We start from the raw sequence: 136,362 nt of genomic DNA on the forward strand, positions 1-136,362 counted from the left end.
AGCGTTCTATTGTCAAAATAAACCAATCCTGGCTTTAGAAGCATTCTTCTTGGCAAGTGTCCTGTTTTCCAAAATAACCCTACCATTATGGGGTTCCTTCTGCAAGCGTTCTATTGTCAAGTGTTCATAGGTCACACTGTGGCATTATAATCATGTAACATTAATTTTGACAAAATTATAATCAACATGTGTTAGTTTTTATGAGTGACTTTGCAATAAAAGTTTTTGACATTTTAAGTCAGGAATGATTTATGACCCGTGCTGTTTGTGCTTGCAGGAACGAGGGGAACCCGTTACTTCAGATCGAAGTGGAACCGACTTCCGACGTGAGTCCATTTTCTTTTTCCCGTATCTATTTCCACGCTCATTGTTTTGGGGTAGGGGATCTTTGGCTGACCCCTCCCCCTCCAAAAGCCCCGCCCCCCAGGTACGTCGTGCGTCACAGGCGAGAGGCGCTAAAGAACCCGCTTCATTTGGGGCTGAATGGCCTCGCCGATTGCCGGGAATGGGAATCCGGCGGGCGTCTCGAAAAAGCTCCCATTCATTCATTGTGTTTCAAATCACACGCAGATGAATCATCACGTTCCTTCCCAGGGGCCCCCTCGGGCTGTTTTTCCCTTTCATAATTCTGCTTTTATTTTCATCCGGCATTTCAAAACCGACCGGGAGCAAATGCTAACATCGGCGCATCCGAATCAGTTCTTCATTCAGGTCCAAAAGAGTGGCGGGAAGGCACATTACTGTACTATATTTATAAACTAAAAGGTTCTCAGTGATGCTAAAAGGAGAAGCTAAATATGATAACCATGGAAACGAAGCTCGCGATGATCAGGAAATACGAAGAAGACACACAAGTGGGCGTAACCGGTCTTTGATCGAGTCCCAAAAAAAAGGGCCGTACAATCTGATTTGTAATACACACTTTTGAGCAAATACGTTTAAGCCTACTTTACAGCTAAATAGAGAAACAAAAATATGATAACCATGGGAACCAAGCTTTGAATGATGAAATAATACGAAGATGGCACGCAAACTAACCAGTTTTCGAATCGATTTGTAAACATTTTTCAAGTCAGCGACACAATACTTCATTTTTAGGACTGTACATATAAATAAAAGGTCCAAAGGTTTTCAGTGATGCTGAAGAGAGAAGCAAAAACCAGATAACTATGGAAACAAAGCTTGCGATGACCAAGAAACATGAAAAAGACACACAGGTGGGTGTAATCAGTCTTTGATCGAGTCCCCAATAAAAGGGCCATACAATCTGATTAGAAATACACACTTTTGAGCAAATACGTTTAAGTCTACTTTACAGCTAAATAGAGAAACAAAAATATGATAACCATGGGAACCAAGCTTTGAATGATGAAATAATACAAAGAAGGCACGCAAACTGGCGTAACCAGTTTTCGAATCGATTTGTGAACACTCTTCCAGTCAGCGACACAATACTTCATTTTTTTGTACTGTATTTATAAATTAAAGGTCGTGTGGGAGAGCTAAAAAATATTGACTAATCATAGAAGGAAATTCAGGCAAAGACTTTTTGAGTTTTCTAGACAACTGCAGTTGGAGAAGGGATCTTTCGACTCTCTGGCCAAAAACTCCTTCTGAAATCCTTCCCCTTCTGCGCTCTATTTTATTGAAGTCACAAGGGTGGAATTGTACTGAGAAAAAGAAGGAAAAGAAACTCCCTCTGACCCTCCCCCCTGGGACAGTACCAACACTCTCAAACAAAGACAGGAGACCTCGGAGACGCTAAAAAGGGCCATAAAATCTGATTAGAAACACACACTTTTGAGCAAATACGTTTAAGCCTACTTTACAGCTAAATGGAGAAACAAAAATATGATAACCATGGGAACTAAGCTTTGAATGATATCATACGAAGAAGGCACCCAAACTGGCGTAACCAGTTTTCGAATCGATTCGTAAACATTCTTGCAGTCAGCAACACAATTAAAGGTCCCTAGGTTTTCAGTGATGCTAAAGGGAGAAGCAAAAACCTGTTAACCATGGGAACGAAGCTCGCTTTGACCAGGAAATACGAAGAAGGTACACAAATCAGTGTAACCAGTCGTAAGCATTTTGCTAGTCAGTGACACAATACTGCTGTTTTGTACTGAAAATACAGTCGCTAATAGAGACCCTAAGCTAGTAAATATTAGCCTAGGAACTCAAGGATTGCAGTGATGCGAAAATGACAAACAAAAACATGATAACCATGAAAATGAAGCTTGCACCGATCAAGAACCTTGAAGATAACACACAGGCGTAACCAGTTTTGCAAGTCAGTGACACAATCCTGCATTTTTTGTACTGTTTCTATTAGCTATGTGTCTGGGGCGCGTTGCAGTTTTTTTTAACCACTAGGATGCGCTGAATAAGATACACTGTCGCTTTAAAAATAAGGAAATGATTATAGCAAGAGAATATTTTTCATTCTTGACAATCTTTGTAATTGGATATTTTGAAATAAGTTTTAATTTGAAGCCACCGCTTTCAAGAACCAGAACAGAAACAGGACCCAATCGCGTGACGTTCTCACACAAGCCTTTTATTTTGGCATGAGAAAGAAATTATCTCCTCAGTCTGTCCAGGGGTCTCTAATTCAATTTACTTTTTGGGCTGCCGTATCTAGGGTCTGGGTGTCTACAGGACAGAATAGAGCGACATCTAGTGGTCCCTTTAACTTTTATATCAAGCCTATCATCCTGAGGGCCGCTTTTGCCATGGGTTGCGAGTTTTAGACCCCTGTGCTAATCTCCTAGCATAAAATCTAAATCTGAAGTTTTTGGGCCAAACGGATTCCGTTGTCGCCTTCCAGAACGAAGAAGCCAACGAGGACGAATCGGGCGACGAGTTTGAGGAAATGAACCCTTCTCTGCTGTCGGCCCGCAACTTCCCCCGCAAGGCCAGCCAGACCAGTATTTTCTTGCAGGAGTGGGACATCCCCCTGGAGCAGCTTCAGATGGGCGAGATGATCGGCAAGGGTCGCTTCGGGAGAGTTTTTCGCGGGCGTTGGCACGGCGAGGTGGCGGTCCGCCTCATCGACATCGAACGCGACAACCAAGACCAGCTCAAGGCCTTCAAGCGCGAGGTCATGGCCTACCGCAACACCAGACACGAGAACGTGGTCCTCTTCATGGGGGCCTGCATGAGTCCGCCGCACCTGGCCATCATCACCAGGTATGTCTGGTATCTCATCTCGTTTTGTTTTTCCAACTGTGGTCTGGATTTTCCCAAAATGTTTGACGATCCTGAAGATCTTTGGCTTTTCCTATGAAGACTCTTACATTGAGATCAGGAAAGCCAAAGACCCTTTAGGTTGTGAACTGCAGAGTTTCTGCCAGTCTGACAATTCTGGTCCTCAAAGTCTGGCTTCTCCTACATGTAGTCTTAAATAGAGGTCAGGGGAGGCAAAGACTCGAATGATAGACTGTAGAGTTTTTGTCAGTTCCCTGAGGACCTGGAGTTTCAATGCATGTCTAACAATCCTGAACCTCAAGGTCTTCGGCTTTCATATGAAGAGCCTTGTTGGTCAGGAAAGCTGAAGACTCTTAAGAATTTTGAGGTTGTGGACTGGATTTTCCACCAGGTGTTTGAGGATGTTGGTTACCAAACTATCTAAAAATTGTGAACCTCAAGGTCTTTGGCTTTCATATGAAGAGCCTTGTTGGTCACGAAAGCTGAAGACTCTTAAGAATTTTGAGGTTGTGAACTGGAGTTTCCAACAGGTGTTTGAGGATGTAGGTGACCAAACTATCTAAGAATTGTGAACCTCAAGGTCTTCAGCTTTTCCTAATAGGACTCTCAAATTTATGTCAGGAAAGAAGAAGACTCTTGAGCGATTTGAGGTCATGGACTGCAGAGCTTCTGCCAGTCTGACAATTCTGGTCCTCAAAGTATTTGGCTTTTCCTACAAGTAGTCTTAAATAGGGGTCAGGGGAGGCAAAGACTCGAGCGATAGACTGTAGAGTTTTTGTCAGTTCCCTGAGGACGTGGAGTTTCAATGCCAGTCTGAGTATCCTGAACCTCAAGGTCTTCGGCTTTTATATGAAGAGCCTTGTTGGTCAGGAAAGCCGAAGGCTCTTAAGAATTTTGAGGTTATGAGCTGGAGTTTCCACCAGGTGTTTGAGGATGTTGGTAACCAAACTATCTAAGAATGGTGAACCTCAAGGTCTTCGGCTTTCCCTACAAGGATTTATGTCAGGACAGGAGAAGACTCTTGAGCTATTTGAGGTCATGGACTACAGAGCTTCTGCCAGCTTGACAATTCTGGTCCTTAAAGTCTTTGGCTTTTCCTACAAGTAGTCTTAAATAGAGGTCAGGGGAGGCAAAGTCTCGAGCGATAGACTGTAGAGTTTCTGTCAGTTCCCTGAGGACGTGGAGTTTCAATGCCAGTCTGAGAATCCTGAACCTCAAGGTGTTCGGCTTTCATATGAAGGGCCTTGTTGGTCAGGAAAGCTGAAGACTCTTAAGTATTTTGAGGTTGTGGACTGGAGTTTCCAATCAGGTGTTTAAAGATGTTGGTAACCAAACTATCTAAGAATTGTGAACCTCAAGGTCTTCAGCTTTTCCTACTAGGACTCTCAAATTTATGTCAGAAAAGGAGAAGACTATTGAGCGATTTGAGGTCAGAACTTCTGTCAGCTTGACTTTTGTGAACCGAAAGGCCATCAGTTTTTCCGACTAGGGCCCTTACATTTCTTAAAGACTTTGAGGGCCAAAATATCTGACATTACTGAACGCAAAGTTGTTCAGTTCAGGTCAGGAAAGGCAAAGACTCTAGAGCAATTTGAGGTTATAGACTCCAGAATTTCTGCCAGTTGCTTGAGGAGCTAGAGACCAAAAATGACTGAAAATCCTGAGTCTAGGTATCCAACTGTAGGAAAAATGAAGACTTTTCAAGTCTCTTACTGCAGTTTCTACAATTCACCTTTGGATTTTAGGTCTCAAACTGTCCGACAACCCTGAACCTAAGGGTCTTCAGTTTTTCATCTAGGACTCCCAAGTTTAGGTCAGAGAAAGCATGGACTCTAGAGCATTTGGGATCACAGACTATCTGAATTTTTGCCAGTTGCTTGAAAACGTTGAGTCCCAAACTGTCTGACAACCCTGAACTTAAGGGTCTTCAGTTTTTTGAGCTAGGACTTCTAAAATCCAGTCAGAAAAGACTATGGAGAGATTTGAAGTCATGAACTGCAGAGTTCCTGCCCATTCTTGAGAACTCCCGGTCCCAAACTATTTGACAACTCTGAACTTAAGGGTCTTCAACTTTTTTTAACTAGGACTTCGGTCAGAAAAGTCTATGGAGAGATTTTACGTCATGAACTGCAGAGTTCCTGCCTCTTATCGAGAACTCCAGGTCCCAAACTATTTGACAACCCTGAACCTCAAGATCTTCTCTTTTTCCAAGCGGAATTCTTAAATTGAGTTTCGAAAGACAATTGAGCAATTCATGATTGTGAACTGTAGACTTTGCAGTCTTTTGAAGGACTTTTCTAGGAACAGGCTCCGGTTTCATCATCCACCTCCTACAAAGCTTCGGCCCTCCCGCTTGTATCTCCTCTTCTCACATTCACCACTTTCGCAGTTTGACTTCCTTGACTCTCCTTTGATCCTTGATTTCGTTTCCCATCCTCACCCGGTTTTCGTTTCGTGTTCTCACCTCGATGTTCTGGTCCGGTTCCCCGGCAGCCTTTGCAAAGGCCGGACGCTTTATTCGGTGGTGCGCGACGTGAAGGTGGTCCTGGACGTCAACAAGACCCGACAAATCGCACAAGAGATGGTCAAGGTAAGGCCCAGGGTTGTTCCCGAGGTACTCACCAGACTAAGGGACCGGTTTTGTGGTCAGGGTATGGGCTACCTGCACGCCAAGGGAATCCTCCACAAGGACATGAAGTCCAAGAACGTCTTCTACGACAACGGGAAAGTGGTCATCACCGATTTCGGACTCTTCACCATTTCGGGGGTGCTGCAAGCCGGCAGGTGATTGGTGCTTTGGTCAAGAAATCATTATTTTGTACTTTTTTCACATTTTAAATATTTGTTTTTTTCAAATTTTATATTTTTAAAAATATTTCGGGGGTAAGAAGGGAAAATTTTGTGTAAAATATGCATGGCAGACAATTTAGCTAATCATTATTTTTCTCAATCCAGAATTTTAAAAAAAAAGTTTTGGGGGAAAACAAAAGAAAGATGTTTAAAAAAAAAAAATCATTTTCTTCACATTTTCAAAATTATTTATACTAAAATAATAATATTAAGATTGCGATTGACATTTTATAAAATAGGTCACGGAAATCAAATAAATCAACTGAAATAATGCTCATTTTTTACATTTCAAAACAATTGTTATTTTCACTGAAAACCGACAAATAAAATGTTATTTTTAACCTTTTAAAAATAATCCTTATTTATCACAATAAGACAATTACATTACTATTCTTCTCTCGAGAATTTTAAAAATTATTATTTGAACTTAAATATTGTAAATATGCTATTATTTTTTTGCCTTATTTTTACTAAATTCTGTCAAATCCATTATTTTTTATTTTCATTTATTTTAATTATTTTTTTTTTCAGAATTTAGACAAATATAATATTAATCAGTGAAATGCTGGGCTAACGCTATGCTAATATTGGGCTAACACTTATCGAACACTAAGCTAATGTTTTTCTTACACTGAGCTAATGCTCAGCTGACGACCGGCCAATGCTCGGCTACTATACAGTAAACTAACGTTAAGCTAAACTCTTTTAAAGCTAAGCTAATGCTAAGCTAAGACGATTTTAATACTACTGGGCTCACTTCAATTTGTTTTTAATTTATTTTATCGTGTTTAACTTATCGCTCAGCTAATGCTGGGTGAACAATCATTGTAATGCTTAGATGACGCTATGCTAACGTCCAGCTAACACTTATCAAATGCTAAGCTAATGCTAAATTAACATTACAATGATGTTTTTCTTACACCAAGCTAATGCTCAGCTGACGACCAGCTAATGCTCGGCTACTATACAATAAATTAACGTTAAGCTAAACTCTTTTAAGGCTATGCTAATGCTAAGCTAAGATAATTTAATACTACTGGCCTCACTTCAACTTGTTTTTAATTGTTTTTTTGTGTTTCATTTATCACTCGGCTAATGCTGGGCCAACAATCACTGAAATGCTTAGATAACACTACGCTAACGTCCAGCTAACACTTATCAAATGCTAAGCTAATGCTAAACTAACATCACGCTAATGTTTTTCATACACCGGGCTAATGCTCAGGTGACGACCAGCTAATGCTCGGCTACTATACAATAAATTAACCTTAAGCTAAACTCTTTTAAGGCTATGCTAATGCTAAGCTAAGACAATTTAATACTACTGGCCTCACTTCAATTCTTTTTAAATTGTTTTTATTGTGTTTAAGTTAAACTCTTTCAAGGCTAAGCTAATGCTAAGCTAACATAAGCTAACGTCAAGCTGTTGCTCAGTAATAAAGTCATTTTTTTTGCTCGTCCCGCTCGTCCAGTCGTCGAGAAGACAAGCTGAAGATCCCGAAAGGTTGGTTGTGTCACCTGGCCCCCGAAATCATCCGACAGCTCTCGCCCGACACCGAAGAAGACAAGCTGCCCTTCTCCAAACAGTCCGACGTCTTCGCATTCGGGTCAGTACCGAACCGCCACCGATACCTTGTATCCATCCCTCTCTTTCTCTCTCTCTCTCTCTCTTTCTCTCTCTCTCCCTCTCTCTCTCTTTCTCTCTCTCTCTCATACTCTCTCTTGTATCCATGCCTCTCTCTCTCCCTCTCTCTCTATCATACTCTCTCTTGTATTCATGCCTGTCTTTCTCTCCCTCTCCGTCCCTGTCTCCCTCTCTCTCTCTCTCCCTCTCTCCCAATCCCTGACTCTCTCTCTCTCATGCTCTCTCTTGTATCCACGCCTCTCTCTCTCTCTCTCTCCCTCTCTTTCTCCCTCTTTCATTCCCTGACTCTCTCTCTCCCTCTCTCTCTCTCCCTCTCTCATACTGTCTCTTGTATCCATGCCTCTCTCTCTCTCTCTCTCTCTCACTCTCTCTCTGTCTCTCTCTCTCTCTCTCACCCTGACTCTCTCTTGCATCCATCCCATTCTCTCTCTCTCTCTCTCGCTCTCTCTCATACTTTATCTTGTATCCATGCCTCTCTCTCTCTCTCTCTCTCTCTCCCTCTATCCCTCTCTCATACTGTCTCTTGTATCCATGCCTTTCTCTCTTTCTCTCTCTCTCTGACTCTCTCTCTCTCTCTCACCCTGACTCTCTCTTGCATCCATCCCCTTCTCTCTCTATCTCTCTCTCTCTTTCAATATCTCTCTCTCTCTCTCTCTCTCTCTTGCTCTCTCTCTCCCTCTCTCTTGCTTTCACCAACTCTCTTCCTCTCTCTCTCTCTTTCACCATCTTTCTTTCTCTCTCTTTCACCATCACTCTTTCTCTCTCTCTCTTTCACCATCTCTCTCTCTTTCTCTCTCTCTTTCACCGGCTCTCTCTCTCTCTCTCTTTCACCATCTCTCTCTCTTTCACCATCTCTCTCTCTCTTTCTCTCTCTCTCTTTCACCATCTCTCTCTCTTTCACCATCTCTCTTTCACCATCTCTCTCTCTCTCTTTCTCTCTCTCTCTTTCACCATTTCTCTCTCTTTTTTTTCTCTTTCTCTTTCAACATCTCTCTCTCACCATCTCATTCTGTGGCAAAAAGACCACCAGTGTATCCATCCATTTACAGTGTAAGTCCGTACTTCTGGCAAGCACGTTATTGTTCTGTTTTTATTGAGCGACATGCATGAAATCTTCATTTATTTCGTGTCAGAACTTTGCGCCACGGCCTCGCTCTTGCTTTGCCCTTGTAATCAGATTACTCCTAAACGTAATATATAGGGTTTGTTAGCGCTCCAGTGCCTCTTCCAAGGCTCTGCGTGCTCGTCGTGGGTGGGCGCCATTTAGACGGTGCGGCGGCGCATTAACAAAAGAAAAAAACCAAACAACATCGGCTATAATGACCGCATTTTGCACGATGTGTCCAATTAGCTTCGGATGCAGGTGCTGTTGCACCGTTTTTTTTTTTTACAAATTCAAGCACAAAAAAAAAGAGATACGATATTAACAATACCAACCTGAAAAGTAACATTTTTGCCATACTTTTAATAAGCAAGGATTTGGGGACACAAAAAAATGGAAGTAGGTCCTGTCTAACCAGTTTGGAATCAGGTGCTGTTGCACCGTTTTTTTTTCTACAAGTTCAAGTACAAAGAATAGAAGAATGATATAAACAATACCATCCTGAAAAGTAACATTTTTGCCATACTTTTAAAAAGCAAGGATTTGGGGACACAAAAAATGGAAGTAGGTCCTGTCTAACCAGTTCGGAATCAGGTGCTGTTGCAGCGTTTTTTTTAGGAAGTTCAAGGAAAAAAACAGAGGAAATATTAACAATACCATCCTGAAAAGTAAAATTTTTGCCATACTTTTAAAAAGCAAGGATTTGGGGACACAAAAAATGGAAGTAGGTCCTGTCTAACCAGTTTGGAATCAGGTGCTGTTGCAGCGTTTTTTTTAGGAAGTTCAAGGAAAAAAACAGAGGAATGATATTAACAATACCATCGTGGAAAGTAACATTTTGGCCCTATTTTAAAAAAGCAAGGATTTGGGGACACAAAAAAAATGGAAGTAGGTCCTGTCTAACCAGTTTGGAATCAGGTGCTGTTGCAGCGTTTTTTTTAGGAAATTCAAGGAAAAAAATAGAGGAAATATTAACAATACCATCCTGAAAAGTAACATTTTTGCCATACTTTTAAAAAGCAAGGATTTGGGGACACAAAAAATGGAAGTAGGTCCTGTCTAACCAGTTTGGAATCAGGTGCTGTTGCAGCGTTTTTTTTAGGAAGTTCAAGGAAAAAAACAGAGGAATGATATTAACAATACCATCGTGGAAAGTAACATTTTGGCCCTATTTTAAAAAAGCAAGGATTTGGGGACACAAAAAAAATGGAAGTAGGTCCTGTCTAACCAGTTTGGAATCAGGTGCTGTTGCAGCGTTTTTTTTAGGAAATTCAAGGAAAAAAATAGAGGAAATATTAACAATACCATCCTGAAAAGTAACATTTTTGCCATACTTTTAAAAAGCAAGGATTTGGGGACACAAAAAATGGAAGTAGGTCCTGTCTAACCAGTTTGGAATCAGGTGCTGTTGCAGCGTTTTTTTTATGAAGTTCAAGGAAAAAAACAGAGGAATGATATTAACAATACCATCGTGGAAAGTAACATTTTGGCCCTATTTTTAAAAAGCAAGGATTTGGGGACACAAAAAAAATGGAAGTAGGTCCTGTCTAACCAGTTTGGAATCAGGTGCTGTTGCACCGTTTTTTTTTTCTACAAGTTCAAGTACAAAGAATAGAAGAATGATATAAACAATACCATCCTGAAAAGTAACATTTTTGCCATACTTTTAAAAAGCAAGGATTTGGGGACACAAAAAATGGAAGTAGGTCCTGTCTAACCAGTTCGGAATCAGGTGCTGTTGCAGCGTTTTTTTTAGGAAGTTCAAGGAAAAAAACAGAGGAAATATTAACAATACCATCCTGAAAAGTAAAATTTTTGCCATACTTTTAAAAAGCAAGGATTTGGGGACACAAAAAATGGAAGTAGGTCCTGTCTAACCAGTTTGGAATCAGGTGCTGTTGCAGCGTTTTTTTTAGGAAGTTCAAGGAAAAAAACAGAGGAATGATATTAACAATACCATCGTGGAAAGTAACATTTTGGCCCTATTTTAAAAAAGCAAGGATTTGGGGACACAAAAAAAATGGAAGTAGGTCCTGTCTAACCAGTTTGGAATCAGGTGCTGTTGCAGCGTTTTTTTTAGGAAATTCAAGGAAAAAAATAGAGGAAATATTAACAATACCATCCTGAAAAGTAACATTTTTGCCATACTTTTAAAAAGCAAGGATTTGGGGACACAAAAAATGGAAGTAGGTCCTGTCTAACCAGTTTGGAATCAGGTGCTGTTGCAGCGTTTTTTTTAGGAAGTTCAAGGAAAAAAACAGAGGAATGATATTAACAATACCATCGTGGAAAGTAACATTTTGGCCCTATTTTAAAAAAGCAAGGATTTGGGGACACAAAAAAAATGGAAGTAGGTCCTGTCTAACCAGTTTGGAATCAGGTGCTGTTGCAGCGTTTTTTTTAGGAAATTCAAGGAAAAAAATAGAGGAAATATTAACAATACCATCCTGAAAAGTAACATTTTTGCCATACTTTTAAAAAGCAAGGATTTGGGGACACAAAAAATGGAAGTAGGTCCTGTCTAACCAGTTCGGAATCAGGTGCTGTTGCAGTGTTTTTTACAAGTTCAAGCACAAAGAATAGAGGAATAATATGAACAATACCATCCTAAAAAGTAACATTTTTGCCCTATTTTTAAAAAGCAGGGATTTGAGGACACAAAAAATGGAAGTAGGTCCTGTCTAACCAGTTCGGAATCAGGTGCTGTTGCATTGTTTTTTTACAATTTCGACTAGAAAAAAATCTAAATATAAAAAAGGACTTGCATCCACGATCCGATGATCATCTGTCACGGGTAACAAATAGCTGGAACGCGGAAATGACACTTCCGTGTCGAGCGAAGGTAGTTGTTGACAACAAGAAAAAACAGGTTGATGGCCGGGACGGAGGAGCAAATACGTAAACGGGTTCAGAAAAAGGTCGGCAACGGGAATCAGACGGAGAACAGGGCAGGAGTCACAAAAGTTTGCCTAGCGTGTAGCGTAGGTTCACAAACGATCCGACCAATGTTGTCAGGAAGGCGGGGGTTTAAAAAGGAGGAAGCAGCCAATCAGCGGCAACGGAGCTTACTCAGGTGCCCCGTATCAGTAATCATGACCAATATCAATAATACCAATCGTTACCACAAAGGATAATGGATTTTTTGTCATGATTACTCATTGCCCTCACCTTTGCCCACTCGTTTGGTGCTCGTTGCCTGATTGATTCCCTTCCTATTTAAACTCAGTACCCCAGTCACTCCTTGTCGGTCCGTCAGCGAAACTCTGCATACGCAAGGCAAGCACTTTGATTCTGGCTTCTGTCTGTCCCGCCCTCATCCGTATCCTGCTCGTCTGTCCCTGATTTTCCATTCGTCTCCAGCTCCCTGACTTTTCCCTTCCTTCAACAACGCTCTGATTTCCTGCTCCGGCTACTCGACCCGTTTTGCACGTCAACCACACTCTGATCTCCCGCCCTGGCTACTTGACTCGTCTTGCACGTCGACCACACTCCCATCTCTCGACACGGCAACTCCGCTCGTTTCCGTATTCCGACTACGCTCCGATCCCGTTAGCTCCTTGCTCCTCCTGTACAGCGAGCACCGGATCGCTGGTGTTTGTTTCCCTGCACCTGACTTCCTTGATTATCCAATAAACCGTTGTGTGAAAGGTTACAGTCATGACTACTGATTGGCTCCCTGCCACTTTTTAAACCCCCTGGCTCCCTGTTACCAGCGTCAGACCATCTGCGAACCTATGCTCTCAGCTAGGCCAGCTTTTGTACTCTCTGACATTATCTTGCCCTGTTTTCCTGCCTGATACCTGTTGCCGACCTTTTTCTGGACCCGTCTGTGCTTTTGCTCTTCCGTCCCAACCATCGACCTGTTTTGCCCTGTTTCCTGCCCGATACCTGTTGCCGACCTGTTTCTGGATCCGTTTCTGCCCTGTTCTTCCGTCCTGGCCATCGACATGTTTTGCCCTATTTCCTGCCTGATACCTGTTGTTGACCTTTTTCTGGACCCGTTTCTGCTTTTGCTCTTTCGTCCCAACCATCGACCTGTTTTGCCCTGTTTCCTGCCTGATACCTGTTGCCGACCTGTTTCGGGATCTGTTTCTGCCCTGTTCTTCCATCCTGGCCATCGACATGTTTTGCCCTATTTCCTGCCTGATACCTGTTGCCTACCTTTTTCTGGACCCGTTTCTGCTTTTGCTCTTTCGTCCCAACCATCGACCTGTTTTGCCCTGTTTCCTGCCTGATACCTGTTGCCGACCTGTTTCGGGATCTGTTTCTGCCCTGTTCTTCCATCATGGCCATCGACATGTTTTGCCCTATTTCCTGCCTGATACCTGTTGCCGACCTTTTTCTGGACCCGTTTCTGCTTTTGCTCATTCGTCCCAACCATCGACCTGTTTTGCCCTTTTCCTGCCTGATACCTGTTGCCGACCTTTTTCTGGACCCGTTTCTGCTTTTGCTCTTTCGTCCTAACCATCGACTTGTTTTGCCCTATTTCCTGCCTGATACCTGTTGCCGACCTTTTTCTGGACCCGTTTCTGCTTTTGCTCTTTCGTCCCAACCATCGACCTGTTTTGCCCTGTTTCCTGCCCGATACCTGTTGCCGACCTGTTTCTGGATCCGTTTCTGCCCTGTTCTTCCGTCCTGGCCATCGACATGTTTTGCCCTGTTTCCTGCCCGATACCTGTTGCCGACCTCTTTTCTGGAACCATTTCTGCTTTTGCTCTTCCGTCCCAACCATCGACCTGCTTTGCCCTGTTTCCTGCCTGATACCTGTTGCCGACCTGTTTCTGGATCTGTTTCTGCCCTGTTCTTCCATCCTGGCCATCGACATGTTTTGCCCTATTTCCTGCCTGATACCTGCTGCCTACCTTTTTCTGGACTTGTTTCTGCTTTTGCTCTTCCGTCCCAACCATCGACCTGTTTTTCTCTGTTTCCTGCCCGATACCTGTTGCCGACCTGTTTCTGGATCCGTTTCTGCCCTGTTTTTCCGTCCTGGCCATCGACCTGTTTTGCCCTGTTTCCTGCCCGATACCTGTTGCCGACCTGTTTCTGGATCCGTTTCTGCCCTGTTCTTCCGTCCTGGCCATCGACATGTTTTGCCCTGTTTCCTGCCCGATACCTGTTGCCGACCTCTTTTCTGGAACCATTTCTGCTTTTGCTCTTCCGTCCCAACCATCGACCTGTTTTGCCCTATTTCCTGCCTGATACCTGTTGCCGACCTTTTTCTGGACCCGTTTCTGCTTTTGCTCTTTCGTCCCAACCATCGACCTGTTTTGCCCTATTTCCTGCCTGATACCTGTTGCCGACCTTTTTCTGGACCCGTTTCTGCTTTTGCTCTTTCGTCCTAACCATCGACCTGTTTTGCCCTATTTCCTGCCTGATACCTGTTGCCGACCTTTTTCTGGACCCGTTTCTGCTTTTGCTCTTTCGTCCCAACCATCGACCTGTTTTGCCCTGTTTCCTGCCTGATACCTGTTGCCGACCTCTTTTCTGGAACCATTTCTGCTTTTGCTCTTCCGTCCCAACTATCGACCTGTTTTGCCCTGTTTCCTGCCTGATACCTGTTTCTGCCCTGTTCTTCTTTCCTGGCCATCGACATGTTTTTCCCTGTTTCCTGCCTGATAGCTGTTGCCGACCTTTTTCTGGACCCGTTTCTGCTTTTGCTCTTCCGTCCCAACCATCGACCTGTTTTGCCCTGTTTCCTGCCCGATACCTGTTGCCGACCTGTTTCTGGATCCGTTTATGCCCTGTTCTTCCGTCCTGGCCATCGACATGTTTTGCCCTATTTCCTGCCCGATACCTGTTGCCGACCTTTTTCTGGACCCGTTTCTGCTTTTGCTCTTTCGTCCCAACCATCGACCTGTTTTTCCCTATTTCCTGCCTGATACCTGTTGCCGTGGAAGCAAGCACTGCTTTCTTTTTCAATAAAACTGCTTTAAACGAACGCTATTGGGTCCTGTCTCCGTGTCTGGCTTGTGACAGTTACGCATTTGGGTCCAACATCTGTTCTGATTGTGACATTTTTGGGCTATCTTATTAGCAACGAAGGGTTTAAAGATGCAAAGGAAATGGAAGGAAGTCCAGTACGTGTTTGAGGACGCAAAGGAAAGCGAAGGAATTGTAAAATCCCGTCTGTTGGCTCCTGAAAGTCACCCGGGATAAAAATAGAAAAAAAAAAAAAAGAAATAAAATAAAAAGCTGATGAATATGCAAAAACGCCGCGAGGTGTAGGGGTTGACCTCCAGGTAACGGCACAGATGGACTTTTGTCCCGCCGTCACGGTTGCGGTCCCGGACTTCAAAACCGCCTTTGAAAATCCTCCTTTGAAAATGTATCTGCTTGGTTTTGCGGCCTCGTTGCGCTCCTTTCATCTCCCCTCCGTTTCTTCTTCTTGGCGGGGAGCGTTTAAACCATTTGCGCCGGCGCGATTTCCATTAAAGTCGGCGAGGATCGAACGGGTCGACAACTGGTTTCGGGGTCGGGATTTGAGTTTGTCCCCGGTTTCCGTTCCGACTTGAAAGACTTTGGGTCAGGCGAGGACCGATTCCGTCTCTTTCCCTTTTTCGCTTTGAATTGAAGTTTGAGGTGCTGGTCTTTGGATTGTGTACAATTGGAGAACAGATGGTAGTTATTAGTAGTTTTAAGGTTGAAAACCTTAAACACAAAAGCAGTAACGGTCAAAAACCAGAACAGGATCAGGACCCAAACGCGTGCCGTTACTCACACAATCCTTTTATTTTACTGAAATGGGGAGTCATGCATGTTAGGAAGCAGTCTGGCGTGATATGATAGGAAACCAGAGACCGACGAGATTGATTCCAAATGCCCGAGTTGATATCGGACAGGCGGGCTCGATACCGGACAGGACGGGACAGACAGGATGGATAATGAATCAGGATATCAAAAATAAACAGGAGAAACTAGACAGACACTGGAGAAAATAATACAGGACAAAATGGATGGAAACAAAACTGGAAACCGAAATTAAAAAGGACAAAAATAAACAGGAACAATACCGGACTGGAAAAACCAACAGGATAAATGGAGCAAGTCAGAACCCACGTCTTGCCGATTCCAATTGCCCGAGTTGATACCGGACAGATGGGGTCGATACCGGACAGGACGGGACAGACAGGATAGATAACAAATCAGGATATTGAAAGTAAACAGGAGAAACTAGACAGCAACAAAAACTGGATCAAATAACAAACAGGAAAAAAAACAGATGGAAACAAATCTGCAACCTGAAATTAAACAGGACAAAAATAAACGGGAACAATACCGGACAGGAAAAACCAACAGGAAAACAGGAGCAAGTCAGAACCCACGTCTTGCCGATTCCAATTGCCCGAGTTGATACCGGACAGATGGGGTCGATACCGGACAGGACGGGACAGACAAGATAGATAACAAATCAGGATATTGAAAGTAAACAGGAGAAACTAGACAGCAACGAAAACTGGATCAAATAACAAACAGGAAAAAAAAAAAGCCGGAAACAAAACTGCAACCTGAAATTAAACAGGACAAAAATAAACGGGAACAATACCGGACTGGAAAACCAACAGGAAAACAGGAGCGAGTCAGAACCCACATCTTGCCGATTCCAATTGCCCGAGTTGATACTGGACAGATGGGGTCGATACCGGACAGGACGGGACAGTCAAGATAGATAACAAATCAGGATATTGAAAGTAAACAGGAGAAACTACACAGCAACGAAAACTGGATCAAATAACAAACAGGAAAAAAAAAGACGGAAACAAAACTGCAACCTGAAATTAAACAGGACAAAAGTAAACGGGAACAATACCGGGCAGGAAATACCAACAGGAAAACAGGAACGAGTCAGAATCCACGTCTTGCGGGGCAGAGGTTCGTTGACGGACTGACAAACGAAAAGTGAAAGCACTGAGCTTAAATAGACGGAAAGCCAATCTGTCAATGAGCCGCAGCTGGCGTCACACGGGCGGGCCCAATTGGGCGCCATGGCAACCGTGACAATGTCAAGTTAAAACTTGAGTAAACACTCCAAATAAGGAGAGAAGACGATCATGGATTTTTAGTAGTGTAGCGAATAAATTATTGTAACAAACAATTTATTGACCGTTTGAGTCAAAGAGCCGAGTTTATTCTTTTCAAAACTCGTCTGGCCTTTTTGGAACACCACATACGTTTTTAGATCATTATGACAGGAAAACGGATGAAAAACCTTGTTTAGTTCGAAGCCAAAATGGCCGTCTTCAGGAAGTTGGGAACGTTTTGTTGGTTGACCGATCGTTGTACTGACCCCTGCTGGTCTGGAGTGTGAATGAAGATGTGGGTGCTTTTTTTTCGTTTTTTCTTTCCGTCAGTCGGCGTGATACACATTCGAAAGGTTTGGTTTTGTACTTTCTAGATAAAGTATCTATCCATCTATCTATCCATCTATCCATCTATCTAGACATCTATCTATCTATCTAGACATCTATCTATGGAACTTTCTATCTAGACATCTGTCTATGGAACTATCTATCTATGGTATCTATCTATGGTATCTATCTATGGTATCCACCCATCCATCTATCTATCTATCTTTCTTTATCTATATCTCTTTCGATAGATATCTATGGTATCTATCTATCTATCTATCTTTATCTACGTCTCTATCCATCTATCTATCTTTATCTACGTCTCTATCTATCTATCTATCTATCTATCTATCTATCTATCTACATCTCTATCGATAGATATCTATGGTATCTATCTATCTATCTATGGTATCTATCTATCAATGGTATCTATGGTATCTATGGTATCTATCTATCTATCTATCTTTATCTACGTCTCTATCCATCTATCTATATATCTATCTATGGTATCCATCCATCCATCCATCTATCTATCTATCTTTATCTACGTCTCTATCTATCTATCTATCTTTATCTACGTCTCTATCCATCTATCTATATATCTATCTATGGTATCTATCCATGGTATCCATCCATCCATCTATCTATCTATCTTTATCTACGTCTCTATCTATCTATGGTATCCATCCATCTATCTATCTATCTATCTATCTACATCTCTATCGATAGATATCTATGGTATCTATCTATCTATCTATCTTTATCTACGTCTCTATCTATCTATCTATCTATGGTATCTATCTATGGTATCCATCCATTCATCCATACATCTATCTATCTATCTATCTTTCTTTATCTACATCGCTATCGATAGATATCTATGGTATCTATCTATCTATCTTGATCTACGTCTCTATCTATCTATCTATCTATCTATCTATCTATCTTGATCTACGTCTCTATCTATCTATGGTATCCATCTATCTATCTATCTATCTATCTATCTATCTATCTATCTATCTATCTATCTATCTATCTATCTATCTATCTATCTATCTATCTATCTATCTATGGTATCTATCTATGGTATCTATGGTATCTATCTATCTATCTCGCTCTCTCTTGATCTATCCATCTATCTATTTATTTATCTATCCATTTATTTATCTATCTATTTTCTTGTCGGCAGCACCATCTGGTTCGAGCTACACGCCCGCGAGTGGCCTTACAAGAGCCAGCCGGCCGAGGCCATCGTGTGGCAGGTCGGCAGCGGGGTGAAACCCAGCCTGGCGCGGGCCGGCATGGGAAAGGAGATTCTGGTGAGGACCTCCAAAAACACTTGGCTCCCAAATAGCTTCCTTTGTTTTTGATGCAGGGTAACTCTTGGTGGAAAACAACACCATTTGTTCAACCAATTTCGGTCCGAAAGCTAAGATTAACAAACAATGTCACCATAAAAAATAATGTGTCGCTTTTAGCCACGCTATAATATTCGATCAGGCAAAAGGAAAGGAAAGAGAAATAAGGAGAGAGAATGAGAGAGAGGAGAAAGACAGAGAGAAAATAAGAGAGAAAGGAGAGACAAAGTGAAAGACAGAGATAGAGAGAGAAAGAAAGACAGAGAGACAGAGAGAATAAAAGAGTGAGATAGAAAGACAGAGAGAGAGAGAGAGAGAGAGAGAGAGAGAGAGAGAGAGAGAGAGAGAGAGAGAGAGAGAGAGAGAGAGAGAGAGAGAGAGAGAACGATAATGAGTCAGGAAGAAAAAGACAGACAAAAAAAGACAAAGAGAGTAAGAAAGACAGAAAGAAAATGAGAGAGAATGAAACAGAGAGAGAGAGAGCCAGAGAGACAAAGAGGAACAGAGAAGAATAGAAAAACAGAGAAAGAAAGGAGAGACAAAGTGAAAGACAGAGATAGAGGGAGAAAGAAAGACAGAGAGACAGAGAGAATAAAAGAGTGAGATAGAGAGAGAGAGAGAGAGAGAGAGAGAGAGAGAGAGAGAGAGAGAGAGAGAGAGAGAGAGAGAGAGAGAACGATAATGAGTCAGGAAGAAAAAGACAGACAAAAAAAGACAAAGAGACTAAGAAAGACAGAAAGAAAATGAGAGAGAATGAGACAGAGAGAGAGAGAGACAGAGAGACAAAGAGGAACAGAGAAGAATAGAAAAACAGGGAGAGAAAGGAGAGAGAGAGAGAGACAGAGAGAATAAGAGAGTGTGATAGAGAGAGAAAGAAAGAGAATGATTGAGAATGAAAAAGACAGACAAAAAAGACAAAGAGAAAGAAAGACAAAAGTAAGAGATAGAGATAAAGAGAGACAGAGAGAAAATGAGAGAGAATGAGAGAGAGACAGAGAGAGGCAGAGAAATCCAGAGAAAGAGAGCAAAACAGAGAGCGAAAAAGACAAAAAGAGACAAAAAGAAAGCGAGAGAAAACAAGAGAGAAGAGAGAGATAAGGGGACAAGGCCGTGGATCCTGGTCTACTTTGTCCCCACTGTCCCAAGGGGGCAAAGGCCGGCTCACTTTGGAGCTAGTGTAAAGAAACACAGCAAAAAAGGCATTCGCGCCTCTCTTTTAAAGTCTGTTGATGTCAGTCACCGGAGGCCTGAACCGTGACCCTTTGGAGTTCCTGTTCATGCTTTTCAAAATAAGGTTCTCCAATTGGTGGACTACGTGATAATAGACAAAATTTCAGCGGACACGCATTGAAATACATCAAATGATTTATTTTTTGATTACAAATGAATAATTTGATGTTTCAAATCTTTACATCATTTACAGGCTGATAGGAGGCGCTAAAAAAAATGACATACTGTCCCTTTAAGCCGCATTGAACTACTTTTCAGGACATCCTGCTGCTGTGCTGGTCTTGCGAGCAGGACGAGCGTCCCAGTTTCTCCAAACTGGTGGACTTACTGGAAAAACTTCCCAAACGAAACCGACGCCTCTCGCACCCGGGACACTTCTGGAAGTCGGCCGAGTACGTCAAATGAGGACCCGCTTCCCGATTCGGGGGAGGGACTTTGGGGGCGGGGCCAAAACACGAATGTCGACGCCCACTCGGGCTCCGAAATGTAACGCCGTCCTCGCTCTGGCCGTCGTGTTTTTTGGGGGCGGGCGGCCATTTTGAAAAATGGGCTTTTCATTTTGGGCCACGTTTTCTGAGCCACGTCCATTTTGTTGTTGTTGTTTTTTGCATGATTTGAGTCGAAGATTTTGCTCCGATAGCTTTCGCGTGAAAAGTCAACATTCGGGGGACGGCGTCGCCATTTTTTTTTTTCACATCCTGGTAAAAACAAAGGCGGCCATTTTGTGGGAAAAAAAATCACATGGATTTGGGACACATTTCTGCTTTTGGGTTTTGCATGATTTGAGTGCTTAAAGGAAAATATATTTCGAGTAAATAGTCGGAATCGGATGGCCTTTTTAGCTCGTTTTGGGAGATTTTTTTTGTTTTGTTGTTTTTATTTATTTAGGGTTTTTTGGGGGGTTTGTGTTTTTTGTTTTTTTTATGTTTATGCTTTTATTTTGGGGGTTTATTTTTTTCATGTTTTTTTCACATTTGTGTTTTTTTGTTTTTGTTTTGTGGTTTTGTATTGTTTTGCTCTACGGTGCACAATTTGACTTGAAGCTTTTTCCTCTACCAAAATGTTTTTCAAGCAAAATGTCAACTTTCAAAAATGGAAAAAATGAACAGGTTTTTTTTTTTTTTTTTTTTTTTTTTTTTTTTTAAATTTTAAGCTCAGTAGTACGTGATTGAAGTTCCTTTTTTTGAAATAAAAATCTGGAAAAAAAACAGCATTTGCCCCCAAAATATGCTGCCTTTGTTTTTTCGTAGTTTTTGTTTTGTTATAGTGTTGTTTGACTTGAAGCTTTTGTCAGAAAAATATACGTATATTTCTTAATCAAAAAGTCAAAATTTGATGCTTTTTTTTTAATTTCATTTTGGGAGAATTTGTTGTTGTGTTGTTTTTATTTGTTTAGGTTTTTCTTTTGTATTTTTTTTGTTTTTTTGTTTTTGTGTTTTTTTATTTTCTTTTTATTTTCTTTTGGGGTTTTTTTGTTTTGTTGTTTTTTTATTTTCTTTTATGTTTTTTTGTGTGTTTTTGTTTTGTTTTTTATTTTGTTTTGTGTTTTTTTTTTGTGGTTTTGTATTGTTTTGCAGTGCACAATTTGAATTGAAGCTTTTGTCCCTTCCAAAATATTTTTCATGCGAAAAGTAAATACTGTATTGCTTTTCTTGTTTGTTTTGTGGGTTTCTTGTTTTTATTTTTCAAGTGAAAATCCCCCCAAAAAGGTTTTGTGGCATTTTCTGCCCCCAAAATTTGCTGCTCTTGATAACTTTATTGATTTTGTGTTTTTCTTTCCTTTTTTTAACTTCTTTTCTTTATGTTAGTGTTTTTTGCTTGATGTTGCACGATTTAAGTTGAAGCTTTCTTCACTTTCTTAAAAAAAAAAAAAGAAAGACAAAAAAATTCAAGTGAGACATCTCCCAAAATGTTTGCCCTCAAAATTTCCTGCTGATATTTTTTTTTCTTGCTTTTTTTCGCTTTTATTCTGCTTTTGTGTTTTTTTGCCCAGCGTTGCACGATTTGGGTTGAAGGCTTTTGTCATCAAAAATATATATATCAGAGGGAAAAGTCAAGTCATGTTTATTTGTTTGGCCCTTAATCACAAAGAGTCTCAAAGAGCTGCACAGACTACTGACTATTATGACACAATCCCCTGATCTAAAACCTACATGAGGGCAAGGAAAAACTCAAAAACCTCAAGTCAAGTCATGTTTATTTGTTTGGCCCTTAATCACAAAGAGTCTCAAAGGGCTGCACAGACCACAAATTATTGCAAACTGCAAACTATTATGACACCATCCCCTGATCTAAAACCTACATGAGGGCAAGGAAAAACCTCAAGTCAAGTCAAGTCATGGTTATTTGTGACGCCCTTAATCACAAAGAGCCTCAAAGGGCTGCACGGATCAAAGACTATTGCAAACTACTGACTATTATGACACCATCCCCTGATCTAAAGCCTACATGAGGGCAAGGAAAAACACAAAAACCTCAAGTCTAGTCATTTTTATTTGTTTGGCCCTCAATCACAAAGAGCCTCAAAGGGCTGCACAGATCAAAGACTATTGCAAACTACACACTATTATGACACCATCCCCTGATCTAAAACCTACATGAGGGCAAGGAAAAACTCAAAAACCTCAAGTCAAGTCATGGTTATTTGTTTGGCCCTTAATCACAAAGAGCCTCAAAGGGCTGCACAGATCAAAGACTCTTGCAAACTACAGACTATTATGACACCATCCCCTGATCTAAAACCTACATGAGGGCAAATAATACACAGAAAAATATTACTGCATTTTTGCACGGGAAACCTCCTTTTTTTTCTGGGTAGAGCCCGAATGAGTTGATTTTTTTGGTCAAAAATTAAAAAAAATTAAGTGAAAAGTCAAAATGTGATTGCTTTTTTGCCAATGTTTGCTTTTTTTTCTTTGGTAAGCACTTCCTAATTTGAGTTTTTTTTTTTTAATTGTTTGAATTTTTTTTTATTTTATTCTGCAGATTTTGCATTTTTTTTTGCATGATTTATGTTGAATTTTTCTGATAAAACAAATTTTAGGGAAGTGAAAAGTCAAAATTGTATTGCATTTTTTTAAATGTTTTTGCTTTTCAAATTGTTTTTGTCGTATTGTTGAATTTTTGGAAAATAACACCGTTTTGAATACATTGTTTTTGTGTACATTGACAAATCCACCTCGATTTTCTTGTTCCTCCCCCCCGGTGTCAGCCAATCAGCTCGCTGGAATTCTTATTTCTTTCTTCACTTTGCTTTTTTTCCCCGAGTCTTGTTTGTGGGCTCCTTTTTTTTTGCAAACGGATCTGCACTTTTTTTTTTATCTACTTTTTTTCCACTTGGGCCTCGTTCCTCCCCCAATTCTTTGCTTTTTTTTTTTTAAATTTATTTTCTGTTTCTTTTTTGTTTATTAAGCCCTCCAAAATAAATCCATTCTTTTTTGAGGGGGAAAAAATATTGTTGTTTTCATATTGACGTTTTTTCCAATATTTTACTTTTCTATCCTATTTTGTCAACATGATACAGTAATCCCTCGGTTATGGCGGTTAATGGGGACCAAAACCACCCGCGAAAAGTGAAAATCAGCGACGCCCCTTCCAAAATTTTTTTTTTAAATTATTTTATTTTATTATTATTATTTTTTTAGACCTGCGAAGCTCTGAACCCGCGAACGTGGAACCAGGAAATAGCGATGCCCCTTCAAAAATGCTTAAAAATAATAATAATAATTAAAAAAAAAAAAAAAAACTTAATTGCCCTGCGATTGGCTGGCAACCAGTTCAGGGTGTCCCCTGCCCACTGCCCGGAGATGGCTGGGATGGGCTCCAGCCCCCCCCCCGCGACCCTTACTAGGATAAGCGGTACGGCTAATGAGATGAGATGAGAAAAATTAAATTATTTTATTTTATCTTTTTTTTTTTTTAGACCCGCAAAGCTCTGAACCCGCAAATGTCGAACCACGAAGTAGCGAGGTGCCACTGTAACACAAAAAAATAAAAATTAAATTGTCCCGCAAAAAAAAAAAAAAAATTATGGGACCTAAAATCTTTATACTCAGTTTTATTTAGAAGGAGAAAAGGACTTCCATAATCCAATGATCATCGGTCACGGGTAGCAGATAGCAGGGACGCGGAAGTGGCACTTCCGTGTCGAGCGAAGGTAGTTGTTGAAAACGTGTAGAAAACAGGTCGACGGCCGAGTCGTAGGAACAAAAACATAAACAGGTCCAGAAAAGAGGTCGGCAACGGGAATCAGACAGAAAACAGGGCAGGATAGAGTCGGAGAGTCACAAAAGCTTGCCTAGCGGGGAGCATAGGTTCGCAGACGATCTGACAAGTGTTTTCAGGAAGGCGGGAGTTTAAAAAGAGTTCAACAGCCAATCAGGGTCCATGGCTGTCGGCACCAACGGGGCAGACTCAGGTGCCCCGCATTAGTAATCATGACAACATGAGGGTAGGGAAAAACTCAAAAACCTCAAGTTAAGTCATGTTTATTTGTTTGAGTCCTGCACAGACCACAGATTATGACACCTTCCCTGATCTAAAACCTACATGAGGGCAAGGAAAAACTCAAAAACCTCAACATGAGGAGACGAAGAAACCTCGAGAAGGGACCGCAGATGAGGTAATCCCCCCTTCCAGACACTGTTAGTCTTTAACGTTTACATTTCAAAGTAAAATGTTTTGCAAAACAAATGTTGACTTTTCACTTCCATCATCGGTGTTGCTCCTTAAAAAGGTTCTTCTTCTTCACTATCGAATTTGCTTTATATTCACATTTAAATTGTTGCACCTTTTTTCCCCCTCAGCTTTGTTATTTTACTTTTATTTTGAAATGAAATTCGTGACGTCGAACACGTATTTATTGTTGTCGTTTGATCTTTTAACGAGAGGCGAATTGTTTTTTTTTTCTTTTTGTTGTTGTTGTTGAATTATAATAATTGCATTCGTTTTTAATTATTTTATTTGCAAAAAAAAACAAAAAAAAACGTTTCGTATGTTCCCCCCATTAATGTGAAAGCCAAAATGCAAATCGTGCACAGATTGAATATTGTAGAGAGATGGACCTTCTTGTATTCTTTTGTATTATTTTTTTCGGGTGGATCTTCAAGCGCTTTGTCGGCTTACGTTTTTTTTCCGGAATGTTTTATTTTTTTTTTTCGGCGCTTGAGCTTGTTTGAGACTTTTGGGAGAAAGACGGAAATGTCGGCTTTTGGGTTTTGAAGCGTTTTGCTCTCATGTTTTTGTCAACGTTTGTGGCTGACAATTAAAGAGAACTCTTCTTTCTTCTCTCATCTGGTTTTTCGTTCTCCTCATTACGAACTTTGACTCCGTTTTCTTATTAAAGGAGAGCCCGGGATATGGTGTCCCTCTCCTTGAGATATTTTCACGTTACGATGTGGAAAAAGTTGTCTTTAGGGCATTTCCCTCACCATACGTCATTAATAATAAATTATTTTATTTATTTATACAGATTTTTTTAATCAATATTTGTCTTCTCGGTTTATGATTTATTCATCTTTAGACAAATTATATTTTCATATATGTCACGATTGCCATGGCGCCCAATTGGCCCCGCCTGCGTGGCACCACCTGCAGCTCGGTGACAGGTTGGCATTCCGTCTATTTAAGCTCAGTGCTCGCATTCTTCCTTGGTCAGTCCGTCAACAAACCTCTGCCCCGCAAGACATAGGTTTCAACTCTTTCCTGTTTCCTGTTGGTATTTCCAGGTCAGGTGTGGTTCCCGTTTATTTTGTTCTGTTTAATAACGGTTTCCAGTTTCGTTCCCGTCTAGTTTGTCCTGTTTAATTTCGATCTCAATCCTGTCTGTCTCATTGTTTAATATCGGTTTCCAGTTTCGTTCCCGTCTAATTTGTCCTGTTTAATTTCGATATCAATCTGGTCCGCCCCTTTTGTTTAATATCTGTTTCCGGTTTCGTTCCCGTCTAGTTTGTCCTGTTTAATTTCGATATCCTGTTTCGATATCAATCCTGTCTGTCCCATTGTTTAATATCGGTTTCCAGTTTCGTTCCCGTCTAGTTTGTCCTGTTTAATTTCTTTATCAATCCTGTCCGTCCTGTTGTTTAATATCTGTTTCCAGTTTTGTTCCCGTCTAGTTTGTCCTGTTTAATTTTGATATTCTGCTTTGATATCAATCTTGTCTGTCCCGTTTTTTAATGTCGGTTTCCAGTTTCGTTCCCGTCTAGTTTGTCCTGTTCAATTTCGATATCAATCTGGTCCGTCCCGTTGTTTAATATCGGTTTCCAGTTTCGTTCCCGTCTAATTTGTCCTGTTTAATTTCGATATCCTGTTTCGATATCAATCCTGTCTGTCCCATTGTTTAATATCGGTTTCCAGTTTCGTTCCCGTCTAGTTTGTCCTGTTTAATTTCTTTATCAATCCTGTCCGTCCTGTTGTTTAATATCTGTTTCCAGTTTTGTTCCCGTCTAGTTTGTCCTGTTTAATTTTGATATTCTGCTTTGATATCAATCTTGTCTGTCCCGTTGTTTAATGTCGGTTTCCAGTTTCGTTCCCGTCTAGTTTGTCCTGTTCAATTTCGATATCAATCTGGTCCGTCCCGTTGTTTAATATCGGTTTCCAGTTTCGTTCCCGTCTAATTTGTCCTGTTTAATTTCGATATCCTGTTTCGATATCAATCCTGTCTGTCCCATTGTTTAATATCGGTTTCCAGTTTCGTTCCCGTCTAGTTTGTCCTGTTTAATTTCGATATCAATCCTGTCCGTCCCGTTGTTTAATATCGGTTTCCAGTTTCGTTCCCGTCTCGAGTGTCCTGTTTAATTTTGATATCAATCTGGTCCGCCCCGTTGTTTAATATCGGTTTCCAGTTTCGTTCCCGTCTAGTTTCTCCTGTTTAATTTCGATATCCTGTTTCGATATCAATCCTGTCTGTCCCATTGTTTAATATCGGTTTCCGGTTTCGTTCCCGTCTAGTTTGTCCTGTTTAATTTCGATATCAATCTGGTCCGTCCCGTTGTTTAATATCTGTTTCCAGTTTCGTTCCCGTCTAGTTTGTCCTGTTTAATTTTGATATTCTGCTTTGATATCAATCTTGTCTGTCCCATTGTTTAATGTCAGTTTCCAGTTTCGTTCCTGTCTAGTTTGTCCTGTTTAATTTTGATATCCTGTTTTGATATCAATCCTGCCTGTCCTGTTGTTTAATATCGGTTTCCAGTTTCGTTCCAGTCTAGTTTGTCCTGTTTTATTTCGATATCAATCCTGTCCGTCCCGTTGTTTAATATCGGTTTCCAGTTTCGTTCCCGTCTGGTTTGTCCTGTTTAATTTCGATATCCTGTTTCGATATCAGTCCTGTGCTGCCTTTCGTGCATGACTCCCCAGTTCCCGTAAAAAAAAAGGCTTGTGTGAGAAACGTCACGCATTTGGGTCCCGATCCTCTTCCAGTTCTTGACAATATATTTTTTTATGCATTATTATTTTATTATTATTATTATTGTTATACTTGAGCTCATTAGCATGGGTTTATTTCCGTGTTTTGTATGTATCAATTCATTTTTATTTTTAAGGATTTTTCATTTTTTAATTCATTTTTATTTTTAATTCAGCTAATTAGCGCATGTTTCTTTTTGGACTTCTACATTTACATTTTAATTTATTCATTTATGTATTTTCATTATTAAAAAAATATTTTTTTAGCATACAGTAGGTTTTCCCTTTTTTTAAATATATTTCATTATTATTTCTTCCCGCATTTTTATTTTTTTATTTTACCTAATTAACATCGTTTTTTTTTATCTTTTCTATTTATTTTTGTATCCATTTATTTCATTTTAATTGACTTGTTTTTAATTGTTAAGTTATTTTTTTTAGCTAAGTAGCATGGATTTCTTTTTAAATAATTTTTTAAATCTAAAGATATCATTTTTAAAAGATTTTTTATCATTCATATTTGTATATTTATTCAGTTATCACAGCACATTTATTTTATTTATTTAGCTTGTTTATTTACTTTATTTTTTAATTTATTTTTAAAATTTCGTTTGTTTTTTTTTTATTTTCAGTTGATTCATTTCATCAGCATCGGTTTCTTTACCCCGCCATACGGCAAATTTTTTGAATAATTTTTTTCAATCAATTATTTTTCCATTTTATTTAATTTTATTTTTAATTTTTATATTTTATTCTTTTTTTAGGACGCTTTTAAAGCCCCAATGCGTAATATTTGACCACTAGATGGCACTATGTTGTCTGTTGAGGGCCAGTGCCGCAGAGCAAGATGCCGGACAAACATAGCGCCGACTTAAGGGGGGATTACACAATGGAAAAGTACCGTATTTTCCGCACTATATGGCGCACAGGGTTATAGGGCGCACCCCCAAAAAATAGTTTTTGGTCCTATATTTGACATACATAAGACGCACCGGATTATAAGGCGCTACAATGGGAACGTGGACAAAACAGTCAGATAGTTCAGTCCAACTTATTACCCCCTTAACATTCCCAAAGCTTGCAAATACGTGTCGAGAACACGTGCGGATGCGGTGTCCGTACGATGTCACTCAAATGATCGTTCCATCATTCGGAAGGTTAAAGTCTTGGGATTCAAGAACTGCCAACCATTCCTTAGTTTCTATTTTCTTTTTCGCTCTCAACTTTACTGTTCATATGACAATAAACACTTGGAATTGAGTTGAATTTAAAAATAGACACTCCATTCCATCCATGATCTGCACCGCTTATCACAGAAACATCGAGTTCAGTCCGAAACAAGATACAGGGAAAATATATAGCCGGAGTAGCTCACCGAAGTCGTTGTGTTCATAATAATGTGCAGCCAATGTCCTCTTATATCCGTGAGTTTAGTAAATCCAGGAGAATAAAATATTTACAAATACAGAATAGAAAAAAATGCTTTCTGTATGCCGTCAGCCACGTGCTATACGCATTCATCTTTTTCGGCCAATTGCAGGCTTTGATTTGCCGTTTAAGCCAATGCCAGCCTGTAAATGACAAAAAGGATCCGCCTCTTGACCTCCGAATAACTTTAGCCAATAGTGATCGATTTAAATGATGATTGACACATTGGTTAGCCAATGAAACGCCGGTAAATAAATCCCAGCATACACCGCGTACTACTTGGCGTTCGGGGGAAAATCGAGCCGGCGGCTGCAAGTTAGTAGGAAAACTTCATGTTGATCCATAAATAAGGCGCACTGTATTATAAGGCGCATGGTCAGCTTTTGAAAAAAATAAAGGCTAAATAAAGTTTGTGTTTTTTTGTCTAGTCTTCGAATCAATGTTTGTTTTTGTACCACTAGGAGGCACTAAATAGAAAAGTTTTCTATCTTTATTCTCAGCGACATCAGTGAAGTGTAAATTTCCAAAAAGCAATAACATATTTTTCCGATCGGTAGCGCCACAAAACGCTTGAGCGCTTGCTAGCTTGAAGCGATAAGAGCGCTAAAAAGTTAGCGAGAAAAAAAGAAAAAAAAATTCTTATCAAAGTTGTGCTGAAATCCGCCTGAGGAAAATATCGGCCAAGCGTAACCGACGGCCGCTCGGCGGTTTTAGCTCCGCCAAGCGCCATTAGCGCTAGCCGCCTGAGCTGGGGCCAGATGGGGCCCCTGACGGCCCCTTACCTTATCGGAAGTCAAACGGCTCGTTAGCCCGCGCTAACGTCGGGAGAATTACCCAGAGTGTGCTAATTTGGCAGCTAGCCCACCGTGCTAAGTCATTTTGTGCTTGTCGAGGATTTTGGGGGTTGGCCCCTGTTGGCAAGGACCCGAAATGGGGCCCCGTGCGGTTCTATGAGGGGCCCGTTTAAATCCGACTAACGTATTGTCTTTGAAACAATAGTATTGACGAGCTTTAATATCGTCAATGGGGTATTTTTGAACATAGTTGATCATTGGTGTCGGCCATGGCCCCAGTTTCCAAAATGGCCGTTCCGGTGTGGCCCCATGAGATTGGATATAGGGGCCGCTAAAGTCGGACCAAGTCTTGTCTTCAAAATAAGACTATTGAAGTGCTATATATTCTGCAACGGTGCTTGTTTAAACGCTGTAGGAACAAAGTTGATCATAGGTGTTGGCCACACCCCCAGTTTCCAAAATGGCCGTTCTGGTGTGGCCCCATGAGATTGAATATAGGGGCCACTAAAGTCAGACCGAAGTATTGTCTTTAAAATAAGACTAATTAAGTGCTATATATTCGGCAACGGTGCTTGTTTAAACGCTATAGGAACAAAGTTGATCATAGGTGTTGGCCACGCCCCCAGTTTCCAAAATGGCCGTTCTGGTGTGGCCCCATGAGATTGGATATAGGGGCCACTAAAGTCAGACCGAAGTCTTGTCTTTAAAATAAGACTAATGAAGTGCTATATATTCGGCAATGGTGCTTTTTTGAACGCTATAGGAACAAAGTTGATCATGTTTTGGTTGACCATGGGGCCACACCTGGCCCTATGAGGTCCTATACAGGGGCCACTAAAGTCAGGTCAAAGTATTTTCTTCAAAGTAAGATGAATGAAGTGCTATATATTCAGCAACAGTGCTTGTTTGAATGCTATAGGAACAAAGTTGATCATGTTTTGGTCGATCATGGGGCCAACCTTGGCCCCATGAAGTTCTTTACAAAGGCCACTAGAGTCAGGTAAGTTTCATCCTTAAAATAAGAGTATTGAAGCAATCTATATTCAGCAACGAGACTTTATGAGCGCTATAGGTACAAAGTTGATCATCAATTAGTGTTTCTGTCTCCTGAATATCAGGCTGGAATTTGCCTAGACCTTCACGAATGCTAACTGGTTTCTCCCAAAATCATTTGCAAAAATCCTGACAGATTACTAGAAAGAGAATGATTCGGAGATCCCTGAGTCAAACGGAAACAATCGTGCCAACAACCATCAAAAAAACAACCCAGCCGTGATTTCCTGCCTACGTAGCAGCCCGGAGCCCAAACACTTGTAGCCCGGCACGGGAAGGTCTGTGGTACAAACTGTGCCAGATTTCCTGCCTACGTAGCAGCCCGAAGCCCAAACACTCGTAGGCCGGCACGGGAAGGTCTGCGGTACAAACTGGGCCGGATTTCCTGCCTACGTAGCAGCCCGGGGCCCAAAGGTTTGTAGGCCGGCACGGGAAGGAAAGGTTCCGCTCCTCACTGCCTGCTCTTGAAAGACGCCCACCAAACCGGAAAGCGTTTTGTTCCGGGTCAGTAGAAGCGAGCGAAATGGCGTCCCACGGGGGCCACCCGGGGTCCTGAGGCGGTACCGGGTCTGGGGCCGAGCGGGTCGCAGCTGTCAGGAGCTTGCGCCTCGGGTTCAGAAAACCCCTACGCCTTTTTGTCGCTACAATTACGAAAAAAGACCTCAGGGGCCCGGTTGCAACCACTTCAGAGCTGAGAGAAGATGAGGGTTGGGGTAAGAGGGCGAGTTTGTGGGTAATGTTAGAGAAAGTTAGGGTTACAGTTTTAGTGTTTAGTTAGGGGTTGAGGTTAGAGGTATTCATGGGGGGCAAAGGCCATCGGGGTTAGTTAGGGAATAGGAGTTAGAGTTAAAGTTAGAGGGAGGCATGGGGGTTAGGGTATGGGAGTTAGGTTTAGAGTTAGATAGGGTATCTATCTATCTAGACATCTATCTATTTAGACATCTATCTGTCTAGGCAGAGATAACCCATGCAGGCACGGCGAGAACATGCAAACACAAGGAAGCTGGTCGTTAAATTGAACCCGGGACCTCTGTAAAGCGCATGTTCTAACCAATCACCTTGGCCCTTAATCACAAAGAATCTCAAAGGGCTGCACAGACCACAGTTTATTGCAAACCACAGACTATTAGGACACCATCCCCTGATCTAAAACCGACATGAGGGCAAGGAAAAACTCAAAAACCTCAATATGAGGAAAATGAAGAAACCTTGAGAAGGGAACACACATGAAGTCATCCCTTGACTAGTCAAGTCAAGTCCACAAAGAGTCTCAAAGGGCTGCACAGACCACAGTTCATTGCAAACCACAGACTATCAGGACACCATCCCCTGATCTAAAACCTACATGAGGGCAATGAAACATTCAAAAACCTCAAGTTAGGTCATGTTTATTTGTGATGCCCTTAACCACAAGGGGTCTCAAACGGCTTCACAGACTATTGCTATCTACAGACTATTATCACACCATCCCCTGATCTAAAACCGACATGAGGGCAAGGAAAAACTCAAAAACCTCAATATGAGGAAAACGAAGAAACCTTGAGAAGGGAACACACATGAAGTCATCCCTTGACTAGTCAAGTCCACAAAGAGTCTCAAAGGGCTGCACAGACCACAGTTCATTGCAAACCACAGACTATCAGGACACCATCCCCTGATCTAAAACCTACATGAGGGCAATGAAACACTCAAAAACCTCAAGTTAGGTCATGTTTATTTGTGATGCCCTTAACCACAAGGGGTCTCAAACGGCTTCACAGACTATTGCTATCTACAGACTATTATCACACCATCTCCTGATCTAAAACCGACATGAGGGCAAGGAAAAACTCAAAAACCTCAATATGAGGAAAACGAAGAAACCTTGAGAAGGGAACACACATGAAGTCATCCCTTGACTAGTCAAGTCCACAAAGAGTCTCAAAGGGCTGCACAGACCACAGTTCATTGCAAACCACAGACTATCAGGACACCATCCCCTGATCTAAAACCTACATGAGGGCAATGAAACACTCAAAAACCTCAAGTTAGGTTATGTTTATTTGTGATGCCATTAACCACAAGGGGTCTCAAACGGCTTGACAGACCACAGACTATTGCTATCTACAGACTATTATCACACCATCCCCTGATCTAAAACCGACATGAGGGCAAGGAAAAACTCAAAAACCTCAATATGAGGAAAACGAAGAAACCTTGAGAAGGGAACACACATGAAGTCATCCCTTGACTAGTCAAGTCCACAAAGAGTCTCAAAGGGCTGCACAGACCACAGTTCATTGCAAACCACAGACTATCAGGACACCATCCCCTGATCTAAAACCTACATGAGGGCAATGAAACACTCAAAAACCTCAAGTTAGGTCATGTTTATTTGTGATGCCCTTAACCACAAGGGGTCTCAAACGGCTTCACAGACTATTGCTATCTACAGACTATTATCACACCATCCCCTGATCTAAAACCGACATGAGGGCAAGGAAAAACTCAAAAACCTCAATATGAGGAAAACGAAGAAACCTTGAGAAGGGAACACACATGAAGTCATCCCTTGACTAGTCAAGTCCACAAAGAGTCTCAAAGGGCTGCACAGACCACAGTTCATTGCAAACCACAGACTATCAGGACACCATCCCCTGATCTAAAACCTACATGAGGGCAATGAAACACTCAAAAACCTCAAGTTAGGTTATGTTTATTTGTGATGCCATTAACCACAAGGGGTCTCAAACGGCTTGACAGACCACAGACTATTGCTATCTACAGACTATTATCACACCATCCCCTGATCTAAAACCGACATGAGGGCAAGGAAAAACTCAAAAACCTCAATATGAGGAAAATGAAGAAACCTTGAGAAGGGAACACACATGAAGTCATCCCTTGACTAGTCAAGTCAAGTCCACAAAGAGTCTCAAAGGGCTGCACAGACCACAGTTCATTGCAAACCACAGACTATCAGGACACCATCCCCTGATCTAAAACCTACATGAGAGAAAGGAAAAACTCAAAAACCTCAAGTCAAGTCATCTTTATTTGTGACGCCCTCAATCACTAAGAGTCTCAAAGGGCTGCACAGACAACAGATTACTGCAAACTACAGACTGTTATGACACCATCCCCTGATCTCAAACCTACATGAGGGCAAGGAAAAACTCAAAAACCTCAAGTCATGGTTATTTGTGATGCCCTTAATCACAAGGAGTCTCAAAGGACGGCACAGTCTATTGAATACTACAGACTATTATGACACCATCCCCTGATCTAAAACCTACATGAGGGCAAAGAATACACATAAAATATAGGTGATTCATATGCCATAGAATAGTGTTTTAAGTTTAGTCTGAAACATTACTTAACAAAGACAAAACAGACAGGACGACGCCCCGTTTTGCCCTGCGGCCGCTTATGAACAGTTCCATCTGTTCCAGACAGAGGTTCACAGACGCCAATTCTTTAGGATACCCTGGCATGCTTCCAAACCGAAGACACTCATTTTTTGGCAGTCAAAGTATTCGAATACCGCAAAACTAATTTGCAAACGTCACCGGCTGGAGACAAATAAAAACATTGGGCCGGGTCAGGGACGGCTGGCACCATCGCTAAATGTTTGTTTCTGGAGGTTAGCGCAACAATTTGTCACACCAGCTCTAGGTGTTCATTAGCAAAGGCCCTTTTGCCCCGGAGGTGTGGAAATGCCCGATTTTCACGAAGTATTCCTCGTCACCGGCCGACATTCTCAGACGATCGTGACAACAGGCTGCCCAGTTTGAAGATCTACTGTGGGAATATCGTTCACTCAACGCTCCCGTGCCTAAAAACAGAACCAAATCCTGAATTGTTCACGCTTTCCATGGACAGGAAAATAACAGTACTCAAAAAAGTATTTCATCACAAAAATGGCCAACAAAGTAACAAACAGTCGGTCAGAAACAATAAAACGGTCTGTATCATATAGCAAAAAAAACAAACCTCGGAAAACGGGACAATCTAGAAAATGTCAAAAACGATGGTGGAAATTAAAATCACCGACACTGAATACTGTCCCAGAAAGTCCTCATGAAGGGTCAGGTTGAGTAGGGTTCCAATTACAAACTAGGCGCCCTCTGGTGGACAGAGGTGCCCCAGACCCTGACGGCGGTCTTTTTTCAGTCTGTTCGTGTTGGTCTTGATTCGGTCTGCCTCCCCAAAACTCGTAGTCTTGCTGACTATAGCAGCAACGGAGAAATGGGGCGGCATTGGCTCAGCAGGTAAAACAATCAAGAGGTCACAGGTTCGATTCCCGGCTCCTCTGAGTTATATGTCGAAGTGTCCTTGGGCAAGACACTGAATCCCTAATGCCCCCGATAGCAGGTAGTTGCCTTCCATGGCTGACGCTGCTATCAGTATGAGAGTGTGTTAATGGGTAAGTGTGAAGCACATTGTAAAGCACGTTAAGAGGTCTTTATTGACTTGAAGAACGCTATATATAAAATACAGACCATTTACATTTAGTTGATCTTAAATGTCCACTGCCTGGTTCCTGTAGGACTCTACTCCAAGTGAGAGTTCCTAGTTGTTTCAGTCTCAGTTGGTATTGGTCCTGACCTTGTCTGGTCCCCCTCCCCAAAACTTGTTCTGAGTTCGGAGTTGGCCTTGAATGTGTAGCCCAGTCGCAGTCCCCGGGCTGAACTCTTCTCCAGGTGGTGCCTAGTCTTCCAGTCTCTTCTTCAAAATACGAATATAAGTACTTGTTTTAATCCCAATTGGTCCTGGTCTTGACTTGACATGGCCCCACAAAAGGCATGGCTTTGCTGAGTTCTGAAGTTGGTCTTGAATGTGTAGCCCAGTGGCTGTCCATGGCTTGGTTCTTGAAGAACTCTGCTCCATGTGAGCGTTCCTAGTTTTTTCAATCTCGTTTGCTCCTGGTCCTGACTTTGTCTGGTCCCCCCACCCAAAACTTGTTCAAAGTTCGGAGTTGGCCTTGAATGTGTAGCCCAGTCGCAGTCCCCGGGTTGAACTCTTTTCCATGTGGTGCCTAGTTGTTCCCGTCTCAGTAGGTATTGGTATTGACCTGGTATAGTCTCGCTTTCAGTCTCTTCTTCAAAAGACGAATATAAGTACTTGTTTTAATCCCAACTGGTCCTGGTCTTGACTTGACATGGCCCCACAAAAGACATGGCTTTGCTGAGTTCTGAAGTTGGTCTTGAATGTGTAGCCCAGTGGCTGTCTACGGCTTGGTTCTTGTAGGACTTTGCTCCATGGGAGGGTTCCTAAATTACCTGGTATATCGGGTAGAAGGTAGAGGTCCACATAGAAGGATAGGGTTAGAAGGTTTCATTGGTTGTTGATTAGGTTCCATTTTTTTCTGGGAACAGCAGGCCCAAAACTGGCCCAGATTCTGTACCTGGATTCTCAGATTGTTTTTGAAGATGCCTTCAACATTTATACTTAAAGTTTTCCAAAAGAACGATTGCATTGAGCGGCACAGTGGATGGGTGGTTAGCGCGCAGCCTCAAGGTGCGGAGGTCCGCGGCTCAATTGCAGCCACAACAGCCTCCCTGTGTGGAGTTTGCATGTTCTCACCGTCCTGCATGGGTTTCTTCCCAGATTCCAAAACCATGTATGTCAGGTTTGGTGTTTTCAGAGCTTCTGGTTTGCCACAAAGACCACAAAAATGTGGAGGACATCCAGTCCAACCTGCAATAACTTGCAGAAACTGTCAGCAGTCTGGAACCTTCTGGTCTAGTGAAAAAAAACTGAAAAAGTTAACTGGAGGTAATATAAATCACCTGGATTGGAACAAAGAAACCATAGGCAGGGCTTTACCCCAGGGGTGGGCAAACTTGGTCTTTGGGGGTCACGTGCCCTACATGCTTTTAAAATTTCTCTTCTCCAATCAATGTGGTTTGATTCACCTGGGCCGTTATCTAGCTCAGGAACGCGGAAGTGGTACTTCCGTGTCGAGTGAGGATGATCGTAGTCAGCAGGGATACTGGTCGATAGCCGGGACGGGAGAGCAAGGGTGGTATCGAGTCCAGAAAAGAGGTCGGCAACAGGTATCAGGCAGGAAACGGGGCAAAACAGGTCGATGGTTGGGATGGAAGAGCAGGGCAGACACGGGTCCAGAAACAGGTATCAGGCAGGAGAAAACAGGGCAGGAAAATTTTGGAAGGTATGGAGCTTGCCTAGCTGGGAGCATAGATTCGCAAACAGTCTGACAGCTTCTTCTTGGAAGCCGGGGGTTTAAAAAGAGTCTTTGAACCAATCAGCGCTCAGGTGCTGTTGGCGCCAATTGGGCAGTCACAGGTGCGCTGAACCAGCAATCATGACCCTGAGTTGGAGAAGAGAAACCTCCAAAATTCTGTAGGACACCTGACCCTCAAGGACAGGTTTGTACACCTCTGTGGTAAGGTACCTCCTGCAGTTTCCATGCCCGGACTCAGGTAATTCATATCAGATCCAGAATATTTGATTGGTTGTTAACGATTTGATGATTGGTGTCATCTGAGTTGGAGGAGTAGAACTTCCAAGAACCTGTAGGACATCCGACCCTTTAAGGACCAAGTTTTCAGGTCACCTCCGTGGTGAGGCCCAGTCTGAAGTTTCTCTACACCGACCCAGACAATTTTAATCACTTACAGGAAATTCTAACAGTTATCACGCTAATGCTAAGGATCCGCTAATTAGAATCATCTCCAAAAACTGTGGAAGCCCTCGAAGACCTGGTTGTCCACCTTAGCCAGAGAGGTTCCACAGGACACGACACGCACGGCGGCAGGCATCTCGGCACCGCCCACTCGCCATTTGCGTTTTCACTCAGAAAGAAACCAAGAGGCGGTCGCTTGCCTCCGGGCCGTAGTTTGCGCGAACAAAACGAGCTAGCGTGCGTTCCTTCGTTAGCTCCTTCGGCGTATTCTGGAATTCATTTGCGAGCCGGAGAGAGAAATCAACAAGCGCTCGTGTGAAGTCGCCTCCGGTCCGCAAAAATAATCAGTCCAGAAAACAAATGCTAATGACCCAGAGTCGCTAGTCCGAGAAAGAAAAACAGTAAGAAAATAAGAAATGGCCACAAGAGGGCGCCTATTTTGAAGAGGGTAAATCTCAACTAACCAAAAGTATATTTCTGGCAATCCCGAGAGAACAGGACAAAAATGAAATGAGGGAATTATTTGCGAATTGAGGTCATTTTATCATCTTTACAAAAGGAACAATTGAAAAAAAACAGAAAACAGGAAAAAAAGAAAAAGAAAAATGGCGGTCAAAAACTGAAAAAAAAGAGAAAATGAACTTTGCTCGATTCTTTTTTTTTCTTAGAGAACTGTCAGGACCAGAACGGAAACAGGACCCAATTGCGTAACGTTTCTCCTCTCCCAAGTTTATTGAGATAAAGAGAGGATGCTCACTGGACGCAGGAAGCAAGTCGCTCTTGGATTGTGATCCGAACACGGAAGTGGATCTTCTGTAGCCGGCGTTGGCGGTGTCAGGGATGGAAAAACTGGTCGATAGCCGAGACTGGGAGAGCAAGGCGGGGTCGGGAACGAGTCGTAAGCCAGAACGGATGATTAGACGTAGTCAGGGACAACAAAAGTCTTAAGCCGGGATGGGGGAGCAGACGTGGTCGGGATCAGAACAGATCGTAGCCGGACACAGACGGGAGCAAAAACGGGACAGGTGGGAGTCGGGGTCAATAAAGGCTATACACAGAGGAAAAGAAAATGAAAAGAAAACAGAACAAAATCACTTTTTGTTTCTAAAAAAAGATAGAAAAAATAAACAAGGTTGATTCTTTTTTACAAAGAAGGAGAAAACAGAAATGAAGAAGATTAAAGTAAGTTTACTTTTTCATCCATTTTATTCTACTTTCTTCATGCTTCTCAGACGTTTTAGTACATTTTAAAGCTTTTCAGTACTTTTGGTAATTCCTTGTATTTTATTTTTCCATACTTGCCACGGCGCCCAATCGGCCCCACCCTGTGGCGCCGGCTGCACCTTGTTGACTGATTGGCTTCCCCACTATTTAAACCCTGTCCTGTCAATCTCCTTTTGTCAGTCTGCAAATCTCCGTTTTTACACGGCAAGCCCTTTTTCAACCCTGACTTATGCCTGTCCCGTTTTTTGCTCCTGTTTGCCTCCAGCTACGACCTGTTTTGATCTCAACCTCGTCTGCTGTCCCGTCCCGAATTATGATCCGTTTTTGATTCCAACCAGGTCTGCTCTCCCGTCCCGGCTAGCGACTCGTTTCCGACTCTGACCATGTCTTGCTCTACCAGTCCCAGCTACCGACCGATTTTCCGCCCCTGACGCCGCCAAGAAGATCCACTTCCGTGTTCGGATCACAAGCCGAGTACAAGAGCGAACACCGGATCGTGGGCGCACCCCTTCCTCGTACCTTCAGTAAAACATGGTAAGCGTTACGCGAGTGGGTCCTGTTTCTGTCCCTGACAGATGTTTTAGGTGGGAGCTCTGGAGTCCTGGACCAGAATAACCAGGTGCAGGTTGATGACACTGTGGCTCTCTGCTGGTCCTTCCTTTGTCTTTGCGGTCACTGACTTGGACATCTTCTCAATCAGGACTGGGACGTTGGTGAATCCAGGCCTTCTTGCTCCTTGCTCAGAACCTTTTTGGTCGCTTGGCAGACAGGACTTTGTCTTTTGCTCCCGACTCGTCTCTTGCCTCTTCAGACCCGAATGGTTTCTTGTTCAGCTCAACCTTCTTGCCATCTCACTGAAGTTGTGAGTGGTTCTTAAGTAGTGGGGTGGCTTACCCTGGCTCCATCAAGGACCACAGAGTGCTTATTTTTGTCAGGACCAGAACGAAGACAGGACCCACTTGCGTGCGTTTCTCTTAGTTTTATTAGAAAGAAGGGAAAGGGGAGTATACAGGATCCGTAGATCGCTGGTCACGGGGAGCAGGTTACTCAGACGCGGAAGTGGTAGGCAGGAGAAAAACAGATCGATGGCCGGGACGGAGGAGCAAAAACGTCAAGTTCAGAAAAGGGGTCGGAGTCGGGAATCAAACAGGAATCGGGACAGGACAGAGTCAGCGCCAAAAAGGCTTGCCTAGCGAGAGCTGAGGTTTGCAGACGGACTGACAACGGGTGTCAGGAAGACAGGGGTTTGAAAAGAGATAAGCAGTCAATCAGCGTCTGGAGGAGCAGACTCAGGTGCCTCGTTTAAGTAATCATGACAATTTATTTTCATTTCCGAGAGTGAAGTTCAATTGCGCCTCCACGACACTAGGGGGCAGTAGCGTTCTCAGCGGCAGAGTGTTTTGTTTACATTTAGCCTCCACGCAGTGCATTAAGCGCAGAGTATAAGCATGGCAAAGACACAAAGTGCAGATGGCCCTGTTGTGGTTTATTGGAGTCGAGCTTGACACAAGGAGAACACATTAGTTTAAAACGGGAAATTCCAGGCTGGTTCCTCCCAAGTCGAGATGTCAGCGAGTGTTATTGATAAAAACACCCGCTTGGTTTGGATTATCTTGCGAAATAACAACATTCCCCCGGCAAGCATATAGGAGTTTAGATGTCACATCGACCATAACGATTTTCTTGGAAATTGTGTAACTTTGAAACATTGTCAATTCCTGGAAAAGAATGCACATTGAGGAAAAAACAAGTGCGTCATCGCGAGGGGACGCGCTAAGTAACATGAGATGTTGTCTGAGGGCATAAAAAAGCTGATTGTCTCTTAGACGAATGAGAACTTTTGGACACTGACAAAGATAAATAAACGGCTCTCCCTCTCCCGCCAAAACTTCTGTGTACCTTTTTGTATATTTTGGGGCATACTTCTCGGGCTGCTCCGAAATATTTTGACATTGGATGCAGAGACAGGCGAAGAGAAATGGGGTAAAGAGTCTAACAAAAGTCTCCCCCCACTAGCACTTCACTGCCACCTCGGAGGGAGACAAACAAAGGCTGTTGTGCTTTCTATGTTTAAAGTATTGGCAGCGGGCTGCACCAAGCCAAATTGTTTGATCCGGCCTCCTAAGAAAGAGAGAGAGAGAGAGAAAAAAAAAGAAAAAAAAATAGAAAAAAAAGGATAGAAAAAAGAAACTGTTTTGTTCTCGTCCCAGAAAAAAAAAGTTTTTTCAAGAAACAGGAAAACCTTTCACTTCTCAGTGTCAAACAGTGCTTGCCACAGTTTTGACCAAGTCATAAAGTTTCTGTGTCATGACTCCTGTCTGTCCCCTTTTGTCAGTCCGTCTGCGAACCTCAGTTAACACTAGGCCAGCCTTTTCCAACCCTGACTCCTACCTGTCCCGTTTTTTGCTCCCGTCTGTCCCCCAACTTCGACCCATTTTTTTATCCTGACCACGTCCGCTCTCCCGTCCCGGCTTTCGACCTCTTTTCGTCCCCGACCGGCTCACGACTCACTCACGACCCCGACCACGTTTTTGCTCTCCTGTCCCGGCGACTGACCCTGTTTTTCCGTCCCCGACAACGCCGTGGTTCCTTCCCGGATCCACCGGCGTGGATCTTTCCTTCGGTATGTCCTCCCGCAAACGTCGCCATGGCAACGCGCCGACTCGTTTCCCGGGAACGAAGCGGCTAAAGAAACGAGGACGAGGCAACGAACACTCACAAGAACTAGAAAAAAACGGAAACTTCCCGATTCGGCAGAACCCCTCACGGTTTCCTTTTATGGAGGGACTTTTTGAAGGCACTTCAAGCATTTGCCTTCAGAATGGATCTGCTCTTGAGCGGATTGTTGTCCCGAATGTTTCTTTTTAAAGACTTTCTGGAGTATTGGATTAGGAAGAGGCGATTATGATTGTAATTTGTCGGAGCGAAGGCGCGCCTTCCGCGCGACGCCCAGCCGGGTGGCGAAGGGGTTCCTTCCGAGGGACGTCGCCATGGAGACTGAAACGGATGCCCAAGGAAAATACAGTCGAGCGCAAAAACGCCTTCCGTGCCACCTTGGAAATACTCATGTTGCTTCCTTCCTGCCTTCCGACCTTCTTTAACGAGTCTTTCCTTCCTAACATTTTTTTCCTTATTTCTTTCCAATATTCCTCTTTCTTCCCTCCTTTTCTCCTTCGCTTTGAACTTCTTTACTTCCTACTTTCTCCAGTTATTCTCATTTTGTTTCATCCTTTCTTCCTTGCTTCCATCTTTGCTTCCCTCCTTTTTCTTCATTCTTTCCTTTCTTCTTTTGTGACTTTCTTGCATGTTCCTTCTTGCTTGCACCATCATTGATTCCTTCATTGGTTCACTCCTTCCTTCTTAACTCCACTAGTACATCCTTTCTCCTTACATTTGCTTATTCCCTTCTTTCTTTCTTCTCTGCTTCTAACATCGCTTACTTTCTTTGCTTCCTTCCTTCCTTCTTTGCGTCTGTTGTTTTCCTTCATCGTTCCTTAAATTAGTGCTTTCTTCATTCCTTCTTTACTTCTATCCTCCCCTTTTCCATTTCTTCTCTCCTTCCTTCCTTCCTTGTCTCCTTCCTTCCTTCCATCTTTCGTTTGTTCCTTCATTCCTTTCTTCCTTCCTTCCATCTTTCGTTCCTTCATTCCTTCCTTCCTACACTCCTACCTTCCTTCTTCTTGATCTTTTTCACTTAAAATTTTCTTTTTCACATTTTCAATCTTTCTTTCTTTCTGGTTTCCTCTCTTTTTCTTACTTTTTCTATCTTTCTGATTTTCTCTTTTTATCTGTGCCTTTCCCTCTTTTTCCCTTATTCTTTCTCTCTATTTCTCTCTAAATTAGTCCTTTCTTCATTCCTTCTTTCTTTGCATCCTCCATTTTTTCCATTCCTTCTATCCCACTTTTTCCTTCCTTCATTCCTTCCTTCCTACACTCCTACCTTCCTTCTTTCTCACTTTAAATCTTTTTCCCTTTCACCTTTTCACTCTTTCTATCTTTCTGGTTTCCTCTCTTTTTCTTATCTTTTTATCTTTCTGCCATCTCTCTCTTTTTATCTGTGTATTTCCGTCTTTTTCTATTTTTCTCTTATTCTTTATCTCTAGCTGTCTCTCTCTCTCTCTTTCTTTCTCTCCTTCTCTCTTGCCTTCTCTGTGTGTTTGTGTCTCTCGCTTTCTCTCTCTCTCTATCCCTGACTCTCCCTCTCTCTCTCATTCTCTCCCTCTCTTCTACTCTCTTTCTCCCTTTCTCTCTTTCGTTCTCTCTTACTTTCTCTTTTTTTCTTTCTTTTTATCAGTCTTTTACCCTCTTTCTCTCCTTCTCTTGCCTTCTTTCTGTTGCTCTCTCTCTCTGTCTTCTCTTTATTTTTCTTTCTACTCCTCTCTTTCTCTTTCTTTTTCCCCTTTCACTCTTTGTATCTCTCTCTCTTTTCTCTTACGCTATCACTCTCTGTGTCCTCTTCTCACATAGTCTCCCATTCTCTCTCTCTCTCTTTCTCTCTCTCTCTTTTTTCTCTTTCTTTTTGTTTTTCTTTCTCCTGAACCTTCTCTCTTTTTCTCCCTCTCTCTCTCTTCCTCATCATGATTTGAGAGGTTTTCGTTGGCGGAGGAAGGCGATAGGAAGGCAAGGAGGAGGGGTCGCAGTGGGGGTGGAGGGCGTGTCACGGATTGAGGCTGGGGCAGATGGCGGCACTCGAGCAGGAAGTCATCCACTTAATGAGATGCGCGCGCCCGCGCACGTGAGCGCGCGCACTTAAGCGCGTTTCAGCTTTTTTTCCAGCTTTCTTTGCTTTTTTGTTCCTTGTCAACAAACATACTGCAAAGATGTCTTCGGTTTGAGAAACAAAACGTCGACATCAAAAACTCTATTGAATTGGGTACAGTACAGGAACGGAACAAGAAAGTTCACGAGGGGTTTCATATTTCAAATTTAGAAAAAATACTCAAACGCAGGTTCAACTGCGTCATGTGGCAGCACTAAAAAGAGCTAACGGAACCAAACATGAAAGTAGACCACGCAGGATTTGTCGGAATACTAACTCATTCAAACTGAACAAAAAAAACAAAAAAAGGGGACGCAGGGGCTGTACACGGGGACGGATCGAAGACGAAATCTTGTTCCAGCTGCAACAGAACAAAACCTGAAAGAGAGACACCACATTCCCACATCGACAGAACAAAAACCAGTATTCCTCGAGGACATGAGATGGATAGAGGGTACAGTAACCAGCTGTAACAGAGCAAAATATTAAATGGGACATTAAGCGGAACCAAACATGAAAGTAAGTAGACCACGCAGGATTTGTCTCAAACTGAACAAAAAATCAAAAGGGAGAGGACACAGGGGATGTGCACGGGGACGGATCGAAGACGACATCTTGTTCCAAAACCGGCCACCTGCAACAGAACAAAACCTGAAAGTAGGACACCACATGGACAGAACAAAAATGAGCATTCCTCGAGGACATGATATGGATAGGAGGCACATTAACTAGCTGTAACAGAGCAAAACATTAAATGTTCGAATACCAACTAGCTCTAACTGAACAAAACATAAAAGTGAGAGGATGCAGGGGATGGATGGACTCAACACCAACACCAGCCAGCTGCAACAGAACAAAACATGAATGGAAGACACCATATTCCCACACATGAACAGAACGAAAAGAAATATTCCTCGAGGACATGAAATAGAAGGCAGGCACAGTACCTAGCTGTAACAGAACAAAACCTGAAATGAGAAAACGCAGGATATGTTAGTATATCAACTGGCTTTAAATGAACAAAACACAAAAGAAAGAGGACGCAGGGGATGTACACGGAGGTGGACCGAAAACTAAATCGTGTTCCAACAGCAGCCAGCTGTAACAGAACAAAACCTGAAAGAAAGAAACACATTCCCCCATGGACGAGTCTTCCTCAAGGACATGAGATGGATAGAAGGCACAGTAACGAGCTGTAACAGAGCAAAACATTAAATGGGACATTGCCTTTTTCAATATTCCCTCTTACTCTTTCTCTCTCACTCTGTCTCTCTCTCTCTTCTACTCTCCCTTTCTCTCTCTCTCTTTCTCTTGGTCTCTTACCATCTTTCTCTCCTTCTCTTGTTTTTTCTCTCTCTCTTTTCCCTCTCTCCCCCTTTCACTGTCTCTTTTTCGGTCTCTTACCATCTTTCTCTCCTTCTCTTGCTTTTATTTTTTTTCTCTCTCTCCCCCTCTCTTTCTCTTTCCCTCTCTCTTCCTATCTCTCTCCCTGACTCTCTCTTTCTTTCTCTCTCCCTCTCTTCTTCTCTCTCTCTCTCTCTCTCTCTCTCTCTCTCTCTCTTAGTCTCTTGCATCTTTCTCTCCTTTTCTTGTTTTTTTCTCTCTCTCTTTCCCTCTCTCTCTGACTCTCTCTCTCTTCCTCTGTCTCTCTCTCTCTCTCTGTCTCTCTCTCTCTCTCTACCTCACCCTCTCTTTTACTCCCCCTTTCACTCTCTCTCTCTTTTTTGGTCTCTTACCATCTTTCTCTCCTTCTCTTGCTCTTATTTTCTCTCTCAACCCCTCTCTTTCTCTTTCCCTCTCCCTTCCTGACTCTCCCTCTCTCTCTCTCTCGCTCTTTCTCTCTGTCTGTCTCTCTCTCTCTCTCTCTTTTCGCCTCTTTTCTACTCTCCCTTTCTTTCTCCCGCTCTCTCTTAATTGGCGTCTTACCATCTTTTTCTCCATCTCCAACTCTTTCTCTCTCTCTTTCTCTCCAGCCTCTCTGTCTCTCACTTTCTACTTTCCTCTGTATCCTTCTGAGTAATTCTCTCTCCATCTTTTTTTCCTCTTTCTCTCGCATCACTCTTCTTTTCTCTCTCTCTCTCTCTCTCTCTTTCTCCCTATTTCTTTTGGTCCCCCTCTCTCTCACCCTTTCAAATGGGGCGTCTGAGCGCTTGGCCTGCCACAAGCTGGCCAAATGAGAGAAAAGGGATACACTCTCTCACCACTTAAGAAACCCCTTAGCATTTCTCAACACACCTCTCTCTCTCTCTCTCTCTCTCTCTCTCTCTCTCTCTCTCTCTCTCTCTCTCTCTCTCTCTCTCTCTCTCTCTTTCTCTCTCTCTCTCTCTCTCTCTCTTGGTCTCTTACCATCTTTCTCTCCTTCTCTTGTTTTTTCTCTCTCTCTCTTTCCCTCTCTATATCTCCCTCTCTTTTACTCTCCCTCTCTTTTACTCTCCCTTTCACTCTCTCTCTCTCTTTTGGTCTCTTACCATCTTTCTCTCCTTTTCTTGCTTTTATTTTTTTTCTCTCTCTTTCTCTCTCTCTCCCTCTCCCTCTCTAACCCTTCCTCTCTTTTACTTTCCCTTTCACTCTCTCTCTCTTTTTTGGTCTCTTACCATTTTTCTCTCCTTCTCTTGCTTTTATTTTTTCTCTCTCTCCCTCTCTCTCTCGCTCTTTCTCTCTGTCTGTCTCTCTCTCTCTCTCTTCACCTCTTTTCTACTCTCCCTTTCTTTCTCCCTCTCTCTCTTAATTGGTGTCTTACCATTTTTTTCTCCATCTCCATCTCTTTCTCTCTCTCTCTCTCTCTCCAGCCTCTCTTACTCTCTCTTTCTACTTCCCTCTCTATCACGCTGTGTAATTCTCTCTCTATCTTTCTCTTCCTTTCACCCTCACCCTCTCTCTGTCTCTCGCTCTCTGTCCTCTCATTCTCTCACTTTCTACTTTCCTCTGTATCCTTCTGCGTAATTCTCTCTCCATCTTTTTGTTTCTCCTCTTTCTCTCGCACACTCTCCTTTTATCTCTTTCTCTCTCTCTCACCCTCTCTCTCCCCCTCCCTCTCTTTTTCTCCCTTTCTTTTATTCTCCCTTTCACTCTCTCCCTCTTCTTTGGTCTCTTGCTATCTTTTTTTCCTTCTCTTGCTTTTATTTTTTCTCTCTCTCTCCCTCTCTTTCTCTTTCTCTCTCTCTCTCTCCCTGATTCTCCCCCTCTCTCTCTGTCTCTCTCTTTCTCTCTTCCCCTCTTTTCTACTCTACCTTTCTTTCTTTCTCTTAATTGGTGTCTTACCATCTTTCTCTCCATCTCCATCTCTTTCTCTGTCTCTCTCTCCAGCCTCTCTTTCTCTCTCTATCTACTTTCCTCTCTATCACGCTGTGTAATTCTCTCTCTATATTTCTCTTTCCCTCTCTCTCTCTCCCTGACTCTCTCTCTCTCTCTTTCTCTCTCTTTCCCTCTTTTCTACTCTCCCTTTCTTTCTCCCTCTCTCTCTTAATTGGTGTCTTACCATCTCTCTCTACATCTCCAACTCTTTCTCCCTCTCTTTCTCTCCAGCCTCTCTTTCTCTCTCTCTCACTTTCTACTTTCCTCTGTATCCTTCTGAGTAATTCTCCCTCCATCTTTTTTTCCTCTTTCTCTCGCATCACTCCTCTTTTTTCTCCCTCTCTCTTTCTGCCTATTTCTTTTGGTCTCTCTCTCTCTCTCTCACCCTTTAAAATGGGGCGTCTGAGCGCTTGGCCTGCTACAAGCTCTTTCTCTCTCTTTCTCTCTCTTTTTCTCTCTCTTTCTCTCTCTTTCTCTCTCTTTCATTCTCTTTCTCTCTCTCCCTCCCTTTGGAGGGGAGCGTCCGGGCGCTGCACCCGCGCCACAAGCCATTCAAAAGAGAGAAAAACCAGACGTCCCCTCACCATAATATATCCTCCTTTCCTTTTTTTTTCAACGCCCCCCTCCCTCTCTTTCTCTCTCTCTCTCTCTCTCTCCATCTCTCTCTTTCTCTCTCTCACGCTTTAAAAGGGGGCGTCGGAGCGCTGCGCCCGCCACTAGCCAGCCGAAAGAGGGAAAAGCGAGACACCCCCTTACCACAACATACCCCCCTTTGCGTTTTTCAACACCTCTCTTTTTTTTCTCTCTCTCTCTCTTTCTTTCTCTCTCTTTCACTCTTTCCCTCTCTCGCTTCAAAAGGAAGCGTCCGAGCGCTACAAACCAGCCAAAAAAGAGAAAAACCAGGCGTCCCCTCACCACAATATACCCCCCTTTGCCTTTTTGGACGGAGGAGTTTGCACCTTTTGGGTGAGGGAGGGGGGGCAACCTCCATCTCAGCGGGTGAGTCCTTCTCTCTTTCTTTCAGGTTTTTTTTTTCTTGAAAATCCGAGAACTTGTTGCTGAAAATGAGCATTTTTTTGCTAGGGGTTCAGGAAATGAAAGAAAGTAGTCCGAATGCTCAACTGGTTGTTGTAACTATTTATTATCAATATTAATCTTTATTGAAAGCCTCCTGTTGTCTTTGGTGCAAAATGACACGTTTCTGTCTTGTTAAAAAAATCCTCTGAATTTCATTTTATTTACCTTTATATGTGATGACTTTTTCCTATATCGTTCCAAGCAAAATAGTCTAGAGCACTAGATGGCAGCGTATTGGCTGATGCGAAGGAAAACCAGTGTCAAGAGCACAGTCAGCAAGATGCCAGAAAAACATGCCATTTTTTTGCTAGGGGTTCAGGAAATGAAAGAAAGTAGTCCGAATGCTCAACTGGTTGTTGTAACTATTTATTATCAATATTCATCTTTATTGAAAGCCTTCTGTTGTCTTTGGTGCAAAATGACACGTTTCTGTCTTGTTAAAAAAAAACTCTGAATTTCATTTTATTTACCTTTATATGTGATGACTTTTCCCTATATTGTTCCAAGGAAAATAGTCCTTGTGTAATATTCGAGCACTAGATGGCAGCGTATTGGCTGTTGCGAAGGAAAAACTGATGCCAGAAAAACATGGAATTTTTTTTCCTAAGGGTTCAGGAAATGAAAGAAAGCAGTCCGAATGCTCAACTAGTTGTTGTAACTGTTAATAATGTTTGGGGGGGTTCTATACAAAACTGTACTTAACATGAAAGCCTCCTGTTATCTCTGGTGCGAAATGACACGAGCTTACTTCGCTTTTTTGTTCCTTGTCAACAAACATCCTCAAGAAGACCTGAAGATGTTTTCGGTTTAAGGTACAAAATGTTGACATCAAAAACTATATTTAATCGGGTATTGTACAGGAACAGAACAAGAAAGTTCACGAGGGTTTTCACATTTCAAATACAGAAAAAATACTCAAACACAGGTTCGACTGCGTCATGATGAAACACTAAAAAGAGCTAACGGAACCGAACATGAAAGTAGACCACGCAGGATATGTCGTAAGACTCACTCGTTAAAACTCAACAAAAAAACAAAAGGAAGAGGACGCAGGGGATGTAAACGGGGACGGATCGAAGACGACATATTGTTGCCAGCTGTAACAGAACTAAACCTGAAAGGAAGACACCGCATTTCCACATGGAAAGAACAAAAACGTGTATTCCTCGAGGACATGAGATAGATAGAAGGTACAGTAACAAGCTGTAACAGAGAAAAACAATACATGAAACTATGCGAGATATGTTCAAATACCAACTAGCTCTAACTGAACAAAACACAAAAGAAAGAGGATGCAGGGGATGTACACAAGGATGGACCCAAAAAGACTTTGAGGGCGTACATTTTTTTTTTCTTGAAAATTCAAGAACTTGTTGCTGAAAATGAGCATTTTTTTCCGAGGGGTTCAGGAAATGAAAGAAAGGAGTCCGAATGCTCAACTGGTTGTTGTAACTGTTTTTAATGTTTTGGAGTGTTCTACTCAATTACTGTACTTAACATGAAAGCCTCTTGTTGTCTTTAGTGCAAAATGACACCTTTCTGTCTTGTTAAAAAAATCTTCTGAACTACATGTTATTTACCTTTATATGTCATGACTTTTCCTTTGATTGTTCCAAAATGGGAGCACTCGTTGAGAAAAATACTGAAAATCTTTAAGGGAGGGGCTCATTTATTTACAAAAGTAAAGTTAAAATACATATTAGCTTACATCCACTTCTTGTTCCTTGTTCTTAATGTGATTTTAATATTATATTTATTTGGTCAGTGTCAACTATTTAGTACCCCGCATCGTCTTTTTTGCATGAATTGTTCTGTCAGAACGAGTGTCTTATTTTCATGTTTTGTTCCGTTACAATTTTTTTGTGTCAATATATTTTTCATCCTTTTTTTGCATGTTTTGTCCAGTTTGAAATTGTGTACCATTATATCCAGAATTGCATTTCTCCCCTGTTTTGTTCATGTAACATGATTTAGTGTGCCAATATGTCTTATTGCATGTTCTGTCTAGTTTGAATTAGTGTCCAAACACAGTCCGCATTGTCTCACTTTCATGTTTTGTTCAGTTGCAGCTACTTAGTTCGCCCATATATCTCACAGTGTGTTTTTTGCATGTTTTGTCCAGTTTGATTTCGTGTCCCGTCATAGTCTGCACTGTCTCACTTTCATGTTTTGTTCAGTTGCAGCTACTTAGTTCGCCTGTATGTATCTCACAGTGTCTTTTTTTGCATGTTTTGTCCAGTTTGAATTAGTGTCCAAACATAGTCCGCATTGTCTCACTTTCATGTTTTGTTCAGGTACAGCTACTTAGTTCGCCTATACATCTCACAGTGTCTTTATTGCATGTTTTGTCCAGTTCGTGTTTCAATATATTTACGTCGTCTTTTTATGAATGTTCTGTTCTGTTAGATGTCCGATATCATCTTTCTTTTATGTTGCTGTTCATGTGTGGTAATGTCTCTTATGTCATTCATGTTTTGTTCTGTTAGAATTACTTATAATTTCAACATAACCCCCACTGCCTATCTATCTATCTATCTAGACATTTGGACATATATCTATCTCTCTAGACATCTATCTAGAAATCTATCTATCTATCTAGGCATCTATCTAGTCATCTAGACATCTACCTATTTATCTAGACATCTATCTATCCATCGATCTATCTAGACATCGAGACATCTATCTAGACATCTAGACATCTATCTAACTAGACATCTATCTATATAGACATCGAGACTACTATCTAGACATCTATCTATCTAGACATCTATCTATCTAGACATCGAGAATTCTATCTAGACATCTATCTATCTAGACATCTAGACATCTATCTATCTAGACATCTATCTAGACATCCATCTATCTATCTAGACATCTAGACATCTATCTATCTCTATCTATCTAGACATCTATCTATCTATCTAGACATCTATCTAGTCATCTAGACATCTACCTATTTATCTAGACATCTATCTATCCATCGATCTATCTAGACATCGAGACATCTATCTAGACATCTAGACATCTATCTAACTAGACATCTATCTATATAGACATCGAGACTACTATCTAGACATCTATCTATCTAGACATCTATCTATCTAGACATCGAGAATTCTATCTAGACATCTATCTATCTAGACATCTAGACATCTATCTATCTAGACATCTATCTAGACATCCATCTATCTATCTAGACATCTAGACATCTATCTATCTCTATCTATCTAGACATCTATCTATCTATCTAGACATCTATCTAGTCATCTAGACATCTACCTATTTATCTAGACATCTATCTCGACATCTAGACATCTATCTATCCAGCTATCTATCTAGACATCGAGACATCTATCTAGACATCTATCTATCTAGACATCTATCTATCTAGACATCGAGAATTCTATCTAGACATCTATCTATCTAGACATCTAGACATCTATCTATCTAGACATCTATCTAGACATCCATCTATCTATCTAGACATCTAGACATCTATCTATCTCTATCTATCTAGACATCTATCTATCTATCTAGACATCTATCTAGTCATCTAGACATCTACCTATTTATCTAGACATCTATCTCGACATCTAGACATCTATCTATCCAGCTATCTATCTAGACATCGAGACATCTATCTAGACATCTATCTATCTAGACATTGAGACTTCTATCTAACTAGACATCTATCTATCTAGACATCTATCTATCTAGACATCTAGACATCTATCTAACTAGACATCTATCTATCTAGACATCGAGACTTCTATCTAGACATCTATCTATCTAGACATCTATCTATCTAGACATCGAGAATTCTATCTAGACATCTAGACCACTATCTAACTAGACATCTATCTATCTAGACATCTATCTAGACATCTATCTAGACATCTAACTAGACATCTATCTATCTAGACATCTATCTATCTCTATCTATCTAGACATCTAGACATATATCTATCTATCTGGACATCTCTAGACATCTATCTAGTCATCTAGACATCTATCTATTTATCTAGACATCCATCTAGACATCTAGACATCTATCTAGACATTTATCTATCCATCTATCTATCTAGACATCGAGACTTCTATCTAGACATCTATCTATCTAGACATCGAGACTTCTATCTAACTAGACATCTATCTATCTAGACATCTATCTATCTAGACATCTAGACATCTATCTAACTAGACATCTATCTATCTAGACATCGAGACTTCTATCTAGACATCTAGACCACTATCTATCTAGACATCTATCTATCTAGACATCGAGAATTCTATCTAGACATCTAGACCACTATCTAACTAGACATCTATCTATCTAGACATCTATCTAGACATCTAACTAGACATCTATCTATCTCTATCTATCTAGACATCTAGACATATATCTATCTATCTGGACATCTCTAGACATCTATCTATCTATCTAGACATCTATCTAGTCATCTAGACATCTATCTATTTATCTAGACATCTATCTAGACATTTATCTATCCATCTATCTATCTAGACATCGAGACTTCTATCTAGACATCTATCTATCTAGACATCGAGACTTCTATCTAACTAGACATCTATCTATCTAGACATCTATCTATCTAGACATCGAGACTTCTATCTAGACATCTATCTATCTAGACATCGAGACATTTAGACATCTATCTAACTAGACATCTATCTATCTAGACATCGAGACTTCTATCTAGACATCTATCTATCCAGACATCTAGACATCTAGACATCTATCTATCTAGACATCTATCTAGACATCTAGACATCTAACTAGACATCTATCTATCTAGACATCTATCTATCCATCTCACTTAGCCGACAGGCATCAAAGAGTCTGTGAAAAAGCTGATATACATATTTTGTGTGTGTCTATGAGCTAAGTTGTCATGGAACAGAACAAGGACTCGGATCCAATAGCGTCAGTTAAAGGATTTATTGTGACAAGATTCGGTGGAGCAGGCTTGGGACGTCGAGCCTTGGCAGTGGAAAGCCTCTTGGGACGATATGGCAACTCCGTGGTGAAAACGCGTGGCGAAACGTGGCAGGTAAGTCGGTGGCCGGGACGGAAGAGTAGATCGAAAACTTTTAACAGACAAGGGTCAGGCAACGAGAATCAGACTTGGAATATACATGGGCTTGTGGTACCTTGAATGTTGGAGGTTCACTCAGGAAATGAGGAAGACACTCGAACGTCCATCTCTGGACGCTGACAGCTTATGTAGTAGACTTCCACCAATCAAGAGATCGCGTTCCAGCACACCAGCTGATTACCTCAGGTGACTCCGGTTAGGTAATCACGACAGAACCCCCCCCTCAAGGGACGGCTCCAGAAGTCCCCCAGGGAAAAATAAAAATAAATCCAAACACGTCACATGGCAACACCGGTAATCCAAGGGAAAAAAAAAATTCACAGGCCAGTTACAAATAATTCCCCAAAACCCAAAATACATCACCAATAATCCAAAAATGGAGGGCCCAGAGGTCGTCCGATGAACCCTCAGAATTCTTCCGAGTGGATAGAGGCCCCTTCGTCCGCATCTGAAGGGGTGGTAGCGGGTGGGTCTGCCGGTGGAAGAGCAGCAGCGTCGGACCTACGATGACGACCACGGCGTGGTGCTGGTTGGTCAGGATGCAGTTGATGGAATTCTGCCACAAGAGATCGGTCCAGGATCTGCCTGCTGGGAATCCATGATCTCTCCTCCGGACCATATCCCTCCCAATCGACCAAGTACTGGAAGCCCCGACCCCTGCGTCGGGAGCGGAGCAGGCGGCGCACTGTATAGATAGGCTCCCCGTCCAAGGAGCGTGGAGCTGGGGGAGGAGGTGGAATGGGTGCCAACGGACTCTGGCTGACGGGCTTGATTCGGGAAACATGAAACGTGGGGTGCACTCTCATAGATCTTGGTAGACGGAGACGGACTGCTGAGGAGTTGATAATTTTTACTATAGGAAACGGGCCAAGATACCGAGGAGCCAGTTTCCTCGACTCAACCTTCAGTGGAAGATCAGCTGATGCGAGCCACACCTTCTGGCCCACCTGGTACTTCGGAGCAGGACTCCTCCGTCGATTAGCCCCAACGGCATGAGTCATGCTTGCCCGAAGGAGTGTGGCCCGAGCACGAGCCCAAGTTCGCCGACAGCGACGTGCATTCGCCGTAGCTGATGGGCAGTTTACTTCCTCTTCTTGACTAGGGAACATAGGGGGTTGGTACCCATACACACACTGGAAGGGGGACATTCCAGTGGATGAGCTAACCAAGGAATTGTGAGCATATTCCACCCATGCCAATTGCCGAGCCCAGGACAACGGTTCACTAGAGACCATGCAGCGAAGTGCCGTTTCCAAATCTTGGTTCACTCGTTCAGACTGACCATTGGATTGAGGGTGGAACCCTGATGAGAGGCTGACAGAGGCACCCAACAGACGACAGAACTCCTTCCAAAACGCGGATGAGAACTGGGGACCACGGTCAGAAACAATGTCCAGAGGGATGCCATGGAGGCGGAACACATGCTGCTGGACTATCAATGCAGTTTCCTTGGCGGAGGGGAGCTTCGGTAGTGCCACGAAATGGACCATCTTACTGAACCGGTCCACGATAGTTAGTACAGTCGTCATCCCCTCGGATACTGGCAACCCCGTCACAAAGTCCAAGGAGATGTGGGACCATGGGCGGCGGGGAACCGGAAGTGGATGTAACAGACCGGCCGGACGTTGGTGGGATGTTTTGTTCTGGGCGCACACTTGACAGGCGGAGACGTATTCCCTAACGTCCTTGGCCATGGTAGGCCACCAGAAGCGTCGGGACAAGAAACTGTGAGTCCGAGCTGACCCCGGATGGCAAGAAAAGTGAGAATTGTGCCCCCATTGGAGAACCTCGGACCGTAAGGGTTCGGAGACGAATAGTCGACCCTCGGGACAAGAGCTGGGACCCGCCTGATCGGGTATCGCCTCTCTGACTCGGGACTCGATATCCCAGGAGACTGCTGCCACCATACAGGAAGCTGGAAGGACCGTTGCGGGACCCTGAGGTGTGTCATTGGAACTCTGGAATTGTCGGGACAGCGCGTCGGGTTTCACATTCCGAGATCCGGGTCTGTAGGACAGAGTGAAGTTAAAGCGGGTGAAAAACAGGGCCCAACGAGACTGGCGAGGATTGAGCCGCTTGGCCGATCTAATATATTCTAAGTTCTTGTGGTCAGTCCAAACTATGAACGGCACCGTTACCCCCTCCAACCAATGCCGCCATTCCTCCAGGGCTAGCTTGACGGCCAACAACTCACGATCCCCCACGTCGTAGTTGCGTTCGGCCGGGGACAACCGCCGGGAAAAGAAGGCGCACGGGTGCATTTTCTGGTCCTTGTCCGACCGCTGGGACAGGACAGCACCCACTCCCACATCTGAGGCGTCCACCTCCACTACCAGTTGGCGTGCAGGGTCCGGTACCTGGAGTATGGGGGCCGTAGAGAAATGGGTTTTTAGACGGTTGAAAGCTGCATTAGCCTCGGAAGACCACCGAAATGGCTCTCTAGGACTGGTAAGAAGCGTGAGGGGAGCTGCCACCGAACTGTAGTTCCTGATGAACCTCCGGTAGAAATTGGCAAAACCAAGGAATTGTTGGAGTTTTTTCCGAGACTCAGGGACAGGCCAAGAGGTGACTGCTGATACCTTGGCAGGATCCATCTGAAGGGTCCCCTCCGCCACGATGTAGCCCAGGAACGAGACTGTCTTGGCGTGAAACTCGCACTTCTCTGCCTTAACAAATAAAGAGTTCTCTAGGAGACGACGGAGAACCAGCTGGACATGTTTTCGGTGTTCATCGAGGGACTTTGAGAAAATCAAGATATCGTCCAGATACACAAAAACAAAACGATTAAGCACATCTCGTAAAATGTCATTTACCAAAGATTGGAAAACAGCTGGAGCATTGGTTAATCCGAACGGCATTACCAGATACTCGTAGTGACCGTTGGGTGTGTTGAATGCCGTCTTCCACTCATCACCCTCCCGGATTCGGACTAAGTGGTAGGCGTTGCGCAGATCAAGTTTAGTGAAGACCGTGGCCCCCTGTAGAAGCTCAAATGCAGAGGCAAGCAGAGGCAAGGGATAGCGATTTTTAACCGTGATTTCATTAAGGCCCCGATAATCTATACAGGGCCGGAGTGACCCGTCCTTTTTTCCCACAAAGAAGAACCCCGCCCCAGCAGGAGAAGAGGAGGGTCGAATGATACCAGCCGCCAAGGCATCGGAAATGTACTCCTCCATGGCCTTCCTCTCGGGAATGGACAAGGAGTAGAGGCGGCCCCGAGGAGGAGCAGACCCCGGCAGGAGATCAATTGCGCAGTCATAAGGTCTATGAGGGGGCAAGGAAGAGGCCTTAGCTTTACTGAAGACCTCCCGTAGGTGGTGGTAACAGGCTGGGACCTTGGACAGATTAGGTGGAGCCCTCGTGGAAACAGGATGATTTGGGTAAGGAGCGGCTTGCAGACAGGTTTGGTGACAGTCCATGCCCCATTCAAGTATCGACCCAGTGCGCCAGTCGAAATGGGGGTTGTGTTGCACCAACCAAGGATGACCCAGGACAAGGGGTTGGTTAGGGGAGTGAAGTAAGTGAAATCGTATCTTCTCTCTGTGATTTCCAGACAACTGTAGTTCAATGGGTTCCGTTATTTGAGATACGGTGCCTAATAGGTGGCCATCCAAAGCCCGAGCTGATACCGGGTTAGGAAGGGTTTCAACAGGTATCCCCATCTTGTGTGCGAGTGACAAATCCAGGATATTTGTTTCGGCGCCAGAATCGATGAGGGCATGGAAGGGTTGAGATGTACCGGAAATAATGAGATTTGCCCGGAGAACAGGTCTATCAGTCTTGGGGGACGATAATAAAGCTGAGCTCAATCGGATGTCCCCTATATCCGACGAGCGTTGGCTTTTAACGGGCAATTGACCACCCTATGTCCCTGGCCGCCGCAGTAATAACATAGCCGTTCGGTACGCCTTCGCTGGCGTTCTTCGACGGAGAGAAAGGTGCGGTCCACCTCCATCATCTCATGAGGTGCGGTAGAATTGGTTGGGGGGTTCGGTATCTTACTAATGTCTTGACTTTGCCGGGTGATGGGTTGTCTGGGATCTTCTCTCTCTCTGCGTCTTGCCTGAACCCTACGGTCGATCCGGGCGGTCAGTTCGATAGCATTGTCAAGAGTTACCGGAGGAGCGTGGGAAACCAATTCGTCTTTGATATAACCGGACAAGCTATGGAGGTAGGCGTCGACCAGCGCCTCTTCGTTCCAGTGACTCTGGGCTGCTAGTGTGCGAAAGTCAATGGCATAGTCGGCAATGGAGCGTCTCCCCTGGCGAATGTTCAAGATTGAACGAGCAGCATCGACTGATGAGGCTCCAGAATCAAAAACTTTAATCATTTCCTGGCTTAGCAAATTAAAAGAGGTGCATGCTGTCGCCCCTCGTTCGTATTCTGCCGTTCCCCAAAGGCGGGCTCTGCCAGTCAGATGATTTATCACAAAAGCCACCTTCGCCTTTTCGTTCACAAAGGCTCGCGGTTGTAGATCAAAAATTAGTCGGCAATTTATAAGAAAGGGGCGGATCTGGGCGGGCTCTCCACTGAATCTCTCTGGCGAACCTACTCGTGGTTCAACACTGCCGACCTGATCAGAAAGGGGCGGAACTGGATCTTGTGCTCGTGTTGCCGGGGAAGCTTCGCACTGTTCAAAAAAATCTTGGTGACGTTGTACTTGCCGAACTAGTGTGGATACGTCGTGGACGATCTGTTGTATTGCGCCTTCGGTGTGTTGTAGGCGCTGTAGCGCGGATTCCTGTTCGGCATTTCCGCATCTCTCAGAGGTGGGACGAACTGTCGCTGGATCCATGCTTTGGTTCGAGTGTTCTGTCATGGAACAGAACAAGGACTCGGATCCAATAGCGTCAGTTAAAGGATTTATTGTGACAAGATTCGGTGGAGCAGGCTTGGGACGTCGAGCCTTGGCAGTGGAAAGCCTCTTGGGACGATATGGCAACTCCGTGGTGAAAACGCGTGGCGAAACGTGGCAGGTAAGTCGGTGGCCGGGACGGAAGAGTAGATCGAAAACTTTTAACAGACAAGGGTCAGGCAACGAGAATCAGACTTGGAATATACATGGGCTTGTGGTACCTTGAATGTTGGAGGTTCACTCAGGAAATGAGGAAGACACTCGAACGTCCATCTCTGGACGCTGACAGCTTATGTAGTAGACTTCCACCAATCAAGAGATCGCGTTCCAGCACACCAGCTGATTACCTCAGGTGACTCCGGTTAGGTAATCACGACACTAAGTAATGTTTGGAAACGAGTTTGGTGTCGATGATGCTAACATATTATCACGTCATTCGTTGTGACAAAACCTTTTGGGCCTCTTTTTGACAAAGATAAAAACATCAAAGAGATTAAAAAAATCAGTCTATGGAATGCCAATCACCTGTGAAAAGTTGATATTTATTGTTTGGTGGGTCTTTGAGTTTGGTATTGTTTTGCAAGCACAAGAATCATCCATCTTGACAACATATTTTTGTTAGCCTAGTGTTTTTTATGAAGAGCATCAAAGAGACTGCAAATCTGTCTAGGAAACACCTGCAAAAAAGCTCATTGTTTTTTCTTTATGTGTCTTTGAGCTCGGTATTGTTGGCAAACAAGCTTTGTGAACAGTGATGCTCACGTCACTTGACGTTATCCATCGTGATGGACCATTTTTAGCTTTGATTTTTGACGAGTATCAAAGAGATGCTGGGGAACGCGTCATCAAGGAAAATGCTCAGATCGTTTCAGGTCTTTGAGCTTAGTGTTATATTCCAATGAGCGTAATGTCAACAATGATGACAATATCACATGATGTCCATTGTGAGGGAACATTTTTGGCATCACTTTTTTGCATCAAAGAGAAGTTAGGGAAAGTATAAACCGTCAAAGCACTCATTGATTTTTTGGGTGTGTGTTTGACATTGTTATGGTTTGCAAGCGAGTGCTAGGTCAACGACAATAATCATCCATGAAAATGGTCATTTATTTTCTGTGTCTTTGAGTTTGGTACCATTAGTAACCAAGCAGGATTCATCGATGATACTAATTTCCACATAACATCATCCATTAGAGAACAGAAAAAAATTATAGCTTCACATTTTTGGGGTGATGAGCATCAAAGAGATGATGGCGCTGTCCAGTGACTGTCTGTCACCTGTCAAAAAGTTGACCTTGTTGTTTTTGTGTGTCTTTGAACTTGGTATCGTTGGCAAACGGGCACAGCGTCAACGATGACCATACGTCACATGACCTCGTTCATCAGTTTTGTTAGCCCAGATTTTCTAATGCAAGGCATCAAAGATGCAAATCTGTCTGGAGGACATCAGTCACCCGTAAAAATGCTAATTGATTTTTTTGTGTGTGTCTTTGAGCTTGGTATTGTTTGCAAACAAGCACAATGTGAACAACAGCGCTCACGTCACTTGACATTGTCCATCGTGATCGAACATTTTTACCTTCCTTGTTTGACGAGCATCAAAGAGACGCTAGGGAATGTGTCTTACATGACAACGCTCTGATTTTTTGTGTCTTTGAGCTCAGTATCATATTCCAATGAGCGTTATGTCAACAATGATGCTAACGTCACATGACGTCCATAGTGAGAGAACATTTTTGCACTCACTATTTTTGGGACATGCATCAAAGAGACATTAGGGGAAGTTTAAACCGTCGCAGTGATTTCTCTGTGTGTCTTTGACATTGGTATGGTTTGCAAACGAGCGCTACGAGAAGGATGATGATAATCTGACAGAACATTTCATTAGCCTAGCTAATTTTTTTAACATGCCAAAGACACTGGGAAAAGTGTTTTCCATGAAAAAAGTAATTGATTTTCTGTGTCTTTGATTTTGTTATCGTCCAACGCTGATACAAACGGCACATCATTTACAGTCACACTTTTTTTACATGCAGCAAAGAGACTTTAGTGGAAGCAAAGTGCTCACTGACTTTTTTTGATGTGTCTTTGAACTCGGTAACGTTAGCAAACGAGTACGACGTCAACGATGACCATAACGTCACTTGACGTCATCAGTCATGACAAAACGTTTTTGACAAGCATCAAAGAGACAGCGAATCATTCAAGGAATGTCAGTCAATTGTGATAAGGGTCTTTGATGTGTGTGTCTCTGACCTAGGAGTTGTTTGCAATTGAATACAGCGTCAACAATGAGGCTAACGTGACGTGATGTCATCCATTTTTTGGGCAATGTGCATCCAAGAGACGCTAGGGAACGTGTCATGCATGAAAATGCTCATTGATTTTCTGGGTCTTTGAGCTCAGTGTCATTTTCCAACAAGCGTAACATCAACGATGATGTTGATGCTAAATGACGGACATCGTTGCGGAGGATTTTTGGCCTCGTTTATTTGACGAACATCAAAGAGTTGACGAATCCGTCCAGGGTACATGAGTCAGCTGTCTTTGAGTTTGGTATCATAGCAAATGAGCAGTGTCAAATAACATTACCTGACATCGTATATCATGACGTAACTTTTTTGATTTTTTTTGTTTCGGTTTTTTTGACGAGTATCAAAGAGACAGCGAATGAGTCCGGGGAGCGTCAGTCAGCTGTCACGCTGGCATCCGATTGGACGTCCCGTGAAGACGGACGTCTCTACAAATGCTGTCCTCAACTTGACCTCAAATCTATTTAAAACGTTCTTCATATTCCCCCCCAAAAAAACTCCATTGTCTCTCTTTCATGTTTTGTGCGGTTATTTAATTTGATTTTTATGTATTTTCTTGTTGTTTTCTTCATGGGTGGGAATGACCGGTATTTCATGTTTTGTTATGTTACAACTAGTTGGCATGTCGAGTAACCCGTATTGCCTAGTTTTCATGTTTTGTTCAGTTACAGCCAATGTGTCCTCCGTCATCTTTCTTGCATGATTAGTTTGTTGAGAGTGTGCAACTTCTCTTTCGTGTTTTGTTAAGTTACAACAAGATGATGTATGAATATGTCTTGCATCGTCTTTTTTGCATGTTTTGTTCAGTTAGACTTAGTGTCCCTAGATATTCTTCATCGTCTCCCTTTCATGTTTTGTGCGGTTGGTTTCTTGGGTTTTTAAGTCTTGTCTTCTTGTTTTCCCCATGGGTGGGAATTACCGGTATTTCATGTTTTGTTTTGTCACAACTATTTGGCATTTCGACATAACCCACATTGCCTTGTTTTCATGTTATGTTCAGTTACAGCGAAATAATGTGCCAATGTGTCCTCCGTCATCTTTTTTGTATGATTTTTTTCGTTGAGACTGTGTTTGAGCATATATTGCAACCTCTCTTTCGTGTTTTGTTAAGTTACAACCAGTATGAATATATCTTTTTTGCATGTTTTGTTCAGTTAGACTTAGTGTCCCTAGATATTCTTCATTGTCTCTCATGTTTTGTGCGGTTAGTTCGTTTGATTTTTAGGTCTTGTAATATTGTTTTCCCCATGGGTGGGATTGACCGGTATTTCATGTTTTGTTTTGTCACAACTAGTTGGCTTTCTGACGTAACGCGCATTGCCTGGTTTTCATGTTTTGTTCAGTTACAGCTAAATAATGTGCCAATGTGGCCTCCGCCATCTTTTTTTGCATGATTTTTTTCGTTGAGACTGTGTTTGAGCATATGCTGCAACCTCTCTTTCGTGTTTTGTTCAGTTACAATTAGTTGATGTATGAATATATCTTGCATCGTCTTTTTTTGCATGTTTTGTTCAGTTGGACTTAGTGTCCCTAGATATTCTTCATTGTCTCTCATTCATGTTTGTGCGGTTAGTGCGTTAGATTTTTAAGTCTTGTCTTCTTGATTTCCCCATGGGTGGGAATGACCGGTATTTCATGTTTTGTTTTGTCACAACTAGTTGGCTTTCTGACGTAACGCGCATTGCCTGGTTTTCATTTTTTGTTCAGTTACAGCTAAATAATGTGCCAATGTGGCCTCCGCCATCTTTTTTTGCATGATTTGTTCGTTGAGACTGCAACGTCTCTTTCGTGTTTTGTTCAGTTACAACTAGTGTCCCTAGATATCCTGCATAGTCCTTCTTCCATGTTTTGTTCACATACACATAAAAGAATAAAATAAATAAATAAAATACATCCCATGTCATCTTTTCTGCATGATTTGTTTTGTATGAACTAGTGTCCTAACCTATCCTATATGTCCCTTTTCATGTTTTGTTCAGTTACAATAGTAATAATAGTGTGCAAATATATCATTTGTCATCTTTTTGCATGATTTGTCAAGTTCATATTAGTGTCCAGCATTGTCTTCCTTTTATGTTTTGTTCAGTTACAGCTATTCAGTGTGCTCACTGTGTCTTTTTTGCATGTTTGGTCCATTTAGAATTATTCTCCCAACATATATTGGTTTGGCTATAAACGTTTTTTAGAATAGTATTATCATTCATAATAATTTAGTTAACATTGTTCATAATGTGATTAGATGTGGCACTCCAGACTGAGCTAAGGGGCACCCCATGATTTTTTGAGCTGTGTTGATAATACTTTGTCAAGATTGGTTAGGCTTTGAATATTTTTTTAGAATAGAATAGTCTTTGTTGACATTGATAACAATGTCATTGTTTACAACGAGCTTAGACTTGACATTTGAGCTGGCAACGTCCTCCAGACTTGGCAGAGAGAAACCTGTGATTTTTTGGGCTGTGTTGATGACTCCCTGTCAGGGTATGTATGTAAGATATAATGTTTTTTTTTTAGAATAGAATAGTTTTTATTGTAGGCGGCACGGTTAGCGCGTGTATGGCACAGTTCTGAGGTCATGGGTTCAAACCCGGCTGCCAGCCTTCCTGTGTGGAGTTTGCATGTTCTCCCCGTGCTTGTGTGGGTTTCCTCTGGGCACATTCCAACATGCATGTCAGGTGATTCGGCTGGTCCAAATTGTCCCTAGGTGTGAAAGAGCAAGGAGGTGTCCTGCGATTGGCTGGCAATCAGTTAAGGGTGTCCCCTGCCCACTGCCCGAAAATAGCTGGGATGGGCTCCAGCACCCCCGCGACCCTACTGAGGATAAGCGGTGCAGATGATGGATGGAATGGATGGATAGTGTTTATCGTCATTGATTACAACATAATATACATTGTTTACAACGAGATTGAAATCGGCATCTGAGCTGTCAACGTCCCCCAAACTGGGCTGAGAGCAGCCCATGATTTTTTGAGCTGTGTTGATAACACATTGCCAAGATAGAATAGCCTTTGTTGACATTGATAACAATGTCATTGTTTACAACGAGCTTAGACTTGACATTTGAGCTGGCAACGTCCTTCTGACGTGGCATAGGGGAACCTGTGATTTTTTGGGCTGTGTTGATGACTCCCTGTCAAGATTTGTTTGGCTTTGATTATTTTTTTAGAAAAAAAAATGCTTATTGTCATTGATTATAACAAAGTGTACATTGTTTACAACGAGATTGGACTCGGCATCTGAGCCGTCAACGTTCCCCAAACTGGGCACAGAGTAGCCCTTGATCTTTTGAGCTGTGTTGATGACTCCCTGTCAAGATATGTTTGGCTTTAAATGATTTTTTTTTTAGAATAGTGTTTATTGTCATTGATTACAACATAGTATACATTGTTTACAACGAGATTGGACTCGGCATCTGAGCCGTCAACGTCCCCCAAACTGGGCAGAGAGTAGCCCTTGATGTTTGGGCTGTCTTGATGACCCTCTGCAACAGGGCACACTTAAGAGTTCGTCGTTCCCGCTTCGGTCGTTTGTTCGGTGACGTGACCGAGACCCTTTCCTTTTTCGTTGTTTGCAGATATTCCCCGGGGCCCCAGCCCCGCCCCCGTTTCCGAGCCCCGCCCACCATGCACGAACCGGAGGCTAGCGTGTGCCAGCTGCAGCCCAACATCATTTCGGTGCGCCTGTTCAAGCGCCGAGTGGGCGGTCTCGGCTTCCTGGTCAAGCAACGCTCCTGCAAGCCCCCGGTCCTGGTCTCGGACCTGATCCGGGGGGGAGCGGCCGAGGAATGCGGCCTGGTCCAGGTGGGGGACATGGTCCTGGCCGTCAACAACAAACCCCTGGTGGAGCTGAGCTACGAGCGGGCCCTGGAGACCCTGAAGAACGTGGCCCCCGAGAGCCACGCCGTCCTCATCCTCAGGGGTCCCGAGGGCTTCACCACCCACCTGGAGACCACCCTGACGGGGGACGGGCGGCCCCGGACCGTCCGGGTCACCCGGCCCGCCTTCGCCCCCTCCCGCTCTTACGAAAACTGCTCGCCGCAATTGAGGGCCATCGAGAATTTGTCCTCGCCCTCCGCCGCCCTGGTGGGGACCCCGGGGGTCGGCGGGGGCCCCTTCTGCAACGGCACGGGGGAGGACGAGCAGCTCCTCAAGGAAATCGAACCCGTCCTGCGACTCATACGACACTCCAAGAAGGAACTGCACGCCGACGGGAGCAGGAACGTCCCTCGCAGGGACGCCGCCGTCCAGGTCACCGCCACCGGGTGAGTCTTATTTGTTCCTCGCCCCAAAATGAACACTTTTTTCGACTTTGTTTTGTACAAAATGAGCCCGTCTTGGAGGCGGATTGGGACCCAAAACTGCTCATTTGGTTTTTTTGTACAAAGTTATTTTTTAACACGACAGATTTTATTTGTTCCTCGCCCAAATATTAACACTCCTTTCGACTTTGTCCTGTACCAAATTAGCCCATACTGGAGACTGATTTGGACCCAAAACTGCTCATTTGGTTTTACTGTATAATGTTAAATTATTTTTTAACATGACAGATTTTATTCGTTCCTCGCCCCAGAATTAACACTTCTTTGGACTTTGTTTTGTACAAAATGAGCCCGTCTTGGAGGTTGATTGGGACCCAAAACTGCTCATTTGGTTTTAGTGTACAAAGTGAAGTTATTTTTTAACATGACAGATTTTATTCGTTCCTCGCCCCAAAATAAACACTTCTTTGGATTTAATTTTGTTCAAAATGAGCCCATCCTGGAGGCTGATTGGGACCTAAAACTGCTCATTTGGTTTTAGTGTACAAAGTTAAGTTACTTTTTAACACGACAGATTTTATTTGTTCCTCGCCCTAAAATTAAAACTTCTTTCGACTTTGTTTTGTACAAAATGAGCCCATCTTGGGGGCTGATTGGGACCCAAAACTGCTCATTTGGTTTTAGTGTACAAAGTGAAGTTATTTTTTAACATGACAGATTTTATTCGTTCCTCGCCTGAAATGACACTAACGTCAAACTTTGGAGTTTTATTTTGCACAAATTGAGCTCATCTTGGAGGTTCATTTTGAGCAAAATGCTCCATTTTAAAAGTTCAAACAAATGTATAAAAGGTTTTCACCTTATTTTAAATAAAATTGTCAGGAACCAGAACAGGATTAGGACCCAAACGCGTGACGTTCTCACACAAGCTTTTTATTTTACGGGAAATGGGGAGTCATGGACGTTAGGCAGAGGTCTGGCGTGGAAAGACAGGAAGCCAGAGACCGACAAGACCGATTCCAATTGCCCCAGCAGATATCGGAAAGATGGGGTCGATACCGGACAGGACGGGACCGACAGAATAGATAATGAATCAGGATATCGAAAATAAACAGGACGAACTAGACGGGAACAAAAACTGGAGAAAATGATAAACAGGACAAAAATAGACGGGAACGAAACTGGAAACCGATATCAAACAGGACAAAAATAGACGGGAACAATACTGGACAGGAAGCGCAGGTGGGAAACTGGAGTCAAAACCCACGTCTTGCGGGGCAGAGGTTCGTTGACGGACTGACAAAGGGAGAGTGAGAGCACTGAGCTTGAATAGACGAGGCGGGACCAATTCGGCCCCATGGCAACTGTGACAAAAATGGCCATTTTTGTTTGTTCCTCGCCCCAAAAACTACAATTTTCTTTTGTACAAAATATTTGAGGCTGATTTTAATGATACTAATAATAATAATAATACATTCTATTTCAAAGAGTCTTTAAGGTTGTTCACGGAGTACCAAAAATAACAATATAGCAAAAATAAAAAAAAGAATAAAACAATAGCCAATAAAACACATAGAGTAAAGGGGTAGTGTGTGAGGCAGATGGTCCAGAAAAGGCAAGTCTGAAGAGGTGAGTTTTGAGTCCATATTTGAAGGTGGACAGGTTTGCAGAATTTCGGAGGTCAGGCGTAAATGAGTTCCAGAGCTGGGGGGCAGAGCGGCTGAAAGCTCTGCTCCACATAGAGCTGAGACGGGCAGCGGTCACAGTGAGATGGAGGGAGGAGGAAGTTCTTAGGGTTTGGGATGGCGTGGTCAACGGAAAGAGAGAAAGAGTCCACTTTAGAGTTTAGAGCAGTGGTGACATTTATTTTATGAGTCTGTTTATGTTTAAAGGGGGTATATTAGGGGTTCAGTGTCTTACCCAAGGACACTTCGACATGTAACACGGACGAGCCGGGATTCGAACTGGGATCCCTTGATCCCAAGACGAGCGCTCTACCTCCTGAGCTACTGCCGCCCCAAAAGCAATATAAATTGATTACAACAAGGAATAATGCAGACATGCTTTTAGGCGGATTTTGTTTATTTGTCATTATTGTGTGTTTTGGAGTAAAAATAGCACTTTTGGGGGTAGTTATATGGGTTTTATAGTATTTGGGTAGCTTGTTTTAGACTGATGTTTCTGTGATGAGTAGATTTTGAAACGGTATCATCTTATCTTGACTGGCAAGAGTTGCAGCTTTCCATTGATTGGCTGGTGACATTGTGTACAGAAGATTTTAACCGCAATTACTGTATTTTCCGCACTATAGGGCGCACCGGGTTATAGGGCGCACTCCCAAAAAAGAGTTTTTGGTCCTATATTTTCCATATATAAGGCGCACCGGATTATAAGGCGCTACAATGGGAACGTGGACAAAACAGTCAGATGATTCAGTCCAACTGATTACCCCCTTAACATTCCCAAAGCTTGCAAAGAATCAAATACGTGTCGTAGGCACGTGCGGATGCGGTGTCCGTACGATGTCACTCAAACGCATCCTTCCAAATATCATTCGGAAGGTTAAAGTCTTGGGATTCAAGAAATGCCAACCATTCCTTAGTTTCTATTTTATTTTTCGCTCGCAACTTTACTGTGCATATGACAATAAACACTTTGAATTGAATTGAGTTTCAAAATAGACTCATCACAGAAACATCAAGATCGTTCTAAAACAAGATACCGGGAAAATATAAATCCGCGTAGCTCACCTAAGTTCTCTTGCAGCCTTCACGTAACCATGGTCTTCTTACAACCGTGAGTGTAGTAAATCCAGGAGAGTCAAATATTTACAAATACAGACTAATGAAACATGTTTTCTCTATGCCGTAGTGCAACCCAACCTGTGATTCACATTCATCTTTTTCGGCCAATCGCAGGCTTTGTTTTGCCCCTTTAGCCTATCCGAGCCTGTAAATGATAAAAAGGATCCGCCTCCTTACCTCCGAATAACTTTAGCCAATAGTGACTGATTCAAATGATGATTGACACATTGGTCAGGAAATGAAACGGCGGTATATAAATCCCAGCATACACCACGGACGACTTCGCCTTCGGGGGAAAATCGAGTCGGCGGCTGCTTGCTTTAGTTGCAAGACTTTGCGACTTAATATCGATCCATATATAAGGCGCACTGTATTATAAGGCGCATGGTCAGCTTTTGAAAAAAAAAGGCTTTTAGGTGGGCCTTATAGTGCGGAAAATACAGTATTTGGTTTGGTTGTCACTTATTGGAAATACGCTGTGGTTTTCTAAAGCAACATCCGAGCTTTTATTTTGAAAGCCTCAAAATATCGGTCGCAAACCATTTTATCCGGATTCCATTTTCTGTAAAGATTCTGTGACAAATAGGTGTCGTGCTCCGAAGATGCCGCAGAAACGAATGTGGTGCTGAACGGACTCGTCCGTGATTGGTCAGAGCGGGCGCCATTTTTCCGTCTTTTGTTTGCGATTGGTCGCAGCAGGCGGCACTTTTCCATTTTAGTTAACAATTGGTTGCAGCAGGCGCCATATGCAATCTCTCGTTTGTGATTGGTCGCAACAGGCGCCATTTTTCGGTCTCTTGTTTGCGATTGGTCACAGCAGGCGCCATTTTTCCGTCTTGCGTTCTCTATTGGTCGAAGCAGGCGCCATTTTTCCGTCTCTTGTTTGTGATTGGTAGCAGCACTCGCCATTTTTTCAATCTCTCGTTTGCTATTGGTCGCAGCCAGCGGCACTTTTCCATTTTAGTTAACAATTGGTCACAGCAGCAGTAGGTGCCACTTTTTCGTCTCTCGTTTGTGATTGGTCGCAGCAGGCGGCATTTTTCCGTCTCTTGTTCTCTATTGGTCGCAGTAGGTGCCACTTTTTCGTCTTTCTTTTGTGATTAGTTGCAGCTGGTGCAATTTTTTCGTCTCTCTTTTGTGATTGGTCTAAATAGGCGCCATTTTTCCGTCTCTTGTTCGCAATTGGTCGCAGCAGGCGCCATCTTTTTGTTCCACATTTGTGATTGGTCGCAGCAGGCGGCATTTTTCATTCTCTCGTTGGCGATTGGTCGCTGCAGGCAGCACTTTTCCATTTTAGTTAACAGTTAGTCGCAGCAGGCGCCATTTTTCCATCTCTCGTTGTCTATTGGTCGAAGCAGGCGCCATTTTTACATCTCTCATTTATGATTGGTCGCAGCAGGCGCCATTTTTCCGTCTCTCGTTTGCAATTGGCCGCAGCAGGCGCCACTTTTCCGTCTTTCGTTCTCTATTGGTCGCAGCAGGCGCCATTTTCTCGTTTCTCATTTATGATTGGTCGCAGAAGGCGCCATTTTTCATTCTCTCGTTTGCGATTGGTCGCAGCAGGCGGCACTTTTCCATTTTAGTTACAATTGGTCGCAGCAGGCGCCATTTTTTCATTTCTCGTTTGCAATTGGTCGCAGAAGGCGCCATTTTTCAATCTCTTGTTTGCGATTGGTCGCAGAAGGCGCCATTTTTCATTCTCTCGTTTGCGATTGGTCGCAGCAGGCGCCATTTTTCCGTCTCTCGTTTGCAATTGGCCGCAGCAGGCGCCACTTTTCCGTCTTTCGTTCTCTATTGGTCGCAGCAGGCGCCATTTTCTCGTTTCTCATTTATGATTGGTCGCAGAAGGCGCCATTTTTCATTCTCTCGTTTGCGATTGGTCGCAGCAGGCGGCACTTTTCCATTTTAGTTACAATTGGTCGCAGCAGGTGCCATTTTTTCATTTCTCGTTTGCAATTGGTCGCAGAAGGCGCCATTTTTCAATCTCTTGTTTGCGATTGGTCGCAGAAGGCGCCATTTTTCATTCTCTCGTTTGCGATTGGTCGCAGCAGGCGCCATTTTTCCGTCTCTCGTTTGCAATTGGTCGCAGAAGGCGCCATTTTCCAATCTCTTGTTTGCGATTGGTCGCAGAAGGCGCCATTTTTCATTCTCTCGTTTGCGATTGGACGCAGCAGGCGCCATTTTTCCGTCTCTCGTTTGCAATTGGCCGCAGCAGGCGCCACTTTTCCGTCTTTCGTTCTCTATTGGTCGCAGCAGGCGCCATTTTCTCGTTTCTCATTTATGATTGGTCGCAGAAGGCGCCATTTTTCATTCTCTTGTTTGCGATTGGTCGCAGCAGGCGGCACTTTTCCATTTTAGTTACAATTGGTCGCAGCAGGCGCCATTTTTTCATTTCTCGTTTGCAATTGGTCGCAGAAGGCGCCATTTTTCAATCTCTTGTTTGCGATTGGTCGCAGAAGGCGCCATTTTTCATTCTCTCGTTTGCGATTGGTCGCAGCAGGCGCCATTTTTCCGTCTCTCGTTTGCAATTGGTCGCAGAAGGCGCCATTTTCCAATCTCTTGTTTGCGATTGGTCGCAGAAGGCGCCCCTTTTCATTCTCTCGTTTGCGATTGGTCGAAACAGGCGACACTTTTCCATTTTAGTTAACAATTGGTCGCAGCAGGCGCCATTTTTCCGTGTCTTGTTTGCAATTGGCCACAGCAGGCGCCACTTTTCCGTTTCTCGATGTCTATTGGTCGAAGCAGGCGCGATTTTTTTCATCTCTCGTTTATGATTGGTCGCAGAAGGCGCCATTTTTCATTCTCTCGTTTGCGATTGGCCACAGCAGGCGCCACTTTCTCGTCTCTTGGCAGCCATTTTGCTCTCTCAAACGGAGCCCCACCTCTTTATGCCCCCCGATCAATTTCTCATTGTGTAGCCTTTGAATGCGCGACGGCGCAAAATCCCCTCGCTAGCAATTGCGAGGCCATCAATGGAGACCCCACTTACCCGGCGAGCTTAATGAGGCCTCCCCTTGGCCAATCAGAATCCTCGAATGATCTCCGGAATCGACCAGGGGGTACTCGTATTCCGGATGGGATCCTAACTGCCTTGCCAGTGATTTGCTTGATTAGAAAAACAAAACTCAGAGAGGAAGTAAATCCTTCTTTCCAGCACATGGTGCAGCAGCTTTAAAAATAAAGACTCGCCCATGCCCAAGCCGCTTCATCCAGCTGTTCCTTGATCACCTTGCATTTGGCCTCCTCAGTTAACCAAAAAAAAAAAACAAATAGTGAAAGCTCACCATTTGTTTTTATCTGTGCATTTAGTCAGGTTGTAGTGCAGCTGCCCCAGCCATTTCATCTCAACTCTCTGTCAAGGTTGAACTCGTTGCTTGAAGAGCATCTTGACTATCCATCGTTCTTTCCATCTGTAAATCTCATCAGGGTTGTGGAGCAGCAGCTTTAACAATGGCGCTCAAGCCTGCCCCAGCCGTTTCACCCAGATACTCTACCAAGATGCTAAGGCTTATTTTCTCAACAGTATTTTAACTATTCATCCTTCTATCCATCTCAACATCTCGTCGGTTAGGTATTGGTGCAGCAGCTTTAACAGTGAAGCTAATCCATGCCTTCCCTAGCCGCTTCTTTTAAAGACTTTTTCGGGGATGCCAAGGTTGAACTTGTTGCTTTGACTTTTGTTTTATCAGTCCATCTCTGGTCAGATTGTGCTGCAGCAGTTTTAACAATGACACTGTCCCAGCCACTTCATTGGCTGCTATGAGGGGATGCTGATGCGTTGGGAGTCATTTTTTGGACAGGTTCCTGACCTTCCATCCTTCTTTTTATCCGTCCATTTGTTGTTATGCAGCACAATTTTTAGCAACGAAGCTCAGACCTGCCTCTGCCCCAGCCACTTTATCAGCTACTACGATGGGATGGGGAGGAGTTGGGAATCGTTTTGTGGAAGGCATTTAATCATTCAGCCTTTTTTCTATCTGCCTATCTTGTTTGGTTAAGGTGCAGCAGTTTTCACATTGAGACTCAACCCTGCCGGTACCCTAGCCTTCTTCATCGGGCACATCATTATCATCTATTTGGATGTCAATGTGTTGGGACTCGTTCTTGGACAGAATTTTTGGCATTAATCATTCTCTCCATTTATTGTTGTGCAGCAGCAGCTTCCACAATGACCCATCTGTGCCCCAGCCATTTGGAATCTTTTGATGGATGCCATCTTGACCATTCATCCTCTTTTCCATTTGGTCGGGTTATGGTGCAGCATCTTTAATAATGAAGTTTAGACATGGCTGTGCCCCAGCCACCTCATCGGCTGCTGCGATGGGATGCCAAGGAGTTGCGACTTGTTTTTTTAGACTGTCAATCTTTCGATTCACCCATCCGTCCAAGTTTTTGTCGAGCAGCTTTAACAATGAAGCTCAGTTCTATGTGTGCCCCACCCGCTTCATCCAGAATCTGAGTCATTGTGACTTATTTTTTGGATGCCATCTTAACTATCCATCATTCTTTCCATCAGGTCAGGTTGTGTTAAGTTCAGACCTTACTGTGCCCCAGCCACTTCATTGACTGCTATGATGGGATGCAGAGGAGTTGGGAATTGTTTTTTTGGGCTGTTAATCTTCCATTTCACCTATACATTTCAGATTTTGTGGAGAAGCTTCAACAATGAAGCTCAGTTCTACCTGTGCCCTAGCTGCTTCATCCAGTTGTTACTTCAATGCCTCCCATTTGACCTGCTCAGTTAACCAAAAAACAACTCATGGTGAGATTCCATTATACTTTTTATCCATCCTTCTTGTCAGGTTTCAGTAAGGCGGTCATAGCAATAAAGCTCAGCCTGCCTCTGCCCCATCCGCTTCATCCGGAAACTCTGTTGGGACGCTGAGTCATTGTGACTTGTTGCTTGGACGCCATCTTGAACCGTCCATTTTTCTTTCTGCCTTTTTGGGATCTGGTGCAGCAGCTTTAACAATGAAGGTCCACTCTGCCCGAGCCGGTTCGGCATCTCGACCGCTTTGTCGGCTTTTGGTAGAACAGCCACTCGCTCTGTCAGTAACCTTTGGCTTTCAATGTCAGTGTACTTCCCTGGTTTAGAGCTTCCGGCCAATAGGGTGTGCACAGAACACCTGCAGGAAAACCACAAACCGCATTCCTGAGCCGCCTCATCTGCCAAGCCGCCTCCTTTGTGGTTTTTTTTGGGCGTCTTCCAAAAGGTTCCATTTCGTCTGACAAACGGAGCAAAGCGTTTTGTTTGCGTGCTATTCATAATTTAAATTTCTATCCGGGGCCCCTGCGGCGTGTCGCCCGGGGGCCGCTTAAAAGGGGGAGGAGAAAATGGAAAAAAAAAGAGAAAAAGAAAAAAAGAGAAAAAGAGGAACACAAAAGCAAAAGGAATGCGTGGCGACCAGGCTTGGGTAGGGTTACTTTAACTGGATTACTTTCAAGGACTTTTGGATGACTCCAATACCAAATATGCTAATAAAAGACAAAAGAAACTGAAAGAAACTAAACCCTGTCTATAACCTTCTATCTATCTATTTATCTATCTATCTATCTATCTTTCTATCTCTATAACTTTCTATCTATCTATCTATCTCTATAACTTTCTATCTATCTATCTATCTCTATAACTTTCTATCTATCTATACATATCTATCTATCTATCTATCTATCTATCTATCTCTATAACTTTTTATGTATCTATGCATATCTAATCTATCTATCTATCTATCTATCCATCTATCTCTATAACTTTCTATGTATCTATGCATATCTATCTATCTCTATAACTTTCTATGCATATCTATCTATCTATCTATCTATATCTATAACTTTCTATCTATCTATCTCTATAACTTTCTATCTATCTCTATAACTTTCTATCTATCTCTATAACTTTCTATGTATCTATACATATCTATCTATCTATCTATCTATACATCTATCTCTATAACTTTCTATGTATCTATGCATATCTATCTATCTCTATAACTTTCTATGTATCTATGCATATCTATCTATCTATCTATCTATCTATCTCTATAACTTTCTATCTATCTATCTATCTCTATAACTTTCTATCTATGAAATGAAATGAAATGAAATGATCTGCATTTATATAGCGCTTTTCAAGTCAAAACTTCCCAAAGCGCTTTACAGTGTGCTTCACATTTCCCAATAGCAGCCGTGCAGCCATGTAAGGCGCTAACCTGCATATTGGGGGTATTAGGGGTTCAGTGTCTTACCTAAGGACACGTCGACATGTAACACAGAGGAGCCGGGATTCGAACTGCGATCTCTTGATCCCAAGACGAGCGCCCTACCTCCTGAGCCACTGTCGCCTATCTATCTCTATAACTTTCTATGTATCTATGCATATCTAATCTATCCATCTATCCATCTATCCATCTATCCATCTATCTCTATAACTTTCTATGTATCTATGCATATCTATCTATATCTATAACTTTCTATCTATCTATCTCTATAACTTTCTATCTATCTCTATAACTTTCTATGTATCTATACATATCTATCTATCTATCTTTATATCTCAATAACTCTCTATGTATCTATACATATCTATCTATCTCTATAACTTTCTATGTATCTATGCATATCTATCTATCTATCTATCACTATAACCAGGGTTGGGCAGGGTTACTTTAACTGGATTACTTTCAATGACTTTTGGATGACTCCAATACCAGATATGCTCATAAAAGACAAAAGAAATGAAATATGAATCAAATGATGACTCACAACACGTGGTTAGCTTTCTCCCCTGGCTTTGATCTCTTTGATCTACGGCAAAACGAACATCAAATGTGACAGAAACGAAATGAAAACAAATCCAAACATCATTTTTGCCGTTCCATGTATTCCGTTACTCCCCAAGCCTGCACAAAATGGAGTCATTTTATTCCTATTTAGTTTCTTTTGCCTTTTTTTTAGCATATTTGCTATTGGAGTAATCCAAAAGTCATTGAAAGTAATCCAGTTCAAGTAACCCTACCCAACCCTGGTGGTGGCCTTATTTACACTCGTCTAAAAAACAAATTGTTTCACCAGAACCAGTTTGTGATGTTTACAACTTTGGCCACGCCCTCAAGAGCTTTGGCCACGCCCACTACGGTGTTCCGTTAAAAAGGGGGCAACTAGGAACAATTCCATTGCGCCTCCATTCCACTTGCGAGACCTTCTTTATTTTCGGTTTAATTTTATTTTATTTTTTGTGGATTTTTCTTGGGAGGGCGTCGGCCACGCCTCATCGTCTGAGTCGATTGGCCGGAAGGGTGAGTGGCCTTCCGTTCGGACTCGTATGCTGAATTTTTTAAAAATTTCGATGTATAATAATGAAAAATAATAATTTTTTTATGTATAATTGTCAGACTTATTTTTGGTATGTTTGGTTTTTTTTTTTCAATAACTAAAATGATAATAAGAATAAGAATAATAATAGCGGTGGAGCTCGTATGCTGAATTTTTTTCCAATTTTGACAAATAATAATGCAAATAATAAAAAAAATGTTTTATGTCTATTTGCCAGAATTATTTTTGTTATGTTTTCTTGTTTTGTTTTGTTTTCAATCACTAAAATGATAAAAATAATTATAGCGGTGGAGCTCGTATGTTGAATAATTTTTCCTATTTTGACGGATAAAAATGCAAAATAATTCAATCGGGGTTTTTTGTACAATTGTCAGAATTAATTTTGTTGTGGTTTATTGTTTTTTTTTCAATAACTAAAATGATGATAATAATAATAATAATAATAGCGGTGGAGCTCGTATGCTGATTTTTTTTCCAATTTTGACAAATAATAAAGCAATTAATCCAAAAAATGTTTTGTTTATTTGCCAGAATTATTTTTGTTATGTTTTCTTTTTTTTTTTTTTTTCAATCACTAAAATGAACATAATAATAACAGCGGTGGAGCTCGTATGCTGAATTTTTTTCCAATTTTGTTAAATAATGCAAAATAATTTAATTATTGTCAGAATTGTTTTGGTATAATTTATTGAAGTTTGTTTTTTAATAAGTAAAATAATAATAATAATAGTAGTAGTGGTGCAACTCCACTCCGACTCGTATGCTGAATTTTACAATTTTTCGACGGATAATAATGCAAAATAATTCTATCATTGTATGTATAATTGTCAGAATTATTTTTGTCATGTTTTATTGTTTTATTTTTTCAATACCTAAAATAATTATTATAATGAAAATAGCGGTGGAGCTCGTATGCTGAATTTTGCTAGACAAGAATGCAAAATAATTTAACGTCTTTTTTTCTAACTGTTGTCGGAATAGTTTTGTAATATTTTATTGTTATTGTTTTTTAAATAAGTAAAATAATAATAACAATAATAATAATAGTAGTGGTACAACTCCACTTGACTCGTATGCTGAATTTTTTACAGACAATAATGCAAAATAATTCAATCGTTTATAATTGTCAGAAATATTTTTGTTATATTTTGTTGTTGTTTTTTTCAATAACTAAAATGATAATAATAATGATAATATTAATAGAGGTGGAGCTCGTATGCTAAAAAATTTTTTCCAATTTTTCCAGACAATAATGCAAAATAATTTAAAAGGTTTTTTTCAATTATTGTCAGAATCGATGTGTTATAATATGTAAAATAATAATAATTATAATAATAATAATGATAGCAGTGGTGCAACTCCATTCTGACTCGTATGCTGAATTTTTTACAGACAACAATGCAAAATAATTCAAATAATTTAATTTATTTTTTTATTTATAATTGTCAGAAATATTTTTGTTATATTTTGTTGTTGTTTTTTCAATAACTAAAATGATAATAATAATAATAATAATAATAATAGCGGTGGAGCTCGTATGCTGAATTTTTTTTCCAATTTTTCCAGACAATGCAAAATAATTGAAAAGTTTTTTTTTAATTATTGTCAGAATTGTTGTGTTATATGTAAAATAATAATAGTAATAATAATAATAATAGTAGTGGTGCAACTCCACTTGACTCGTATGCTGAATTTTTTAAAATGTTGCCAGACAATAATGCAAAATAATTCAATCGTTTTTTATTTATAATGTGTTTTTGTTGTTTAAGAATTATTTTCCTCAGATTTTTTTGCTCAATAATTCAAAATAAATACAAACATTTTGAAAAAGGTAATGCTGGCACTCCATTCAAATTGGAATGCTGAATTTTTTTTCAACTTCTAAGGAAAGTAATGCAAAATTAATTAATGTTCTTGTTGTTTAAGAATTATTTTCCTATTATTTTGAAAAATATAGTGCTAGCGCTCTTCCCAGGCTCGTATGCTGAATTTGTTCTTAATTTCAGAGTCAAATATTGCAAAAATATTTTACGTTTTTTGTTCATTTATATGAAATATTTTCCTTGGTTTTTGTTATGCATAGTAATTATAATGAAATACAATAATTTTGAAAAATATATCACTGGCACTCCCCTCGTATGCAGATTTTTTATTTTTATTTTGTTTTGGATTTTTTAAAGAAATATTTTGAAGCCAATGGAGGATTCATATTTTTTCTCGGAAATTTCCGTTCCCGATTGACTCGATTGTCCTCAACACACCAAAAATTCCGAACATTTTTTTAAAATTTTGCTTCGATTTAATGTGACTGAGGCGACCCGCCACTAATTTTTGGTCCCGCTGCAGGGACCCAAGCGCAGGGAAAGGAAACCGGCCCCAGATTTTGTCGGAAAACCAGCGCAGACGGGACAACATGTCGGTGGTGCTCCACAACCTGCAGGCTGAGCAGGTAAGCCCGTGAAAAACGGTCGACGGGGCCGCAAAAGGTCCCCGAGCCGTCATTTGGACACCTGATAAGCACTTCTCTCCCTTTTTCACAGGGCTCGCCCACCAAAACGGTGCAGAACGGGAGCCCCTCCAAGTGTCCTCGTTTCCTCAAAATCAAAAACTGGGAGAGCGGCGGCGTCTTCAACGACACGCTGCATCATAGCGCTAGCAAGGTTGCTATACAACATCCCTCAAAATTACTCAGAAAATCACAATTCTTGATCAATTTATGGGCATTTACAGTGCCCAGAAGACATATTTACCCCCTTCCTGAAATTTTATGTGAAAAAAGTAATTACCCCCAAAATGTAGGCTACAAAATCTCAAGAACACAATAGACATGGGTTCAAATCCAGCTCCAGACTTCCTGAGCGGAGTTTGTATGTTCTCCCCGTGCTTGCGTGGGTTTCTCCCGGGCACTCCGGTTTCCTCCCACGTTCCAAAAACATGCAGGTGAATTGTCCAAATTGTCCCTAGGTGTGAATGAGCGAGTGAGTTGTCTGTCCCTGTGTGCCCTGCGATTGGCTGGCAACCAGTTCAGGGTGTCCCCTGCCCACTGCCCGGAGATGGCTGGGATGGGCTCCAGCCCCCCCGCGACCCTAATGAGGATAAGCGGTACAGCTGATGAGATGAGATGAGACAATAGACATGTTACCAAAATTCCGCAAGAAATTTGAAAAAAAGTCATTGAAATCTATTACAAAGCCATTTTCGAGGCAAACCATTATAGCCATTGTCCACGAATGGAGAAAACTGGGAACAATGGCAGATATTCCGTTTAGGAAATAATTTCTAAAAACATCCGAAAAACTGGATCCCTTGATGGCCTCAATTGAGGTCAGTCTTCGTGACTCTACTACACAGGTGTCAAACGGGCGGCCCGCGGGCCAGATCAGGCCCGCTAAGGGATTGAATCCGGCCCGCGAGACAACACTCAGAGAAGCGCAAGAGAAAAACAAGCTGCAGGTTGAAATATGTCAACTTGATGTTGCCTCGAAAAAAGACACTGTACTAATATTTATTTCTCTCTCTCTCTTTTCTTTCTTTCTTTCTTTCTTTTTTCTCTTTTCCACCCCTTTTCTCCCACTCTGTCTCTGTCTCTTTCACTCTCTGTGTCTCTCTTTTTTTCTTCCTTTGTTGCTCTTTGTCTCTTTCTCTCCCTGTGACTTTTAACCTCTTTTGCTCCATTTTTCCTTTTCTCTCTTTTCTCTTTCTCTCTTCATACCCTTCGCGCTCTCTTTTCTCTTTTCTCCCCTTCTGTCTTTCTATTTCTCTTTGGATTTCGTTCTTCCTCTCTGTTTCTTTTCCCCCTTTCTCACGACTTTTTATCTTTTTTTTCTCCCGCTCTCTCCCTCTCTCTCTTTTCCTTTCTTTGTCGCGCCCTCTCTCTTTTCCCTCCCTCTTTCTCTTATTTCTTTATCTCTTTTTCTTTCTCTTTAATCTACCAGTCCGGCCCCCGACAGAATGTTTGTTCTATCGTGTGGCCCCCGAGTTAAAATGAGTTTGACACCCCTGCTCTACTGTAAGAAGGCCACTGGCCCAAAAAAGGAGAGTTCCCAGCCGAAAACCACAAAAGAACACACAGTTCTCTCTCACATTTGCCAGAAAGCATCTTGATTATCCTCAAGACTTTTGAAAAAACATTCTGTGGCTAATGAGTAAAAAATGCGCTGTTGGATCATGCACCATGGCAACGATCCCAAACACAGCAGCAAGTCCACCTCCGGATGCCTCAAAGACACCAAAAGGAAGGTTCTGGAGTCAAAGTCTGGATTAAAGGGGCAGTTCTTGCTAGAAAACTGTGATCATGACAGGATGATTTGAAACAATATTGCAAAGAAGAATGGGCCAAAATTCCTCTACAGTGTTGTGAAGGACTCATTATCGTAAATTTTTTATTTCTGTTATGGCTGATAAAGTTGGCCCAAAGGGGGCAATGACTTTTTCACAGATAGGTTTGGATTTTTTCTGGATCCTAATAAATGGAATCAACGTTTTAAAACCAGGCAACCGGAAAAGGCTCAATTTGCTTTCAGTTTTTTTACCCGGCACTACCCGTTTTTCTTCTTTTTTCTCACAAGCTAGCGCTAATCTGCCCTCTTTAATACCGATCATACTTTTTATTTTTAGCCGTGGTGATCGCTTCATTTTTTATTTATTTTTTCCCACTCTGCTTTAAAGGGACAGGCTTTACCAAGTGGTAAATCACATTTGTTTAAAGGAATATTGGTCGGCTAGCTTAACGCTAACATTTTTAGCTAAATTAGTTAATCATGAGCAAAGACAAAACGGAGTTGTTGTTATTGGTTGCTTTAACTTTTAGAGCATGTGAAGCCTATTAGCTTAATGCTAACACCTATAGCTCGAAGAATGAAATTAGCTTAGCATAAAGAGTCCAAACTATGGAGTTGTTATCTGTTGTTTGAATTGAAAGCACTTAATGACTCCTAGCTGGATGCTAACAACTTGAGCTAGTACAAATGATATTAGCGTAGCATAGGTGGGGTTAGAATTCTGATGTTAGTATTGTTTCTTTTTGAAATCAAAGTACTTGAAGTTGACTAGCTTGATGCTAACATCTTTAGCTCAAAGAATGAAATTAGCTTCCAATATGATGAATCAAAACTCTTTGATAATTGTCGGTTGTTTGAGTTTAGAGCATGCAACGTCTACTAGCTTAATGCTATCAGTCTTAGCTTAAAGACATTAGTTAAGCATACGTGAAACAAAATGTTGTGGTTGTTATAAATTCTTTGAACATTTTAAGTACTTCAAGCCTATTAGCTCAATGCTAACACCTGTAGCTCAAAGAATGAAATGAGCTTAGCATAATTGAAGACAAAAGTCTGTAGCTTTTGTTTTTTGGGAATTTAAAGCACTAGAAGTTAGCTAGCTCAATGCTAACATTTTTAGCAAAATTAGCTACACATAAGCGAAGAAAAAATGTAGTTGTTGTTTCCGGTTGCTTAAACCTTTAGCGCATGGGAAGCCTATTAGCTTAATGCTAAAACCTATAGCTCAAAGAATGAAATTATCTTAGCATAGAGAGTCAAAACTATGCAGTTCTTAGCTGTTGTTTGAATTGAAAGCACTTAATGACCCCTAGGTTGATGCTAATAACTTTGGCTAGTACCAAGGGTGTTAGCCTAGCATAGGTGGAGTCACAATTCTGTAGTTGGTATTGTTTTTTTTTAAATCAAAGCACTCGAAGTTGAGTAACTTGATCCTAACATCTTTAGCTCAAAGAATGAAATTAGCTTAGCATAGGTGGAGTCAAAACTACTCTGTGCTAGTAGTCGGTTATTTGAGTTTAAAGCATGTAAAGTCTACTAGCTTAATGCTATCAGTCTTAGCTTAAAGAATGACATTCGTTAAACATAAGTACATACAAAATGTTGTGGTTGTTATCAATTCTTTGAACATTTTAAGTACTTCAAGCCTATTAGCTTAATGCTAACATCTGTAGCTCAAAAAAATGAAATTAGCTCAGCATAATTGAAGACAAAAGTCTGTAGCTTTCGTTTTTGGGGAATTTAAAGCACTAGAAGTCAGCTAGCTCAATGCTAACATTTTTAGCAAAATTAGTTACGCAGAAGCGATTCGTGTGCTGAATATGTTTTAAATTCCGGAGGAAAATACGCATAAGCGAAGAATTGTAGCTGTTGTTTTCGGTTGCTTAAAGCTTTAGTGCATGTGAAGCCTATTAGCTTAATGCTAACACCTATAGCATAGAATGAAATTAGCTTAGCACAGAGAGTCAAAACTTTGCAGTTATTATCAGTTTTTTTAATTGAAAGCACTTAGTGACTCCTAGCTTGATGCTAACAGCTTTAGCTAGTACAAATAGTATTAGCTTAGCATAGGTGGAGTCAGAATTCTGTAGTTCGTATTGATTGTTTGAATTCAAAGCACTTAAAGCTAATGACTCCTTTTTACGTAGTAAAATTAGCTTAGCATAGATGAAGAAAAATGTTATTTGATGTGTCGCAAAGGTGAGGTCCATTTTTGTGTTTTTTTACAGCACTTTGATGTGTAAATTCCGAACCTAGCTAGCGCCACAGCTAACTTTTTCATGTCTGCCCACAGCTGCCATCTTGTGGCGAAAACGTGTGCCAGGGCTCGGTGATGATGCCCGGCGCTAACGTCCGCAAACCTGACGAGGCGCGACCCAAAGATGAGCTGCTAGCATTAGCCACCGACTTCATCGACCAATACTACACCTCCATCAAAAGGCAAGGGGGCGGGGCCAACTGCCGTTCGTGACTAGCAGGGATGACGTTAGCATTAGCGGCTACATTCTCGGGCGCTAGCATTAGTGGATATCGTCACAGTATTAGTATTACTAACTATCGTTTCAGCTACATTCTAAAATGCTAGCAGCATTAGGGGCTCAATTCTCAGATGTTAGCAATAGCGGATGTCGTCACAGATGCTAGCATATTCAGCTGTCTCTACAGATGCCTAACATTCATAGCTTTCGACACGGATGACAGTAGTAAGAGTTACATTTTCACATGCTCGTAATAGCAGCTGTCGTCACGGATGCTAGCATTGTTAGCGATCGTTCTGAAGACCAGCACTAGGGGCTAAATCATCAAACTTTAGAAAAAGTGGATGTCATCTTGGATGCTAGCATACAAAGATGTCGATACGGATGCTAACATTCGTAGCTTTTTTCACAGATGACAGCAGTAGGGTTTTTATTCTCAAATGTTAGCAATAGCGGCTGTCGTTACACATGCTAGCAGTAAAAGCTACTGTCATCGACGCCAATATCAAAAGCTTCATTCTTACGTGTTAGCAATAACGGTCATCATCACAGATGCTAGCAATAGCGCTTGTTGTTGCGGATGCTAGCATACACAGCTGTCGCTACGGATGCTAGGATTATTAGATTTCGTCAACGATGATAGCAATAGGAGTTACCTTCTCAGATGCTAGCAATAGCGGCTGTCGTCACACATGCTAGCATAATTAGCTGTTGTCATATATTCCAGCATTAAAAGCTATGTTCTTCTGTGTTAGCAATAGCAGTCATCGTCACAGATGCTAGCAATAGCGCTTGTTGTTGCGGATACTAGCATACACAGCTGTTGCTATGGATGCTAGCATATTAGATTTCATCAAAGATGACAGCGAAAGGAGTTACCTTCTCAGATGCTAGAAATAGCGGCTGTTGTCACAGATGCTACCAAAATTAGCTATTGTCACATATGCCAGCATTAAAGGCTATATTCTTCAGTGTTAGCAATAGCAGTCATCGTCACAGATGCTAGCAATAGTGGATGTCGTCGCGGATGCTAGCATTATTAGATTTCGTCAAAGATGACAGCAATAGGAGTTACTTTCTCAGATGTTAGCAATAGCTGCTGTCGTCACAGATGCTAGCATACATGGCTCTTGTCACATGTGCCAGCACTAAAGGCTATATTCTTCAGTGTTAGCAATACCAGTCATCGTCACAGATGCTAGCAATAGCGCTTGTTGTTGCGGATACTAGCATACACAGCTGTTGCTATGGATGCTAGGATACTAGATTTCATCAAAGATGACAGCGATAGGAGTTACCTTCTCAGATGCTAGAAATAGCGGCTGACGTCACAGATGCTAGCATAATTAGCTATTGTCATATGAAATGAAATGAAAGGTAGGAGTTACCTTCTCAGATGCTAGAAATAGCGGATGTCGTCGCGGATGCTAGCATTATTAGATTTCGTCAAAGATGACAGCAATAGGAGTTACTTTCTCAGATGTTAGCAATAGCTGCTGTCGTCACAGATGCTAGCATACATGGCTCTTGTTACATATGCCAGCACTAAAAGCTATATTCTTCAGTGTTAGCAATACCAGTCATTGTCACAGATGCTAGCAATAGCGCTTGTTGTTGCGGATACTAGCATACACAGCTGATGCTATGGATGCTAGGATACTAGATTTCATCAAAGATGACAGCGATAGGAGTTACCTTCTCAGATGCTAGAAATAGCGGCTGATGTCACAGATGCTAGCATAATTAGCTATTGTCATATATTCCAGCATTAAAGGCTATGTTCTTCAGTGTTAGCAATAGCAGTCATCGTCACAGATGCTAGCAATAGCGCTTGTTGTTGCGGATACTAGCATACACAGCTGTTGCTATGGATGCTAGCATATTAGATTTCATCAAAGATGACAGCGATCGGAGTTACCTTCTCAGATGCTAGAAATAGCGGCTGTTGTCACAGATGCTACCAAAATTAGCTATTGTCACATATGCCAGCATTAAAGGCTATATTCTTCGGTGTTAGCAATACCAGTCATCGTCACAGATGCTAGCAATAGCGGATGTCGTCGCGGATGATAGCATTATTAGATTTCGTCAAAGATGACAGCAATAGGAGTTACTTTCTCAGATGTTAGCAATAGTGGCTGTCGTCACAGATGCTACCATACATGGCTATTGTCACATATGCCACCATTAAAAGCTATATTCTTCAGTGTTAGCAATACCAGTCATCGTCACAGATGCTAGCAATAGCGCTTGTTGTTGCGGATGATAGCATTATTAGATTTCGTCAAAGATGACAGCAATAGGAGTTACTTTCTCAGATGTTAGCAATAGCTGCTGCCGTCACAGATGCTAGCATACATGGCTCTTGTCACATATGCCAGCACTAAAGGCTATATTCTTCAGTGTTAGCAATAGCAGTTATTGTCACAGATGCTAGCTATAGCAGCTGTTGTCACGGATGCTAGCGTTATTAGATTTTGTCAAAGATGACAGCAATAGGAGTTACTTTCTCAGATGTTAGCAATGGTGGCTGTTGTCACAGATGCTAGCATACATGTCTATTGTCACATATGCCAGCATTAAAGGCTATATTCTTCAGTGTTAGCAATAGTAGTCATCGTCCGGATGCTAGCAATAGCGGATGTCGCCCCGGATGGTAGTATACACAGCTGTTGCTACAGATGTTAGCATTATTAGCTTTTGTTACAGATGGAGGAAGTAGGGGTTGCATTCTCAGAAGCTAACAAAAGCAGCTGTTGTCACGGACGCTAGCATTAGCATTAGCTAAGGCATGTCTGTCGTATGAAATGGCGAGAGGGGGGGGATACAGGTTCTGAGTGGAAATCTAAATCAATTTATTTGCATCTCCGTTGAAAGCAAGGGAATTAGAGTTGAATCCTGTTCTGATCCAGTTTTGGCAACAGTGTAAATATGACGTTTTGGGAGTCGGTGTTTTTGTCAGAACATGAGGAAAATCCTAAATAGATATTTTAGACTCCCCTTAGAAAACAAAGGGAATCCATTTAAAGTGAATCCGGTTTTGATCCATTTTAGGCCACTATGTGCTTCTCTTTTAGTTGAATCCTGTTCTGATTCAATTCAAGTGAAGTTGTGCATGGTTGGTTGGGATTCGATCTAGAGGAAATTCATAAATCCACATTTTAAATACCATCACCTTAGACAACGAAATCATTTTCTCTTCCTTTTGAGTTGAATCCAGTTCCGATCCAGTTTGTGTTGACAGTGAATGCGACGACATGTAACTGTCTTTTAAAATGACAGTTCGGTGGGCGGATCATGAGGAAAATTGTGACGCAATACTTTGGCATTATCTTAAGGACAAAATAATTTGATTTGAATCCAGTTCCAATCCAGTTTATGTTGACAGTGTGAATGCGACGTCATGTAATTGTCTTTTAAAAAAAAAGTTTGTTGGGTGGACCATGAAGAAAATTTTGATGCAATACTTTGGCATTATCTTAAGGACAAAATAATTTGTTTTATCATTACCTTCTAAAACGAGAACATTTGCTTCCTTTGAGGTTGAATCCAGTTCCAATCCAGTTTGTTTTAACAGTGTGAACGTGACGTCATGTAATTGTCATTTATAATGACAGTTTGGTGGGCGGATCATGAGGAATATTGTGATGAAATACTTTGCCATTCCCTTTGAAGACAAAATAATTTGACTTCAATCCAGTTCCAATCCAGTTTGTGTTGACAGTGTGAATGCAATGTCTTTTTGTTGCTATTAAAAATGGCGTGTAGAGAAAGGGGGGTGGGATTGGTTTAGTTCCTTGATAAAATCGGAAAACAATGTTTTATCATTACCTTCTAAAACGAGAACATTTTCTTCCTTTGAGGGTGAATCCAGTTCCAATCCAGTTTGTGTTGACAGTGTGAATGCAATGTCTTTTTGTTGCTATTTAAAATGGCGTGTAGAGAAAGGGGGGTGGGATTGGTTTAGTTCTTGATAAAATCGGAAAATAATATTTTATCATCACCTTTTTGTCACAATCACCTGGATTTGGAACACCTGTGCTCAGGTTTTGGCGCCAACAGCCAGGACAGCTGATTGGCGCACCCTGTACATTTAAATCCCCAGCTTCCGGATACACCTTTGTCTGATTGTACTCACGCTACCTGTTGCCTTCAGCTCAGTAAGCCCGTACCTCTGACTCTTTGCCTGCTCTCTGTTTTATTCTGTTTGATCTCCGTTGCTGACCCGTTTCTGTATTGCATACGACCTGCCCTGCCCGTTTGACTCCTGAACTCTTTTCCGTATACTACGACGCTCTTCTTCACCCGCCTGTCAAGTTCCGTCAATCCGCCAACCAACGGATCGAAGAATCCCACCTTGTCAATTCCTTCTTTTCAATTAAACCAAGAAACGAGTGCAATTGATCTCAGTCTTCCTTTCGTCCTGTCTGACACCTTTTAAAACGAGAACATTTGCTTCCTTTGAGGTTGAATCCAGTTCCAATCCAGTTTGTGTTGACAGTGTGAATGTGACATCATAAAATGGTCATTTAAAATGACAGTTTGGTGGGCGGGTCATGAGGATTATTGTGACGAAATACTTTGGCATTGCCTATGAAGACAAAATAACTTGACTTGAATCCAGTTCCAATCCAGTTTGTGTTGACAGTGTTAATGTGACTTCATAAAATTATCATTTAAAATGACAGTTTGGTGGGCGGACCATGAGGAAAATTGTGATGAAATACTTTGGCATTCCCTTAGAAGACAAAATAACTTGACCTGAATCCAGTTCCGATCCAGTTTGTGTTGACAGTGTGAATGCAATGTATTTTTGTTGCTATTTAAAACGGCGTGTAGAGAAAGGGGTTGGGATTGGTTTAGTTCCTTGATAAAATTGGAAAACAATGTTTTATCATTACCTTCTAAAATAAGAATATTCGCTTCATTCGGAGTTGAATCCAGTTCCGATCCAGTTTGTGTTGACAGTGTGAATGTGATGTCTTTTCGTTACTATTTAAAACAGCGTTTAGAGAAAGGGAGATGGGATTGGTTTAGTCCCTTGATAAAATCGGACAACAATGTTTTATCATCACTTTCTAAAATGAGAATATTCTATTCCTTTGGAGTTGAATCCAGTTCCGATCCAGTTTCTGTTGACAGTGTGAATGCCACATCATGTAATCGTCATTTAAAATGACAGTTCAGTGGGCGAATCATGAGTAAAATTGTGACGAAATACTTTGGCATTACCTTCGAGGACAAAATAATTTGATTTGAATCCATTTCTGATCCAGTTTTTGTTGACAGTGTGAATGCAATGTCTTTTTGTTGCTATTTAAAATGGCGTGTAGAGAAAGGGGGGTGGGATTGGTTTAGTTCCTTGATAAAAATCGGAAAACAATGTCATCACCTTGTCACGAGACCGGACCAGATCGGAGGCAGGAAGGGTGAACTCATTCGCGTTAACGATCAGTTACTTTTATTAAGGAAATAAAAGTCTTCCAACACTCAGGGATAAAAACAAAAACAGGCTTACAGGCAAACAGGAACTCAGACTAGGAATACTCACAAAATAGGCTTTTACTCAGAACGGGAAAGTACAGGTTTCCTCAAGTCAAACAGAACAGAATAATGCAAAGTAGTGCAATGAACCCGCACTTAAAAAGCACACACGCAAATTAGAAAATCTGCTACAGCCGGTGCCAAGGGGGCGGGGCCAGCCGGTCGCCACGGCGACCATGCACTGTAACTTTGACTTAAGTGGCTTCGTAATTAGTCATTTTGAGCCCTGATTTTTGTGCGCCGGCTAGATTTTCTTGTGCGCTGAGAATGTGCGAGCAGTGCGCAATTGTGCACGCGCGCAGCTTAGAGGGAACGCTGGATATGAGTGATAGGAGGGATTGGCAATAGCGCGTCTACAACTATGGTTACCTTTGTTGTTAATGTTGCTATTGTTGTATCATAACTGTTATTATTGCTATTGTTGTTATTATCATTGGTGTCACAATGATATTCAATGACTAGTAGGATTATAACGTTATACGATTATTAGTGTATAAAATATCTGACTATTATTATTATAATTATTGACATCGGACCAATGTTATATGTATATCCATGAGACGCCATTTTCCACTTTGCGCACGCAGGTACAGTTCCAAGGCCCACGCCGACCGCCTGGAGGAAGTCACCAAGGAGATCGAATCTTCGGGAACGTACCAACTCAAAGACACGGAACTCATCTATGGCGCCAAACACGCCTGGAGGAACGCCGCCCGATGCGTGGGCAGGATTCAGTGGTCCAAGCTGCAGGTACCGCTTCGGAATGACTCCGTCACGTTCGGGTTCGGGTCGGAGCGGCGCCGGACACGCCTGAACTCCATGGGGGCCTACTGTTTGGTCGATCTTGGACACAGATCCCATTTTTAAAGCCCCAGTGTGTAATATGTGACCACTAGATGGCACTGTTGTCTAACGCGGACAAAAAACAGTGCCAGATTAAGCAGCAAGATGCCAGACAAATGTGGCGATGACTTCTAGGTAGGGATTCCCCTATGTAAAAAAATACAAATTTTGCCACCTATGATTTTTTTATAAAAGATTATATTGGTACAATAGTTTCTGTATTTTTTCCTTGTATGTAAATTTTTCACTGAATGAGTTTTTGTACCACTAGGAGGCACTTCATTTTATACACCGCCCCTTTAATGAATAAAAAAAACATGCAGACATCTACATGTTATGCATATTTTTAACAAATGTTTTAAAAAAATTTGTTTCATCAAATAGTTTTTGAAACACTTGCAATTAAAGGTCCCTGTTTTAAGCACTAAATATGACATTTTTCTTAAATATGACCTAACATCTGCCGCTGCGTGCTATCTGATTGACTCCCTGTCCCTTTTTAAACCCAGTCCTGTCACTCTCCGGTTGTCAGTCCGTCTGCAAACCTCTGTTGATACAAGGCAAGACGTTTTGACCCTGACTCCCGCCTGTCCCGTTTTTCCTCTTTTCCCTTCCTGATCTCCCCGTTTGTCTCCGGCTACGACCTGTTTTTGATCCCGACTATGTCTGCTCTCCCGTCCTGGCTTACGACCAGTTTCTGATCCCGACCACGTTTTTGCTCTCCTGTCCCGGCCATCGACCTGTTTTCCATCCCTGACACCACCATCACCCGCTACGGAAGATCCAATTCCGTATTTGGATCACAAGCCGAGTGCGAGAACGACTTGCTTCCCGCGTCCAGCGAGCACCGGATCGTTGGCGCAGCCCTTCCTCTTTCTTTCAACAAAACTTGTGGTAAATGTTACGCAATTGGGTCCTGATAACGTTATGGTCGTGACAAATTTAATGACAAAATTTTTAAATTTTTTAAAAAAATGCTTTGTTTAATTGGAGTTATTCGAAATTCAAGATATTTATTTTTGAGCAATTAAATCTTTTCAACAAATTTACCAATTGACTTGAGTTAAAAAATATAATTTATTTTGGAGGAGCTATTTTGAACAAAATGCTGGAGTTATTACATCGAACCAATTTTGAAGGATTTAAAAAAAAAAAAGTGTAATTTAAAGGGCATATTTATGTCAGGACCAGAATGAAATCAGGACCCAATTGCGTAACGTTTACCACAAGTTCTATTGAAAGAAAAAGGAAGGGCTGCACCCACGATCCAGTGTTCACTGGACGCGGGACGGAAGTCGTGCTCGCACTCAGCTTGTGATCTGAATACGAAAGTGGATCTTCCATAGCAAGCGATGTCGGTGTCAGGGTCGGAAAAATAGGTCGGTAGCCGGGACAGGGAGAGCAAAAGCGTGGTCGGAAACGGGTCGGTAGCCGGGACAGAGAGAGCAAAAGCGTGGTCGGAAACGGGTCGTAAGCCAGGACGGGAAAGAAGACATAGTCAGGGTCAAAAATGGGTTGTAAGCCGGGACGGGAGAGCCGACTTGATCGGGATCAAAACAGGTTGTAGCCGGAGACAAACGGGAGCAAAAACGGGATAGGCGGGAGTCAGGGTCAAAAAAAGGCTTGCCTTGTATACACAGAGCTTCGCATACGGACTGACAACAGGGGACTGACAGGACTGGGTTTAACTAGGGACAGGGAGCCAATCAGAACCCGCGGCAGTGAGTGGGCACAGGTAATTCACATTGGTAATTATGACAATTTAATAATAAATATGAAAAGAATCCGGATAAGTACTCCACTTTGGAGGGCAATAGTTTGTTCCCCGAGGGACTGAATGACTCATGTTGTTTTTATAATGTTATTTTATATATATTTGTACTCCCCTCGCAGGTTTTTGACGCAAGAGACTGCACCACCGCTCACGGAATGTACAACTACATTTGCAACCACATCAAGTACGCCACCAACAAGGGAAACCTTAGGTCAGTTACCAAAATAAAAGCATTTTAAATATAAATACATCGATAACAAAGGTTTTTTGAATAAATAGGAATGAAAGGAGGGTGGAACAGGGTAATGAAATGGTGCAGAATATTTTTTACATGTTGTCCTTTTTGAGAAAAGTGATTTCTAAAAGAAATAAAATGAGAAACAAAATCGTTTTCCGGTAGTGACGTAACAACAAAGGTTTGTGAAGCACTGTGCTGATTAGTTATCCCCATTTTGTGACTGTAAGGTATCACGGGCGCTTCTTTAAGTTGAATTGACTTTTACTGGAAATGTATTTTTTATCACAAACAAGACTATCTGTTCTTAATTTTATCATGAAACCTTTGTTTTTTTGTTTTTCATTTTTCTAAAATGCACTCTTGTTTTTATTTGTTGTGACGTGAAAAAACAGTGATCCCTTCATTTTGGTTTTGTGGCGCCAACAGGTCGGCCATTACGATTTTCCCACAGAGGACGGACGGCAAACGCGATTTCCGGGTTTGGAACTCGCAATTTATTCGCTACGCCGGCTATAAGCAACCCGACGGAAGCGTCTTGGGGGACCCCGCTAACATCGAGTTCACGGAGGTAACCAACATTTTCTTCTAAAACATGATTTTATTCGTTAATTTCTCTAAATATTCTCCTTACTAACCTGTAGTAATGATCAATACCGGGAGTCGCCATTTTGTTTTAAGTTTTCACAACTGCTGATACCCATGTCAGTTTCCCCTTTCTGGCAGAAATTCGAGAATTCAAAATTCAATTATTAACGAAAAATTCTACAACAATATTAGCCATTTTTTGTAGTGGGAGCTAATTTTCTAAACCAGTATCGAGCTAATGGATAAGTACAAAACAATACATAGTAACGAAGTGCTATTAAGTCGATGCTAATGACGCTGCCCAACTTACGAATAAGATAGGTTCCGGACGATCGTTCGTAAGTAGCTTCGGTGCTATATTTTGTATGGAATGTATGTTAAAGGTTGATATAAGTAACCTGGCTTGTTTTGAAACTGAAAAAAATAATAAAATTTAATAAAATAATATGCCCCATAACGTTATAAAGCAGGCTGAATGATAAAAGCATAGTACTAAAAAAACAAGATACACATTCTGTGGTCTGTGAAGCCATTTTAGACTTCTTGTGATTAAGGGCGTCACAAATAAACACGATTTGACTTGAATTAACGACGACATGCTAATGACTACAAGCTAACAAGTAGATGCTAATGATGACATGCTAACGAGTAAGTGATAACAATTGCTCAAGGACTACATCCTAACGATGAGATGCTAACAAGTAGATGCCAACGATGACATGCTTATGACTACAAGCTAATAAATAGATGATAATGGCAACTAGATACCAACAAGTAAGTGCTAACAATTGCACAAGGACTACATCCTAACGATTTGATGCTAACAAGTAGATGAAATGAAATGAAATGATCTGCATTTATATAGCGCTTTTCAAGTCAAGACCATAGCGCTTTACAGTGTGCTTCACATTTCCCAATAGCGGCCGTGCAGCCATGTAAGGCGCTAACCTGCTTATTGGGGGTATTAGGGGTTCAGTGTCTTACCCAAGGACACTTCGACATGTAACACGGAGGAGCCGGGATTCGAACTGCGATCTCTTGATCCCAAGACGAGCGCTCTACCTCCTGAGCCACTGCCGCCCCCATCCCAACGACGACATGCTTATGACTACAAGCTAATAAATAGATGCTAATGGCGACTAGATTCTAACGAGGAAGTGCTAACAATTGCACAAGGAATACATCCTAACGATGAGATGCTAACAAGTAGATGCCAACGACGACATGCTAAGGACTACAAGCTAACAAGTAGATGCCAACCACTAGATGGTAACGACTAGATGTTAACAAGTAAATGCTAACGACCACATGCTAATGACTACAAGCTAACAAGTAGATGCTAATGACGACTTTGCTAACGACTAGATGTTAACATACCAGCTCAGTAGCCTAGATGGTAGCGTGCCCGCTTTGAGACTGGGAGGTCGCTGGTTCGCGCCTCGGCCGAGACATACCTAATTGGTATAATGGCGGCGCCCTCTGGCTGCGGCTGCATCGACTCGCTACAACGGGTCAGGTGTATCGACATTTCGTTCTGTGTACATTGTTACAAAGAATGACAATACAAAGGAAATTATTATTATTAATTATTATTATTATCTAGATGTTAACGAGTAAGTGCTAACAATTTCACAAGGACTACATCCTAACGATTAGATGCAAACTATCAGATGCTAACAAGTAGATCCCAACGACGACATGCGTATGACTACAAGCTAATAATTAGATGCAAACCTCTCGATGGTAACGACTAGATGCTAAGGAATAAATGCTAACGACCACATGCTCATGACTACAACCTCGTAAGTAGATGCTAATGACGACAGGCTAACGACTAGATGCTAACAACTAGATGCCAACGAGTAAGTGCTCACAATTGCACAAGGACTACATCCTAACGATTGGATGCAAACGAGCAGATGATAACAAGTAGATCGCAACAACGACATGCTTATGACTACAAGCTAATAAGTAGATGCTAATGACAACATGCTAATGACTCCAAGCTAACAAATAGATGTTAATGACAACACACTAACAACTAGGTGCTAACAACTAGGTGCTAACAACTAGGTGCTAAAGACTCGGCGCTAACGACTAGGCACTATCGACCAGATGCTAACGACTGCATAGGGACTACATCCTAACGATTAAATGCAAACAATCAGATGCTATCAAGTAGATCCCAAATCCACATGCTAAGGACGACAAGCTAACAAGTTGATGGTAACTACTACATGGTAACGACTAGATGCTAACGAGTTAATGCTAACGACCACATGCTAATGACTACAAGCTGAGAAGTAGATGCTAATGACGACAGGCTAACTACTAGATGCTTATAACTAGATGCTAACGGGGAAATGCTAACGACTACATATGAGCTACATCCTAACGATTAGATGCAAAGGATCAGATGCTAACAAGTACATCCTAACGACAACATGCTAATGATGACAAGCTAACAAGTAAATGCTAACTACGACATGTGAATAACTAGATGCTAACAATAACATGCTAACGACTAGATGCTAGCAAGTAAATTCTAACGACTGTATTCTCAGGCTAAATTTTAACCAGCTGATGCAAACAAGTAGATCACGCTAATGACTTAATGCTAACTAGTAGATGCTAATAAACCACTGTAATTGTTTAGTTTTTATTGTTTGTTTTTTAGATTTGCATGCAACTGGGCTGGAAAGCGCCTAAGGGTCGCTTCGACGTTTTGCCGCTGCTGCTGCAAGCTAACGGCAACGACCCGGAACTGTTCGAGTTGCCCGAAGATTTAGTCCTGGAAGTCCCCATCGCCCACCCCAAGTGAGTCGCTAGCAGCAAACCGTCTTGCTAACAACCTTTCCGATTGCTCGCCCGACCTTCAAAAACCGTCTTTTCAGAGGCCCATGTAAGCACCCACACAGACTGCCAACGGCAAACGTTATTGTGTTGGCGGGTTTCACTGTTAGCATTCCCGACACAACGTTTTGGTTTTGGTTTTAATTTCCCACCTATTATGAGTCGGCAACTGGCCCGGTAGACATCGGGCGCTACGATTGGCTAATTAAAGCTAATGCTACTTTTGGCTGGAAGCGGCTGAGCGATTGGCTGGCTGGAACACGCACACAAAAAAATGAAATGTCTGGTCTCACAATCTACTATTGCTTTGAGGTACTCCAAAGTACAAAACAGGAACAGTCCAAATAGACTTCCACATTGTTTTAGGCTGTCGGGTGAGTTTGGAAGCAAGGACCGGACTCTCTGGACTGGTTCAAGTTATACCGTCAGCATGGGCTTCAATCTGTCCTAGATTTTTTTATTCCCGTTATGGTAATCCTACTTTATACCAACTCCAACCCTTACCTTAACCCATAATCCTCTGTAACCCTAATCCCTAACCACCTAAATTTAAAGTCTAACTATATACCCATTAAACCCTTACCATAACCCTTAAATCCTAACCCTCTAACCCCCAACAATCTTAACCCTTACCTTTACACCCTAACTCTAAGTCTTAGCCCCTACCCTAACCTATAAAACCGCCTCCCCTTACGCCTTAACCCTTAAGCCAAACTTCTTTTTAACCTTAAATCCTAACCTCCAAAGCCTAACACTAACCCCCTACAATAGCCGTAGACAAAAAAAAAAATCACCATTTCACCTGATGGTGGCAGTAGCTTTTTGGCCACGGTCCTTATTTCTGACATGGCGACTGTAAATAAAAAAATGAAAGTTGACTGTGAGGGCCACTGATTCTAGGACAAAGCGAAACACCAACAGTAAGTCCTCCTTGATTTTGCTCCAGTTTGACTGTTGTTATTATTTTTGTGAGCCAAGTTGGTTTTTGTTACTTATAGCCGTTTAATATTGCCGTCTTGGTGATTGCTGTTTTAGTTGAGTTTTGCGATTCACAAAAGTTTGGACTCGGTACAGTCCCTTCTCCGCCATTCCTTGATGTGGTGATTTATGGGTATTGTAGTTGTTCCGTTCAAACATTTGTGGGGAGTTAGGATAAAGGATGAAAAATATAACTATAGTTATAAAAATATATAACTATTTATTTCCCTTTTTTGTTTATTTGGTACTTGAAAATAAATTAAAGTAAAGTATATTTATTGTATTAAAGGATTACAACCTACCTGACTGTCTGAATGACTAAATACTGTTAGTGAATTCAAGAAAGGAAATTAAACCTTTGCTGTTGTCAGGACCTGAACGAAAACAGGACCCAATCGCGTAACGTTTTATTGAAGGAAAGAGGAAGGGCAGCGCCAGCGATGCGGTGCTCGCTAGATGCGGGAAGCAGGTTACTCTGAACGCGGAAGTGGATCTTCCGTGGCGCTGTGATGGCGCTGTCGGGAATGAAAAAGGGTCAGTAGCCGGGACAGGAGAACTCGCATTCCACACAACCTGCCCTGACATTGAATTAAAGCACAGTCAGCGAATATCCCTACTGCATCAAAATGACTACATGTACTTTGTAGTCAATCGTATAAAATCCTTTATAGTCAAATGTATAAAATCCTTTAGAACATTCTACAAAATTTTAACCTTTTAAAATTTCCATCCGATTGATCATTTTGACCATCCCGTGTTATTTTCGATTGTTCTCGATTGTTCTCAGCTCAGGGATGCTGCTGGAAATGTGAATTTCCCTTCGGGGATGAACAAAGTATCTATCTATCTATCTATCTATGGTGGTCCGCTCACAATATACCCTTACCCTAAACCTTGGCAAATTCCGGTCCAGGCAATGTGCCCATTTCCCGTTACTGTCCAGGTACGAATGGTTCAAGGATCTGGACTTAAAGTGGTACGCCCTGCCGGCAGTCTCCAACATGCTCCTGGAGATCGGAGGCCTGGATTTCACCGGTTGCCCCTTCAGCGGCTGGTACATGGGCACAGAGATCGGCGTCAGGGACTTTTGCGACAGTTCCCGCTACAACATCCTGGAGGTGCGCTTTGGACCTTCATGCTTGTCAGAAACCGTCAAAATTAGAACTGCCAGGACTGAGGTTTGGTTTTTTTTTCACAGGATGTGGCCAAGAAGATGTCTTTAGACACCAGGAAGACCTCGTCCCTGTGGAAAGACCAAGCACTGGTGGAGATCAACATTGCCGTCCTCTACAGTTTTCAGGTGCCCCCTCATTTTTCTGGTTCTTCTGTTGACTTCTTCTACCCGTCACAGTAAAGAAGACTTTACCTTCCCACTCAGGTGTGCAAAGTGACCATCGTGGACCACCACTCTGCCACCGAGTCATTCATGAAGCACATGGAGAACGAGTACCGGGTGCGAGGCGGTTGCCCCGGAGACTGGGTGTGGATCGTGCCGCCCATGTCGGGTAGCATCACTCCCGTTTTCCACCAAGAGATGCTCAACTACCGGCTCACGCCTTCCTTCGAGTATCAGGTGGGTCTGTTCTTTCGGACCTTTCTTCAGAAGGTCAAAGAGCCGATACTGTGGACATTGTTTCATTGGCTAACTAAGGTTTGAAGGTATTGGGGGATTGACGGGTCGAAAAACATAGTGACGCAGGGGAAAACCGGCCACTGTGCCCTTTTACTTAAGCCAGGGGTCTCAAACTCAATTGACTTGGGGACCACCTGAGATGGTTTGTGGCTGAGGTTAGGCCAAATTGGGTTTTCCTCCAAAAAGTTCAAATAAAAATGTTCTAATGTTCCCAAATATCGTTTTTTTAGAATTTCCTAGGGAAAATAAGATCTAACAACTAACAATATTATGAATAATTTTCAAAATAAAGTCATCAATCACCTGCTATGGCTGCCCTTAAAGGGACAGTGTATTATCCAGGGACTCCTTGTGCTAAAAAAAATGTCAATCATTAAAAAAAGAATGTTGATTGGAATAATTAGCAAAACTACATGAACTATCATATAAGCATGCACTAAACAAGATATATATGTATTTGACATAACACGAGGCAGCTGAAATCATTATCTTCCTTCTTGCTGCTTTTATTCTTCTTTTTTCTCCTCTTTTTACTCTATCTGTCTTTTTTCCCTTTTCATCTTCTTTTATTCTTTTTTTTCCTTCTTCCTTTTCTTCAGTCTTCCCCTGCTTCTTTATTTCCTCCTTTTTCTTGATGTGTCTTTTTTCTCCAATTTTTTCTTTCCCTTTTTTGCGAAAGTGTGGGCAAAAAGGCAAATGATGAATGGTCTTTTTGAGTCTCTGTAGTTTGTAATATTACTGGTGCTTTGTAGCACAACAGAATACAGCAAAATCTTGGGGTCAAATCATGCACACTGTCCCTTTATCTTGATTATTAAGGCTGGGGCCTCAAACTAGAAAATGGTGAAATGGTCTTTTTGAGTCTCCGTAGTTCGTATTATTACTGGTGCTTTGTAGCACAACACCATCTAGGGGTCAAATCATGCACACTGTCCCTTTAACTTGATTATTAAGGGATGCGATTGACTTGGGCCTTGTTCAATCCAGAACAACAAAGACAACAGACACTAAACTTGATTTACACATGTGGAAGTGGCAGAATCCACACTTTCATTCTCTTTGATTTGCGTTGTATTGTGTTAATCACATTTACCTGACAAGGTTTGTTCATTATTTTATTTTCTTACTTATTTTCCCGTAGGCGGATCCGTGGCACACTTACGTGTGGAAAGGAGTAAACGGGACGCCCACCAAAAAGCGAGCCATCGGATTTAAGAAACTGGCCAAGTGAGCAAAAAAACAGTACTAGCATGTTGTGTTTTGCTAGCGCTTTGTTGGAGTCATCTATGTCAGGTTTTTGGAGACTGTTGCTATGGTAACTTAAAGCTCCACTTATTGCTCTTTATGATACAGGCTACATACACTTAAAACATCATTTTATTTTTTAGAGGATTTTTTTTTTTTTTTTAAGTATTTTTGTGTACTGTTACAATTAATAGTTTTTGGAGGGAAAGCATTTCAGGTTTGGGCAATATATGATTTTCTGTTTACCTGATTTTTTTTTTGCGAGAGAGAGAGAGAGATAGATAGATAAAAAGATAGAGAAAGAGAGAGAGATAAAAAGAGAGGGAGAGAGACAAAGAAAAAAAGACAGGAACTGAGATAAAAGAGACACAGATGTAAAGGGAGAGAGATAAAAAAGAGAGACACAGAGATAAAAAGAGAAAAATTAAAAAAAGAGAGACAGAGTTAGAGGGAAAGATAAAAAAGAGAGACAGAGAAAAAGAGAGAGAGCTAAAAAGAGTGAGATAAAGATAAAAGAGAGAGAAATATTAAAGAGAAAGATAAAAAGAGAAAGGGAGAGACACACAGAGAGAGAGATAAAAAGATAGAAAGGAAGGGAGATAGAAATAGTTAAGGAGAAAAAAAGAGAGGAAGGAAGGAGAGATTAAAAGAAGGAATTGAGGTTATATATTGTTTTTATTGTTTTGTCTGTATTTTTTCTGTTTTTTTCTACATTATTTATCCCATTAGTAATTTTTTGTAGTGTTTTGGAAGATGTTTTTTCCGTTTTTCCAATGTTTTGCTGTTTTCCCGATTTTCCCAAAAATGATCTATTAATTGCTTTTTTTTGCTTTTTTTGTTTTCTGTCTTTCCAATGTCTTATGCTTTACTTTTTTTGAATGTATGATTTGTGTTGTGCTTTAAGCACTCGTTTTCAGCGGCTCGACAGAGCACAGCGACATCTAGTGGGAAAATGATCGAACTTGTCCCTTTGATTTTCATAATAAGGCAGAGTCTTCAAACTATCATCCTGGCAGCCGCAATTGGCCCCCAGTTTGCGAGTTTGAGACCCTTAATATAGATAAAAATAATAAGAATGTCATTCGTATTTATATACTATTTTTAGAGTTCAGTTTTTGCATATAAGAACCGGAGTTGAAGTGTTTTGGGTCCCGGGTTGGGGTTTTCAGGGCGGTGAAGTTCTCGGCCAAGCTGATGGGCGCCGCCATGGCCAAGCGGGTGAAGGCCACCATCTTGTTCGCCACCGAGACCGGAAAGTCTCACGACTACGCCAAGACCCTCTGCGAGATCTTCAAGCACGCCTTTGACGCTAAGGTGCCCGCTCCGTTGCCTGAGCAAAAATCCAAAAAATGCAAATGTTTTTTTTTTTTTTTTCTGAAAAAAACAAGGTGATGTCCATGGACGACTACGACGTGGTGCACCTGGAACACGAGACTCTGGTCCTGGTGGTGACCAGCACCTTCGGGAATGGTGACCCGCCTGAAAATGGGGAGGTACGGATTGTATTTAAGGGAAAAAAAAACACTCAAAAGTATTCACCAAAAAACTCCCAAAAAAAAAAAAAAACAGGGGAAAAGATATGGTAAATGATCTGCATTTCTATAGCGCTTTTCAAGTCAACGAAGACCTCCTAAAGGGCTTTACAATGTGCTTTACACTTACCCATTCACACACACACAATGACAGAGGCGACAGCCATGCAAGGCGCCGATCTGCTTATTTAGGATTCAGTGTCCAAAGACACTTGGAGATATAACACGGTCTCTTGGTTCCCAAGACGAGCGCTCTACCTCCTGAGCTAATGCCGCCTTATCAAAATGGAAAAAAATATTCTGAAATACAATTCTAATCAACACAAAAAACTGAAAAACTGATAGAATATATATATTTATCAAACTCAAAACCCAAAAACTGGAAAAAAATAAAGAACCTGGAAAAATATAATTAAAATTGAAATAAAGATTTTGTAAAACATTTGTGATGAAAAAAACAAAGAACGATAATAAAAAACATCTGTTTTTGTCAAATTCTCCCAAAAAACGGGGGTGGCAGTCGAAATTATCCGGCAAAAACTGAATACAACTTAAAAAAAAAAAATTTAAAACTGAAATAAAACAATTCAGAATAAAATTTTTGATAAACACACAAAAAAGAAAGACAATTCAAAAAAACTGTTTCCACAAAAAAATGAAAATGAGGAAAAAGTATTCGGGACAAAAACCATTCTGGGAAAACATTTTTGCTAAACACAAAAAACAGAATAATATATATTTTTTAAAAAGTTATTCATCAAATTCTCAAAAAACTGAAAAACAATAAAATTTTACAAACTGAAAAAAACACATTCTGAAAAACGTTTCCGAAAAACACACAAAATACGGTAAAAAGAAAAAAAATATATATATATTAATTTCGTTACAAAAAAGGGGGAAAACGGAAAAGAAAAAAGAAAATTTAGAAAAATAAAATGAAAAAAATATATATCCCCAAAACCAGAAAACAAATCTTATGGGGGGAAAAAAATACCCAAACCAGAATTCTTTAATTATAATTCACCATTTTAAAATAAAATTGAAAAAAGAAACTGGAAAAAAAACCCTGAGTATAGGAAAACTACATTTTATTATAAACAGAAAAAAATATTTAAAAATATTCTACATACGAGAAAAAACAGAAGTGTTTTTCCAAATTCAGAAAATTCTTGCCAACAAAAAAAAAGGTTCCATTATTCAGAAAAAAGAAAAAAAAACGTTTTGAAAAAAACTGGATTAAAAAATAAAAAGCAATTTTGTTTTTCTTTTATAGAAATTCGGAGCAGCGCTCATGGAGATGCGCCACCCAACGTCCAACACGGAAGACCGCAAGTAGGTTTTCTTCCGTTTTCTTCTTCTTTAGTCGAAATGAGTGGGCGGACCCAAGTGCAATGGGCGGAGCTAATTGCCTTTTTTCTTTTTTTTAAGGAGCTACAAAGTTCGCTTTAATAGCGTGTCTTCCTACTCGGACACCAGGAAGTCGTCCAGCGACGAGCCCGAGGCTAAAGTCAACTTCGAGAGCACGGGACCACTGGCTAACGTCAGGTAGGAACAAAGTAAAAAACAGGATGTCGCTTGCATTCACTCCAAAAACATTTTGAATGTAGGAACACAATTTTAAAAAAAGTTAAAAAGAATGAAGTCAATTGCATTTGCTCCAAAAAATATTTTTAATCAGGAACGAAATAAAAAAACATAACCAAAAGAAGGAAGTTGATTGTATTCACTCCAAAAAACCTTTTTAAGGTAGAACCAAAATAAAACCCCAAAAAAATTAAAAAAGAAGGAATTCTATTGCATTCACCCCAATTTTTTTAAGTAGGAACAAAATAAAAAAACATAAACAAAAGAAGGAAGTCAATTGCATTCACTCCTAAAAACTTTTTCAAGGTAGGAACAGAATAAAAAAAATGAATTTAAAAAAGAATTAATTCAATTGCATTTGCTTCCCAAAAAAACATTTTTAAGTAGGAACAAAATAGAAAACATAAACAAAAGAAGGAAGTCAATTGCATTCACTACCAAAAAGCTTTTTAAGGCAGAAACAAAAGAAAACAAAAAAAAATGAAGGACGTCAATTGCATTCGCTTCCCCAAAAATATTTTTAAGTAGGAACAAAATAAAAAACATAAAAAAAAGAAGGAAATCAATTGTATTCTCTCAAAAAAAACCTTTTTAAGCTAGAAACAAAATAAAACCAAAAAATAAGGAAGTCAATTGCATTCACTTCAAAAACCTTTTGAAAGTAGGAACAGAATTTAAAAAAAAATAAACGATTTAAAAAAGAAGGAATTGAATTGCATTCGTTCCCCCAAAATGTTTTTGAAGGTAGGATCAAAATAAAAAACAATTTAAAAAAATGAAGTCAATCACATTCACTCTAAAACTATTTGTAGAGTAGGAACAAAATAATAAGAAATAAATATAAAGGATATCAATTACAAGGTAGGAACAAAATAAAAAACGAAAACAAAGGCAGTCGATCACATTTACCTCAAAAACCTCTTGGAGTTAGGATCAAAATATAAAACACAATTAAAAAAGGATTGCGATCACATTCACTCTAAAACCCTTTTTAAGGTAGGAACAAAACAAATATGAATTTTAAAAAAATAAAAAAAAATAAAAAGGAAGTCCTTGCATTCACTCCAAAAAAATTACAAAAAAATTAAAAAGAAAGAAATCAATTGCATTCACTTCCCCAAAAACCTTTTAAGGAGGCAACAAAATGAAAAACAAAAACAAAGGAAGTCAATTACATTTACTCCAAAACCTTTTTTTAAGGTTGGAACAAAATAAAAAACAAAACAAAAGAGGTCAATTGCATTCATAATTGTAAAAGACAAAAAGAATGACAGAAGACAAAAAGATGGAGAGAGAAAGAGAGAATGAGCGTGTGAGAGAAACGGAGAGAGAAAGTGAGAAAAAGAGAGAGAGAATGTGAGAAAATGGGAAAAGCAAAAGTGAGAAAGAGAAAAGAGTGAGAAATAAAAAAGGAGGGAAAGAGAGGGGGAGAGAAAGGAAGAGCAAAAGGAAAGAGATTTAGCGAGAGAGGCAGATAGAGGGGAAAGTAAGAAAGAGAGTAATAGATAGAGTGAAAGGGAGAAAGAGGAAGAAAAAGATAGGTAGAGGGAGAGAAAAAAAGAGAGAAATACCTCGACAGTTGTTTTGGAACGTTGCCTGGTTTCGGCGACATCAAATAGACATATTTAAAACTGTAGCTCATTTTTCTCTTGCGCTTCTCTCAGTGTTGTCTTGCAGGCCGGATTAAAACCCTCGGCTAACGGGCTTCCTTTTTTTTTACAGAATGATTTTTTTTGTAACACTGTACAGGCACCAAATATGACACACTGTCCCTTTAAAAAAAATTAACGGGTGCGGAAAAGCTTCCTCTTTGGGCTTGGTGTTGGCGTCGGTGTGGGTGCTGAGGGTGACTGCCTACCGCCAATAATACTTCCTTTCATGTTTTGTTCAGTTGGAATTAGTGTTATAGCAATATCTTGATTCTATCTTTTGTTCTGTGGAAAGTTAGTTAATGTTCCAAAGTATAATGTGGCATTTCCTATATGCTTTGCTTCGTTGGAATTAGTCTGTTTCCTCCTCCTTCCTTGTTTTGTTCAGTTTGAGTCACTAAATGTTACAACATAACATTTGTCCTCTCCTTTTGTGTTTTGTCCAGTTACTTTGAGTTCCTGCATATCCTGCGTTGCATTCTGTGTTTTATAGTGAGTTTTCCAACCTTTTCCTCCCCCTTTCTTGTTTTGTTCAGTCGGCGTTAATGCTTTGTTTCGTTGGCATTAGTGTTTCAAAATAGCCTTTTTGTCTTTCATGTTTTATTCAGTTGTAGTTATTTAGTGTTCCACCCTAACCCTTGTCCACCCCTTTCATTTTTTTTGTAAGTTAATGGTCCAGCATATCCTGTTATCCATGTTTTGTTTAGTTAGTCTTTCAACATATCATGTTTCACTTTCACTTAATGTTTTGTTCAGTTAGTGTTTAAACATCCTGTTTTCTCTATTTCATGGTTTCTTCAGTTGGAATTGGTGTTCCACCATAACGTGTGTTTTATTCCTTTCATGTTTTGTTCTGTTGGAGTATGTGTTCCAATATATCCTGTTTTCATCCTTTCATGTTTTTGTTCTGTAGGAAATAGTTTGACAACAAAACCTGTATTGTCCCACTTTTATGTTTTGTTCAGTTAAGTAAAAAAACTTATGTTTACTGAAAGCTTATAAGTGTTCTTGCAAATCCTGTGTTGACTCACTTTCATGTTTTGTTCAGTTAGAGCTAGTAAGTTTTTCACTCACAAGTGGATATAACTGCTGTGTAAGGTTGAAAAACTATCTACATCTAACAGAAAAGAACATGAAAGGAAAGAGCACGGGATAGGTTGGAACACTAACTAGCCCTAAGTTAACGAAACAAGAACGTAAAGGAGTGTCGAATTTATATATATACTCGCATGTATATAGAACAACAACATTGTATTCCAACACCAACCAGTTCTAACAAAACAAAACATGAAAGGAAGACCCTTAACTATAATGAAAACGCATGAACTAGTTTTATAATGAAGCATGTTTAAAAACTGTGGATGGGGGGGAATAAAGGTTCCTTTTTTCATGGTGTGACAATGATGGTAGAGGGCGCTGTGGTGGGTGTTAACAATCAAAACAGGAAGTGGCTAATGCTAGTTTTTAGCCGTTGCTCCATCCGACCGGCCCTTATCCGTCCATTCGTCCGACCGCAACATCTGCTTGTGAAACGCAGCCCCCGCCCGACGACCGTTGCCGGCTACAACAAAGACGCTCAGGCTCCGCCCACCCGCAAAGCACCCAAACCACTCAAGTAATGTACCTGGGGCAGGGGCGGGACTACCTGAAAAAATTAGAATAACGTAATAAACTGTTCTGAGAAACTATCTGTGACTTATCATCAAATCTCCTTCCAAGACACTTGAGCTGATTCAACCAAGCCTTCTTTCATCTCCAGCCCCATTTCCTTATAGACGACTGTGCTTTGACTAATAATCGAACCTCCTTCAAGGCACATAAGCCGAGTCAACCAAGTCATCCTTCATGTGTGTCCCATTTCCTTCCAGACCATTGTGCGTTGACGCTAGCGTCATTATGCCTTGAAATACAAAACACCTCCCAACCCACTTGAGCTGAGTCAACCGAGCCTTCTTTTATCTCCAGCCAGCATGTCCCATTAGCTTTCAGACAATATGTGCGTTGACTTGAGCATCATTTTGAGCAGAAATCAAATCTCCTTCCACCCACTTGAGCTGAGTTCATCAAAGCTTCTTTCATCTCCATCCAGCATGTCTCTTTTCCTTCCTGACAATCATGTCATGATTTCACTGTCATTTTGGCTCAAAATCAAATGCCTTTTTTACATCTCAGCCATTGTGTCTCATTTTATTCTGGAGGTCATTTGACCAACAATTACCATGCTTCACATCACACTACACTAGAATATGCTCTCCTTCCATGCTACTTGAGCTGAGTCAACCAAGCCTTCTTTTGTCTCCAGCCGGCGTGTCCTATCACCATTCAGACGATATTTGCGTTGACTTCAGCATCATTTTAAACAGCAATCCAGATCTTCTGAGCCCCTGAATCGATCAAGCCTAATTTTCATCTCCAGCCAGGAAGTTTCATTTCTTTCTGGACAACCGTGTGTTGACTCGGGCATCATTTCGACTACTATTAAGATCTCCTTCTATGGCACTTAAACTGAGTCACTGAAGCCTTCTTTCATCTCTGGACAGCGTGTCCATTTTCCCTCTGGAGGTTATCGGACTGACTTAATACAAATATTCTCATGTGAATCAGTCCTGAACACCTGTCTGAGGGAAGGGGCCAAGACTCCCTTGTTAACTCCCCCTTGTGTGGGTTGTGTGTGTGTTTCTGTAGGTTCTCTGTGTTCGGGTTGGGGTCTCGGGCGTACCCCCACTTCTGCGCCTTCGCCCACGCGGTGGACACGCTATTTGAGGAGTTGGGTGGCGAGCGCATCCTACGCATGGGGGAGGGCGACGAACTCTGCGGACAGGAGGAGTCTTTCCGGACCTGGGCCAAGAAGGTCTTCAAGGTGAGGGACCCACACCGATGTTTCCTTCTAAGCTTGCACGAGCAGGGGCGGTATTTTCACCGTGACACATGGGGGGGCGGCATGTGAGTTTTTATTATGGTAGACAAAATCGTTCAACATAAAAGGAAATCGTACATGGCTTTGTTTTTCTCCCCGTTGCAAAGAAAAGATGAGAAAAACTTGCGATATTCAATATTCTCAATTATACAATATACTCCAATATACATAAAGAAGTAACCCCCCTAAACATACAAGCCTCTGAAATAGCAAAACATGGAGAAAAAAATAAATATCTAAAAAGGAAGAAGGAAAAAAGGATCATATTAGTAAATTCAATAAAATAATAGATTGATTGATAGATACTTTATTCATCCCCGTAGGGAAATTCCCACTTCCAGCAGTATCCTTCTGTTGAAAAATAAAATGATAAAAGATATAGAATACAAAAATACCCAATATAACGTGTTGATATAGAGTATTTGAATAGTGCTACGGAAAATACACACTGTCATAAAAATAGGGTAATATGCAAATGTGGGGGTGGGGTTTAATGTGGGCTTTTACTCCCCCGGGTGGAGTTAAAGAGCCTCATGGCACGAGAAAGAAATGATCTCCTCATTCTGTCTGTGGAACAAGAGGGAGGATTCACTACTATACAGAAAATGACTTGGCAACTTTTTTCTTCCAAATAAGGTAAATTATTCATGACTTTGAAAATACAGTCTGGGAATTTTTATAAACTGTGTGAAATGGAGGCGACTGGCGTCGCTGTCATCGGTATTCATCACGAAACCGAGCAGATTGCTTATGACGATATTATCGGTGAGTTTGCATCAAGAAAGGTCAGTTTTTAGTTTGTTTTCCTTTTAATGATACAACTACATTTACTTTAGTGTCTTTTCAAATGTGTGTGATTGTGATTGCCCCACAGCTCAGCCAGTGAATATCTTTTGCATTTAAATGTAATTTGTATTTGATTGTACAAAATCCTTTATAGACAAATGTATAAAATCCTTCAGGAGTAACAGAATGCATGTAACGGCGTTACGTGATCAGGATCCATCCATCCATTGTCTGCACCGTTTATCCTCAGTTGGGTCGCGGGGGTGCTGGAGCCCATCCCAGCTATCTTAGGGCAGTGGGCAGGGGACACCCTCAACTGCTTGGGGACAAAGAGACGGACAACTCAATCACTCATTCACACCTAGGGACAATTTGGACCTGACATGCATGATTTTGGAATGTGGGAGGAAACCAGCGTGCCCGGAGGAAACCCACGCAGGCACGGGGCGAACATGCAAACTCCGCACAGGAAGGCTGATAGCTGGATTTGAACCCATAATCTCAGAACTCAAAACTCCCGCGGTAATGTCCGGCCAGCGCGCAGTATAGAAGAAACATAGTCCGCGATCCGATCGGGAAAACTGTAAAAAGTACCCCTTGACGTCTTTTCTTGCTTCTGTTGCCCCCTGCAGGCGGCGTGCGACGTTTTCTGCGTAGGCGACGACGTCAACATCGAGAAGGCCAACCACTCGCTGATCAGCAACCACCGAAGCTGGAAAAAGAGCAAGTTCCGACTCACCTACGCCGCCGAGGCCCCGCCCCTCACCCAGGGTGAGAATCGTAGGGGGGGGGCAATCCATCATCGGGGGGAAAAAAATGGCGGAAGTGACGGGAACCTTGTCTTTTTCAGCGCTTTGCACCATCCACAAGAAGCGAGTTTACGCCGCCAAGATGCTGGAGTCGCAAAACCTGCAGAGTCCCAAATCAAAGTCAGTGTTTTTGAAAGCCCCGCTGTGTGATATTTGACCACTAGATGGCACTGTGTTGTCTAATGCGGGTGGGGGGGTCTCTAAGCTTTTTCAAGGATCGAGCTAACTCTTTGCTACTTATTAGCATTTCTATAGTAACGACTTAGCATCTTATCTATTGGAAAGAGAGAGAGAGAGATAATTTGAGAAGAAAGGGGGGAGAAATAATAACAAGAGAGGGAGAGATTGAGAAGTAAGAGAAAGAAAATAATTAAAAAATGAAAGAGTGAGAAATTGAGAGGAAAGTGAAAATGACAGAGGGAGGGATTTAGATAAAAAAGAGAGAGAAATGATAACAAGAGAGTGAGAGTTTGAGAAAAAAGCGGGAGAAAAAAATAACAAGAAAGGGAGAGATTGAGAGAAATAGAAAATAACTAAAGAGAAAAAAAAGAGTGGGGGAGCGAGAGAGAAAATGAGAGGGAGAAATTGAGAGGAAAGTGAGAAATAAAAGAGAGGGAGGTGTTTAGGTAAAAGAGAGAAAAAATAAGACAGCGAGAGTTTAAGAGGAATGAGGGGGAGAAATAACGAGAGGGAGTGATTGAGAGGTAAGAAAGATAGAATAACTCGAGAGAGAGAAAATAATGAGGGATTGAGAGGAAAGAGAAAATAACGACAGAGGGAGGGATTGAGAGAAAAGAGAGAGAAATGATAATGACAGAGCAAGAGATTTGCCAAAGCGCTCTTCACACAATTTTCAATCTTTGAGTTAAAAAAAGGGGCGGGGCTTAGTCATAGCTCAATTGAGTACGGAAACTGATCAAAATACTTGTTATTTTCCTCCAGTCGCTCGACCATTTTCGTGCGTTTGGACACCAACAAGCAAGAAAAATTGTCCTATCATCCCGGCGACCATCTTGGCGTCTTTGCCGGCAACCACGAGGATTTGGTTTCCGCTCTCATCCACAAGCTGGAGGACGCACCCGACCTCAACCAGATGGTCAAGGTCGAGTTCCTCGAGGAGAGGAGCACCGCCCTAGGTCGGTGACGGATACTCTCGCCTTTCATGTTTGGTTCCGTTAGATGGAATTCTGTGGTCAGCCAGCAGGTGGGGCTGATGACTCACCACCCCCAATTAGTCCCGAAATAGCCTTTTTTGTCTCTGTAATATCAAGAAAGGGGCAATTCTCACAACGAATTGTATTTTTAGCTTTACAATTATCAAATTATCAGTCCAAAAGAAAAATATACACACACACACAAATAAATGATGCAAACTTGGTTTGATTCTAACAAACTATGATTTATTTACGTGTCAAGTCAAGTCATATTTATTTGTTTGGCCCTTAATCACAAAGAGTCTCAAAGGGCTGCACAGATCAAAGACTATTGCAAACTACAGACTATTATGACACATTTCCCTGATCTAATACCTAGAAAGAGAGCCAGAGAGAAGGAGAGAAAAGATAAAGAGAGAAAGAGATAAGGGGAAGGCAAAAGAGAGAGAGAGAGAAAAAGAAATACAAGTACAGTGGCACCTGGCTTTGGCAACATTAAGTGGACATATTTCAACCTGCTGCTTGTTTTTCTCTTGCACTTCCCCCAGCATTGTCTCGCGGGCCGGATCAGTAGGTCTGATCCGGCCCGCGGGCCGCCTGTTTGGCACTCCTGGTTTAGTGTAAAGCCTAGCAATCATTAGAGCTCTCAAAGGAAATGAAATCAAAAGAAGAAAGAACAAAGAACATTGTTGACAAGAGAAACTCGTATTTCTAATTAACAAAAGTGTCAGGACCAGAATGGAAATAGGACCCACTTGCGTGACGTTTACCACAAGTTTTATTGAAAGAGAGAGGAAGGGCTGCGCCCACGATCTGGTGTTCGCTGGGCACGGGAAGCAAGTCGCTCTCGTACTCTAATCTTGACCTTCTGTAGCGAGTGATGGCGGTGTCAGGGGCGGAAAACTGGTCGGTAGCCGGGACTGGGAGAGCAAGACGTGGTCTGAGACTAGTTGTAAGCTAGGACGGGCGAGCAGACATGGTCGGGATCAAACAGGTCGTAGCGGGAGACAAACAGGAGCAAAAAACGGGACAGGCGGGAGTCGGGGTCGAAAAAGGCTTGCCTTGCATAAACGGAGGTTTGCAGACGGACTGACAACAATGGACTAACAGGACTGGGTTCAAATAGTGACAGGGAGCCAATCAGAACCCACGGCAAATGAGCGGGCACAGGTGATTCACATCGGTAAGCATGACAAGAAGAGAAACCATATGGAAAAGTTGGAGTTGTGTTCCCACCTATCCTTTCATGTTTTGTTCAGTGCGAGCTAGTGTTTCAACGTTATGTACCAAACAATATGCGCATATGTGTACAGAAACAGAACGAGGAAGTTTGATAGGATTTTCAGAATAAAGGGCAGTTAAGCAATACAGACTCAACATCCCTGCTATATTATTAATCAAAACCAGATTTAAATGACCAAAACATGAAAGTCAGACACTGTTGCCAATAGACCCTAACTTTAATATAAATCTTTTTGACGTCATCTTATTCAGACATCAAAGAGTAAAATTTCACCGCGAGCGCTAAAACAACACGACAGTCTTGTATTTAATATTGAAATTTCTGACCTTTCAGTGCATTTTCATTTTCCTGGAGGCAAAAAAAATAATTGGACCGTCGCGGGGGGGAAAAAAACTCTTGCCGCATATTAATCATTTCAGTTGGCATTCCAAAGAAGAAAAAACACTTGATATTCCGATATAGGTGAATGAATGATCTTTTTTTAGTACAGAGGATTTGTGAGAGGATGAAATCTGTCTATTTGCCCTGGCATTAGCAGCTAGCATTGCAGATGCTAGCATTAGCAGAGAAGATGTTCATCTCAATTGGATCTCGTGACTGATGATTGGAAACGTAGCATTTTTTTAGTACAGATGAATTAGTAAATGATCTGTTTATTCCCCTTCGCATTAGCAGCTAGCATTTCAGATGCTAGCATTAGCAGCTTGCATTTCAGATGCTAGGATTAGCGGATAAGACATTCATTTTAATTGGATCTAGTTACTGATGATTGGGAACGTCAAGTATCATTTTTTAGTACAAATGATTTATTAAATGATCTGTTTATTCCCCTTGCATTACAAATGCTAGCATCGGCAGAGAAGACAGTCATCTTAATTGGACCTAGTTACCAATGATTGGAAACATCAATTAGCATTTTTTTATTGCATAAGATTTATTCAATGTTCTCTTTATTTACTCCTAGCATTAGCAGAGAAGATGTTCATCTCAATTGGATCTCGTGACTGATGATTGGAAACGTAGCATATTCGTACAGATGATTTAGTAAATGATCTGTTTATTCCCCCTACCATTAGCAGCTAGCATTTCAGATGCTAGCATTATCAACTAGCATTTCAGATGCTAGCGTTAGCGGAGAAGACGATCAATTTAATTGGATCTAGTTACTGATAATTGGAAACGTCAAGTAGCATTTTTTCGTTACAAATTTCTTAAATGATCTGTTTATTCCGCCTAGCATTAGCAGCTAGCATTGCCAATGCTAGCATCAGCGGAGTAGACAGTCATCTCAATTGGACCTGGTTACCAATGATTGGAAACATCAATTAGTATGTTTTTAAGTATAGAAGATTTGTTCAATGTTCTCTTTGTTTCCTCCTAGCATTATCAGCTAGCATTTCAGATGCTAGAATTAGCAGAGATGTTCATCTCAATTGGATCTAGTGACTGATGATTGGAAACGTAGCATTTTTTAGGACAGATTGTTTAGTAAATGATCTGTTTATTCCCCCTAGCATTAGCAGCTATCATTTCAGATGCTAGCAATACAAGCTAGCATTTCAGATGCTAGCAATACAAGCTAGCATTTCAGATGCTAGCATTAGCAGAGAAGACAATCATTTTAATTGGATCTAGTTACCTTCTCTTTATTTCCTCCTAGCATTAGCAGCTAACATTTCAGATGCTAGCATTGGCAGAAAGGATATTTCTCTCAATTAGATTTAGGTACTGATGATTGGAAACTTAAAGGAGCTTATTTTAGTACAGATGATTTATTTAATTATATGTTTATTCCCCTTATGCTGAGCAGCTAGCACCACAGATGCTAGCATTAGCAAAAAGGACATTCATGTCAATTAGATTTAGGTACTGATGTTTAGAAATATGTATTTATTTTTATTATTTATTGTTAAAAAACGTATTTACCCCTAGCGTTAGCAACTAGCATTGCAGTTGCTAGCCGCCAGCAACCTGACATCGAACGGGATCTCGTTTTTTCCCCGCAGGCGTGATCAGCAACTGGACCAGCGCTGGTCGCCTCCCGCCCTGCACCATCTTCCAGGCCTTCCAGTACTTCCTGGACATAACCACGCCCCCTAGTCCCGTCTTGCTGCAGCAATTCGCTGCCCTGGCTGCCAATCACAAGCACAAGAAGAGGCTAGAGGTGCTGAGTAAGGTAAGACCCAGAAGGGAGGCAAAGCCTGGCTTAGGTCAGGAGCGGGACTTGGTACTTTTGTCCTTTAGTGGCGGGCGTTGGGATTGCCACAGTTTGGTTTTTGAAGCCTTCAAGAATTTAGGGTTAGTTTGGCGTTAAAAGTGTTAGGGTTAGAGTGAGTTTAGAGAGTTATGGTTCTGTCAGGGTTAGGGATAAAAGATGGGGTTATGGATTTTGTAGGGTGAGGGTTAGAGTGTTAGGGTTAGAGTATTGGGATTAGGGTATGATAATAGGTCAGAGGGTAGGGTTAATTGGCCAGAGTTAGGGTTAAAGGGTTAGGGTAGGGGTAAGTTTAGAGTGATAGGGTCCAAGGGGTTGGAAATAGAGGGTACGGTAAACTTAAGGTAAACGGGCTAGAGTTAGGGTTAGAGTGTTAGGTGTAGGGTTACGGTTAGAATGTTAGGGTTAGGGAGGACAGGTTAAGGTTAGAGTGTTAGGATTAGGGTTTAGGGTATGGTAATAGGTCAGAGGGTAGGGTTAATTGGCCAGAGTTAGGGTTAAAGGGTTCGGGTAGGGGTAAATTTAGAGTGATAGGGTTTAAGGGGTTAGAAATAAAGGATACGGTAAGGTTAAGGTAAGCTGGCTAGAGTTAGGGTTAAAGTGTTAGGTGTAGGGTTACGGTTAGGATGATGGGGTTAGAATGTTAGGGTTAGAGAGGAGAGGTTTAGGTTGGAGTGTTAAGAGTTAAGAGGTCAGGGTTACTGTAGGGTTAGGAGTTAGAGTTACGAATAAAGGATGAACTAAAGGTTCGAGTAGGGTAAGGTGTTAGAGTTTATCTTAATTACGATTAAGGGTTAGAATAAAATTAAAGGGTTATGGTTAGTCAATGGGTAGGTTATGGTTAGATAGTAAGGTTAGGGTTACAGGGTTAGAGGGAAGTGTTAAGGTTAGTAATGGAGTAAGGTGTTGAGAATAGGGGTATAGGGTTTGAGGTTTAGATTATAGTTAGGTTTATACGATTGAAGGGAAATTATCATTTAAGGGGCTGTAGTACATTCATAATCCCAAAGGTGAGAACCACCAGGAAAAGTATGTGTGTGTCTGTGTACGGAGTCAAACTTTGGAACAATTTACAAGACGAGATCAAACAATGTCCAACTATTCATTTGTTTAAATTGAAATACAAAAAAACATTACTGGCGTAATACAGAGATGAAAAAAAAGGGTGATACGAGAGATTGGGAATAGTGCGTCTAGAACTATGATTAACTTTGTTCTTATTGTTGCTATTGTTATATCAAAACTGTTATTATTAATATTATTACTATCGTTGTTATTATCATTGGTGTATTTAATAGGGAAGATGAAGGGGTAGGGAAAACCAGCATCTGCTTCTTACTACCCCTTTTCGAACATATTATGTAACATTATTTTGTTGTTGACTCATTGTTTTTGTCCTGTTTTTATTTTAATGTTCGAATAAAGTTTTCATTCATTCAATGTACAAGGACAATTTTGCCCCAAAGATGAACCGTTAGCATATTAGTTTTCTATTTTTTGTCACAAGTACCATTTTACTCGCAAGCCCTATTTTCGGTTTTGGCTCCAAGACTGCAGATGTCGTTTATTTACTCAGAAACCATTTTCTTTCCTTAAATTGTGCGGACTAAGCCGATACCAAAACCGTCTGCTCTCACTTTCTCATCTCGGCAGCGCCTCCTACGCTTTGCCGGGGGTTGGCGCCCCGTATGAGGGGGGCGGCCGCGTGAGTCACTGTACAAAGAAAATCTGCAAAGGGGGGCCTTCGTCATACAGGGAAAAACTAAATTGGATGTGAACTACCGGTGAACTCCAGTCTGTAAATCACAAACGGCAGCCAACGTCTTTTAACCGTCCCCGAACGGGGGTCCTGTGGCGGTTTCAGGGCCTGCAGGAGTACGAGGAGTGGAAGTGGTTCAACACGCCCACCCTGGTGGAGGTCCTGGAGGAGTTCCCGTCGGTGCAGATTCCATCCACGCTGCTTCTGACCCAGCTGCCTCTGCTGCAGCCCCGATACTACTCCATCAGTTCCTCGCCAGACCTGCACCCCGGCGAGATCCACCTCACCGTTGCCGTGGTCTCCTACCGGACCAAAGGTGGTGGTTTTTCGTCCACTTTCGGGCCCCCTTGGCGGGTTTTGATAACCTTGACTCTCTCCCAGACGGCGAAGGTCCCACCCACCACGGAGTCTGCTCCTCGTGGCTCAACAGGATCGAGAAGGGTGACCTGGTACCCTGTTTTGTGCGAAGGTACGAGCACACTCCTCTGACTCCCGTTGGGTCATTTAATGGGATTATGTTGTCCTGAAACACTGGGCCACTTCTTAACTCTGAAAGTCCAAATTGGGTCTTTCCTTCTAGTTCCAAAAGAATTGATAGAAGGGGGGACCCAGTGCCCTGTTCTGTGCCGACTCTCTTTGGGTCATCTCATTCAGTCCCAAAATAAGCAAATAGTTTATGATAACCTAAAAAATTGGATTATGTTGGGTCAGGTTTTTTTCTGCCCTAAAAATCAGATTGTTCGTTCTAAAAAAAATGAATCGGTTTGGTTAGGACAATCCCCCTTCCCCATGAAGAACCAAGCAAATTTGATATGATGGAAATGTATTCCAAAATAGCCCAAATTGGGTGACTTTTTTTTTTTTGCCATCCCCCAAATCGGATCATTTGTTCATGACATCATAAAAAATGTGTTGTCCACCCAAAACTGCATTTCCTCAAAACTCTCTAATAATCATATTTTTAGGGGTAAATGTTTAGTAACACAAGTGACTCTTTTGCATGATGGAATGCTGGGTGCAAAATAGCCCTAATTGGGTCTGGTCGTTTGTTGAGTACAATTTGGGGCGGCAGTAGCTCAGGAGGTAGAGCGCTCGTCTTGGGATCAAGGGATCCCAGTTCGAATCCCGGCTCGTCCGTGTTACATGTCGAAGTGTCCTTGGGTAAGACACTGAACCCCTAATACCCCCAATAAGCAGGTTAGCTTGCATGGCTGCAAGGCCGCTATTGGAAATGTGGAGCAGATTGTAAAGCGCTTTGGGAAGTCATTGACTTGAAAAGCGCTATAGAAATGCAGATCATTTCATTTTCATTTCAATTAAGTCAGGTCAAGTCAAGACATGTTTAATTGTGACGCCCTAAATCACAAGAAGTCTCGAAGGGCTGCAGACTATTATTACATCAATTGAAAAATAATTCAATTGGTTGTCCAAAAACAAACACCCCCACTCCCACTTCATGAAAGACTGGTCCACTTTTTAATGATGGAACATTGGGTCCAAAGTAGCCCAATTTGGGTGCGTTTTTTCCAAGCCAAAAAAATTGACAACAATGTAAAAGTTGCTCTTGTGTTGTGCAAAAAAGTGACATTAACATTCATAATAGTTTGGCAAAATGTTTAGTAAATCATTTGGCATTTTGGGAGGAACTTTGGGTCCAAAATAGCCCAAATTAAGTTATTTTTTTCTGCCCCAAAAATCAGATCATTCACTGAGGTCAACCTAAAAAAAGAATGACCCGTTCTAACTACGCTTTGCTCTGTTCCTTTGTTGGTCTCGTTAGCGCCCCCTTGTTCCGGCTCCCCAAGGATAACCAAGCCCCCTGCATCCTGGTGGGACCCGGGACCGGTATCGCCCCCTTCAGGAGTTTCTGGCAACAGAGGATGTTTGACCTTCAACAGAAAGGTCAGACCTAAGTCCTGAATCTGGTCCTAACCCAAAGTCGATTGCTGAACTATTGACTTGGTTTTGTCCCCATCCTGGTTCAGGTGTGGAGGCCCGGCCCATGATCCTGGTCTTCGGATGTCGCCAGTCTGAGGTGGACCACATCTACAAGGAGGAGACTGTCCAAGCCAAGAATAAGGAGATCTTCAAGGAACTCTACACCGCCTACTCAAGAGAACCTGGAAAACCAAAGGTATGCTCCCCAGCGACGCGCCAAGTCTATTCCAGGACTAGAACTGTCTCTTGAGACCGGGAATGTTACGTTTTGGGGGGTGTGGAGCCAAGAGGGGACACTAAAGGCAGAGTAAGGAGAGGGGTGCCTTCAACGAGATGGAGTTTGATGCAGGTGTCCACCATTTAGCCATTCCTCTCAGGGTAGAAGGTGTGCCTGATCCTGACAAGATCTTTAGAGGTTTAGTAGGTCAAACACTTTGGTCTCCACCAGGAGTTGTCGTCCTGTCGTGTTTACACTTGTCCAGAATAAAGGAAAATTGTTGCGTCTTGTGTTGTGGTTTATTCGAGTCGAGCTTGACATAAGGTGAAAACATTCGTTTAAAATGGGAAATTCCAGGCTTGTTTGAGTTTAAATGTCAGCGAGTGTTATTAATAAAAACACTCGTTTGGTTTGGATTAGCTCGCGAAATAACAACATTCCCCTGTCAAGCTGATAGGAGTTTAGATGTCAGGCCGACCCCAACGAGTTTCTTGGAAATTGTGTAACTTTGGAAAATCGAGAGGACGAAAACATTCTGAAAAAACATTGTCAATTCCCGAAAAGCATTGCACATTGAGGGAAAAACAAGCGCGTTATTGCGAGGGGACGTGCCAAGTAACATGAGATGTTGTCTCAGGATATAAAAAGCTGATGAGAATGAAAACTCTGTTTTGAACTCTGACGAAGATAAATAAACAACTCTCCCTCTCCCACCAAGATCTCTTTGTATCTTGTTTCTATATTTCGAGGCAATAAGGTGTCCTGAACTGAATCCCAACCCGTCCCTTGTCCTTGTCCCCCAGAAATACGTGCAGGACGTCCTCCGCGAGCAGCTGTCGGAACGCGTGTACCGCATCCTACGCGAAGAGGCGGGCCACATCTACGTATGCGGGGACGTCACCATGGCAGGGGACGTCCTGAAGACCGTGCAGCAGATCCTCAAGCAGCACGGCAGCATAAGCTTGGAGGACGCCGGCTTCTACATCAGCAAGCTGAGGGTAAGACCACCTTTAGCTTCTACGAGGACAAAACTAAAAAAAAATGGCCTGGGCAGGACGAGAACCGCTACCACGAGGACATCTTCGGCGTGACGCTGCGCACTTACGAGGTCACCAATCGCCTGCGATCCGAGTCCATCGCCTACATCGAGGAGAGCAAGAAAGACTCAGACGAGTACGTTTCATCCGGTTGTCTCTGAGCCGTCCTGTTTTTTGTCCCTGACGTTTGGTCTCCGGCAGGGTTTTCTGCTCGTAAGCCGAAGACGAGGCCGGGAAGAAGCTGCGTCGCTTCCGTAAAACTGTGCCAACTTTTGTACTGAAGAAGAAGAAACCATCGTCCCACACACTGGACCAAAAGTCTTTGTCCATTAAGGACGACGAGACATGCATGACGAGACAAGAAGACCAACCGGTACTCTGTACTCCGCGCTACTGTGGCTGCACCGCAAAAATCGTAATTTTTGTTATGTCTTTTTGCATGTAAGTGGACAAGTGGTTCATCACAAAAGCAGATCTTTGGAATGATGGAACGTTGGGTTCGAAGTAGACCAAACTGGGTCATTTTTTTTCCAGCCCAAAAAAAATCTGATCACTTGTGGATGACCACCTAAAAAAATGAGATTGTGTTATCCAAGACAACACCCCAAAAACTTTTCTTCTACAATCACAATTTTGTGGCCAAAAGTGGAGTCACATGAGGGGATCTTTTAATGATGGTTCGGTCCAAAATAACCCAAATAGGTTCCACTCTGTTCCGACCGCTAACATTTAGATTTTTCGTTGAGGACAAGTGTCAAAACAATTTAATTGGTTTGTCAAAGACAACCCAAATGGAAAACTGGCACAATTTGTAATGTTAAAAAGTTGGGTTCATACAGCCAAATTTAGGTCCTTTTTCTCTTACCCCCAAAAATCAGATTATTGGTTTATGAGGACGTAAAAATTGGGATTGTGTTATCCAAGAAAACCTCGCCCCAATATTTATTGTGTATGTAATCAGATTTTGAGGTTAAGTGTTTAAAATGACAAGTGACTTTTTGGAAAGTTGGTACGTTGGGTCCAAAATAGCCCAAATAGGTTCCACTCTGTTCCGACCGCAAACATTTAGATTGTTCGTTGAGGACAAGTGTCAAAATGTTTTTATTGGTTTGTCAAAGACAACCCAAATGCAAAACTGGCACAATTTGTAATGTTGGAAAGTTGGGTTCATACTAGCCCAATTTAGTTCCTTTTCTCTTCAGATCATTGGTTTATGACAACGTAAAAATTGGGATTGTGTTATCCAAGACAACCTCGCCCCAATATTATTTATTCTGTATGTAATCATATTTTGAGGCTAAATGTTTAATACAACAAGTTACTTTTTGGGACGTTGGGTCCAAAATAGAGCAATTTTGTTGCATCCTAAAGAAATCACCTCAATCTTTTATAATAACCTACAAAACCCCTTTGTTTTAGTCCAAGCCACTTTGGTTTGTCAAAGACAAACCACTTGAAAAACCTTGACCCTGGTGGAAAGTTGGGTCCAAACCAGCCCAATTTGGCTGTATACACACATTATATTTGTGTATTTAGGAATACATTTTTGGGGCCAAATGTTAAATAACACAACTGTTTTTTTTTTTGTAACGATGCAAAGTTGGTTTAATTGACCCCTAATTGGGTAAGTCTCAAAAAAATCTAAAAATGGAATTAAACATTTTGTCCACATAAGCGTTTCTTCAGAATTTTTGGACCTTGGGTCCAAAATAGCCCAAATTAAATGAAATTTAAAAAAAAAAAATTGATTTGTTCGTTAATGAAAACCTAAAAACATTGGGATTTTGATGACAAAAATGGTGTTGTTTGCTTATGACAATCCAAGCATTTAGGTCACTAAACAACCCAAAATGGGTTGCTTTGTTTTAAGCTGCCAATAATACAATATTTTGTTTTTTTATATATGGAAACAAATGGTTATTAACATATGACCCGCCAAACCAAAATACTTCAAGTGGTCCAATGAAGGGTGGAGGTGATAACCCGGCAATATTTGGTCATAACAGATAGTCAAATAATTGCTAACTAATCATAACTAATCAACCCAAAAAGAAAGCTGCAGCCCTGAAAACTTCTCAAAGGCAAGAATGTATTTTCAATATGAAAATCCAGGGGCGCTGACCCCGCCCCCTTCGTGAAATCTGTCTTTGGGGGCGTGGCCTGTCTCTGACGGTAACTTAATGCATGGTGACCTGCCGTCTTGTGTTTTGAGTCTCTTCCGGATCGCTTTGGTATCGTCGTTCTGTCCTAACGTCGGAGGGCGGTTGTGAGCGGCGTCCCTCCAAAGGGGGCGGGGCCGATCGGCCGTCGTCCAATCGGCTGCTAGTTTCGCTTTGAAATTCTATCACTGGCCTCTGAACTTGGTTTAATTGCGAGGACTGTGCATTTATATGCTAAATAAAGGATATCGTATTTACACACGAGCTCCGCTTGTGCCCCGTTTGTGCTTTTTTTAAAGTTTGCGCTTCCTTCGGTGAAGAATATGATCATTTTCAAATATTTAAAGCACATAAGAGAATCCTTATGGTCAAAATGATGCTGAAGTCACGATCGTCTAATAGAAAAACAGTTACCGTGGTCAAGAGTTTCTGAGAGTTTCATCGCTTTTACCTTTGGTGAAACAAATCAAAGACATCCCACTATTCTCCAATTTGCTATGTGTCATCTGCAACTAGCTTTAGCTTTCTCTTATTGGCTATCTTCTCCCTGCATGATGGCATCTCGGCTCCTCCCATGGGTGGCTCCACAATCTCACACCGCACTCCCAGACATTGTTATCAAAAGTACGTCTCGTCCTGTAAACAACATCTGCCACCACTTATGCATTCCACACAGCCTGCCTTGACCTTTTATTGTACATTGAATTAAACCACAGTCAGTAAATATCTTTGTTGCGTTAAACTGAATACATGTAACTTGTAGTCAATCGTATAAAATCCTTCATAGTCAAATGTATAAAATCCTTTGGTAACAATACACAAAGCGTAGTCAGCATCAATAAAAGAGAACAATAGGTAATATGTTGGAATTTCTTCAGAAAGTCCATAACAGAAACGACACAGCTTCCCATCTCTTCCGGCTGATCGATGCAGATGTTGACATGCTTCAGGTCCAGGCGCTGTTCCGCTGACTCATCTCAAATCGTCCTTCTCCCTCTTCTCACCACCAGCCACGCAGTCGGAAAAAGACAGGAAAATAAAAAAATATGAGTCGGGAATCAATCATTAGCCATCGAGTAGAAGTGGGTCCTAAGTCTAGATTTAAAACCTTCTACTGCGGTTTCAGATCTTACCTCAGGAGGAAGAGCGTTCCACAGCACCAAGGCCAGGATTGAGAACCCGCAGATATTGTTGTGGTTTAATGGAGTCGGAGCTTCCAGGAAATTCCAGGCTTGTTTCTCCCGAGTTTAAATGTCAGCGAGTGTTATTAATAATAATAATCGCCTTGGGCTTGCCAAGTAATAACATTCTACTTGGCTTGGAACAAGCCAGCGATTTTCTTGGAAATTGTGTAACTTTGGAGAATCGAAAGAGGATGAAAACATTCTGGGGAAAAACATTGTCAATTCCTGGTAGCGTGCATAAACAAGTGCGTCATCGCGAGGGGTCGTACTAAGAAAGTGTCTGCTCCAAAAGGGTATAAGAAAGCTGATTGTCTCTTAGACGAATGAGAACTCTCTTTTGGTCACTGGCGAAGATGAATAAACGGCTTCTCCCTCTCCTGCCAAGGTCTCTCTGCATCTTGTGTCAGATTAATTTGGGATATTAATCTTTGGCTGATATGAGAGTCAAGGAAGATGCAGGTTTGATATCAACAGGAGGCCTCCAGTAACCGCGGGGAGAAAAACGGACCCACTCCATTGAATGACTCCCTTTCTCTCACCGTGGCCCAGTGACCTGAATGTTTTTATTTGGAAGAAGTCAAGCAGTTGTAAAAACATACCAAGATGACTTTCCTGTATCCTTCAAAATAAAGACTGAAAGTGTGCATATATTTTAAACAGAATCATATAAAAGAGTAGAAAAATAGAGAATAAGTAATAAAAATAGTATGAACTCAAGTACATTCCATCAGAGCCATTTGTGACGTGAATAATAGAGATAATAGAGAAAATTACAAATAACTAGATTTAATATACCTTACACTTGTTTTTATGTTTTGGGGCGAGGCAATAAGGTCTGCTCCGAAAATGTCTTCTTGGCTCTTGGAGTCACAAGTTGGCTGGCATTTTCTGAGCGGTGGCTCCGAGTAGGAACATAGGGACAAGGAAAATTAAATCAAAAGAAAGAAAAAAAGCACATCGTTGACACCAGAACTCGTGGTGTTAGCAAAGGAAGAAACGCGGAGGGGGGTAGAAATTCTGTGGCGGTTAAAAGTACTGATTAATAAGCCTGATTTTAAGATAATCAACTTATTTCAAGGATCAGGAGTAACGTCATAGCGTGTCAGAATAAAATATTCCCAGCACCAAGAGTGGTTTGTTGCGTATCACGTGGGGGCAGGGAAGGCTACGTGGTCCATGATGAAAGTCAGATCTTTTCCCACTTTGGGAGACTGATCTTGCGGACGTCTCAGCCTCGTGGTTGGCCTGCGCCAGGCACCCTTCCTGAGGGGCCAAAGCCCTGGATCTTGGCCTTCTTTGTCCCCATGGTCATATAGGAAAAAGGCCAGACAGAATCCCCCCTTCGAGCTTCTGTCTCGAGAGTTAGTGTGAATATTTCGGAGTAGAATGTATCGCCTCACCCCAGGAATATACACAAAGAGCGGAGAAGTTTGACGGAGAGGGAGACATCGTTTATTGATATTTTTCAACGTTCAAACAGCGTTCTCATTTGTCTAAGAGACAATCAGCTTTCTTATACCCTCCAGAGCAAAAACATCACATCAGAAATATCACATGTTGCTTAGTGCGTCCTCTCAAGCGTTTGTTTTTCTCAATGTGCATGCTTCCAAGAAGTGACAGTGTTCCTCTCAGAATCGACCCGTCTCAGCCAATACCGTTTTGCAACCGTCCACATGTTTCTCATCAAAAGTCGCCGTGACCCAGCCAAGTTCCCGTCAGCTTCACGAGTTGTTGCAAACCAAGCCGAGTGTTATTACTTCGCTGACATTTAAACTCGGGAGAAACAAGCCTGGAGTTTCCTGTCCAAACAAATGTGTCCTCATTATGTCGATAAGCTCTGGCTTCATTATTCCACGACAAAGAAAAGACAGAAGTGCAGGATTTCGAACCTGCTCTTTTAAATGCAGCTGATGTCATCAGTCATCGAAGGCGTATCCTGTGACCGGTTATAGTTCCTGTTGATGCTTTTCAAAATAAAGTTCTCCAATAGGTGGATTGACTGATAATGGGCGAAATTTCGTTTGGACACGCAATGAAATCAATCTCTGGCTTGAAACATGACACACATGCAAATCATTTACCTTTTGATTACAAATGAAAATGTCTTGGGGTTTCAAATCCTTATTATAATGGTCACTTGTAGATGAAGGGCCCTGGTGTGCGTGCTCTTGTGTGAACTTTAGAAAAGGTCTTAATGTTCTCTCTTGAAACCATGATAATTAGTATAATTTTATCGCTGTTACCTATAAGAATATAGCTCATTTTTGATTTCCTGTTTAATTGGAAGTCCGTGCCAGGAAGAATCGGTTTCCCAATAGAAGGAACCAGACAAGTTCAGGTAAGGATTCGTCCCGTTTTTTCAATTTAAATCTGAAAATGTCCATTTCTCTCAGGTTTTATGGAATATTCTTGCCTAGAGAGTAAGGAGGAGAAGGATAACAAGAAAACCTCAGCAACTGTAAAAGAAAAAAAATGTGAGAAAACCAATTGGACGGATTTTCACAAGCTCCTGAAGTCATCAGGAAAGAAAAACAAGGTTGCCTGAGACCCTCCCGCCTCCGCAAGTGTGTAACTTCATCTTCTCTTTGGTGGTCGCCGCGGCAACCAACACTTCCACACTTTAGCCTATCGGGCCTCTCCGATGATTCGACCAATTAGGTCCTCTCGGACTTGTACGGGGGTATTAGTAAGGGCTAGTGACGACGTGTTAATGAGTAGATACTAACGTCTGCATGCTAACGACTACTTGCTAATGACTACATGCTAATGATGACATGCTAATGACTACATGCTAACGACAACATACTAATGACTACATCCAAATGACTGCATCCTAACGACTACATGCTAATGACTACATGCTAACAATGACACCCGAATGACTACATGCTAACGATGACATGGTAAAGACTACAGGCTAGGGACTACATCCAAATGGTTACATGCTAACAACTACATGCCACCGACCACATGCTAACGAGTAGATGCTAAGGACTACATGCTAACAATGACATCCAAACCACTACATGCTAACGATGACATGGTAAAGACTACATGCTAATGACGACATTCTAACGACAACATGCTAATGACTACATGCTAACGACTACATGCTAATGATGACAAGGTAACGACTACATCCAAACAACTGCATCCTAACGACTACATGCTAACGATGACATGGTAAAGACTACATGCTAGAGCAGACCTGGGCACTCCGGTCCTGGAGGGCCGCACGTCCTGCCAGATTTTGAAGTTTGCTCTTCTTTAACTCAGGTGATACAAATTATAACCTCGTTAGCAAGCTAGCAAGTGCTCGTTAACGATACTGGTGATTGGAATCACCTGCATTGGATCAGAGAAACCTCAAAAATCATGCAGAACATGCGGCCCTCCAGGACCGGAGTGCCCAGGTCTGTGCTAGAGACTACATCCAAACGGTTACATGCTAATGAAGCTTACATTTTCATGAGCAGTAAAATAAAATAAAAATTAAAAAATATATAAAATAAATAAATAAAAATAGTCTGTGTAATAACCTGTGAAGCCCTTTGAGACTCTTTGTAATTAAGGGCTATACAAATAAAAAATGACTTGACTTGACTTAATGACTATATGCTAACGAGACATGCTAACAATGACATGCATACCACTCCATGCTAACGATGAGATGGTAAAGACTACATGCTAGTGACTACACCCAAATGGTTACATGCTAATGACTACATGCTAACGAGACATGCTAACAATGACATGCATACCACTTCATGCTAACGATGAGATGGTAAAGACTACATGCTAGTGACTACATCCTAAGGGTTACATGCTAATGACCTCATGCTAACAACTACATGCTAACGACTACATGCTAACAATGACACCCGAACGACTACATGCTAACAATGACATGGTAAAGACTACATGCTAGAGACTACATCCAAATGGTTACATGCTAATGACTACATGCCACCAACCACATGCTAACAAGTAGATGCTAACTAGTAGATGCTTACAACTACATGCTAAAGACTAAATACTAACGACTACATACCACCGACGACATGCTGACGAGTAGATGCTTACAACTACATGCTAAAGACTACATACTGATGACTACATGCCACCGACTACATGCTAACGAGTAGATGCTAAGGACTACATGCTCACGGGTAGATGCTAAGGACTACATGCTAACGACTACATGCTAACGACTACATGCCACTGACTACATGCTAACGAGTAGATGCTAAGGACTACATGCTCACGAGTAGATGCTAACGACTACATGCTAATGACTATATGCTAATGGCTAAATGCTAATGACTACATGATAACGAGTAGATGCTAACAACTACATGCTAATGACAAAATGCTAATGACTACATGCTAACGAGTAGATGCTAACAACTACATGCTAATGACTACATGCCACTGACTACATGCTAACGAGTAGGTGCTCAGGACTAGATGCTAATGACTACATGCTAATGACTAAATGCTAATGTCTATATGCTAACGTGTAGATTCTAACCAGTAGATGCTTACAACTACATGCTAAAGCCTACAGGCTAATGACTGCATGCCACCAACCACATGCTAACGAGCAGATGCTAAGGACTACATGCTAACAAGTACATTCTAACAACTACATGCTAACGAGTAGCTGCTCAGGACTAGATGCTAACGACTACATGCTAATGACTAAATGCTAATGATTACATGCTAACAAGTAGATTCTAACCAGTAGATGCGACAGCACACTGATAAGACCCTAAAGTCTTTCTTCTGCGAAAATGTGGCGAAAGGCGCGGATTAGGAATGGATGGAGGTGTTACCATCAATATAGACCAACCTTTGTTTTGTCCCCACCAATATTATGTGATCACTTAAACAATAGTGGCTCAAGAGGATTTCTTCTTCCAAGGGGGGTCGTGACAGGAATAGATTGTAAAGCACTAATGTAACTCAACACACGAAGCTAAAGCACGAAGCTAATTCCTGGGCACGCTAGCAGAGGTGTGAAGTGGCCATGATCTCATTGGCCGTTACGCAACGCCGGTGGGCGAGAAAGAGAGGGACGGAGAAAGAGAGAGCATCCTTGCCAAGCGTGGACAAAAGGTTCAAGTGGCGAGCGATGGTCACGCTGCAGAAAACAGGACAATGTTGTATCAATGATATCATGCTAGCTTGTTTGCGCACACAAAAAAATGGAGCACGGTTAGTAATCACTGTTGTAGTTTGGATCTTGTTGCAAGATATTGAACAGAAACAGAACAAGGATGGGCCTTGCTGAAACACTTTATGATAAAAACCCATAGAACAAACTGTTATGACCCATAAACGCTAGCCAAGCACACAGAACCATCTGCAACTCTGCAAGTGGCTGGCGAGTAGTTCAGGTTGTCCCCTGCTCACTCCCCGGCACCCCCGCCACCCTAGTGGTGATAAACGGCGCAGATATTGGATGGATGGATGGAAGAAAAAGGAAGCTTGCTAGGATCATTACAACTGTTCAACTCATTTTATCATTAGCATATATGATATTTACGGTATCGGTACTGCTGATACCCATGTCAGCTGCCCCCTACTGGCAGAAAGTAGAGGAAGAAAATATGAAAAACAATTTGGGGGGAAAAATGAACTTCATATATGCTAATGGTAAAATGAGTTAAACAGTTGTAAAGATCCTGGTAAACTTTTTTGTTAGCATGTAGTCGTTAGCATGTAGTCATTAGCATGTTGTCGCTAGAATGTCGTCATTAGCATGTAGTTTTTATAGAATAGAATATGCCTTTATTGTCATTGTTACAACATGGGATATACTGTGACAACGAAATTGGACGACTCCAGTTCCACATTTACAGTGAGGATAAGGAAACAAAGAGATAAAGGAACAAAGAATTACCGGACTTTGTTGTAAGTAGGCTTTGTTTTCCTCCTTGGTTGATGAGAGGGGTGAGGGTCAAACAGAGTTGCTGGATACAACCGGAATGTTTGATGTTTGATCTTACATTATACATTACACATAGTCCAGTGTTTTCCGAATTGGATGGATGGATGGATGGATGGAAGAACAAGGAAGTTTACCAGGGTCTTTACAACTGTTTAACTCATTTTACCATTAGCATATATGAAGTTTAGCGGTATCAATACTGCTGATACCCACGACTACATGCTAATGACTACATGCTAATGATGACACGGTAAAGACTACAGGCTAGAGACAACAATCTAACGATTACATGCTGATGACGACATTCTAGCAACAACATGCTAATGACTACATGCTAACGATGTAGTAGTTTGCATGTCATTGTTAGCATGTAGTCGTTAGCATGTAGTCATTAGCATGTAGTCTTTATAATGGATGGATGAATGGAGGGAAGAACAAGGAAGTTTACCAGGATCTTTACAACTGTTCAACTCATTTTACCATTAGCATATATGAAGTTTAGCGGTATCAATACTGCCACAACTACATGCTAATGACTACATGCTAACAACTACATGCTAATGGTGACACGGTAAAGACTACAGGCTAGAGACTACATTCTAACGATTACATGCTGATGACGACATTCTAGCAACAACATAGAATAGAATAGAATAGAATAGAATTTGCCTTTATTGTCATTGTTACAACATGGAATATGCTGTGACAACGAAATTGGACGACTCCAGTTTCACATTTACAGTGAGGCTAAGGAAACAAAGAGATAAAGGAACAAAGAACTAACTGACTTTGTTGTAAGTAGGCTTTGTTTTCCTTGGGGGGGGGGGGTGATGAGGGGGGTGAGGGTCAAACAGAGTTGCTGGATACAACCTGAATGTTTGATGTTTGATCTTACATTACACATAGTCCAGTGTTTTTCCGAATTAGTTTGCATGTCATTGTTAGCATGTAGTTGTAGCATGTAGTCATTAGCATATTCTCGCTAGAATGTCCATCCATCCATCCATTTTCTGCGCCGTTTATCCCCACTTGGGTGGCGGGGGTGCCGGAGCACATCCCCGCTATCTTCAGGCAGTGAGCAGGGGACACCGAGATTTACTCGCCTCCGGTCAAGTTGGCCTTTCTAAGAAATGAGATGATAAAATCAGCAATTTTTGGGGCAGTAGAAAGGGACTTTGATTAAAAGTGCTAACAGTACTGTGATGACTTTATAAGACACAAAATATGATTTTAGCAATAAAAATTTGTGCAGTAGCATAACAAAGAAGTTATGAGGAATTGAAATATACTCTAAGGGGTTTCAAACTCATTTTAGCTCAGTGGCCACATGGTAGAAAAACACTCTCACGGGGGCCGGACTAGTAGATTGAAGAGAAAAAAAAGACAAAAGGGGTAATGAGAGATAAAAAGGGAGAGATTGAGAAAGAAATACAGAAAAGGAGAATGGAAGAGGGAGAAACAGAAGGATGGAAGAGGAGAGAATGAGAGAAAGGATGAGAGAGAAACAGAAGGATAGAAGAGGGAGAGAATGAGAGAAAGTATGAGAGAGAAATAGAAGGAAGGAAGATAAAGAGAGAGACAGCGAACGAAAGAGAGAGAAAGGGAGCAAAAGAAGGAGAGAGGGAAAAAGGATGAGAAAAAAGAGAGACAGAAAGAGAAAGGCATCAAGAGAAGAAGAGAAAGAAAGAGAGAGGAAGGTTAAGAGAGAGACAACCAAAGAGAAAAAAGAAATGAATATGGAGAGAAAAAGAGTGAGAGACAGAGGAAGAGAGAAAAAAGAGAGACAGAAAGAGTCAGAGAGAGGAGGACAAGGGGACAGAGAGAGAGGAAGAAAGAGTAAGAGAGAGAGAAAGAGAGAGAAAGAAAAACAGAGAAGAGAGAGTGAGAGAAAAGAGAAAAAGAGAGACGAAGACAGAAAAAAAGAGAAATAGAGAAGAAAGAGAATGATAATTGGAGAAGAAAGGGAGAGAGAGGGACAGAGAGAGAAAAAGAGAGCGAAAGACACATTTAAAACTGGATCCAGGGTCAGACGAGCAGGATATACGACAGGGCAAGCGGGATCAATACCTGATACAGGATGCACGAGCAAGATACCAGACAGGACAAGACAGACAGGGTTGATACCGGATGCAGGATACACAAGCAGGATACCGGATAGGACGGGACAGACGGGATCAATACTGAATACAGGATGCATGAGCAAGATACTGGACAGGACAGGACAGACGGGATCATTACCTGATAAAGGATGCACGAGCAAGATACCAGACAGGACAGGACAGACGGAATCAATACCGGATGCAGGCTACACAAGCAGGATACCGGATAGGACGGGACAGACGGGATCGATACCAGATACTGGATATACGAGCAGGATAGTGGATAGGACAGGACAGACGGAATCAATACCAGATGCAGGATACACAAGCAGGATACCGGATAGGACGGGACAGACGGGATCGATACCGGATACTCGATATAGGAGCAGGATACCGGATAGGATGGGACTGACGGGATCAATACTGGGTACAGGATACACAAGCAAGATACCGGACAGGACAGACAGGATCAATACCGGATGCAGGATACACAAGCAGGATACCGGATAGGACGGAACAGACAGGATCGACACCGGATACTGGATATACGAGCAGGATACCGGATAGGACGGGACAGACGGAATCCATATTGGATGCAGGATACACAAGAGGGATAGTGGATAGGACAGGACAGACGGGATCGATAGCGGATGCAGGATACACAAGCAGGGTACCGGATAGGACGGGACAAACGGGATCGTTACCGGATACTCGATATACGAGCAGGATACAGGACGGGACTGAGAACGGAGAAGAGAAAAAGAAAATAGGAGATCCCAGTGAAACAGGACAGGAAGCACAGAGAAAGAAATGAACATTTGTCCTTTGCGGAATAATTGGTTAAAACAAGTTAGAGAATAAAATCCTGAGCCAGACGGATACATTTCTCTTATAGTTTGAAAGTCTCTCCTTCAGATCAAGTGAATAATTTTGGAGTGTAGGTTAACATTCCCAAAATGGAACCCAATGGTCAGAACGACCCTTCTAATTTTGCTGCTGTAGCCAAAAAAGTATTGTAGTAGAGTTCGAAAGAACTTATTGCTCGTCATAGGACTCTAAAATTGTGTTCTATCAAGAATAACTTCTGAAAACTTTTCATAAATATGGTCCTGTGACCTTCTCAAAGCATCCATTAATCCGTCAATAATCCACTCCACTGCTTCCTCCTTTTGACATTGAAGCCTTTCAGAAGTTGACCATGACTTTCAAACGTCCTTGGCTTTCGTATCACGCACGAGGCAGCAATTCCAAAAGAAAATATGGAGCGACGATCCATTTTGGAGACGATTAACGATTCGCTGAAAAGTCTACAAAGACAAAGTCTCAGCTATTTGCATGATAATAGAGCAGATCAATGATTTAGGTTAATTCAACATTTGTTTTACCCTTGATACCTTAATCCTAGGAGCTAGGTTGTCTGGGGGCTTCAAGCCCCTGGTAGTCTAGGTGACGGTCCAGGCAAATAACAGTTCACAGAACCCTTATCCATCCATCTATCCATCCATTATCTTCCGCGGGTGCAGCAGCCTTAAAAGGAAAGCCCAGACGTCCCTATCCCCAGCCACCTCCTCCAGCTCATCCCACAGGATCCCGAGGCGTTCCCAAGCCAGCCCAGTGACATAGTCTCTCCAGCGTGTCCTTGGTCGCCCTCGGGTCCTCCTGCCGGTGGGACTTGCCCGGAACACCTCCCGAGGAAGGCGTCCAGGAGGCATCCTTATCAGATGCCCGAACCACCTCAACTGGCTCCTCTCAATGCAGAGGAGCAGTGGCTCTACACAGAGTCCCTCCAGGATGACTGAACTTCTCACCTTATCTCTAAGGGAGCGCCCAGCCACTCTTTTCAGCCACTTATATCCAGGATTGTGTTCTTTCGGTCATAACCCACAGTTCATGACCACAGCTGAGGGTAGGAACGTAGATCGACCGGTAGATCTGAGCTTTGCCTCTCGGCTCAGCTCCCTCTTCACCACGACGGACCGGTACAGGGTCCGAATGAAGGCAGACGCTGCACCGACCCGTCTGTCGATCTAGCCTTCTAACCTTTATGACAAAACACTGGAACACAATTTTATTGCCAGGATCTGGGTTACCAGAGCTTCCTCTGGAGCCAGGCCTGGAGGTGGGGTCCACTGGCGAGAGCCTGGTGGCCAGGCCTACACTCACGGGGCCTAGCTGGACTCAGCCCGAAAGGGTTGGACTCTGCCACTTTAGAGTTGCTAGACCGATGCTAGAGTCTGGTCCGCATTGCCGGCCGTAAGTCCTGATTGGTTTGGGGACCTCAGTATTGCATCTCTGCTTTTTGCAGATGATGTGATGCTGTTGGCTTTCTTAAGCCACAATCTTACACTCTCACTGAAGCGGTTTTTCAGCACCAAGTTTGAGCCGAAGAAGGGTGGCCTCTCAGATTTGAACCACAATTGGTCCTTTGAGCCAGATTTGTGTTAGTATTAGCAGTGTCTGAAATAAGGTCTGCCCGGACGCCCGGGCCGTGCATCGTTTACGTCGGTCGTACAACTTACAAAACGTTTCCGCCCAGGGGGCCGACAACTTTTCAAGAAATAAAAACGAAAGATTTTTTTTCCAAATCAAAATTTGCTTTATTCCGATTTCGAAATCTTCGTTCGATTCGGAAATTTCGGGATTTCGGTTCGTTTGGCAATTTGCATGCTCGGCAGCCAATCGCCCATTTGCATATCATTTTCCAAAGTAGATGCACAGAGAACACAAGAAAGTGGTTAGGAAACAAGCCAAAACCTCGGCCCCAGAAGAAAAATTCAAAAGAAGCTAACAAATCTTATGATGCTACAAAACGTAAAAGTACATTAGAAGCATCGTGGAAAGAGGAGTTCCCGTGGCTTGAAGCAGACGACGCAACGCAAACATTGCATCAATGAAGATGAGCAAATACAGGTACATACTGATGGCAGATGGAAAACATGCAATGACTTTTATAAGTACCGTCTTTTCCGCACTATAAGGCGCACCTAAAAGTCTTAATTTTTTTCAAAAGCTGACCATGCGCCTTATAATACAGTGCGCCTTATTTATGGATCAATATTAAGTCGCAAAGTCTTCCAACTAACTTGCAGCCGCTGACTAGATTTCCCCCCGAACGCCAAGTAGTCCGCGGTGTATGCTGGGATTTATTTACCGGCGTTTCATTGGCTAACCAATGTGTCAATCATCATTTGAATCGATCACTATTGGCTAAAGTTATTCGGAGGTCAAGGGGCGGATCCTTTTTATCATTTACAGGCTGGCATTGGCTTAAACGGCGAAACAAAGCCTGCAATTGGCCGAAAAAGATGAATGTTTATAGCACGTGGTTGACGGCATACAGAAAGCATTTTTTTACTATTCTGTCTTTGTAAATATTTTATTCTCCTGGATTTACTACCCTCATGGATATAATGAAATGAAATGAAATGAAATGATCTGCATTTATATAGCGCTTTTCGAGTCAATGACTTCTCAAAGCGCTTTACAATGTGCTCCACATTTCCCAATAGCGGCCTTGCAGCCATGTAAGGCGCTAACCTGCTTATTGGAGGTATTATGGGTTCAGTGTCTTACCCAAGGACACTTCGACATGTAACACGGACGAGCCGGGATTCGAACTGGGATCCCTTGATCCCAAGACGAGTGCTCTACCTCCTGAGCTACTGCCGCCATTCAAATTGTTACGCAATTTTTCGTTTTTCTTTTAATTCTTCATTTTTTGCATTTTCAATAGAGTCAGACTGCCAAAAAACATGGCAATGGCAACAATTTCAAGCCTTTTCCTGACCTTGAAAACATTAAAATGAAGTTCCTAGCCCTAACGCTGTTTCAAACCGTAATCCTAGCCCTAATTCACTTAAAATTCAAGCACTTTTTAAACCTTGAAAACAGAACATTAAAATTCAAGCATTTTTAAGGATTTTAAGCACCCGTACCAACCCCGATAATCTTATGGGCCGAATCAAGTCTGGTGGCGGGCCTAATCTGTATGTTTAACACCACTGCTCTACAATGATTTCGGAAGAACTAACTAATATAAGAGGACCATGGCAGCACATTATTATTGAACACAACGACTTCGGTGAGCTACTCTGGCTATATATTGTCACTGTATCTTGTTTCAGACTGAACTCAATGTTTCTGTGATAAGCGGTGCAGATAATGGATGAAATGGAGTGTCTATTTTTACTCAACTCATCACAGCAACATCAAGATCGTTCTAAAACAAGTTACCGGGAAAATATAAAGCCGCATAGCTCACCTAAGTTCTCACGTTCAATAATGATACGCAATCATGGTCTTCTTACAACCGTGAGTGAAGTAAATCCAGGAGAGTAGAATATCTACAGATACAGACTAATGAAACATGTTTCTTTATGGCGTAGTTTAGCAAGCTTGCTATTCAGTCATCTTTTTCGGCCAATCGCAGGGTTTGTTTTGGCCCTCTAGCCAATAGCGATCGATTTAACGGATGATTGACACATTGGTTAGCCAATGAAACGCCGGTATATAAATCCCAGCATACACCGCGGACTTGCTACGCCATTGCTAAACTCGGCCGATTGCAGGGTTTGTTTTGGCCATCTAGCCAATCCGAGGCTCCGAATAACTTCAGCCAATAGTGATCGATTCAAATGATGATTGACACATTGGTTAGCCAATGAAACGCCGGTATATAAATCCCAGCATACACCGCGGACTACTCCACGTTCGGGGTAAAATCGAGTCGGCGGCTGTTGAGTAAGTTGCGAGACCTTGCGAATTTAATATTGAGCCATATATAAGGCGCACTGTGTTATAAGGCGCATGGTCAGCTTTTGAAAAAAATGAAGACTTTTAGGTGCGCCTTATAGTGCGGAAAATACGGTAATACCTCATTTGTAATTTTGATTGCCTTTAAACCTGTTTTGTTTTGTCTTTGGTCCGTTTGTGTGTCGGACAACTTTTCTTTCCTAATTAAAGTGACAGATCGTCTACGCATATGAGTTCCGACTTCCTGCTTCCCGGTCCGTTTCCTGACAATTTCAACTTTAAACTTCCCAATTGGTCCTTTGAGCTGGATGTCAACCAGCGACTTCATTTGCATCATTATAAGGTTTGTACAGTCCTGTTCTTCTTGAAAGCTGCAACTTCATTTTTATGTGTATTTACTCTACCCTATGACTGTCAAATTACAAACTTAATAGGAAGGAAGTTTTTTTTTAAATAACCAAACACTGCGCCTCTATTAACTGTATTCGACAAAACACCGTCTTGATGTCTTTTGCTGGAAATGTGAAGAGAAAGGCGGCAAAAGGAAAAAGAATAAAAAAGCCAATCAGTGGGCTGCATGCCTGTGTGAAATTGCTTTGTTGAGGGGGGATGGATTTGATGTTGTTTTTTTTTCTCTTTATTTTTAAAACTGTCGACTGCCTTCGAGTTGCCAGAGAAAAACTCTCTTATTGATAATTTGGAATGCTGGAACCGTGCAAAATACACGAGAATGGATTCTGTTGGCAGGACTCATGTTGGACAAATGCATTGGCAATCTCCTTTGGGGATTTCAGGAAATTAGTTAGCACATCATGCCACATATTATTATTCAATATAGGCTGACCATTTCAAATGTACTCATTAGAGAAACATCACCATCAGTCTGAAACTAGATACCCGAAAACTATAAAGCCGATGTAACTCACCTAAAAAGTGTTGTAATATTCCACTCATGACACGATTCTCCGCCAACATGGTCTTGTTTCATCCACGAGTGAATAAAAAAAAATCCGCCTAAATGTATTCCTACATTGGTTGAGGATTCTTATTGTAATCTGTTTGTTTAACCCCAAAATTTCTTATTAAAAGTGAACAAACTCAAAAGATGATTTCCAATATGGCCGCTAGCCTCTGACCGCAGCTCGGTAGCCTAGATGGTAGGGCGCCCGCTCTGAGACTGGGAGGTCGCTGGTTCAAGCCTCGGCCGAGTCATACCTAAGACTTACAACATTGGTGCTCATTGCCTCCCTGCTTGGCGCTCAGCATTAAGGGTTGGAATTGGGGGGTTTGGTCATCTAATGACTAAAATGGCTGCGCCCTGTTACAGCTCGTAACTGTACGGGTCAGGTGTATCGACATTTCGTTCTGTGTGCGTGGTTACAAAGAATGACAATAGAAGGAAATTCTATTCTATTCTATTCAATTGACACCACTTTCGACCAATTACAAGCTTTTCACGGTTCTGAGTCGCCATAGCCTATGAGTGCCTGTATTGAGAAAACGGACATGACCTAATTTTGCTTCAGAAATCATCACCAAGTAGTGACAAATTCAAATGATGATTGACACATTGGTTAGCCAATAAAATTCCCAACATAAATGTATTCATATAAATGTGCGTCATGCAACCCGAGATCCATTTTTACGTGTGGAAAGATGAGTCAAGTATTTACAACTCTTTCACAATGTCTAAAAATTGGACGGAGAGAAATGCAGGGTTGCAGAGGTTTTAGGCTGTAAACTGGTTGTCTCCAAATGGTGACTTGGAAAAATGTTGACATACACAAAAAGCGAGAATAAAAGCTTTCTATTTCGGTGTGTTCCAATTTAGTAGCACTTGCGGTGATTATTTCAATTTGGGCCCGAAAGGTTGGTCTTGGATTAGGATTTTAGCCCAATTTACAGGATTGTGGCAGAAAATGACAGTAATTGAGTAGAACGTGCTAAAATAAGTTACAAAAACAAATGGGACCTAAAGTTAAGACTACAATAATTGTTTTAATGTGCATCCAAACAAGGCAGAGCGACTTTGTTCGTAAATGCGTGCAATAATTGCCAGAAAATAAAATAAAAATACGAAAAATCTACGCGCGTTCACGGTATCAAATTTGCACAAAGCACAACGCTGACACCTGCTGGTCAGTTACTGCACTGCATATCGTGACGCGACACCCCCATTACTGATAAGTGTGAGTTGAGGAGTAGGCACAATTTTGTGTGGTATTTCTGTAGAATTTTTGTTGCGGTAATCTTTTTTAGTATTTCTTCATTTTTGTTTTTGGAGTATTACAGTATTTTGTAGAGATACTGTTGCTGTATTTTTTGTAGTAATTTAATAGTAGCATTTTAGTAGTACTGTACTTTACTTCGATGTTTTTGTACTTTTTTAGTATTAATGTGGTTATATTTTTGTAGTAAATCCGTCGTTGTTTTTATTTTTTCTTAAGTATTATCTTAATAGTACTGTATTACAGTTTTTGTATTTTTGTCGTATTACTAAGGTTGTTTTTTGTCGTAATATCGTTGTTGTATTTTCTTAGTATTTAGGATTTTAGTTATACTCTATTACTCTCTTTTGTATTCGTTGTACTTTTGTATTAATACTCTAGTTGTATTGTAGTTGTATTTTTCTTAGTATTACTGTTGTAGCATTATAGGATTACTGTATTACGGTTTTTGTATTTTTGTAGTGCTACCGTATTTGCATTTTTGTACTAATACGCTTTTTTTCTGCAGCGGCATTTGATTAGTACTGTATTACTTTTTAATTTTGTAGTATTAATGGTTTATGTATTATGTATTAGTATTATGGATAAAGTATCTATCTATCTATCTATCAATCAATGGTATCTATGGTATCTATCAATCAATGGTATCTATGGTATCTATCAATCAATGGTATCTATGGTATCTATGGTATCTATCAATCAATGGTATCTATGGTATCTATCAATCAATGGTATCTATGTTATCTATCAATCAATGGTATCTATGGTATCTATCAATCAATGGTATCTATGGTATCTATCAATCAATGGTATCTATGGTATCTATCAATCAATGGTATCTATGTTATCTATCAATCAATGGTATCTATGGTATCTATCAATCAATGGTATCTATGGTATCTATGGTATCTATCAATCAATGGTATCTATGGTATCTATGGTATCTATCAATCAATGGTATCTATGGTATCTATCAATCAATGGTATCTATGGTATCTATCAATCAATGGTATCTATGGTATCTATCAATCAATGGTATCTATGGTATCTATCAATCAATGGTATCTATGGTATCTATCTATGGTATCTATGGTATCTATCTATGGTATCTATGGTATCTATCTATGGTATCTATGGTATCTCTCTATGGTATCTCTCTATGGTATCTATCTATGGTATCTATGGTATCTATCTATGGTATCTCTCTATGGTATCTATGGTATCTATCTATGGTATCTATCTATGGTATCTATGGTATCTATGGTATCTATCTATGGTATCTATGGTATCTATGGTATCTATGGTATCTATCTATCTATCTATCTATCTATCTATCTATCTATCTATCTATCTATCTATCTATCTATCTATCTATCTATCTATCTATCTGTAACCGCGGTGTACCTGTCCCACATTCACGCTGGACTGGATGATGAGGTTTTTATTACAGTTGCTGCAAATGAATGAGTCACAACACAACACGTGGTAAGCTTCTCTGCTGGCTTTGATCTCGTTGACAGCACGCTGTTAGACTGCCTAAAACATATCAAAGAGCTTTCTTTTTAGTTTACATAAAATACATTTTAGAATATCAACCATCACCATACATTTTTACATCAATTTTAACAAGATACTTTTAACAAGAGATCGTATAGTGTTTTTTTTAACTTTTACAATGAATTCAACATATTTTTCTTTGAACTGGATTTTAACCAACATCATCGTTTTTATATATATGAGAAAAGAGAAATAATAACCAAAATGAGTATAAAAACGGGTACAATTTACCTGCAAATGAATGAGTCACAACACAGCACGTGGTAAGCTTCTCTGCCTTCTTTGATCTCTATAAGGGGAATTAGCATTTTAGCACAACATGCAACGTCCGGCAAAACTAACATAAAAGGCGACAAAAACAAAACGAAAATAAATCCAAACAGCTTGACAACATCAATCTCATTACTGTGCATGTTGAGAGATTTGTCAGCTGTGGTTTTAATATTTAAAATTAACTTTTTGCCGAGCACCAAAAGATCGTGTCTTACCGTTGGCAGCTCGTTGTAGACTGCCAAAAAACCTGTCGCAAAGTCGGCAGTAGCTCAGGAGGTAGAGCGCTCGTCTTGGGATCCAGTTCGAATCCCGGCTCGCCCGTGTTTCATGTCGAAATGTCCTTGGGTAAGACACTGAACCCCTAATACCCCCAATAAGCAGGTTAGCGCCTTACATGGCTGCAAGGCCGCTATTGGGAAATGTGAAGCACACTGTAAAGCGCTTTGGGAAGTCATTGACTTGAAAAGCACTATATGAATGCAAATCATTTCATTTCATAAAGCCAAACCAAACCTTACCACATACCAGCAGGTGGCACTGTTGGACTCATCGTTGCAGGACACTTATACAGAAACTATACAACATATTTCAGCAGGAATTTCAATAGATCAAGAGTTATTATTAATACACCCGTTATGTATCTATCTATCTATCTATCTTTCAGAGGGGAGACGGTTCATATTGGGACAGACAATTGCTGATGACGGACAATAATGAGGGTTTTGTACACTTACAATTTATGTAATGTACATTTCAAATGGGGGAAGCACGGCGGCGCAGTGGTTAGCGCT

General features: G+C 41.7%; 2 protein-coding genes across 3 annotated transcripts in view; both read left to right on the forward strand.

Moving 5' to 3' along the window:
• The window catches only part of ksr2 (kinase suppressor of ras 2), a 137,456-nt gene extending 117,166 nt beyond the window's left edge, over positions 1 to 20,290 (forward strand). Inside the window, exons 15-21 of the mRNA XM_088336947.1 lie at positions 278 to 326; positions 2,831 to 3,192; positions 5,704 to 5,800; positions 5,861 to 5,994; positions 7,533 to 7,667; positions 18,342 to 18,471; positions 19,999 to 20,290. Coding sequence (XP_088193073.1) covers positions 278 to 326; positions 2,831 to 3,192; positions 5,704 to 5,800; positions 5,861 to 5,994; positions 7,533 to 7,667; positions 18,342 to 18,471; positions 19,999 to 20,145 — 1,054 coding nt within the window. The 3' untranslated portion in view covers positions 20,146 to 20,290. The remainder of the gene's footprint in view (positions 1 to 277; positions 327 to 2,830; positions 3,193 to 5,703; positions 5,801 to 5,860; positions 5,995 to 7,532; positions 7,668 to 18,341; positions 18,472 to 19,998) is intronic.
• Positions 20,291 to 47,132: 26,842 nt separating this feature from the next.
• nos1 (nitric oxide synthase 1 (neuronal)) lies at positions 47,133 to 117,789 on the forward strand. Of its 2 annotated transcripts, XM_088336948.1 has the most exons (30): positions 47,133 to 47,320; positions 63,257 to 63,943; positions 76,423 to 76,525; positions 76,617 to 76,736; positions 80,650 to 80,795; positions 86,965 to 87,127; positions 89,114 to 89,205; positions 89,659 to 89,800; positions 92,495 to 92,634; positions 94,592 to 94,766; positions 94,847 to 94,948; positions 95,027 to 95,221; positions 96,423 to 96,508; positions 97,696 to 97,840; positions 97,915 to 98,019; positions 99,332 to 99,390; positions 99,487 to 99,603; positions 102,829 to 102,906; positions 103,977 to 104,151; positions 105,627 to 105,765; positions 105,845 to 105,923; positions 106,746 to 106,939; positions 110,207 to 110,376; positions 112,280 to 112,490; positions 112,556 to 112,643; positions 113,955 to 114,076; positions 114,160 to 114,308; positions 115,133 to 115,327; positions 115,384 to 115,502; positions 115,568 to 117,789. In XM_088336948.1, the coding sequence occupies exons 2-30, from the start codon at positions 63,306 to 63,308 to the stop codon at positions 115,581 to 115,583; spliced, it is 4,263 nt and encodes a 1,420-aa protein (XP_088193074.1). In that variant the 5' UTR covers positions 47,133 to 47,320; positions 63,257 to 63,305; the 3' UTR covers positions 115,584 to 117,789. The 2 variants fall into 2 exon arrangements, with proteins under 2 accessions (XP_088193074.1, XP_088193075.1); XM_088336949.1 differs by lacking the exon at positions 102,829 to 102,906.
• Positions 117,790 to 136,362: the final 18,573 nt, after the last annotated feature.

The sequence above is a fragment of the Urocampus carinirostris genome, chromosome 5 (genome assembly GCF_059441175.1).
Source record: "Urocampus carinirostris isolate Australia breed hairy pipefish chromosome 5, RoL_Ucar_1.0, whole genome shotgun sequence".
NCBI lineage: Eukaryota > Metazoa > Chordata > Actinopteri > Syngnathiformes > Syngnathidae > Urocampus > Urocampus carinirostris.

Coding starts and splice junctions, on each gene's coding strand:
- nos1 (XM_088336948.1), top strand. CDS start 63,306: ATGCACGAACCGGAGGCTAGCGTGTGCCAGCTGCAGCCCAACATCATT. Junction 89,206..89,658: donor ACCAACAAGGGAAACCTTAG/GTCAGTTACCAA, acceptor TGGCGCCAACAG/GTCGGCCATTACGATTTTCC. Junction 99,604..102,828: donor GGACCACTGGCTAACGTCAG/GTAGGAACAAAG, acceptor TGTGAAACGCAG/CCCCCGCCCGACGACCGTTG.